The sequence below is a fragment of the Chenopodium album genome, chromosome 6, assembly GCF_948465745.1.
Source record: "Chenopodium album chromosome 6, dcCheAlbu1.1, whole genome shotgun sequence".
Taxonomy (NCBI): domain Eukaryota; kingdom Viridiplantae; phylum Streptophyta; class Magnoliopsida; order Caryophyllales; family Amaranthaceae; genus Chenopodium; species Chenopodium album.
Genome location: NC_137839.1, coordinates 6642845 through 6787023, shown reverse-complemented (window position 1 = coordinate 6787023; position 144179 = coordinate 6642845). Strand labels below are relative to the sequence as shown.

Here is a 144179-nt window from a genome sequence, read left to right as displayed (position 1 = left end):
TACAACCTAGCAAATAGATTAGGGCTCATGAGATAGGCCCGATAACTATACACTATACACAATAATAGGCCCTAACAGTTAAACTCTCTCCTAGTCCTTATTTGTACGCTTTTGGTAGTCCCGAGTCTATTGGGAGCTAGTCTCCTTTTTCCCCGCTGTCAAAAAAAAAAAAAAAAAAGTCAATGCCTACTAGTTTTTGTACTAGTAGTACAAGTGGATTGCAAACTTGCAATTAAGAATTTGTTAGCCAGAAAACAAATGGAAAAAAAATTACCAATTGTGGAATTTCTATGGACGTACGTAGTGGTTTTCTGTATAGTTTCATTTGATTAATCAACTTCTTTGGAAGAAGAATTAGACGCCTATTACTAATAGTAATAAGACTAATGACATTTTTTCTAGCTGCTTGCTGCTTGCCGCTTTCCTTGTTTCTTCGTTTCATTAGCGCAATTAGCTATAGTAATTTTGTTTTCTGCTCTTTAGTTCTACTTCCACCCTATTTCCTAAATGGCCAAATGGGGTTATTTTATGAAAATTATGTCAAATTAATCACAAGATAAGGCAAGAGCAATTGTCCAATATGGGTTGTAAAAATATATTGGGGCCATTCTACATAACTGAATGAGAGATTCTTTTAATTCTTTTTTTTAACAAATAATCTAATTTTACATATTGTAGTACTAAAAGTATTATCTTATTATCGCCAACAACTTTATTGATACATATGTCTCATCTACCACAAAAAAATAGCATTAAGATCGACTCTCTCAGTAAATGAAATAATTGAGCGTTGGTTTCAAATTGTGGTGCAACCATATTTAAAATATAGAACAAAAAATGATAATTATATTACTCTCCGATATTTAAATGAATAAATTATTAAATGAACAATATATGGATAGAAATATGGATTAAGGTATCTTTCAAATTGGATAAAAATGAACGTGTTAAAAAATTATGAACATTTAGTACAATTAAAAATGAACATGATATAGATTCAAATTCATTTTATACTTAATTATTAATGAAAAATAAAGATAAATAAATCGTTAATATGGAGTATTTTTTATGTATTAAATGTTCATTTTTAGTGTACTTAATGTTCAATTTTAAAGTATTGCAAGTTCATTTTTAATTTTTTCTAGAAATTATGCACAAGTTTGATTGTAATTATTTTTAACTCTAAAAAATTTGAATATCTACCATAATTTAATCTTGGTTCATCATAGAGACAATAATTATCGATCTCTAACATGATAAATTAGGAATCACAAACGCGATTGATAAAAAATCAACAATTTTATAAAATTATCATATTTATAAGAGAAAAAAAAAATAATAAAAAAAAAACCAAATTCAAATAACCTCGAGATTCACAATTGCGTCAAAGATGATGACGATGAAAAAATCTACAATGGTGACGTTAGAAAATACCCGAAGTAAAAGGACGACAAATAAGTTTAGACATTGAAATAAAAAGAGGTAAGAAAGAAACTTAACTTATAAGAGAAAGGGAAAAAAATGAAAGAGAAAATTTCAAATTGAGAAAAAAATAGAGGAGATAGGAAATTAATAGAGTTAAGAAAGAGGGAGAGAGAGAGAGAGAGAGTTAAGATATACAAGTAAGAAAGGGAGGAAAAGCATATGTATGTTCATTTTCGATGTACTATATATTCATATATATATGGTTGGTGCAGCTAGTTTAATTGCACAAGTGTATATCTAAGAATTTGCGAATAAAAAAACAAATACTCCTTCAGTTTTTTTTTTTTAAAATGCATCAGTTGATCGGCACATTTAGCAAGACGTAACTTTGACTATTAATATCTTTAATTGTCCATTAATAAAAATTGTAACAAATTATACTATGAAACTAGACATGAAGAATAATCTAATGATATACTAATATCGTAGTATAATAATATTTATTTATCTTATAGTGTAAAAGTCAAAGTGATACATTTAAAAAAAAACGAATGGAATATATTAGGCCTTGTAGGCCCACAATAGCTTGGTTAAGAGCATCCACAATGGTTGTGCATAAGAACCTCCTAGCAGTTTCTAAATAATAGCTAGCTACATGCTAGTTATTGTGGTGCTACAACCTCTTGTAGTTAAGCCAAACTACAATCGCTTATAAAGTTATGTAGTTTCACTCCACCCAATGCTATTTTATTTATTTGTTTGATATGTTTTTATGTATTTAGGGCATGTTCTGATTGACTGAACTGAACTTATTGGAGCTAAACTGACTGAACTGATGAAAATAAGCTAAAGAGAACAATCCCTTATTTGTGTATTTATTTATTGTTTTATTTTAATATGGTTTATTTATTACAAAATAATGTTGCTTATCATTGTAGAGATACGTGTAAATGATGTAGCTAGTCGAATGCCCGAATGCTAACTTAAATCATATATCTTGGAGATTTATGATGTTGCAACCCAAAATTACAGGTAAATGATGTAGCTAGCCGGATGCTATTAACTTGATTTTCTCTAACTTTTAGCACCACTTGCTCTGCAAAACCTCACTTGCTCTGTCAGTATGTTTAGTATAGTTGTTAAAATGTTTTAAATGGAGCACTATTTAGTATTTATACCGTACAATATCCTTGTCTTCTGTTTATCGTCACGATTGAAGTATTCAATAAAAAATAAACATCCATTCAGCAAGACTTATGAATGTTGTTGCCTATTGTATATTCCTTATATGTAGTTATTTTTTTTACTACGTATATCATTGTGATTTAGTGATTTAGTACAACCTCTCTCGATGAAAGAGTATTAATATGTTGTAATCATGATTTTTTTTTTTTTTCGTCTAAGTCAACTATAGTTGTATTTGAATGATTAATCTTCTTTTTATTTTACATACGTAGTAGATTTTTACCTGTGAAACAACTTGTATTATATAAAACGTAGAACACTAAATTATACAAAATTTATCATAAGGGCACTTCCTACCCTTAAAGAATTTGATTTTATACAAGAAGAAACAAAAGAGAAAAGGTCAAAAATAACCAAATTTCCGACAAAATTTGGTTATTGGTGGCCTTATAAAATAGGATGGAAACAGTATTTATTGTCCAAAGAAATAATTTTCAAATGTCACAAAACAACGCTATAAATTCAAAACAAACTAAAACAAATCAAACCAGAATTAATTCTAGTATTCTACCTGAACCTTGATCATTGTTGACGAGAAGTGATACTTCAGCTTGATCCACGTACACTCACTTTTATAACCTTGTTTTGATTTAGGGTTCTACAAGTGGTCTTTCGATATGTTGTACGGAGTAATTGATGTGAATTTTAATGGGATATAACCTTTAATCTCGGTTGAAAGCAACGTTTGAATACACAAACTTAATTACTTACAAGTTCTCCAAAAAAAAAAAAAATACTTACAACTTTTATAATTAAATTCTAAGCAATAAAAACTCTAAATTTTAATAATGAAAAATAAACATATTTATAAGGCATACATCCTCTGCCAAATAGGATTATAGATAACAAATATTAATTCCATTAACCATGCTTAACTTTTGGATTGACGCCACCCAATCTCACGGTCAATAAACGACTACATACTTGAGCAAACCTAATAAATCGCTAGATCACAATAAGTGAGTAGCTATATAACTCATGAAGAAAAACCTAAAGGAACACCAATAATAATAGTACTTAAAATGTCAAATATGATTCCTCCAAATCCACCTTCATCATCACCATCACTAGTACTTTTGCCTGGCAAACACCCAACATGAATATGAACATCACAAATTTCACAAAAAATTCCTCCAATGTTTACATGATTTTTTACAAACATCACACTTACTAGAAGCCATTAGTTGAAGCTTCAAAGTATGAGGAGGGTGTATGTCATGCTTAGCCAAATATTCAGGAAATTGACTACAAATTGGATGCACAAAAAACTTGCATTCCTTACACCTATAAACCTTACCTTTGATACGATTTAGACAAAGGTTACATTTATGGAAAGGTAACTTTGGTTTGTCCATAAATTGTAGTGTGTGATTTGGGTGTGTAAACGAAGGGAGCGAACTCGGGCAAGTCTCACATAGCAAATGGATATCGACATTGCATTCATGGCATCGATATCTCATGCCTTGACCCTCAGTTTTGCAGCATTTGCACTCAAATTTAGAGTTTCTAAAGACTTCACTCATTGGGTGTTTTGTGTGTTTACTCTGGTAGATAGAATTTGCGACTTGATCTGAATTATCCATAGTTGCTTATGTGGTTTGGTATACCAAAGCATCATTGGTCATCTAAGACATATATGTATATATAATATGTCACTGCTTCTTTTTCCACTTGCAGTGTAATTCTTTTGGGATCTTAAAAAAACGTTTTAAGTGGTCGACTTTGTAAGAAAAGTTAGTCAAAATTTGTTAAAAATGACCTTTAACTGATTTTGAGTTATGAGTCGGACTTAGTCAAAATTCAATTCTAAGGGGTCAACACCGGAGTCTGAAAGTGTCCATCATGCATGTGACCTTAAAAAACAGCCTTACCTGCACATAAAATTTATAAGCATTCCTTTATATTCAAGGTGAGAAGGTTGTCCGGTTGATTTTGGGGTTATTTAATTAAGCTCATAAGAATCCAATTTAAGGTCAAAGTTGTCAAAAAAATTACAAATAGTGTTTCGTTTTTCATGCTACAAAAGTCTCGATTCTGTGCCTTTATATTTAACCGATAAATTTCTTAGTTAAACTTTTAGGGATATATTGGCGTTTAAGGATCCAATATTAGGTCAAAAATTGCAAAAAATTACTATAAAAATTCACATTTTTAATCATAATGCCTCTAATCTACATCAAAGTTGACCACTTAAAAGGTGTTTTCTATACAATTTTTCATATCTTTAAGTTAGGAATTGAAGTTGTACAGTAATTTCTAAATTCTTTTAACCAATGATTTCCTCTTTCTCCCCTATCTATATATTCCCTTTAAATTTTTAACTCTTTCTTGAATCTTTCACCTCTTATAAATTATCCATTCCTCACATTACCCCAAAATAAAGAAAAAAAAACTTGTACAATACTACGTAGCACTCGTATATTACGAGTATATGAATATACAAGTATGTTGAATCATTCAACTAACTTTCTTCTTTTGAATTACACTATTGCATCATTCGTACGTTGTCAACTTGCATTGCATTGCATTGCATTGCGTTGCCAATAACATTCATGACTATCGGTTTTTATATTTCCATCCAAAACTTAAGCCTAAACCTCGTCTATGACAACCAATCCCATCTCCGGCCTTTTATACAACGACTCAGTCTAAAAACACAAAAATTTTAAAATTTTGTCAATTGAAGAAAATAATTGGGGTTTTTAATTAACACATATGTAATGCTTATAAGCTGATGTTCAATTCACTTTTTTTGGCTTCTTAATTGTGTGATTCGTCATTTTGTGCTTAAGTTTGGAGGGAAAAATATAAGTGAGTCTTACCTGCTTGATTTTGTTGTCGAAAAATGGATTGTGTCAATCAAACTTTTTAATTTAGGGGCAGTATTTTTATAAAAATTTTAAGTATATAATTGTTGACAAAATGATCTATTAGGTGGATAATTCAAAATAATTTTATCCTAATTGTATTGTACATTCCTCGCATTACAATTATACGGAATACTCCGATAAAAATAAAAAAAACACGTACTCTATAGTATAAAATATGTTGACTTGTCGTCAACTAGGGCCAGTTCTCATTGACTGAGCTAAACTGAACCGAACTGAACTTATTAGAGTTGAACTGAACTGAACTTAACTTATTAAAGCTGAACTGAATATTATATAAGAGAAGAAATTAGAAGCTGAATTGAACTGAACTTGTCAATTTAGAGAGAATAGAGTATTGTATCTTGTATTAGGGGTATGCACAAATATATATATACAAGAGATTAGGGCACAAGAACTAGGCCCGTTAGCTATATAATCTACATACTAAATGTAGGCCCTAACACCCCCCCTCAAGTTGGAGCATGCAAATCACAAATGCCCAACTTGCCAAGTAAATACATGAATTGACTTTTACTCAAAGCTTTGGTGAATATATCCGCTAATTGGTCTGTTGTCTTCACATAAGACGGACTAATGATACCGTCCTGAATCGCATCATGAAGATAATAGCAATCCACCTCAATGTGCTTGGTACGTTCATGGAAAACCGGATTCTGCGCAATATACAAAGCAGATTGATTATCACAAAACAAACTCATTGCGCGGGGATGTGAAACACACAAACTCAGAAGAAGAGCCTTTAACCATTTCAACTCATCAGTAGTTTTAGACATAGAGCGGAATTCGGCCTCTGAAGAAGATTTGGCCACAGTGTCTTGCTTTTTAGTCTTCCAAGAGATAGGAGAAGCACCAAGAAACACCAACCAGCCAGTGATAGATCGTCTCGACAAGGGACAACCTGCCCAATCCGAATCACACCAACCTGTAAGATGTAAATCACACTCTGAACTCAAAAGGATTCCCTGACCCGGACACCCTTTCAAGTATCGCACTGTATGAAGAGCAGCCTCCCAATGGTCCTGTCGCGGGGTTTGCATAAATTGAGATAAAATATGCACAGCATAAGCTAGATCAGGTCTAGTAAAAGACAAATAAATCAAACGACCCACAAGCCGCCGATACATTTCTGGATCAGAGAGAAGAGAGGACTCAGATTTTGCCAGATTATGATTTTGCTCAATAGGAGTACCTGCCGGGCGTGCCCCTAGCAAACTAGACTCTGCAATTATATCAAGTGTATATTTCCGTTGACATAAAAATATGCCTTCTGGACTCCGTGCAACCTCAATGCCAAGAAAATACTTCAACAGACCCAAATCTTTCATATGAAAACAGTCACTCAAATATGATTTGAATTTTGAAATTGCAGAAGAATCATTACCAGATATTATCAAGTCATCAACATACACCAGAACACTCAGTTGAATAGACCCAGATTGCAGAGTAAAGAGAGAGTAATCAGAGTACGATTGCAGAAATCCGTACCTTTTCAGAGAGGAAGCCAATTTAGAGAACCAACAACGAGGTGCTTGGGGAAGACCATACAACGATTTCAGAAGACGACACACCATACCAGGGTGAGAGCCATGAAACCCAGGGGGAAGCTTCATATAAACTTCCTCAGCAAGATCACCATGAAGAAATGCATTGTGGACATCCATCTGATGCAATTCCCAATTCTTTGCAGCAGCAACAACAAGAAAAGCACGAACATTTACCATTTTAGCAACAGGAGAAAAAGTCTCGGTATAATCAATACCCTCAACCTGATGGTTACCAAATATAACCAGACGAGCCTTCAATCTCTCAAGTGTGCCATCAGAATTAAGCTTGACCTTGTAAACCCATCTGCACCCAAGAGCTTTCTTGCCTGGAGGTAATTTTTCCATTACCCATGTTCCATTTTTTTCCAATGCATCAATTTCTTTTTGCATCGCCTCTTTCCACCCCTCATCTTGCATTGCCTCCTTGAAATTACGAGGCTCAACCACCGTATCAATAGCTGCAATAGATACACGGTGTCGCACAGAAAATTTATCACAATTCACAAAATGTGCTAAAGGATAAGGAGTACCTGAGGAGCGTGGAGTGGACGGTGAACTTGGATAGATAGATGGATCGGGAAGAGAGACAGTATGTGCGACATAATCACGATGCCAACCAGGAGCTTGCCGCGGCCTTTGACCACGACCTAATTCAATAATAGAGGGGCTCGGATCAGGCGTGTGGCTGCTGTCCGAGGGTTGTGCAGTAGTAGAAGAGGTGCCAGAAGACTCCACAACAGGGCTGCTGGGGGGGCTAGATGTCGCAGGTGGCCTGCGGTGTTCGCTGCCTGCCTGGGCAACGTGGGGCGCCGTGACAGGTGCTATAGGAACAGCAGCAGCAGGGCTGCCATTATGGGCAGCAATAGGAGCAGCAGTGGCAGGGTCGAGACTGCTATTTTCAGGCACAAGAGATTGCTCACCAACCTCTAAAATGTACTCCAAATCATCAAGAAAATCAAAATCAACCCCAACATTGGCGTTAGATGTGCCTTTGATATCCACATTAGGAGAAATCGAAGCACCATCACCAACAAATGGAAACTCAGTCTCAAAGAATTTCACATCACGGGAGACAAATATATCACCAGTTTCTAAATCATACAATTTCCAACCCTTCTTGCCATGAGGATAACCCACAAACACACACTTCCTACTCCTAGGTGCAAATTTGTCACCCTTAGCTTTTTGGTTATGAGCAAAACAAAGACAACCAAATACCCTCAAAGCATCAAAATCGGGTTCTTTGTCAAAGAGAATTTCATATGGGGTTTTATTGGCTAGCAAAGTAGAAGGAGTACGATTAATCAAATAAACCGCCCCAAGGACACACTCACCCCAAAAAGTAATCGACAAATTGCCTTGAAACATCAAAGCACGACTCACATTCAATATATGTTGGTGTTTACGCTCTACCCGACCATTTTGTTGAGGTGTGCCAACACAAGAGGTTTGGAAAAGAATGCCATTGTCAGTAAAATATGGGATCATGGGTTTAAATTCTGTGCCATTGTCACTCCGCACACACTTAACATTGACATCAAATTGACACTTAACCATAGCAAAGAAAGAGCAAAAAGAAGAATAAACTTCGGTTTTGTCATTCAATAAATAAACCCAAACACCACGTGAAAAATCATCAACAATCGTCAAGAAATAATGAGCACCACAAGTAGAAGCCGTGTTATATGGTCCCCACAAATCACAATGTATCATTTAAAGAATACGACTAGCACGACTATCACTATCAGGAAAACTGGCTCAAGTCTGTTTAGCAAGAGGACAAATTTCACAAGCTTTATGTAAACATTTAGTACCAGTAGTACCTCGAATAGCAGGAAGTAATTTGACAATTTTCTCCGATGGATGCCCCAAACGACGATGCCACAACTCAAAAGTAGAAATTTCCGGACTTGGGAGTGCACATACTTTTGGGAGACGCCGGAAATAATATAGTCCATCTATCTGTTCACCGCCTCCAATTAAGCTCCCCGAGGATTGATCCTGCATAGCACAAAGAGAATTAGTGAATCGGACAAAGCAATTAGAATCATCAATCAACTTAGACACCGAAATCAAATTGCAAGTCAATTGCGGAACAAATAGAACATGTTCAAGAGTAATGCCATCCGCCAAGACAACACGACCCTTCTTAGTAGCCATCACCTTAGCACCATCGGGAAGTCCAACGGGACAAGAGATAATAGAGTGAGCATCTTGTAAAAAATTGTCATTGCCGGTAACATGATGGGATGCACCAGTGTCAATAATCCATGAGAATGATAGAGAATCACTAGCCATAGAAGTCGCAGGGGAATCGAACACACCCAAAATAGAAGAGGTAGTAGTAGTTGTAGGTTGCCGAGGAAGAGCAGCAGCAACGCAGGAGGCAGCAGACGCGGGGTGGGGTCGCGGGATGTCCTCGCGGCCTGGCAGAACCTCCGGGGCCGTAACAGTACCCGCGGGACAGGGGCGCAGGCCATCCCCGCGGTTTGACAGAATGTGCGACAAGGCAGTAGACAGAGTAGTAGAGGAAGCGGTAGCCGGTGTCGACGATCGACCATATTTGTTCAACCACCATTCGGGGAGGCCATGAACAAGGAAGCAACCACCATAGTCGTGACCCGGACGATTGCAATGAGTACAATAGAGAGTGGATTTGTGGTTTGGAGTAGTAGAAGAAGACATAGGATTGTTGTCATTCACCATGATTGATCAAGAAGAAGCAGTAGAGAAGTACGCACAACACAACGATTTATCCAAAGAAATAAACCCAAAATTTGACGCAGAACAACAATTAGAAATCGAATTAGGGAAAATCCCAAAATTTGCAAGAAAACCTGATTGATCGATCAAAGTGATTGTAAAAAAAATAAAGAAAAGAGAGAAAGAAAAAAAAAATTCAGAAATTGATTGTAGAGATTAGAATAGAAATTAATTTAGGGATTAGAGTTTAGAAAATAGAAAGTGATTTTAGGGATTAGAATGATTTTGGCTCCGATACCATGTCAATTTAGAGAGAATAGAGTGAATATAGTGTTGTATCTTGTATTAGGGGTATGCACAAATATATATATACAAGAGATTAGGGCACAAGAACTAGGCCCGTTAGCTATATAATCTACATACAAAATGTAGGCCCTAACAGAACTGAAAATAATCGTATGAAAACAGCCCTAAATTTCTTTGAATTAGTCACTTACTCTGTAGCTTGTAGGCTTGTAGAGTTGTAGCTTGTATGTTGTCAACTTTTTTTTTTTGACAAGACAAAAGTATGTCGTCAACTTGCATACTCATTTCATTTAATTGGCGTTTACTTACAAGTTGTAGTAGTACAAATTGGTTGCATTCAAGAATTTGTGAGCAAAAAAAATAATAATAAAAAAATAAAATAAAAAAATTGTTGGATAGATAACCTATTGATTTCACGAAAAAAATAATTAATGAAAGAGAATAATATTTGAGTGTAAATCTCAATGGAGTAATATACAGTAGTAGTGGAATGAGGCAATTGCATTTAAAGCGAAATATGACACCATCAGTACAAAGTTTTTCTTTATAACATACGGAAGTCCCCCTAATATATATTAACACAGCTTAGAGATGTACATAATTTGGTTCAGGCATGAATCTAGACCTAAATCAGGTCGAAATGGACTAGATTAGGGGATTCCAGTCTAGTCTCCAATATTAGAGCTCGTTTGGTTGCAATGGGAACTAACTTCTCATGGAAATTTGCAAACCATGGGAAATTATTTCCCTTTTCAAAATCCTAGGAAATTGCTTTATTTTGTTTGGTTGGCATTAAGGAAATTACAATTCCTAAGAAATTTGAGTCACCAAGAAGGAGGTGAGTAAATGAATTCCCACATTATATAGAAAATTGAAATTCCTAGGAATTTATATTTCCTCCACTTTGCACTTTTTTTGGTTAACCAAACAACACACCAATAGTACATTTCCTAGAAATTTTGAGTTTCCGCATAAATTTGGTGCAACCAAACAAGGCCTTAATCCTGAAAAAAAAATTGAATTTCGAATTTAAGTTTTGGTCTGATCTAAACCCAAATTTATCAGGTTTATAAAGGATAAAGATGATTATATCATCATTATCATTATTAGTGATTGTTTAGAATATGTAAATCCCTCCCTTAATTTTGTTAGTCAAAGTATATCCCTTATAATTAGTTAACGACTTAACGTACCTAGTCACATATTGTATCCAGTCATAGTTTGGTATGTTCAATGTTTTAATCTTGTAATATATATACTTGTGTATATTCATCAATATAATCAAACTTTTCAACATTTTCTTTCTCATAACTCTATCATGGTATCATGAGCTTTTGATCCATATTTTCTTGCTTCCGCTACTAACATGGTTACTGTCACGGGAAAATTTAAGGACTAACTTTTTTTTTTTAAGTTAGGGACCGAGGAGGCTCCCGTGATGGCGTCTAGACCAAGTCTAGACCATCCTACTACGATAAACAAAGCAAGGCAAGCAAACAAAGACAAACACTAGATTACTTCTTATTGAGAACGAGAGTACAATACAAGGCAAAGAGCCCGAGTAACTCTGCCCAAACGCAATGGACAAATCCTCTATTTATACTACTCAAGGGTTGGCCACATCCCGGCTAAATAGGAATAACTTCCCACTACTTTGATAACTACCCACTACATGGTAACCGCCACCTGCATAGGTGTCATGCATGCAAGCATTCCACCTATTGCATGGTAACTTCCCACTATCAAGTAACCGCCACTTGTACAGGTGTCATGCATGCAAGCTTTCCACTTTTGTAGGGGTAGTGGGCTTCGTGGGTCGTTACCTTAACTGCCCACATCCCCCACTATTTATCCCTCCTAAATTCAAGGGATGGATGCCACGTCACCGCCATGCATTTCAACCGCTTTGCGGTTACCACTTCGTGGTAACCGTTTCCCATGATCCCTACTATAGGGGTAACCGTCGCCCACTTTCTCTACTAAGCAACCCAAGGTAACCGTCAAGGAACTTCCCAATTCGTGATCCCTATAAATAGGGTTCACCCCTTATGTCAACCACATACTAAGTCATGCTTGGACTCCCGGAGTTTCGCAATTCTTAGCCATCAAGTTCTAGCCATCGTGCATCACATCAGACCGAGCCGTGGCTCTAGCCAATCCCTTAGCCAAATCTCATTATGCCATAGCCCCCATAGGCAAACCTATGTCCAAGGCTATGCTCCTGGCCCATGGCCTACGAAGTCACCCAAGGTTGGTCCCCCAACTCATGAGTGAGCACCTGCCCCCTAAAGAGCTTTATATTGATTTGGTTCAGTGATTCCAGTGAACACTCAAATGACAGAAACACAATAATGGTCCCATGGGCCACTCACGCGCCCATGGTCCCATTGATGGTGTGGTTGAGAGGTTCCTCGGACCTTCTTAGAGTGCCCGGCCCTTGCGGGGCCTGGACCGACGGGTTGTTAGGCAAGCCTAACACGATTGGAGGGAGGTCTTGCTTGGGACGAGGCGCGGCCTTCCCACGCGGTCGTTGTGAGGTTGTGGCCACATCGGTAGTGGGGGCACTAGCCCCCGTCATTGGCTGTGACAGTTACACTATCAAAACCCTTTGTTGACGCCGACAAATGATGGTGACCATATCAAACTTTCTTCTCGGAAAGCTTCAAACCAAAAACACACTTTTCGCTCAACTCTTTTGGCACCCCGTATTTCATATACCAAGAGATGCCATTGATATATATAATTTTTTTTCCAAACCCCTTACACGGAGAAACAAACCTTTTTCGATATTCCGTAGTTTACCTACCATGTGTTACCATATACGAAATTCTCTCCAAAACCATTATGGAGAAACATAACATTATATTCTAAACCACCATCACCACCATTATAATTTTTCTATCCCGCCTTCAATGGTGGTCAAGGAACCTCTATAATTTTTTTCCTTTCCATTTGTTGTAAGCATACACTAGCAAATTTGAAATTTCAAAAAAAAAAAAAAAAAACCCTTCTAATGCTCCACTCCCTCTAGACCTTATATATTGGAGAATCGCAATGCAATGCAACCTTTCTCACCACCACTTCAATTCTTACATTGAACAAGATTTGAGATCTTATATCCAAGATCGGTCTCTCGTTCCGAACGTCCGTCTTGCGGGGGCATATAAAGGATAAAGATGATTATATCATCATTATCATTATTAGTTATTGTTTAGAATATGTAAATCCCTCCCTTAATTTTGTTAGTCAAAATATATCCCTTATAATTAGTTAACGTACCTAGTCACATATTGTATCTAGTCATAATTTGGTATTTTCAATGTTTTAATCTTGTAATATATATACTTGTGTATATTCATCAATATAATCAAGCTTTTCAACATTTTCTTTCTCATAACTCTATCAAGGTCTGGACCGGTGACACAATTCCTTTGTGTAAATCTGCATTTTCTAACTAAGTTGGGAAAGTCCAAGCTATTTTATGATTCAATATGAATAGTTTCAAATACACAAGGATCAATTCGGCCTAGACAATATCAATTCGGCCTAAAACCAAACCGTACCTAAAAAAAGTCAAATTCGGTCTAGACAGGATTAATCGCGTTCCGTGGTTTCAATCTTGCTCTCCAAAATATGTCATTGGCATGTCATGTGTAACCGTATAAGCCACAATAATGCCAGCCAAAACATGGAGTATGTGTATATGTACATGCTCAACAAAAAATGTTGATTGTTCCTAATATATGGGATACATAATACTCCTACACATTTATTTTTAATTTACAACTAATAATTATTAACATACTAGCTTAAGGCTCGTGCCAAGCACGGTAAGAAATATATTTATCATAAAAATAATATTCCGTATAAAAGATATGAAATGATATTATTATAAAGTCAAATATTAACAAAACAAAATGGTTAAAAAGGGAAGGGGAGTTTTAGAGGGAAAAAACAGCACCAAGCCATGAAGTGACACGCGTAAGTCCTGGTATATGTTTTAGTGTTATACTAGTTTTTAACCCCGTGCAATGCACGAATTTACAAAGATTTATTAATAATAATACTCCCTCCGTCCCCGATTGATAGTCACTTTTGTCAATTTTGGTGACTCAAAATGTTAGTCACATTTGCTTTTTTCAAGTACCATTAATATTATTTTTTTACCAAAATTCTCTAACATTTGCAAAAATGTTTGTGCAAATTTAACTTTCTCATGTAAATTTTACTTTCCCATGTACTTTAATTACTTTCTTTCTCTACTTTTTTGCATATCCAATGTAAATTTACTTTTTCAATGTACTTTCTTTAATTCTCCTTAATTCCCGTGATTTTTCTTCAAAAGTGACTATCAATCGGGGACGGAGGGAGTAGTTAATTGAAATTAAATGAGTAACAATTTTTTTTTTCAAATTTAAATTTATTTATGTATATCTTTTAAATTCTTATTTATGTGTTGTATTATATATATATATATATATATATATATATATATATATATATATATATATATATATATATATATATATATATATATATATATATATATATATATATATATATATATATATATATATATATATATAAATAAAATTTATTAAAAGAATTTATTAATAGAATATTATTAAGAAATTAAATAAATAGCATTTTGGAGGGATAATTGATGATAAATAGAATATAATATTTTGATGATTGATTATTGATTATATGTCATCATTTCTATACTTACGAAGTATCTATATCTACATCCATATCTATATCTATCTATATCTATATTTATATCTATATCTATATCTATCTATATCTATATTTAAAAACATAAACCAAAGTTGCCAAATGTCTCTCTCCCCTTTACCTTTCTCTAAAATCATTCTATTTTCTTAGGTTTACATAAAACTTTTCCATATCCCTCACTTTATTTCTCAATAGCTCTTTATATTCTATAACCTCCACTAGTTCAACAATTGATTTTATTAACCTTCTCCTCTTCTCCCTCGATCTTTCAATTCCATTTAATCACATTAGTCATTTAATTATTCATTAACCCTTTGTGTTCCCCAATCTCTAATATAAATACAAAATTTCCACAAGATTTTTTCCCATCACTACCTAAGTTCCAAAATAAAATAAATTAAAATTTTTAACAAATTAAGAAGAACACATCTCTCTAAATTCTACGTAAAGTTTTACTATAGCGAGGATGACAATTGAAAAGGAAAAAAATTGAAGCTACAAAAATAAGAGACTTGAAATATGTCAAGAGAAATAAAGAGTTTTCTGTAAGAATGATAATTAGTTATTTTTATACGAATTAAGTGATAACTTATACACAACCCGTACATAGAACGGGTCCAAAAGCTAGTCTGTATACATAACTTCATCCAGAAATAATACCAACAATAATCTCAGTCAAAACATCACCAAAACCACCTTCATCATCATTATTAATAGTACTCTTACTTGATAAACACCCAACATGAATATGAACATCACAAATCCCACAAAAATACCTCCAATATTTACATGATTTATCTCAAACGTCACACTTACTAGATGCCATTAATTGAAGCTTCAACGTATGAGGAGGGTGCATAGCATGTTTAATCAAATACTCCGGCAATTGACTACAAACAGGATGCACAAAAAAGTTGCATGATTTACACCTATAAGCCATCCCTTTTACATGCTTTTGACAGAGGTCACACTTATGGTAATAGATTTGTTGTGTCTCCATTAGTTGTAGAGCGTGTCGTGGGTGTGTGAATGAAGAGAGCATAACCGGGCTAGCTCCACAAGTCGAATGGATGTCGTAGTTGCATTGATCACATCGAAATCTTATGCCTCGGCCCTCAGATTTGCAAGACTTGCACTCGAATTTTGAGTTTTTGTATACTTCCTTTAATGGGTGTTTTGTGTGTTTTATGTATTGAATCCATTTTGGTTGTTCTAGGTTATACATGGTTGATTATGGTATAAACCATAATTGGTCATATAGTATATAGAACATGTATTTATATATATAATTCAAGCATATAGAAGATTCAAAGCTAGATTATCTTAAGGTGCAATAATCCGTTTGAAAATAACATAAATCAATTAAATTTATTACATAGTTTGAAATTTTCTAGCAATGTATTGTCACTGATCATAATGGATTTGTTAATATAATTTGCGTTTGTTTTCAAAGTTTAAACAGTCAAATTCATTTTACAATTTTATTATCTACTAGTCTTTGACAATTTAATTCAAATGCCATATAACCAAGATTAAAATATATAGATAACAGCTCATGAAAATTCCTTGGAAACTTGTAATTGTTGACTTGTTTATTTATATATAGTGGGATTTTTAGTACTTGTACAATAATAGTCCCTTTACTTGCTTTACTTTTTTTGCGATCGTATTTTATTACTTGCTCCATTTTTTTTTTTTAAATCTTAACAATATATTTACTAATTTCTTCTCTCATAGTGGACCCCTCAACTATCATATTTTAATATTTCCAAATTCTTTCTCCTGTCAACTACCCAGTATCATACTTTATTCTTTCACTAACCCCACTTCCTTTATACGTAGTATTTTACAGTATTAGGTTATATTATTTCTGCTAAAACTCCGCGCAATCGCATATGGAGAAATTGAGCAAGTAATAAAATACAGAGAGAGAAATATTTATAATAATAATAAAAAAAAAACAATAATTGGATTCACACGGAGAATATGCATTGCGATAATGTTGATACAATTTAAGCTTCAAAATGAAAGATGCGATGATGTTGATACTCCGTACAATTTAAGCTTCAAAATGAAAGATACTCCTTTCGTTTCGTAAAAAATAGTTTTATTGTATTATACTCATAGGATTTAAAATGTTTCTTTAAAAGAGATATGATGAACGAAAACTTATTAATTTCTTATTTCAAAGTACATGAGAGTTTTGTGTGCATCAATTGTCAAGCATTCAAGCAAACCTAAAAAACAATAATTGGATTCACATGGCCAGAATATGCATTGCGATAATGTTGATATAATTTAAGCTTCAAAATGAAAGATGCGATAATTTTGATACAATTTAAGCTTCAAAATGATCGAAAGATACTCCCTTCGTTTTGTAAAAAATAGTTTTATTGTATTATACTCTTAGGATTTAAAATGTTTCTTTAAAAGAGATATGATGAACGAAAACTTATTAATTTCTTATTTCGAAGTACATGAGAGTTTTATGTGCATCAATTGTCAAGCAAGCAAACCTAAAAAAATTCTTAACACGTAAAACGAGACATTTTTATTTATCTTCCCCCTAAATTTTTCCTCTAATCGAACTCTGAAAGACCCAAATGACTTCCAAAATTATAATAGAGCCCATGAGAAAATGGTTATGGACTTAGGGCTTATAGCCGTTATGCACTTATGAATTACTATACTCTAATAGTGATCTTGGTACATTTAGGCCCACTCCATCAGTGGATAATTTTAATCAAGCAAGTACTGATGAAACAACATTATGTTCTCCTACCAAAATAGTGTTATCTTTCTCTGAATAATTTTGACAGGATCTTGAATAAATCTTGTGTATAATGATGGGTGCATATTCATTTAATTGTCAAAGGGTCAGTTTGAGCGTAATTTTAATTATTTTTATGTTAAATTTAACCACTTGAAGGGTAACTTTTATTTTATCATTACTTTGAATTTTTTTTATTAATGTGTAATTTTAATAGATACTTGATTACTAATATAAAAACTAATAGGATTAATCTAATACATTATAAGTTATTTGTAAGATAAAATTTATTAATAGAAAAATAATAACTTTTGCAATATAAAAAGTAACTTTACTACTTTTAATGTAACTTTAATCCGCTTTATAATAAATTAATGTACACCCGCCGTTTTAGAGAATTTGTGCGGGATCTTTCTCTAAATATGATCCCTAGTAATACTATTCTGTATTTTAATTTGATCATTCTAAAAATAAATATGTAATAAGCCAAATTAATTTTGTCAGCGTGTAATGATAAAACAATAAGTTGTCATATCATTTGGACTACTTCTAATTACTACCTTACTAAATATTTATTCACAAGTTCGAGTCGAACTCCTTCACCACTGTTTTAGGAAGGGAATTGGGAAGCAGGCAAGCAATCACGGTTAACATTATTCCTCTTATGAGTGTGCATTTTTCTCTTATGAGTGTGCATTTTTCTCTTATGGTATCATACGAGGTATAAATTTATAAATGATTGATTAAATTTGGTTTTAAAGGAGGAAAAATTAAAATTAGCTTAATAATCTCATATTTAATAGTTGGTTCGTGGAGGCGGATGCACGATCCACATGATGCATTCGCTCCAAAATACAAAAAGGCGGAATGAACATTCAGATATATTCTAATGAACATGGTCATATAAAAGAACATAGTAGTCATTTTTAATGTACATGGACATATACATAAAAGAACAGTGTTCATTTGTAATGTACATAAGTTTTTTATGCAACAATTTTGTATATATATTTTTTTTAAAAGAAATTTTGTATAATGAAATAGATAAATAGTACTATAATTAATTTTTTTTACCATACATTAATTACAAATCATTTCAATTTTTTTTTACCAAAAGTTCACTTTCTCTCTCCAAACAAAACTTCAAACCCATTTAAATTCCTCAAACCTCAAACAAAATTTCAAGAAATTCGAAATTTTGAGCCCAAGATTGTTCAAGATGACAAATAAAAACGAAAGGTAAGACCAAATTCGACATTTATACTTGTTTATTTGACATTCATACTTGTTTATTTTGACTTTGAGTGTTTGTTTTTTATAAATTTGATTGAAAATTGTAATATTTGATTTTATTGAAAATTAATTGCGATTTTGATATAATTTTGTTGTTGCAATGAAAAATAAAATGAAATTCTTGAAGAAGATCAACCGATTAATATATTTTGGAAGAAGAAAGCAAGCAAATAGACAAATTTAGAAAAAGTTGTAGATCCAAATAATACAATGTACATTAAAATGCAGTAAAATGTTCTTTTTTCATATACTTATATGATACAAATAATACAATGTACATAAAACATGTATCCAACATTATAACATATATGTTCATTAGAATATAAGATCAGACTACAACAGGCAGCAAAAAATTTAACAAGACAAAGCAAATGACAAACAACCTGATGTTCATTCATAGTGCTAAATGATACACAATTACAAACCATAGACATAATAGCTAGAACATAAATATTGGCACAACTTGAAAAGACAAGGCACTAGACATAAACATTGAAAATAAGTAGTAGAATAACTAGCAAGTGGATTTTTGTGTCAAAAAAAAAAAACTAGCAAGTGGATTTTAAACCCAATCTTTTCCGGACACTTTCTTAGAGATAAAGCCTTGATCAAGGAAGAGGGAATTCTGACAAAGAGGAAGAGAGCTGCAAGGATGAAATAACACTCTCTTGCCATGAACTTCAAACCACTCCAATGCCTTCAACCATTGAGACTTCTCACGGAAACGGGGATTCACCTTAAGCATACGAATGACCTTGAGAAACGCAGGATCAGAAGGATGGGCAAGGTCATCCAAAGCAGAAGAAGAAGTATGAAGAGGGTTAATGCACTGAGAAGGCCTCAGGCCAAGCCAGTAGATGTCCACAACTTCATCATAATAATATACCCATGGATCATCGAGGCCTGAGTAAACATCCCACCCGTAGCAAGGCTCTATGTCGTCAAAAGGGGTGTCAAGGAATGTAAAGAGGTCGAGGTGGTGGGGATCTAAGTCAGTGACGGCAACCAAGAGGAGATCACGGTAACAATTTCTCATCAGCCTCACGAAAAAATAGGACAACATGTCCCAACTCACACGAACAATAAGGTATTCAGACTTAATATGTTTAGGCAAGGACACCAACATGTCGAAGATGCGGTCATTGGGAGCCAAAAGTACAACAGTTGCAGTGGTGTAGGCACGGGCAGCATCATGAAGTTGGGAGTGAGGGAGATCAAGTCTCCCATACTTGCTGGTCAACTTGAGAAGGCCATGAATGCGAAGATCTTGGGCTCGTTTAGGGAGTTGTTTAGGTCTCAGGGTATCCACACTGTCAGGGCTATAATCCAGTTCAATTCGTACTCGTGCACACTCATGAAGACAGCTAACATACCCCTTAAACTCCTCCATAAGTTTCGATTTTCTCCAGAGGCGCATGTTGAGAAATGGGTATTGGGAGGAACGATCACATAAAGATTCTAGAGTAGTGGTGTCATCCAGGAGGACTGGGGAGTACATTAAAGTCAAATCTCCAGACATAACATCTCCCTCAGGACAAATTTGTAACCCGAGTTCACTTGCTTTCTTGCAGGCCGCAGACTTGACATCCAATGTCGTATTCCAAGGTTTCAACCCTTCCAGAACAAGAGGATCACTGTCTACCTCTAGATTTACCTGCAAATTTAATCCCAAAACTCACTTACTCAAGATACAAAACTTACAATAGCATGCATAAGTTTGCTATAAATGCAAATTTAGCCAGATGACAAAAGAATGATGATGATGATAAACGAAATTGGGTATTAAACTAAAGAAAAATTGTCAGAAACTAAACGCTTAATAGGTCATTCAGTGAACAGCTACCCACTTAAAAATTTTATCAATAAACCTACCCATAAATTTTAAAAGTTTGAGTAGCACTACCTTTTGGGTTTTTCGACAAAAAATTCTGGCGAGTAGGCCTCACCTTTGTGTTTCCCTCCAAAAAATAGCCATTTACAATGTATTCATAACCCTAACTTGGTCATTTACACCGAACAACAACAATTTTCCCCCAATTTAATTTTAACAAAGAACCCTAATTGAATAAAGAAAAGAAAGCTCACCGTAATTTTTTCGATGACCGTCGCCATAGTTTCACTTCGAATTAAAAAAAAAAAAAAAAAAAGTTCAATGTTAGTATTTACAACTTACGAATTTAAACACAAAAATTGAAATTAGGGCTACAAATGGTAGATGGTAGATTGATTCTTTGACAGCTTTTAGTTTACCTTCAATCCAATTGCTACAAATGCAAATTTCCAGATGAGTAGAAGACGAAAAAACGACAATGATGATAACGACGACAATGAAAAACCAAATTGGGTAGTTTTAGTTGTGCGTAATAAACATTAGGGAACGACCAACCGGAGCTTGTAGGAAAGAAAAAAGGTGACCTAAATTAGGTTAGGTTGATTCCTTCATAAATAAATTGGGTTCTGAATATTTCAAATTTCAAAATTCTAATTCTATACATGCTAATAATATTAGCTATCACATAGCACTCTTGAGTATTAGGTCTCTAGCAAAAAGAATACTATCATCGGCAAAGCAAAGAATAAATGTGACACCTGGGAGCACCTCTACAATTTCTAGCACCATGAATAATAATAGTTGGTTAGTGGAGGCGGATGCACGATCCACATGGTGCATCCGCTCCAAAATACAAAAAGGCGGAATGAATATTCAGATATATACTAATGACCATGGTCATATAAAATAACAAAGTAGTCATTTATAATGTACATGGACATATACATAAAAGAACATAATGTTCATTTATAATGTACATCATTTTTTTATGCAACAAGAGATCTGTCAAAAAGGTCTTAATTTGTAATGGTAATTAGACCAGAAAAATTAAATCCAGCCATGAACATTCATAATTAAGCAAATTAATTAGACCAAAGCATCAAAATTCAGCCATGCATGAAAATTAATTACACCAGAGCATCAAAATTAAGCCATCAAAATTCACCCATGAAAATTCAAAAAAATCACCAAAATAAAACATCACAAGTATACTTAAGCAGCAGAGCATTAAAAAAAAAAAAATTGCCATGAAAAACATAATTTTACCAGAAAAATAAAATAAAATTAAATAAAAATTAAAAATAATGGTGTTTATACCTTTAGAGCTGGAGGATGGCGGTGAGAGTGAGTGAAGGTGAGTCAGAGGTGGAAAACGACAATCGCTGGTGGTCGAGGGTAGTGGAGGGCCTTCCCGCGGCGGCTCTAGAGTGTTGATGCTGCTCTAAGGTCACAGCAGTCGCTCGTGCTTGCTGTGGGAGAAGAGAAGTGACAGCAGCGGTCGGTGGTGGAAGAGGCAGCAGCTATTGTCGGTGGTGGTGGCCTGGAGGTGGCCGGCATTGCAAGTGCTTCAATTCTTCTCTCTTCTTTGTATTGCAGTGCTTCAGTGAGGGTTTTTGTTTTTTGGTCGAAAATGAGAAAGGAAAGGGGAAAGAGAAGGAAGAAAAGGGGCGCGATTTTTATTAATTGCCACCGGTTCAAAACCTGTGGCTTTTACCAATTATTCCAGCGGTTCAGTTTGAACAGGTGGCAATTTAAATCAGCCTTCTCCCTCTAATTTTTTTGCCGCCGGTTTTTAAAACCCGATGGCCATAGCTTTTTGTATTTTTCTACTAGTGTTATAAACTGGTCAATATGAAAAATAAAGATACTGTGTTAAAATTAGGGTTATAATGTTGTTTTCAAGTTCACAATAATATTAAATGTTATACAAGTTTTAATAAAGGTTACTCTGTTAAAAATAAGGTTACTATGTTAAAAATAATGGTCATATGTTCAATATAATATCAGTTGCGCGTGTATAAATATCGGGTCCACAATAATATTATTGTGGAACAGATCCACGCAAGTTAGTGGTGTTTTGGATAATACATAAAGTTCAGGGTTAATGTAAAAAGACACGCGTTACCAATATCTTTACCCGTACCATTATTGTATTTACCAATAATGATAATGATATTGATATTGGTAATGACAATAATAGTACGAGTAATGGCAGTAACTTTATTTCCTAATAAACCCAATCCAATCGAACCCATAGAGAAAGAAAGGCTTTTTATTCATAGAGTATAAATTCATTTATATTGTATGAATAATAATAGTTGGTTAGTGGAGGCGGATGCACGATCCACATGGTGCATCCGTTCCAAAATACAAAAAGGCGGAATGAACATTCAGATATATACTAATGAACATGGTCATATAAAAGAACATAGTAGTCATTTTTAATGTACATGGACATATACATAAAAGAACATAATGTTCATTTGTAATGTACATCAGTTTTTTATGCAACAATTTTGTATATATATTTTTTTTAAAAGAAAATTTGTATAATGAAATAGATAAATAGTACTATAATTATTTTTTTACCATACATTAATTACAAATCATTTCAAATTTTTTTTTTTTACCAAAAGTTCACTTTCTCTATCCAAACAAAACTTAAAACCCATTTAAATTCCTCAAACCTCAAATAAAATTTCAAGAAATTCGAAATTTTGAGCCCAAAATTGTTCAAGATGACAAATAAAAACGAAAGGTAAGACCAAATTCGACATTTATACTTGTTTATTTGACATTCATACTTGTTTATTTTGAGTTTGAGTGTTTGTTTTTTATAAATTTGATTGAAAATTGTAATATTTGATTTTATTGAAAATTGATTGCGATTTTGATATAATTTTGTTGTTGCAATGAGAAATAAAATGAAATTCTTGAAGAAGATCAACCGATTAATATATTTTGGAAGAAGAAAGCAAGCAAATAGACAAATTAAAAAAAAGTTGTAGATCCAAATAATATAATGTACATTAAAATACAATAAAATGTTCTTTTTTCATATACTTATATGATGCAAATAATACAATGTACATAAAACATGTATCCAACATTATAACATATATGTTCATTAGAATATACTACAATGTACATTATAATACAGTAAAATGTACATTTTCATATACATACATGATCATTTATACCAAATGTACATTTACTATATGAATAATTTTCTTTAATATTATCATGTTCTTTACTAATATTACAAATGTTCTTTAGATTTACAAAAAGACATATAAAACTGGATGTTCTTTATAAAATAGCTATATGTTCTTTACAAAACAACTATATGTTCTTTACTGAATAGTTAAATGTTCATTTCGCCTTTTTTTAAAGAACACTGGATGCACCAAGCATGGTGCATCCGCCTCCACAGAAAAAATGTCACCATGAATAAGACCATCCCTCGCCGCTTTATTAATCAGATACGAAAACGCATCAGCACATAGCAAAAATAACTATAGGGAAATCAGATCACCTTGTCGCAGGCCCTTAGATGGAGTGACCGCACCAGCAACCTGCCCATTTATTTTAAAGCAAACTGAACACTCTGCAAGTAACTCATAATTCTACCAATCTAATCCAACGAAAAACCCATTTTACACATAACCTTCTCCAGAAAGACCCACTCCACCCTGTCATAAGCTTTACTCATGTCAAGCTTCAAAGCAATGCTTCCATCTTTCCCCTCACCACCTCGTTTCATAGCATGAAATATTTCGAAAGCAACAAGAGCATTGTCAGAAATAAGACGGCCCGGAATAAAAGCACTCTGATTAAGGGAAATCACCTTATCCAAAATACCCTTTAACTTATTAGCTACCGTTTTCGACACAATTTTATAAATCACATTGCAGCAGCTAATGGGCCTGAACTCTGAAATTAGAGCTGGGTCATCACACTTCGGGATCAAAACAATGTAAGTATTATTAACTTCCGATAAATTCACATCCCCCCTCCACCATCCCTTTTACAAAAGCTATGATATCAGGGCCAATCACTACTAGAAAACAGCCAAATTACGACGCAAAATTTTCCGTCGGAAACACCTCGTTTTCCGTCGGAAAACCAGTTTCCGACGGAAATCTGTCGTAACTGGTTGTCGCGATATACTTTGTCGGAAAAACGCACTTTTCCGACGAAAATTCCGTCGGAACCGCTTTTCCGACGGAAACCAGTCCGTCTGAAGAGGTTTTCGGGCCTAGGAAAGTCCGTCGGAAATTTCCGACGGATATTATTCCGCCGGAAAATCCCGACGGAAATTCCGTCGGAAAATTTAATTAAAAAAACAAAAAAAAAACTGCACCCACCCAAAACCACCAGCCCCCACCCCAGAACCACCAGAACCACCAGACCCCACCCCAGAACCTCCAGACCGTTCTTATCCCACCACCACCGACACTACCACACCATTATTGAACCCCAAAAAACGAAAATTAAACACCAAAAAACGAAAATTAAACCCAACGAAACAAAATCAACCCCAACGAAATGAAAATCCACCCCCAGATATTCGAAAATTAACACCACAACGAAAATTAGCCCAAAAATCTTAAATTAACAACGAAATCGAAAAAATCCACACAATTATCTAATAAAATTCATAAATTAACATAACAATTACAAAAATATACAATTAGCCAATAAAATTCATAAATTAACATAACAATTACAAAGAAATTAACTAGATCTACAATCTAACCTAAATTAAAACTAGATCTACAAAACAAAAACCTTGAAAGTTGTCGGCTTTGTTATAATATTGTTGCGTCGTTGTTGTTGTTGTTGCGTTGCTGATGTTGTTGCGGTCGATGTTGGTGGTGGTTTGGTGGTGGTTGATGGAGAAGATGGAGGATTGGTGGTTGAGGGAGAAGATGGAGGATTGGTGGTTGAGGGAGGATTGTTGTAGCTGTTGCGTTGATGCGGCCGTGTTGGTGGTGGTTGATGGAGAAGATGGAGGATTGGAGAAGAGTAGAGGGAGTAGAGACGGAGAGGAGGGGCAGAGGGAAAAGAGGAGAGAGAAGAGGAGAGAGAAAGAGAATGTGAAGGGGAAAGTGTAAAGAGGCGGAAGAAGGGAATTAGGGAAAGTGAAGGGGGGGTTAGTTGTTTAGGGTAGGTTACGAATTTATTTTTTTTTTAAAATTAGTTTACGACGGAATTTTCCGTCGGAAAATTTCGACGGATATAAATTCCGTCGGAAAATTAAATTTCCGACGGAAAAGAACATATTTTTCGACGGATTAATTTTCCGTCGGAAATTTCCGACGGAATTTTCGAATTCGTCGGAAATATTCGATGGAAATAAAATCCGTCGGAAATATTGATTTTTCCGACGGATTTTTAGGTCCGTCAGAACCATTCCGTCGGTATTCGACCTGATTCTTGTAGTGAATATAAGTCAAAAATTTTGGAAAAAAGAGCATGCATACCATTAGGGTCGGAGGCTTTGTTGAGGTGCATTTGGAAGAGAGCAGCTCTAATCTCCTTTGCAATCGGCTCACGGTCAAGCATAGTGTTCATCTCATCCGAAATGACCCTATCAATTCCTTCTAATGCATCCTGAAACCCAGTCGGAGAACTAGTAGCAAATAGATTTGAGAAGTATGCAGAAATCAACCTCTCCAAGTCGACTCGTTGCTCAAACCATTCCCCATTCTCATCAAAAAGACCCTTAATTGTATTTTGAGCTTCCTCTAACTCACCTTGTGATGGAATTATTTTGTATATTGTCTCCATCTCGAAGCTCATTTGCCCTTGCTCTAACATACCAATACGACTCCTCTAATCTATATAAAGTCTCGAGCTCCGTAGACAAAGAATTGCACGCCTCCAATTTTGCACCATCCATCACACCCAATTTCAGCTCACGCATTTTCTCCTCACCCTCCTTAATTCGCTTCTTCATAAACCCAAAAGTAACAGCAGCCCACGAAGAAAGTTCAGTTTCTCCCCACACACTGCCACCCTTCTCACCATTTCTAGTCCGACACTATCACCCCAACCTTTTGCCACTACCGCCCCACATTCCTCTCGTGAAAGCCATAGGGACTCAAATTTGAAAGCCGAGCCCCCACTATGTTTATCTCTTCTCTTCTCAGTAGACAACATTATTTGAGCATGGTCAAAATTTGATTTAAAAATCAGCATATTACGAGCTTCGAACTCTGGAAAAAGGTTGCACACTCCTCATCTACCGCAAATCTATCAAGCCTTTCACGAACGAAAGTAGCAATGGTATTCCCCCTTTCCCACATAAACACACTGCCCTTGAACCCCAAATCTCTTAGAGCACAATTATCCATAGCTTCCCTAAAGACATCCATAAGTCTATCACTCCTCGGCGCCCCACCTTCAATATTTTTCATTCATACTCATTATCTCGTTGAAGTCATCGAACATGATACATGGAAAGTTACACTCGGCTTTTGTAACACCCCCGATTTACTAATTAATAATAAATAAGAAATAAAGGAAAAATAGACAACCTTTAAATAAAATTGCAGAAGCATACACTTAAATCGGAGGTATTACCGCCACACTCAACAACCTATCGAGTGTTAAGGCTTACAAAATCCCAATAATTACAACCCAATAAACTAGGTGAGCTATTTATACAACTTTATAAACTCATGACATCACACTAATCGAAACACTTGAGCTCCTTTAGCTACGACCACTTGATCAACCTGCTTAGAAAATCTTGACTGCTCACCATTAAGGACAAATTCCAAAATAGATCGTCGCAGGGCCACCATAAGAAAAAGACATGGCCGCAAACACAAGTAGCAAAACAAAATAACACACACGTCAGCAAAAAAAGCTGAGTAATCACCACATATCAGAATACAAAGAATAATATAATAATTAACATTACTAGATCAATTAAACAATGTAGTTCGAAACTACATTACACATTGTGCTCTGAAAATAACCTTTAACAACTCAACCTCGAATAATAGTACGAACCTTTACTCAACTCATAACCAATAGTGTGCCATGCTCTTTGTTCTATACCTAGCCTTGGACATGGGTAATTCGAATAAAACCAACAAGTATAAAAACTTGAATACTCCCAATAACTAGAAAACACCTTGAACCAGACCACATACGGGTCAATTCCCACTGTAGGGGACCATAGAAAAATAGATAAAGATTGTACCTCATTCCTAACTCATGATCATTATCTCATTACCAACATACCAAGGACTAGGTCTATAACGCCGAGCCTCAAACCAATAACAAAATAATAATTCTCAACCTTTTGATCTCATACTTGATCAAATAATCATAAGCTTGATAATAAATAGTATCTCAATATTGGCACATGTTCCCAAATAATATAACAAGATCAACTCAATTCAATTAAAAAACATCTCAACTCTTAGGGAAATAAAACTAGTTCCCAAAAATAATCAATTCTCAACCCAAAATAATACTCTGCATTAACAACCCTAAAACCTCGATAAAACAATACTCCCTATAACAACAACAATAAAAACCCTAACATATTTATACGATTCATCATATACGTACAACAATAATAACAAGACATTAAATCTGATCAAATCATGAAATTGTATACATTAATCATACATATAAATTAAAGCATATGAACAATTAATCATTCAATAATAATATAAACAACTCTAAAATAGATACGTGTGATTACCGATCTAATACTACGTAGATACAAGGACGCAATAATGTAATTTCACATGATATGATTACTCCAAACTTCCACTGCTCAGCTCGATCACCAATTCACCACTATGCGCATGAGTGCATGACTCAATTTTGGAATAAAGGGTAGTTAGTTTGACCAATTAGTGATCATGGAGATAAACTTATTCTAAAGCCAAGATTGATAGAAGGCTACAGCTATAAACCCACGAAGGAAAAGCTATGAATTATAAATAAAAACGGCTGCACAATATTATTGTATCCCAAAAACTTAATAGGGTTAGAATAGTTTATACACGCTTAAAAATAAAGAGACATATTTAAATTAAAATAGGGTTTTAAACCTTTTTTAACTCTAAATAAAATTATTAGATTAGAAAAGTTATATAATAAATAAAAATAACTATTTTTTTTTATAAAATATAATATATAAAATCATAAAATATTCGGGTATTACAGCTTTAAGAGAGGACATAAGGATCCAAGTCAAGTGTTTATTCGTTTGTTCCGGCCAGCCATAGACACCAATTGCTCACCAAGAAGCATAATTATTGTTATTCAACACATCAATAGCAAAATGATGAACAGAGAAAGACACGACATTCACTTTCACATCTTTCCTCCACATACCCATACCACCCGACTTTCCAATACTACTAATAGAAACACCATAAATATAGCCACTGTAGACACCCATTTGTGTCTCCCCAAAACCAAACCCAGTGATGAGTACCTTTCACGTCGAATCATAATCGAATGAAACGAAAGTGTGGAAAGGTCTAGTGTTGCGGAAAGATTTTATTTCTTTTCTCTTCTCTCTGTTTTTGAAAACTTTATTTTAAGAAAACAGCCAATCCAGTTTGGTTGGTCCATGATATGGGTCCAATAGTGGTGTAGTTGGATGGGGCTTTCAAAGACCTTTCCAATGATATATTATAAGCCCAATTCCGATGAATATTGAGGAAGTTATGGCCAATTTACTAAATTGGGCCCGGTTTGACCTTTATATGCGGCCCAATGATCTAAGGGAGGGCCTAATATGATTTATCATTCCTAATGCAATTAGGAATGGTTTTAGTCTTCTAGATTCTTCTAGAAGGTTCTTTTCATTCCTAATTCAATTAGCATTGATAAGTTGACTTTGTTGACTTTTCAGAGTTTTAATCAAAATCAAATAGCATTTTCGAAGAAATTATATTATTTTATCCTCCAGTACGGTAAACTTATCGGATTTTCGAAAACGCGTTGAAATCAAGCTTGGCGTCTAACCCCAGGCCTTGGCGCCTGGAATTAGGCCTGGCGCCTGGCGCTAGTGCTGGTGCCTGGCGCCAGCTAGCCAGGGTTAGTGCCAGCTCTGTTTCCTGAGCATCAGACTCTGTTTTGTTAATTTATCTTTTTTGGCTGATTTTCTCTATAAATATCGTATTAAAAACTCCGTTTTCATTCACCAATTCTCACGATCATTCATCTACAATCAGTTTTCTAATTCTTTCTTCTTACTTTGCTTTTTCAAATACAAAATTCCGCATTCGCAAGATCTAGAAACACCTAGCCATATTCGAAGTTGCCTTCGCCCTAGACGTGAAAGGTTTAATTTCTGAGGGTTTGGTCCCAAATCTCTCTTTCAATTATTTAATTTAATTGTTTGATTATTATTTTCCTTGAAGTTACTAACGTGTGTATTTTGTTATTAGAAAGAGGTACGAAGCATCAAAGTAAGTGTTTTAATTGATTAATTGATATTATGATGTAGAAATCATGTTTATATTGTTATTATGATATTCCTAGTATCATGTCTAGGGTAACTTTAATATCAAATATGCTTAATATGATTCCTATGATGCTTTTTATGTTCTTTCTAATATTTATGATTGTTAGTATCATGTTAGGGTTAAAGATTTGATTTTTATTGCTTAGTGACATGCTAGGGTTTGTTATTAATCTTGTTAGTATCATGCCTAGGATCTTGCTATTATTATTATGCTTTGATATTAACATGAACATGATTATGATTATAATTGTTATAATTCATGATGATTATTATTCATTATTTATCATGATGTTGATTATTTTTATTATGTTGCTTGATGATATTTATTGCTTGATCACATTTTTATTGCATGTTTAAAGGGAATTTGGTACTTGTAATCACGCTTAATAAGATATTAATAATCTTGTTAGGGTTAATGTGATTATAATTCAAGTGATCGCCAATAATAGATTTATTTGTGCATTAAATTCGACCAACATAGATAAACAGGTTTAGGGTTAACCTATTGATTGCATGTTAATTAAAAAGCGCACATGAATACGATCAGAATAAAGTAGAGGCCTATTATTAGGGCAGGTTCAATATCTTTTAGGTTGGATTTGTACCTTCATCCCCGAACCCTTATTTGGTTCATGACCTTATGGAGTTGACGATCTCTTGGATCGTTAAGGGGTGTAACCTTCACCCTGTGAACGGTTTACAAGTTCCTAAAACTTGTTGGCGACTCTTTTGCTCTATCTTCTTCCCTTTTGGACGCCGCCGTACTTTAGTGTATGATCACAGTGGGGTTCAAGCTAGTGGGATTAAATCTTGAAATTATTCCCTACAGTTTTTGGCGACTCCACTAGGGAGGATTTCTATTTTAATTCCTGAATTTGTTTCGGCAATGATTTAGAATGAGTGGATGAGACTCGAAACGTTCTAAGTATTTCATGTGCGTAATTTTGATTAACATTATTGTCATATGCATAAAAAAGATCTCATTGGAAAGACCATCCGTAATGAGTTAAAAACATAGGATTTTACACGTAGGAAATTTGAGAAATATCTTTCACAACTAGGATTGAAATAACACCTCGCGAAACTGGAAAATTTTATCGAGCACAGAAAGCTGCTGAGGCATGTGGGAAGTAGCGTCAGAGGCCAGAGCTTGGCGCCAGACTTTTAGCCGTAGCGCCAGACGCCAGCATTGGCGCCAGGCGCTACAGTTAAAATCTGGCGCCAGTCTCTGATTGCTGGCGCCAATTTCCCCCAATACCGAGCCAGAAATATGCGTTCTAATTTCGACCGGTTTTTCGTATTGTTTGCTCGATCCTACTTCCTGATTGAATTTTTTCTCACTTTTCTGAAACCCATATGTGTTCTACATATGGATGTAACCCTCTGGGAATTCATGCTCCATCTACCCGATTGAACGCTCCGTGCAACAAAGGGTACATCCGAGATGTTGAATTCACCAAAACATGGAAGCGAGTTTTTTCTAAAGCTCGCGGTGTCCCATCCACTCGCGCCAACCCTTCACGGTTAGGCTTCCGCGCGGTGCATCCGGACAATTAACCATGGACCCTCTTTGACTAAACCATATCCCGAACTTTAGAGAACTAGAGCCATGGTTAGGTTGCAAACTCATTGAATCATATTGTGCCTACTTGACTAATTGTGCATTATTTGTTGTGCATATATATTCTATGTTTCTCTTAACCGTTTGTTGACTTGTGTTGAGACTAAATAAATTAATGACTTAAAGAACTTTGCCTAATTAATTAATTAATTAATTAATTAATTTGAGTCAATAAAGTCTAATATTTTAATCGGAATTGACCAAGTACGACTTTAGGCATACCCCAGTTGACTAATAACACCGAAAACAGTCCCAGACCGAAGCTCCAATATTGGCGCCAAGGTCTGAGCTGTAGCGCCACACTATGGAGTGTAGCGCCTGACGACAGTTCTGTCGCCTGGCGCCAAGCTCCACAGTGTGACGCCAGTCCTGTCGCTTGGCCGACAGTTCGGATTATTTGTCGAGTCATCACCTAGTGTCTAATTAACCAGTTTGCTGTTTAATTCGGTTAATTTTCGCTGTCAGTAACTCCTTGTCGAGTCATTAATCGAGTCTTAGTCACATAGTCTAGCCACCTGGTCATGACATGAGTCTTAACGCACCATCTACACTAACTAGTCTTAGCACACACTTTGAGTACATCACCATGACCATGTCTTAGGTCCATGCATGAGTCGGTCTTTCCGTCATTTGAGTTGGGGGGTGCATTCTATTCCTAATTCTTCATATCCCTCCACCTAAATCTTCTTCACATTCTTCCAATCTTTCTTCACTCCCTCCATCCATTGCATGTTGAATGAAGTTTGAGTCAAATAATTAACAATAAATATCCCCAAATTCCTTTTCCACAGTACTTGGTCGAGGAGAGAAGGGCGATTAATCAAGGACAACACCTTTGTTCAAATCTTACTTTTTGATAAACCGATTCGTCAAAAGAGGAAGGCTAAGAAGATAATGGCAACTCAAGAGGAAGTTAATGAACTTAGGAGTCAATTGACTAACGTGACTGAGACACTGAGGCTTCTCGCACTCAAGATCGATGATCCCGTGAAGCAACAACAGATGGACCTCATGCAAGAGAGTTTAAGCAAGTTGTCTAGCGACTACAAGTTTCAAGAACTTACATTACAAGGGGTCTCGCTGGACAAGGAACTTATTCCACATAAGTTCAACGCCACTGACATCCCTAAATTCAAGGCAACAGATAATCCTTATTTTCATCTAAGAGCTTTCGAAACTATAATGAACATTAAGGGTATCGATAAGAAGGTTTTCCCCTCTCTGTTCTCACTATTTCTTGAAACCGTTTGCCAACAATGGTACTTCTCCCTTGACAAGGAGAAAACCTCTACCTGGGAATTGATAGTAAACGCTTTCGTTGATAGGTACAAGTGCAATATTCAAGTTGAAACCGACCATAGACAACTTGAGATGCTAAGACAAAAAGAGAATGAAGGCTTTACTTCTTTCTTTAATAAATGGAGGGAAACTTCCGCTAAGATGATTGAGGTCCCCACCGAAAAGGAGTCTGTGAGGATATTTATCAAGAATCTCCAACAGAAGTATTCGAAGCATTTAAAATATCAACACAATTTGAATACTTTCAAGGCCGTTTATGACATCGGAATTGAAATCGAAGATGACCTCGCAAAGCAAAAAGCTACTAACAATACTAACCACGGTGGCTGGAAAGGAAAGAAGAACGACAATCCTTCTCCTTCCGAAAATGCCCACTCTAGTAACAATGTTAGTACCTTTGATCTAAGTGAAGTTTTAGCCATAGATAACCAAGGATCTAAGAAGCAACTAAGGAATGACTTCACCCCCATTGGGATGAGCTACGATACTGCCTTCGATCGACTCCATGCCAAAGGACTCATTACTCCCATTGGACCTATTCAAGATCCCGCACCTGAAAAGAGATTGCCTAGTTGGAATCCAGACGAACACTGCAAGTACCATCAAGGTAGGGGTCATACTACTAAGAGCTGTTGGAAGCTAAAGGAGGCTATCCAACATTTGATTGATAATAACAAGCTTCCCATGCCTCCGGTTAACAAGAGGAGCGAGTGATGATAAAGGAAACAACACAAGACAAGAGGCGAGTTTCAACGACAAGATTTTGTGACCTCTTTTTTCTATTTTCTTTTTTATTTACTCTTTCCCCAATAAGTCTAGCATAGGCACCTTTTCTTTTCCCTTAGATGAATTTTGTAGATTCTTTTCCATTTTTTAATAAAATGAGCATTTATTTCCTTACATATGATCATTTCATTGCATTGCAAAGAAAAAAAAAATCCATGTCGAATTAAGCACAAGGTATACCAATGATTTGAGGCACCCCTTGTAACCACATCATATCTCATTTCACCCTTCAATTATACATCTTTTCTTCATGAACCACTTTGAGCCTCGTCTAACGATAGACCCTTCTTTTTTCAACCTACATCTACCTAACCTTGGGATGGGATGGTGTGCAACTTATGCAATTTTCAAAGAACAAAGCTTGAGTGATTTTAGAAGATCAAAATAAAAAATAATAAGCAAAAAAAATAATAATAAAAGTGTGCAAAAGGGCAAGTGTTCCAATGTCTTTGATATGAAAATATCTTCGATAAGAACACGTCTCAGATTGCGTCTCTTATCGAGTGCTCGGTACCGTGCCTGAGAAACATGAATTCCAAGTGAGTGATAGACCGCATGATTGGGATTGCCCACACTCATAAAAATAAAGATAAATGCTAATGCAAAAAGAGAGCTAAAAAAAAAAAGAGTAGAAACTCAAGCATGAAAATACAAATATTCAAAAGCAAGGTTGCACACCTTGGGGGCTTATCTAGGGTTTTGAGCCTTTATCCCCTTCTTCTATAACCTTTAGCCTAACCACGTTATAAACCTTAAAAGACCTTTTGAGGTATACACACACTTGTGCGAGGTTCGGCTAGAGCTACGTTCGGCCTGATTCCTAACGGATACGTAGGCAACCTCACATCGAGGTGCGGCCGTAATAAACATGCATTCATATTCACATTCACACACTTTTACCATGATCATATCAAGGGATTCCCTATGCTCATCCCTATTCATTTAGAGCTAGACTTGGGGGCTTGATCCCTACATTATTAGCTTACCTAGCCTAAGAGTCACCACCATTTGACTCTTTTCAATATATTTTTCCACACACTTAGCTCTTGCCGCCTAGCTTTAGTGTCACTTTCACACACTGCACAGATACATGACCAAATATACTTCCCTTTAGGAACCCTTTGTCATGAAATCTTAACATAACGCTGAAGCATGCCTTATCAACATCACTCATCAATCATAATCATCATTGCATCACAAAGTATGAAGTGCTTAGCCTTCGTGCCTAAGTTACCCAAATACTTTCATCATTGAGTCAACCATTGAGATAGCCTAGGATAGATTAATCCTTGCACCTTGAGAGATAGTATCGAACAACATTTGACTAAACTCATTCAACATGCATCTTCAAACTTCGAATCTTTTTTTTCGCGTCTTTCTTTTTCGGGAGAAAGTCGGTACCCTCCACAAAAATGACGGAAAATTTTTGCTTTTTGCATTTCCGAGTCGCACAATCACAATACAATGCACACACAAGTCATGTACACATTGAGTCATGTCGTGTCATATCACTTTGATTTGAGTCTAACACATGTGTCAAACAGTTTGATTCGAGTCAACCTCGAGTCAGTCAATCACAGCGAGTCAAGTTTATACCTTGAGTCGTGTCAAGTCGATGAGTCAAGCAATGCTAAACCTTAGGTCAACCCTAAGATAATTAAAGAGATTGGCAAAGTTCTATAGTAAAAAATAAATACAGGTGCAGCAGAATAGGGAAGACCCTATCACAATGTTCGGCGACAGAGTCAATTCTTGGCGCCAGAGATATCTCAGCAACGACAGAGCTCGAAGCCTCTCAGAAAGGTTATTTCGATCTCGTACAACAATTTCGGGTTCCTTGGTACGCCAGTTAGCCCCTATAAGCAATTTGACATGATTAGTAGTCGGCTCGATTACAATCGTAGTGAGTGATCAACCTGACGAAAGATCGTCTCACTTAGCTTAAGCGCCTAAGTATTGGCTCATTATAAGTACCAAAGCATCGGTTCAAAAGCAAGCACTTAAACGACAATATTTCCAAATATGGATTGTCGCGCATTCTTATTAAACGACAAAGTTTTCCCAAAATTGGATTGTCATCCCCAACTGACAATATTTCCAAAAATGGATTGTCGTGCATTTTCTTCAACGACAATTTTTCCAAGATTGGATTGTCATCTCTGGCAAAGTTTCCAAGCGTGGATTGTCGTGTTCCTTCTTTGTTTGGCAAGTTTTTTCAAGTTCGGATTGTCATACATACATTCGTCGGCTCGTTGGCAAGTTTTCCGAGATTGGATTGTCATACACCTAGTTCCCTATGGCAAAATTTCCCAAAGGATTGTTGTAGGTCTCTACTCATCATAAATTTCGGCAAAAGTTCCTCAACGTGGATTGTCTTCAGCAAGTGGCAAATTTTCCTGAAGTGGATTGTCGGTCGACTCTTTTTTTGCAAATGTTCCAAGACGCGGATTGCAATAGTGGCAATATTTTCCCAAAAGGATTGTCGCATAGCATTGGCAATTTTCCAAGGTGGATTGCTTTCAAGAGTTATATTCCAAGATGTGGATTGTCGATCGTAGCAAAGTTCTTATAAAAGATTGTTACGAAGCATTGACAACTTTCCCTAAATCGGATTGTCATACATCATACAAGAGTTGTGTTGGCATCTATTCCCAAAGAAAAGAAGATTGTCATCACAGCAAAAGCACCGACATACTGGTTCACAAGCAGCAAAGCGCCGACGTACTGGCATAACAAATATTAAAAAGCAGTGATCTTTTCGAAGACTATCACAGCGGGAAAAAGAAGCTCTTTGTTCAGAACGTCAAAGCAGCAAGGTGGCATTCCCTAGCTTGCGGAGAGTTGTCACAAACAACTGAAGATTGTTTCAAGAGGAATAATATTCGATAGTGTTCCCTAGGATGTGGAATATTATCAATGCGGATAGAGATTGTTTCAAGAGAAATAATCTTCGATGGTATTCCCTAGGATGTGGAATATTATTAAAGCGGAGGAGGATCGTTTCAGGCGAAGCAATCTTCTAATTTGGAAGCAGTTACGGGCGTAGCGGTTTTCAAGCGGGATGGCATTCTCTAGCTTGCAGGAGGTCATCAAACAATTTGGTTACTTTCAGAGGCGTGTGCTCGACGGTGCAAGATACGCGTTTCTTAACTCTTTTATCTGTTTAACTAATGCTAGTTTGCAGGTATCGGCGTTACAAGATTGATTTAGGATCACAGAACGTTCTGAATCATTCTCCGTCCCTATCAATACTTTGACTTTTGTTTTCGAAACTTGCGTTTCTCCAAACTCAGTCAAAGTGGGGGCTTCTGTAGACACCCATTTGTGTCTCCCCAAAACCAAACCGAGTGATGATTACCTTTCACGTCGAATCATAATCGAATGAAACGAAAGTGTGGAAAGGTCTAGTGTTGCGGAAAGTTTTTATTTCTTTTTTCTTCTCTCTGTTTTTGAAAACTTTATTTTAAGAAAACAGCCAATCCAGTTTGGTTGGTCCATGATATGGGTCCAATAGTGGTATAGTTGGATGGGGCTTGCAAAGACCTTTCCAATGATATATTATAAGTCCAATTCCGATGAATATTGAGGAAGTTATGACCAATTTACTAAATTGGGCCCGGTTTGAGCTTTATATGCGGCCCAATGATCTAGGGGAGGGCCTTGGCGCCTGGAACCAGGCCTGGTGCCTGGCGCTAGCCATTGGCGCCTGGCGCTAGTGCTGGTGCCTGGCGCTAGTGCTGGTGCCTGGCGCCAGTTAGCCAGGGTTGGTGCCAGCTCTGTTTCCTGAGCGTCAGACTCTGTTTTGTTAATTTATCTTTTTTGGCTGATTTTCTCTATAAATATCGTATTAAAAACTCCGTTTTCATTCACCAATTCTCACGATCATTCATCTACAATCAGTTTTCTAATTCTTTCTTCTTACTTTGCTTTTTCAAATACAAAATTCCCTTTTTCAAACCCTGTGAACGGTTTACAAGTTCCTAAAACTTGTTGGCGACTCTTTTGCTCTATCTTCTTCCCTTTTGGACGCCGCCGTACTTTAGTGTATGATCACAGTGGGGTTCAAGCTAGTGGGATTAAAGCTTGAAATTATTCCCTACAGCCACATTTATTTTTTATTTTATTTAAACGTTTGTCATCAAGCATAGTTTCCATTACAAACACAATATTTGGCCTATCCTTCCAGCAACGATCCTAGAGGGCCCTAACTGTCCACGGGTTGCCAATCCCGTGACAGTTCCAACTTAATATTTTCATTGTTTTTCGAGGGCTTAGGCATTTCCAAGACCCTCTACTTTAGAAATACGAACAAAAGAAGAGTCGCCACTCACACTTATTTTCAGCTTTTTCTTTGAATAATTGGCTAGAGCATGTAGGTCAACAACAATAACGACCCCTACATTTCTTTTCCTGGATACACTGAGATAATAATAATTGATATTTTTTTTATTATTAAAAATTAATATTATTATTAGTATTATTAATATTACTACTGCTAGTACTATTATTATTATTATTATTATTATTATTATTATTATTATTATTATTATTATTATTATTATTATCACTATTATTATCGCATTATTATTATAATCATTAAATATTATTATAAAATATCAATTATTATTATAATTATTATTAAATATTATTTAGTATTTTTTTTATTATTTTTATTAAAAATTAATAATTATTATTATCTTTAAATATTAGTTATTATCTTTAAATATTAATTTTTATTATAAAAAATCAATTAATATTAATAATAATTATTATTATTACTATTATTATATTTATTATTATTATTTTTATTATTGTTATTATTATTAAATATTATTATTATTAAATATTAATTATTTATTATTATTATTATTGTTAAATATTAATTATTATTAAATATTATTATTATTAAATATTAAATATTTATTATTATTATTATTGTTAAATATTAATTATTATTAATATTACTATAATTATTAAATATTAATTATTTATTATTATTATTAAATATTATTAATTATTATTATTATTTAATATTAATTATTATTATTTTTTAATATTAATTATTTTTATTTTTATTTAATACTTCCTCCGTTCTATTAATATTGCAACAAAGAGAAAATTACGCATCCCAATGCACCTTTTATATGCTAAATATCTATAATTGTGTAAGAGTAAAAATTATAAAAAGTTGATATTGTGAAAGTATTTTATGAGACGAATCCAACAAGATCTCACACGATTATATTTTTCTTAACGTATAAATCATAATATATGGTCAAACAAGAGTGTTGAATAGTGCAAAAAGTCCATTGTTGCAATATTAACAGAACGGAGGAAGTATTATTTATTAAATATTAATTTTTATTATAATAATTCAATATTATGTATTATTATTAAGCAGAGCAGAGAAAAACAGGACATAGCAAATTGAACTAGAGCAGAGCAGAGTAGAGCACCTATAAAGAACAGGGCCTTAGTCACTCATATTGTATGTTTACTAGAGATTAATCAAACCTTTGCAATATTTGAAGTCTTTCACAATATGCTTGAAGGCTAAGGCCCCGTTCTTTAGAGCTGCTCTGCTTTGCTCTACTCTGCTATGCTTTGTTGAGTCATGCTCTGCTCTGCTCTGCTTTAATCTGCTCTACTTTGCTCCGCTTAATAATAATAATTTATATTAAATTATTATTATAATAATTAATATTTAATAATAATAATAAATAATTGATATTTAATAATAATAATAATAATAATAATAATAATAATAATAATAATATGATAATAGTAAATAATAATAATAATAATAATAATAATAATAATTAATATTCAATAATAATTAATAATTAATAATTAATAATAATAATGATAAATATTTAATATTTAATAATAATTATTATATAATAATAACTAATTTAATAATAATATTTAATGATTATAATAATGATGCAATAATATTAATAGTGATCATAGTAGTAGTAGTAGTAGTAGTAGTACTAATAATAATAATAATAATAATAATAATAATAATAATAATAATAATAATAATAATAATAATGAGGTAATAATAATAATAATGCGAAAATAATAATAATAATAAATAAAATAATAATAATCCAGCCTACCTTAGCCTACTGATAGGCCGTCGTCGAGCCTACTAAAGATAAAATCCTATCTTGGTCTCACTAGCTAATAGCAAGGGTAAGAAATGGTCGAACCCAAGAGAGGCGTTGAATCAACCACCGAGATACTACCGTTTAAATAAGCTAAATGAAGTCGAAATTAGTTTGGTTTTAAGTGACGAGTAATAGTTAAAATCAACCAACGCTAAGGGGAGGTTAACAATTTTTAGAGGATTCTAGGGCTCGGGATATACCACTCAACTTCATCACAAATCACAAATAGCATGCACAACTAAGGTAAAATAAGGGGATAATATCGGGGAAGTCATCTAAAGCACCCAACTACTCTCTCAAGCTAGAGGGATTACTTGAATCATGAATACAACCTACTCTCGTGGTTACAAAGCATAAAACAAGTATTAAAGCATAATCACGATGAAAAAACATTCCCTTGATTGGAGCTAACTCAAGTTCATCTCTCGATCCTTCGTTGTTAAAGCTTGGATAATAGTTCTAGCAATGACCATATACAAGAACTAAGCAATTAAACCACTTAAGCTCAACTAATTAACACCCAACCATTACCAAATTAACACATGCAACAATTAATTAGTGACTACATACATTGAGGGTTTTATCCAAACCCTAGAAAATTAGACTACTCACAATCCATGGAGATTAAAGCAATTAAGAATTTCAAGCAATTCATGAACGAGATTCAAACTAAGGATTAAGATAAATAACAATTTAAGCATACAAGAATTAAGAAAATATTAAGCAATTCAAGTATAGAAAATAGAAGAGAAGAGTGAGAAATAATTACTAGAAGCTTCAACTTTGAATAACAATGGTGGAATTTGTCTTCTACAATGATTGAGCTTGAAATTTCCAAGCTAATAATTAAGATTTAACTAATGATTTTGAGAATTTTGGTGTTTCTAAAATTACAAACTAAGAGAAAAGCTCTAAAAACTTAGATGCCATACAAATGAGCTCAAGGGGTTATTTATAAGACCCCCAAATAAAAACAACGGAGAAAACAAGAGTCGGGCACCCCTGTAGGTCTGCACGGACGTGTCAGGCTTGGCACGGACGTGCAGAGCCAGAGGATTGGAATCAGTTTGCTACTGATTTGGCCTGGGAATCCTGCACGGACATGCCAAATATGGCACGAACGTGCAGGCCTTGAACTGCAAAATCAGTTTTGAAACTGATTCGGGCTGGGCAAGCTGCACGGACGTGTTGGGTGACTTGCACGGACGTGCTGAAGTCTTGCACGGCCGTGCAAGCTCTGGCAGAATCGTATGCTTGCTGGAACACTCCTGCACGGTCGTGCAGGACATGGCACGACTGTACAGGGTCTTCAATGACCCTGTACTTGCACAACAATCAAGGATTAATCTCCAATGCTCATTGCTAGATCAAGTGCGAGGCTAGAGGTCGAATCTCACCTCCTACTATATTTCACGTGATTACCAAAAAATGCGAAATATTATTAAGTACTCCATATTAACCATACTTTATATTAAGTTATTGCATTACAGATTCAAATTTATATACAATATTAGCTAGACATGATTACAAATGACTAATTCTAATAGAATTTACACTTTGTTGTATTTTATATATAACCCCTTTTTCATCGGGAGCTAAGCATAACATACCATTAATTAATCCTAAAACGAACTTTAGGACGCATTTTTCTACTCAACAAGTATAACATGCCATGCCTCATCCTTTCTTTAATTAGTATCTTAACTACTGAACTATTAGCAGTAATCATCGACAGGTAGACAAAAATAAAGTCTAATTAACAACACACTTAGTGGCCAACCATTTCTACATACCTTTACACACAATACCAGGTATGAACTCTTTGTAATTACCTACTAAATCCAATGTTGTACACTACTTTAAGGCCTTGTCTTTATTCATCAATACAATTATAATTATAATTATGTTAATGTTATTAGTAATTTAATCAAATATTATGCCTGCACTTAGAAGTATGCCACCACATTTTTTTTTTGAAATAAAATTGATTCATAAATAAGTCATACGACATCTACAAAGAGATTTAGATCTAACAAATACATAATAATTGAATCAAATAAAAACATTCTGTAAGCAAAGCTACGATCGTTGTTGCAAATCGTACATTCTTCATACCCTCTTTTATATTGCTGTGATTTACAGCCTTCTTCGGCGAGGGGGTCTATCGATCTGTTGTAGCCGTGCAGAAAATTTTCGTCTGATTCGTTCGATTGTTTTCGAAATATTAATATCTTTTTCAATCCCGCACAAAATTTTACCCATGAAACAACTCTATAGCAATCCATGAAATAAAAAAGCAAATCCTCCCTCAAAAGAGAGAAGAAAAACCCGGTCTTTCGAAGGAGCCAAATCCTCCTAAAGAGGAAGAAAAACCCTGTCTTTCGAGGGAGAAATATTCCTCCTAAAAGAGGAAAAATTATTATAAACCTAAAGCAAGAGAAAAGTCACAAAAGAAACAACGATTGGGGCTTTCCACCGGTAAATCCGATGGAAGCCCCTTCAAAATTCAACAATGGAGGCTAAAGTTTTAGAGAGAGAAGAGAGGAAAGAGAAGCTAGGGTTTTTTTATCTTAGTTCTTCAGCAAGTATGCCACCACATTGCACTACACAACTTGCAACATTATAAACAAATTACGGAGTAGAAAATTGATGTAAAAAAAAACAATATAAAGTTAAATTTGAATGTAGGTTATAAAAAAAAAGGTAATTTAAATAAAAATTTTAAAAAAGAGAGAAGCAAAGGGGGAAATCAAATTAAAAAGGCTGTACAGAGATTCGAACCTCTGACCAAAGGCCCAAAGCGCATCTAATGATGCGGACCAAAACCACTGAGCTCCACTAATTTTCAACTGTCATATACGCACATCAACTGTATATATACGTTTTTCATGCTTAATGAACCAAAAAAAGGGAAAAAAAAACTTATAGTTTTTTTTCAAAAAATTTGTGGGTTCAATGAACCCCCCTTAGATCCGCCCATGGTTTCAAATACACAAGGATCAATTCGTCCAAGACAATATCAATTCGGCCTAAAACCAAACCGTACTTAAAAAAAGTCAAATTCGGTCTAGACAGGATCAATCGCGTTCCGTGATTTCAATCTTGCTCTCTAAAATATGTCATGGGCATGTCATGTGTAACAGTATAAGCCACAATAATGCCAGCCAAAACATGGAATTTGTGTATATGTACATGCTCAACAAAAAATGTTGATTGTTCCTAATATATGGGATACATAATACTCCTACACATTTATTTTTAATTTACAACTAATAATTATTAACATACTAGCTTAAGGCTCGTGCCATGCACGGTAAGGAATATATTTGTCATAAAAATAATATTCCGTATAAAAGATATGAAATGATATTATTATAAAGTCAAATATTAACAAAACAAAATGGTTAAAAAGGGAAGGGGAGTTTTAGAGGGAAAAAACAGCAGCAAGCCATGAAGTGACACGCGTAAGTCCTGGTATATGTTTTAGTGTTATACTAGTTTTTAACCTCGTGCAATGCACGGATTTACAATGATTTATTAATAATAATAGTGGTTAATTGAAAATTAAATGAGTAATAATTTTTTTTTTCAAATTTAAATTTATTTATGTATATCTTTTAAATTCTTATGTATGTGTTGCATATTATATATATAAATAAAATTTATTAAAAGAATTTATTAATAGAATATTATCAAGAAATTAAATAAACAGCATTTTGGAGGGATAATTGATGATAAATAGAATATAATATTTTGATGATTGATTATTGATTATATATCATCATTTCTATACTTACGAAGTATCTATATCTATATCTACATCCATATCTATATCTATCTATATCTATCTATCTATCTATCTATATCTATATCTATATCTATATCTATATCTATATTTAAAAACATAAACCAAAGTTGCCAAAACCAAAGTTGCCAAATTTCTTTCTCCCCTTTACCTTTCACTAAAATCATTCTATTTTCTTAGGTTTACATAAAACTTTTCCATCTCCCTCACTTTATTTCTCAATAACTCTTTATATTCTATAATCTTCACTAGTTCAACAATTGATTTTATTAACCTTCTCCTCTTCTCCCTCGATCTTTCAATTCCATTTAATCACATTAGTCATTTAATTCATTAACCCGTTATGTTCCCCAATCTCTAATATAAATACTGTAGGGAATTATAGATACTACGCAGCGGAAAAAAAAAACATGAATCATATTAATACAGTACCTAATCCCAAGATCTAATGCATAACACATAAAGAACATATAATCGTACCTTTGAAGCGTGATTCCACGTGTGATCGAGCAAGAACATTGGGAGATAAAGAACCTCAAGCGTGATTCCTCTACTTGGTCCACGGGCACAGATTAAGACCTCCACTAATGCTAGTTAGTTGCAATTGAACCCTTCAATTGACCTTCTATGGAGAAGTGCAACAACGAACCACCATAAACCACCACACGCGCCACCAAGGGTGGCCGGCCGTGAGTCCAAAGGGAAGGAGAGGGAGCCGTGAATTAGAGAGGGAATAAGGGTTTTGGGATTGGTTGCCTTGATGTCAAAATTCACTGTGTGTGAATTATGACTACTTAGCTTGCTTGCAACCCTAGGCATGGATCTTATTTATAGATCTCATCTCTAAATAAGAGCCCATGTCAAAAGCCCAAAACTTATTTCCAATCTAACTATGCTAGCCCAATCCATTTCATGATTAGTTAATTGCTCATGAGGCCCATTAATGGGCCTCTAACTTGCTTAACCCAATACCCTTGTGTGTGACCTCATAGGATCCATTCTAGCGGGCTTTGGACCATTCGGCTAGCCCAAAGATCATCTCTCATAGTCTAGCAACAGATGATGACGCCCCAAGAGAACGAACTTATTATCTCCATAATAGTGATCCTTGATATATCTAGTAATTGCACTTATCGAAGACACAACTCCTTCAATCTCCCACTTGTCTGAGACAAGTGCGCAATATTCAAATTCCTTAAGTCATTTTGTGTCGATTTGATAATATGATTGCATCTTATGTAATCATTATTAATCTACAAATCATTTCCTGAAATCTGAGTTAGAATTACAAAACAAATGGTTACTATGTAACACATTTGAGCACGGCCATGCATTTTCTGAATTCTCCCTCTTCAAGAGGCTAAAATAAGACACACTCCTAATTAAATAGGAAGACTCTATCTAATCCTGTGGCAACCAAAGCTCCCACTCAACTTCTGAAATAACCAGAAAACACCCTTTATAATCTCCAGTTACGGGCAGACGTTTGAATGTACCACAGTTATATCATCCATTGAATGAGATCAATGTTCCACTCATGTCAAAGGAATCCACTAATATATCCGGAAGCTCTATACTTGAACTTCAAAGTAGGTCTATAGTTCGATCATGCATCATTCATGCATATCCATGTGATTGACCGAGCATCACTACGCTCCTATAGCCCATGAAACTGCGCTATCCAATCAATCTTAACATGCTAGTCCAAATCGAAATCATTTATGTCCAGTTTAATGACTTCGAACTAGGAACTTAAATAATGTATGAATTTTGTTCACCTGTGGGGTTTCATTCAAAAGGTCATCAACCTAGTGAGCCCATCAATTCATAATTATTTTGGACATTTAATTTAATCTTGAAACCACGATTAAATAAGATTGAAACTTTGTTTCAATTGATAAACATAATTCTGCAAATGAATGTATTACACATGTAACTTATTTTTCCCCAAAAACAAATACAACTTCTAATTACATTATTTGCCTCAATCCAGTTTCATTAGCATGTTTCCCATGCTTTGGAAATGGAAGGGGTTTACTAAGTAGAGTTCATGAGACATTCTCATAAACATGAATTTTGCAATTTCTAAATCTTATAGTCATTTTCATCTCCAAACACTAAGAATTTTCCTTCGCCCTTTCGCAAGGAACTCTGGAATTTCTAATTTGTATTCCAACGTTATATTGGATTTTGATTGAAATCTATCATCACTTGTTCTAAAACGTGTGAATCAAATAGATGAGTATAGTCCACGACATGCATGATGCATCCTTTGCATATTGCATGAGGATCATCACTCAACACCTTAATTTCATCAATCTTTCTCAAAGTATTGAATCATTAAGCAATGTGCCATGTTACATGGGATTGAAACTCCTTTCACTATAATGTTGAACCTTATAAGAATCTTATCAATATAAGCTTCTTAACCAAACTCAAACATAAATCAAAACCTATCTCTATAGATTTTGAATCCCAAATGTACTCATCTTCTTCTTCAAGATTTTCATACAAAATGCATTAGCCATCACTTGACCCTTCAAGAAATGAATAATTTCTCTTTGTACTAGACCAAGAAGACTTCATAGCTCCCACTAAACATCTTGTACACACAAGACCTTTTCTTCATTTTACGAGAACATCAAACGATTTGATTTACTCACAAAATTAAGAACACTAACTCCATGATGCTATGCATCCCTAGGATTATTGGATCTTCAAACTTTTGATTGTATCATATACAAATCTTCTTTCACGAACAATTTCAAGAAAGTGTTTTGAAATCCATCTACCAAATCTTATAAGGTAGAAATCACTGAAACATCTTTAATAGATCTTTGCAACGTGACTAATGTAAAGGTTTCATCGTAATCATAGTCATACTATGAATTAGTTGAATCCTTTAACAAGTCTTTGCTTACTTAGAAAACATTTTTCTTTCTTGTCTGTTTTTCTTATAATGGGTCTCACCCAATTAGGCAAATTATTCAAGTGTCATACACTTGCTTACAAACTTAGAATCTATTTCAGATTTCCTGGTTTTTAAACCACTTGGAGTTATAACTTGTCAAATCATCTTTGTTACTTGCATAATTATCATGTTCCAAAATGAATATTTTAGAACTCTTAATCAATATGAAATCATATTTCTTTGACTAAGTTTTACATATGCTAGTCATCATTGTGGGTTTTGATGCAACAATTGAAACTTATACAACAACTTTGTTTAGTTTCAATGAGAAACGACAATTGAGGATGTGCACTTGGAATGTACTACCTTCGACACATGGTTATTATTCCCATTACACTTAATGAGACCACGCGTTGTCATTTGTAACATGAGGTGAATCATGCTCATATTGTTGCTTTTATTCGATTACTTCTTGAATTTCTTCAAGATTTTCGAAATCATTTTTCTTGAACTCTTTCAAGGCTCTCGAACTTTTCGAGATTCTTGTACTCCCACTTGCCTTTTTCAGGAGACACTTTTTAGCATAGGATGAACCAATCATGGTTTGAACCATGTTTGTTTGTTGCTTTTCTCAAACTATTTTGAGATTTATACTACTCCCACTTGACCTTTTGGAACAATTTCCATAAGGGCATCTACTTGAGCAACAAAAATTTTGTGCTAAGTATGATTTGTGTAGTAGTACCCCGTGCTCTGTGTAGGAATTGATCGTGCATTAAACGCTTTAATACAATATTTATTCCTTGCTTTGTAGAAAGACTTTATGAGAACTCTTCTTATCCATATCATATGTGGAGTCTTTGCTACACTTGATTTGACATATATAGTTTGTTTAGTTTTGTAGCTTATCTTAAAAGTATGTCCCTTGAACAATGGTTGGAAGATAGGTAATTTTCATCCATTATCAAAATATATCTCATATAGATTGATAGCTCCCTTCATAAACACTTCACAAGGTTTTCTTTCGGAGTTTGTCGTAAAACGATTTCACAACTCTTGGATGTTCATCAATGTCTTGGCTTAAATTCTTATTATTACGATCATATCGCAATACTTTGAATGTGTTTATCGCAATACTTTGAATGTGTTGCCAAGTATATGTCTTGACTTAAATTTTCACAATTACAATCATATTGTAATGTAATCATTATGTTGTCAAGTATCACTGAACTTCATACTGAACATTTTGAACTTTTCAAAATTTTCACTCTTATGCTTCAACTAAGCACATGTGATCATATCACAAATGAAGTTTTATTGTGCGTCTCTAGTCTTTGAACCTTTGGTTTTCTTACATCAATATGTATTCGACCTTGAGTTCACATCATCATTTCTCTAAATGGTGATTTTGTCAAAATTTCAAATTAGAATGATAATTACATATATCAATGGATTCATAATCTAATGATATTGAAAGTCCATCCCTTTGGATCTTTCGCATGCAATGTTCATTTTGTTCGAATAATTTGACATTTTAGAGACAAATAATTTATAGAAATGGTTCAATTATTTCTATCATATAGAACTTTGAACCTATTTAGCAACTCAAAACACATTATGACTCAATGAAGCATAGAATAACATTTATTCCACGTTTTTGAATCTTCGATGCGTAGTCATTACTAACATTGAATGGTGTTTTGATAATGGCAAGAATGAATAACATTTATTTAATTCTAGCCAATAACAAGGTAAGGTGAAATATAGGTTCTATTTGTAAAGTTGCAACTTTTGCTTCCAGACTCGTAGATTCTACTTGTGAAGTAGCAACATTTGCTTCTAAACTTGTAGATTTATTTCTCCTTTAGCCATACTTCTTCATTTAGTTCAACCTCATTCTCAATGAGAGAGAACTAAACAAGACATCATATGTCCAAGAAGTAGTAGCAATGTGCTAAATCAATTTCTATAATATACTTCTTAAATTGGAACATTTCCATTCTTTTACCTTCCAACTATATGAGGTAGTTTCTAATCAATTGGAATTGGTCCATTTAATTTGAAACATTTGTTGTTCATAACAACTTTTAGCATGTAAGTAGTTCTAGGTTTGAGAAGTAGCAACTTGTTTGCATTTCTTGGCCTATAACTTCTTAATGCAATCCTCATATATTCCTAAACCTTTCCCATTTGAGCCACTTAGAACACTTCTCTTAGGTTCAAAATGATGCTTTGCTTAACTACTTTAAGCACATTTCATGATTTTGCTAAGTCTATTCAATCATCATTCATATTAGAGTTTAATCAACTATTTAACTCTTATATAAAGTGGATGAAGAATAGCGTCATTTGATCAACTTTTGATCATAGAGATTTCCAATCACTTTCTTATATTCAATCATATTGAAGATAAGAGATTTTATTGGACTTTTATACTTGTCTTTTAGAGGGTTTGTACCTCCCATCTCATTATATCCCTTGAAACGCTTTTCAAAATGAAGATGTGTTGGCATTTTACTCAAACATTTTGAATAAAACCAACTCTAGACATGTGACATGGATTTCTAAAACTTGCCTTTTAGAAACATCTTAGCAAAATTTGAATATAGGTTTATGGATTATCTTTTAAACTTTTGAGAACGTTTCTCAACTTTATTTTCAATCGAGGAGATTATATATAATAATAAAATTAGAACGACATGTTACTTGTAAGTAAATGCAAAATTCAATTACGTTTAATAAAATTTAAAGTACCATAATCAATTTAAAATTTATTGGTAGCTTTGAAGCATTTTATTCAATTTTAAATGATCCCCATTGAATAAAATGATTCCAAGATCCTTTATTTGTGCAATAATTAACCAAAGTGAGGCACTGCCATCAACTATTACATTTTCAAGGTGAGTAAATTCTTTACTGATTACAACTCTTGTAATTCTTGGTTGAATAATTAACCATCACATGTTTAATTATTACCCTTAGCTTCAAGGTTCTAAACGCTTTAGGTAACCTTGTTTAATATAACCAATTAAAAGTGTAGAATGAGGTCCTACCCCCACTTCCCCAAGATATATTATGACACTCTGCTGAGGGCCGACCTATCATAAACGATCGAAGGTTTCGTCGGGTTTTCAATTGGAAAAGCTGCATCAATATTACTGGGATCTAGATTTATTATGTTGTGATTATTTAGTGAACTCTAGCGCATCATCAAGCAACATAAATAAACCTAAACATGCATAATCTACTAATGCATAAATAAAACATGACATAGTATGACCCCTTAATCCTAAGAAAACTAATAAAGCAAAAATGCTCCCACTTGAACCTTCATGGATCTCATCCATCTTGCTCCTTTGCGCCTTCACTTCATTGGCTTTTGGATCAACTGCAACCTGTAATACTATTCTATTCTATCTACTACTTAAATAAAATAAAATAAATTACAAAAATACTTAACGGCACGCAGACCGTATTTAGATTACAAAAATACATCACGATGCGCAGATCGTATTTAGAATCTATGGGCCATACTAGTCTATATATAGCAATAAACAATATCATATATTATAAAGTGCCATATAATAAATCACTCATCATGCTTTCCTAAACTACAACATCGAATGTTCACAATAAAGGAAACATGGCTTCTAAATATCTCATATTATAATTAATTACTGTAATTAGATAATATCATATATTATTCATGACCATCAATAAAATATCATATATTCTAAATTATTCATGAGATAGAATCAAATCTTATCTTAAAAGATAAATCATATTTATCCTCAAAGATTATCCTAACAAAGTTAGGAAATTCCATCCTAATTACTAGTCAATCACAAAATTTTAAATCAATTATATCCAATATTAATTATGGGATAATCACATTATTTAAATCAATTATTATCCTTTTGGAATATGCTCAGAATATCCTAACAAATCTTATCCAAAACTAACCACTTTAATTATGGATAATTACCAATTTAACAACTTTAAATATGGATAATATCAAATATAACAACTTTTGAACATTTGATTTTATCCTAAAATAAAAGATTTTATCCAAATAAAACCAATTTTATCTTTTAAAAATAAATGATCATATTTTCAAAATATTTTATCTTATCCAAAATAAAACTGATTTTATCCCAAAATAATTCATAATTATCTTGAAATAATTTTTCAAAACAGTTTTTTTTTTTTTTTTTTTTGAAAAGCCGCGTCAGCCACCGTGGTGTGGCCAGCCGAAGCCGGCCACGGTGTCCGTACACCTTGCGGTGTACGTTGTCCCTGCAGCGACGCAAGGACAGCAGCAGCAGCACACACAACGGGGTGGTGCACTGCTGCGCTGCCCCTTGACCGACCTGAGCCCAGCCCACCCTCTCTCCTGGACCACCACCGGTGCGGCAGTCGCCGTGGCTGCGCCACCCAGCCGCGGCTGCCGCACCTCAATCCCCCCTTTTTTTTATTGATTTTTAATTTAAAACAAAATATTTTTATTAAAATTAAAATTAATGTGGTCCATCTAATTAAATCATATTTAATTTCAAAATTAGGGTTCTTCATGAATTTAATCCCAATTTAATTCTAACTTTTAAAATTAAATTGATCATCATACATAAAACATTTTTATGCATAAATCAATCCGATTAAAATTATGAATCATAAAATAAACCGAATTAAATCAAAATCAAGCACAAAAAATCATATTTTAGGGCTAGGATTTTCGAAAAATTCGAAATTTAGGGTTAGGGGGTTCAAAATTTTCGAACATATTAGGGATAAAAACGGTCATCTTCATGGCTATTTGAGCATAATTAAATCACATTTAATCGATTCCAAAAGTTTAATCACATTAAAATAATAGTTGAACCATAATTAAATTAATCTCCCTCTTAATTGAATTAAAATTGTGGACTATCAAAGAATTATAGTGTAACACCCCAATAATTCTCCCTTTTTCAAACCACTTACTTTAAATAAAATAGTGGAGAACCATTGGCATGTTACCGCCACGTGTTAAAACGTTAAGGCTTTATCAAAGTATCGCAGCGGAAAATCAAACTTAAGTCTTTAAAATAACATAGTTTAGAAAATCAATAAATTAAAGCTTACAAATTGGAACCATATAAGGCCCTTATTTAAAACCAAACCAATATTCAAAATCCCAAAACATAATTAAAATAGCCAAGCATAAATAAGTTCGACACAAAGAACGAATACACTCAATCACACCATCCCTTGACAATGCGATTGTCAAATCTCGAACTTCACATCATCAAGCTAACCTGTGCAATACTGCTCCCCAATAATACAAGTGTAATAATTGGATCATCACAGGGTCATTGAAAGGCGAAGGCCATGACCAAAGAAAACACACACAAAAGCACGCAATCAGCAAAGCTGAGTACATACAAGCTACAACGCACAAAACCTAACATGCTCAACTAATTAAAGTAAATAACATACAATGTGAATTCAATAATCAAGACTCCACACTTAAACAATTCAATTGACTCAACATACTTATGAACTAATTCCAAACACTTGACTCTTTATATATAATTTAATTAATTTAATTTATTTAGTTTGGAGTAAGCAATAGACGAGGTTGTCCAATCCACCAAATCATTTTGGTCCCAAATGACCATTTGAAATAAAAGTTTAGCGCGATGCAAGAATGGGCGCGACTCCATTCTCACAAAGTTAGTCTAGAATCTCATCTAACTTTCATTATAAAATAAAAATGTAAATACCAAAAGAGAAGAGGACATGTTGATCAAACAAGCCTCGGAAAGCCACGGGCTACGACCGTGTACCCCAACCCATAATTGTCAATACTCTAGAAGTGCACACTTTCCAGAGTTTTATTGCTCATCCTTGTTTCACTTTACGTGATTACAATTTTAATTAATAGCCGACTCAATCAAGAAGACCATACATAACAATCATACATCAATTATTTTTAATCTTATTTAGGACAATGGTGATCACATCACAAATTGACCTTTAATTCCATTAAACTTCCAAATTATCCAAAATTGTTGAACATAGTCAACCCACCTAGCCATTTCGGCTTAATCCACCTTTACTCAACATACTAATAAGTCATGATTGAGTAATAAATAAATAAATAATAACCTTGTGGAATAATTAATAAATTCATTCCACTTAAACCATTCAATTCCAATCCTTTAATAATTCAAATGTGGTTAACAAACCAATCCAATAAAATATGTTTGTATCAACAATCCATACAAACAATTAATCCAATATAATTCAACATACTTGCATCCATAATTCCATACAAGCATAATTAATTCACGAAAACATGCCTCATAAACATAAATACATGAATTAATTAAATATATAACCAAACAATTTTCATCCAAGTGTTCTCTAATCATGAAACTAAGTTCTTTTCTTTGGTACCTAAACATGATACTACTTACAACGAAGTAGACATGTACGTACCTCGTATAAACAATCCTTTGTGCCACTTTTAATCACTTAAAAGTCTCCTAAGAAATAATCACTTCCTAGAAAACAAGCAACAACAATAAATTAATACTTAACCAAATTTCCAGCAATATAATTTAGATTAAAAGTCCTTAAAACTCCATTTAAAACACGTTTTTATGCTTAATTAATCAATAGAAATCCAATAGGAACAAAAGCCCCAATTTAATTTGTCATAAGAACCCTAAAATCCCAATTTGATTAAATTAAAACCCTAGGTTTATAAATTATAAAATCTGAAAATTAAATCAACATTATAATCTGAAAATTATAAGTTTAAGCTATCAAAAACATGAATTTGATACTAAAAATATGAACTTTATACCATAAAATCAAAACATAAACAAAATTAATACTTTCAAGCAAAATAGGAAAACAAAAGAGGGGAGAGAAAGGGGGCAGCCACGAGGGCTGTTGCTTGGTGGGTCGCCGACAGTGGGTCGCCGGCGGCGGGCGGCCGGCGGTGGTGGCAGCAGGCGGCAGCAATGGGCAGCAGGTGGAGCAGTGAGAAAGTTCTCACGTAGGAAGGAGGAATAAGGGTAAAAAAAAAGAAAGGAAAAAAAAGAAAAAGGAAAGAAAAAGAAATAAAAAATAAAAGAAAGGAAAAAGAAAAGAAAAATAAAATAAAGGAGTAAGTAAATAATACTAACCTTTTGTGTGGGAAAAATTTTGGGGATGTATGGGGTATTTATAGGAGAGAGAGAGTGGTGTAGGGTAAATAGTAAGATTGAGCCTCATAAAATTAATGGGCCAATTAGGAAAATAAAGTGGGTTAGGCTTTGATTGTTTGGACATGAATTATAGAATGAATGTATGTATAAGAAATTTATACCAAAATAATTTTCGACCCAAAATTAAAAATTGAAACTTTTGAAATTAAATTCCGGAAAAATACTAATAAATATTATAAATAATATATAATTTCATTTATAATATATTTTAAAAATATGGGGGATTACATATAGTCAATATGCGTAAATGCAATAGGCTCTGATACCACTGTAGGGAATTATAGATACTACGCAGCGGAAAAAAAAAACATGAATCATATTCATGCAGTACCAAATCCCAAGATCTAATGCATAACACATAAAGAACATATAATCGTACCTTTGAAGCGTGATTCCACGTGCGATCGAGCAAGAACATTGGGAGATAAAGAACCTCAAGCGTGATTCCTCTATTTGGTCCACGGGCACAGATTAAGACCTCCACTAATGCTAGTTAGTTGCAATTGAACTCTTCAATTGACCTTCTATGGAGAAGTGCGAGTAACGAACCACCATAAACCACCACGAACCACCACACGCGCCACCAAGGGTGGCCAGCCGTGAGTCCAAAGGGAAGGAGAGGGAGCCGTGAATTAGAGAGGGAATAAGGGTTTTGGGATTGGTTGCCTTGATGTCAAAATTCACTGTGTGTGAATTATGACTACTTGCTTGCAACCCTAGGCATGGATCTTATTTATAGATCTCATCTCTAAATAAGAGCCCATGTCAAAAGCCCAAAACTTATTTCCAATCTAACTATGCTAGCCCAATCCATTTCATGATTAGTTAATTGCTCATGAGGCCCATTAATGGGCCTCTAACTTGCTTAACCCAATACCCTTGTGTGTGACCTCATATGATCCATTCTAGCGGGCTTTGGACCATTCGACTAGCCCAAAGATCATCTCTCATAGTCTAGCAACAGATGATGACGCCCCAAGAGAACGAACTTATTATCTCCATAATAGTGATCCTTGATATATCTAGTAATTGCACTTATCGAAGACACAACTCCTTCAAATACAAAATTTCCACAAGATTTTTTCCCATCACTACCTAAGTTCCAAAATAAAATAAATTAAAAATTTTAACAAATTAAGAAGTACACATCTCTCTAAATTCTACGTAAAGTTTTACTATAGCGAAGATGACAATTGAAAAGGAAAAAAATTGAAGCTACAAAAATAAGAGACTTGAAATATGTCAAGAGAAATAAAGAGTTTTCTGTAAGAATGATAATTAGTTATTTTTATATGAATTAAGTGATAACTTATACACAACCCGTACGTAGAACGGGTCCAAAAGCTAGTCTGTATACATAACTTCATCCAGAAATAATACCAACAATAATCTCAGTCAAAACATCACCAAAACCACCTTCATCATCATTATTAATAGTACTCTTACTTGATAAACACCCAACATGAATATGAACATCACAAATCCCACAAAAATACCTCCAATATTTACATGATTTATCACAAACGTCACACTTAATAGATGCCATTAATTGAAGCTTCAACGTATGAGGAGGGTGCATAGCATGTTTAATCAAATACTCCGGCAATTGACTACAAACAGGATGCACAAAAAAGTTGCATGATTTACACCTATAAGCCATCCCTTTGACATGCTTTTGACAAAGGTTACACTTATGGTAATAGATTTGTTGTGTCTCCATTAGTTGTAGAGCGTGTCGTGGGTGTGTGAATGAAGAGAGCATAACCGGGCTAGCTCCACAAGTCGAATGGATGTCGTAGTTGCATTGATCACATCGCAATCTCATGCCTCGGCCCTCAGATTTGCAAGACTTGCACTCGAATTTTGAGTTTTTGTACACTTCCTTTAATGGGTGTTTTGTGTGTTTTATGTATTGGATCCATTTTGGTTGTTCTAGGTGATACATTGTTGATTATGTTATAAACCATAATTGGTCATATAGTATATAGAACATGTATTTATATATATAATTCAAGCATATAGAAGATTCAAAGCTAGATTATCGCACCTTCAAGCATATAGAAGATTCAAAGCTAGATTATCTTAAGGTGCGATAATCCGTTTGAAAATAACATAAATCAATTAAATTTATTACATAGTTTGAAATTTTCTAGCAATGTATTGTCACTGATCATGATGGATTTGTTAATATAATTTGTGTTTTTCTTCAAAGTTTAAACAGTCAAATTCATTTACAATATGATTATCTACTAGTCTTTGACAATTTAATTCAAATGCCATATAACCAAGACTAAAATATATAGATAACAGCTCATGAAATTCCTTGGAAACTTGTAATTGTTGACTTGTTTATTTATATATAGGGGGATTTTTTCCTCCTTAATTATTTGATTACTTGCATACTTTCTTTTTTTTTTTTTTTTTTTTTTTGTGGCTTTATTTTATTACTGCTCCATTTTATTTATTTGAAAATCTTTACAATATTTTTACTAATTTCTTCTCTTATAGTGGACCCCTCAACTATCATACTTTAATATTTCCAAATTCCCTCTCCTCTCAACTACGGAGTATCACACTTTATTCTTTCACTAACCACTTCCTTTATATTTAACGAGTATTATTTTCTATTATTTCTCCTAAACTTCGCGCAATCGCGTATGGAGAAATTGAGCAAGTAATAAACTACAGAGGTAGAAATATTTATAATAATAATAAAAACAATAATTGGATTCACATGAAGAATATGCATTGCAATAATGTTGATACAATTTAAGCTTCAAAATGAAAGATGCGATAATTTTAATACAATTTAAGCTTCAAAATAAAAGATACTCCCTTCATTTTGTAAAAAATAGTTTTATTGTATTATACTCTTAGGATTTAAAATGTTTCTTTAAAAGAGATATGATGAACGAAAACTTATTAATTTCTTAATTCGAAGTACATAAGAGTTTTGTGTGCACCAATTGTCAAGCATTCAAGCAAACCTAAAAAATTTCTTAACACGTAAAATGAGACATTTTTATTTATCTTCCCCCTAAATTTTTCCTCTAATCGAACTCTGAAAGACCCAAATGACTTCCAAAATTATAATAGAGCCCATGAGAAAATGGTTATGGACTTAGGGCCTATAGCCGTTATGCACTTATGAATTACTATACTCTAATAGTGATCTTGGTACATTTAGGCCCACTCCATCAGTGGATAATGTTAATCAAGCAAGTACCGATGAAACAACATTATGTTCTCCTACCAAAATAGTGTTATCTTTCTCTGAATAATTTTGACGGGATCTTGAATAAATCTTGTGTATAATGATGGGTGCATATTCATTTAATTGTCAAAGGGTTAGTTTGAGCGTAATTTTAATTATTTTTATGGTAAATTTAACCACTTCAAGGGTAACTTTTATTTTGACGTTACTTTGAATTTTTTTTATTAAAGTGTAATTTTAATAGATACTTAATTACTAATATAAAAACTAATCTTTCAAAAAAAAAAAAAAAAAAACTAATATAAAATCTAATAGGATTGATCTAATACATCATAAGTTATTTGTAAGATAAAATTTATTAATAGAAAAATAATAACTTTTGCAATATAAAAAGTAACTTTACTACTTTTAATGTAACTTTAATCCGTTTTATAATAATTTAACGTACACCCGCCTCTAAATATGATCCCTAATAATACTATTCTGTATTTTAATTTGGTCATTCTAAAAAAAAAAATTTGTAATAAGCCAAATTAATTTTGTCAGTGTGTAATGATAAAACAATAAGTTGTCATATCATTTGGACTACTTCTAATTACTACCTTACTAAATATTTATTCACAAGTTCGAGTCGAACTCCTTCACCACTGTTTTAGGAAGGGAATTGGGAAGCAGGCAAGCAATCACGGTTAACATTATTCCTCTTATGAGTGTGCATTATTCTCTTATGGTATCATACGAGGTATAAATTTATAAATGATTGATTAAATTTGGTTTTAAACAAGGAAAAATTGAAACTATAGCTTAGTAATCTCACATTTGTCTCATCCTCTCAAAATAATCTTACCTTTTTGAATTACGAAAACAATCCTATCTTAGCACCCCATTTTTTCAAAATAATCGATAACAATTGTTTTATCAACAAAAATAAACGAACAGATTAATTTATGATCCAAAATAAACTCAAAATCTAATAATATATGTAGTACAAACACAATTTGTCTGAAATACTCATTAGTTAATAGTTGATACTCTACCACACATAGTAGACTTGTTTCTACTTACTAGTTGAAAGAGTCCTGGACTCCTGGTATTGGTCTATTGGACTGGACTCAAATCCATACAAAAATTTAATAATTTAGAATTTTAGAGAGAATCATTCAACCCAAAATATGAATGATATCCATTAAACTACTGAAAAAAAAATATCTTGGCCTTAAAAAAAATAGAATAAAAAAAAAAGATTTGGAACCGAAATTGATATTGTCTTTCTTTCATATTAATTGCAAATTTTGTTTTATTAAAATTAAATGTTACTTCCTCTGTCCCTTAATTACATTATTTTTCACTGTTTCTTTGCTCATCACATACATCACTTATCTTTCAAGTTACACTCACTAATAAATTTTGCATAAGAATCCATACGGTCCTCCAAAATTATAAATAATACTCCGTATTAAACAGATGTAGTACATATAACTGACTCGGTTACAACTTACAAAATTCCACCAAAAAAAAAAAAAAAAAAAAATCTAGTGTATGTTTGTCGGTAAAGCATGTGTGTTGTTATAATAAACCATCATATCATAATCTTAATATCTATATCCATTTTTATAAATTGCTAAATAACAAACTTTAACAGCTAGATAAATATATATTGGGCCTTTTTGGGCCCACCAGAGCCTATTAGTGGGCCCATCACCATTAACAATACCGTATGTCACGCTCTAAAAACCAGCCTGTCTTATTCCTCAATTTTATTTAATTTTTATAGCACCACTTGCTCTGTCTAGTATAGTTGGATCTCGCAATCATTTTAATGAAGCAATAGTAGTTCAAAAGTTTATAAATGGAGCACTATTTATATTGTATTTGTTGGCTAATTCTATACATTAATGTGGGAAACATACTTAAGATTGAAACTATCATAATCAATTATACGTACATTTTACTTAATATGCTATAAAGCTAGACTTTTTCCGCTTTATTAGCTACAAATTAAAGTAACTCACATTCTGTATGGTACTAGATAGGATATTATGAGCACATCTGCTCGGATTAGTTGTCACGTTGTTATAATGTTTAATGACGTAACTATCTCACTCTTATTTCGACTTTTGGCTTTATTGTTTTAGATGTAGATATTTCCTTCAAACAGAGCTACGGAAGATAATATACCTAATTTTTAATTTTCCTCCATTTTTTCGAGTTTAAAGCAAACAAGATTCTAGAAACAATGAAATAATTCAATGCTAGGTTGGAATGTTATTCTTAAAAAATTTCTAAATCACGAAAAAGGTGGAAATAATTAAATGTATATTCTTCTTGTAGTATACTGTATAACGTAGAGCGTAGGAATACGAAATCTATCTTTATAGGAATTCTAATAACTTCATCCTTAAGAATAGACTGAACTGTTTTACTATTCCATAATTCATGTATAATTAGTATAGGTTTCCAAGTTGAACACTCCAATAGTCAATTTATAGTGATTTGAACTGTCATAGGGTATGTGACAAGAAACATGTGTAATTCATTACTCATCATTCATGCAGCTGTAATAGTCTACAAAGACCCTGTACTTGCACAACAATCTAGCAACGGGTGTGAGGTTAGAGGTCGAATCTTAACTCCATATATATATTTAACACATTTACCTCATTTAGGTACATACTACAAGTACAAAATGTGATTCATAGATGAAATCTTGCTAAAAAAATACATGAAAACATTTTATATAATGTAGCATTACTAATTCATTTTTTTTTTGTTAGTTAGATATGATTACAATTGACTAATTCTATAGAATTTACGCTTTGTGGTATTCTATAATCCCTTTTTTCATTGGGAGCTAAACACTCGTACCATAACATTAATTAATCCTGAAACGAACTTTAAAGACACATTTTTCTACTCAACAAGTATAAAATGCCATGCCTCATTCTTTCTTTAATTAGTATCTTAACTAGTGAACTATTACCAGTAATCACCGACAAGTAGACAAAAATAAAGTCTAATTAACAGCACACTTAGTGGCCAACCATTCCTACATACCTTTACACACAATACCAGGTATGAACTCTTTTTAACACCTACTAAATCCAATGTTATACACTACTTAAATTTAAGGCCTTGTCTTTATTCATTAATAAAATTATAATTATATTAATGTAATTAGTAATTTAATCAAATCTTATGCCTGCACTTAGAAGTATGCCACCACATTGCACTACAATTACTTGCAACATTATAATTTAATTAAGGAGTAGAAAAATGATGCAACATGCCACGTTCTTTCTTTCCTAAGAAATTTCCTTCAATTATTTTTGTACTACTATCAATAATGATCAACCGGCCAAGCTATTTACTGATTATATAATTGAGCGCGTAAATAAATATCACTAAGTAATTAATAACACTGATCGACACATGAAGCAAAATTAAATTATCCAAAGTAAGCGAATATGGGAAAATTAGTTGGCACCTAAAATAAAAGATTTTTCCTTTACAGATATGATTCTTGAAAAAATAAAATTTCATCTACCCATGACTTTTTTTTTTTATCCTTTTCTTTTTTTGGAATTCTAATTTTCCATTTTTGAAAAAAAAAGAACCCCCATATATTTCTCCACCCTTAAAAAAATTAAAAATTACCCAACAAAATTCTGTAATTGACCAAAAAAATTTACTTCCAAAAAAAAAAATTAAATCAATTTACAGGCTTGCCGTTATTGTAGCCGTAATAAGAAAGATACCACCTAACAAACTTTTTCAACCCGGTTTGTAAATCGGTAGTGGGCTTATACCCGAAATCTTTTTGGGCCAAACTAATATTCGCATGAGTAAACGGAACGTCACCGTTTCCTGGCATTTCGACTACATTCTTCTTAGCCTTCACTTTCAAATGCTTCTCTAATATACCGACAAGTGTCGGTACCGTTACCGGTTGTGTGTTCCCCAAATTGTATATTCTATACGGTGCTACCCCTCTTTTTTTACCGCCACTTCCGGTACTTTTTCCTGACGTGTCCAATGCTCCTAAACACCCTTTTACGACGTCGTCTATGTATGTGAAATCTCTTGCTAGATCGACTTTGTTTTTACCTCTGTAAACGGTGATTGGTTTTCCTTGTAGGATGTTTCGGGTGAAGGAGAAGTACGCCATGTCGGGCCGGCCCCACGGGCCGTATACGGTGAAGAACCGGAGCCCGGTTATGGAGAGCCCGTAGATGTGGTTGTAAGTGTGGGTTATCTCCTCGCCGGCTTTTTTGGTTGCGGCGTAGAGGGATGCGGGTTGGTCGGTTCGGTCGAGTTCGGAAAACGGGCTCTTCTCGTTGAGCCCGTAGACGGAACTAGATGAAGCCCATACGATGCTCGGTTGCGGGTTAGCCGACTTGCAGACTTCCAACAAGTTGACTAGACCCGCAATGTTGCTGTGGACATACGACATCGGGTTCTCGATCGCGTATCGAACACCGGCTTGAGCCGCGAGGTGCATCACGTGGGTGAACGCGACCGTGTCGAAGAGCTTCGACACGATCTTGAAGTCGTTGATGTCACCCTCAACTATAAATACGCCATGAGATTGAAGCAAATTCTTACGAGCCCGTTTTAACGACGGGTCGTAATAATTGTTGAAGTTGTCGAGGCCCACGACTCCATCGCCTCGTTTCTTCAAGGCGAGGGAGACGTGGGACCCGACAAAACCGGCAGCGCCGGTAACAAGTACGGACATACCACCAGATCGATGGATCTGGGCGGATGTCCGTACTTGTTTCTCCCATTGAATACCGCCCCAAGATGCGGTAAAATACTTGCTACCCGTATCAACGAAACTCTGAAAACTCAAATACGACGCCGTAAGAGCAATCAAGAACAACGCCCAAAGAAACATGGTACTAGTGGAAGCGAAACATCGATGAAGCTGACGATTCATGAAATAATGAGCACCCCTTTGATCAACCTTAAATTTCCCAGGTGTTGAAGGGAAGAGTTCATCCTCTAATTGAGGCATTACTATTCTCTTTTGATTTTCTCTCTCCAGAAATTTAATCATTCAATTTGATTTTAATGGAGATTATTAGCAGATGCAGAGGAAAGAGAAAGGGAGGAAAATGGGAAATGGGAAATGGTAAAATCTGCATCTGCAAAGAGAAAAAAAAGGGGAGAGATAGAGGTGGGGGATATATAGTGGTCACCCACAAGGAAAGAGAGAGGAATGAAGATAGGGACAATTTAACCAAACTAGACGCGTGAACGCGTTATAAAGATGGGCAGGTTGGATGTATTTCAGTATTTCTACTGCTTACTGTGCTCAGTATTTATGACTTTTTAACTTTGACAGAGAACCCCGTGTGTGTTGTGTGTGGGCGTTTCGGGTACAGTAATTATGGTCTGCTTTGTACGAGTAATTTTTAGCCCCGTTCTTTGACTAGGGCTATGGGTATGAGTTCGGGTGTTTGGGTTGAGTTTGGTGAAATCGAGTCTATTAATATTTGAGTCGTTTTAAATTATTGTGTCTATATGAATTAAATCGTTGGGTAAGGTTTCAAGACCTTTGATTAGGGTTTGGGTGGTTTTTGGGTCGTGTTATGAACTTCTTCCCGTTTGTATTTTATACGGTATATGAATGTAATTAAACAAGGGAAAAAAAGCAAATGGTGAATTAAGTTGGGAAGGTTATTATTTTTAACTTTGACTATTTTAAGATTATTAAAGAAGAAAAATTTTATGGAATCAATGGTGTTGATTAAATATTCTAATTGTTTGAAGAATTACACTTCATATTTCTATTATTTAAATTTGTATTCTTTTTGTGTAAATGTGTAAACAATATGTATCTATCATGAAACTGATTAATAATTAGTTATTCATCTGGACAATATATTAGTTGTTTATCTGGAAAATATTTTAGGTGATTGTGTGTATCATGTGATTTAGTTACTTCTTTGGCAAAGATTAAGATTTTATTAATTTATAAAAGAAGAAAAAAAAATCTATTCATCTATTAATTACACTACACTATAACTTGTATATTCTATTATTTCCCCCCTTAAATTCACTTACCCTACCAATTCTCTTCAATTGTCTAATTTTAAGTGGGAACAAAAAATTATCTGACAGTAGAAGGTGAGGGACTGATTGGGAATGAATTGAACTGAATAGAGCTGAAATAAATTGTTTATAATAAAAGGAAATTAAAAACTAAAGTGAAATGATTGAAGCTGAAGTGAAATTAACCTGAACATAATAGACCCTAAGTAAGGTGATTTTGTGATTTTGTCGGTTCAAAATGGAAAAGTAAGCTGATTTTGCAAATGGCCCAAAAAACTAAAGCCCATCTTATGTTTCATGTTTGTAATGAGTTCATGACCCGTACATTTGGGTACAAATGTTATAATGGACTGTTTTTATACTTCGTAAATCGTAATTGTTTTGGGTCGTGGACCTCGTGGTACAACATTAGGACTCTTAGTATTTATTTCATTTTCACTATAAAATAAAATAGTTAAATTAGTTTTACTCTTACCCATATTTCTTACTTCCAAAGTTCCAATCATTGTGTAGGTTAATTTATGAACAAATGTGCTGGTAGAAAAATATTTTCAAAATCTTAATCAGCAAACACTACAAGAAAACAGTTCAAGGAGGGCGATTTTATTTTGGCAAAGAGGGCAATTTGAAGTTTGCCTTCTTATAAAGCATCAAGCAGGGCATACGTAACTCGCCCTATTTTATTGTTATCAAAGAGGGCGAAAAACAAGTCGTTGTCTTATACTTGATCAATAAGGGCGATAGAACTAAATTCGCCCTCTTTGATCAGACAACAAGGACGAATTAAACAATCGCCCTTTTTTAAATAGGGCGACCTTAAAAATCGCCATCCTTGATAAACAAAGAGGACGGATTGTAAACATTTGTCTTCTTTGGCTCCTTTCTCGCACAAATAACAAAGACGAGTACGGAGTACTTAGTAAAACACTGTGGAGTAAGGCAAACCCAGAAATATAAAATTGTAAAATCTTTCTCTCTCCTCACAATATGAGCATTCATACTTCGTATTCTCCATTTAAGCGGATTTTGAGCTTTCTTCTCCATTGAAGCGATTTTCGAGCTTTCTTCACCATTGAAGCAGCTTCTGAGCTTTCTCCTCCAATTGAAATAGCTCCTCCATCAAACCAATTTATCAGGTAGTATTTGTTAATTTATCGAAAATATCAATTTCAAAATCTAGGGTTTAACACTAGTTAATTTGTTCGAATTTTTAGAAATTGTTGCTAGGATTCAAAATTTGTTGCAGATCATGCGAAATTTATGGAGTTAAGCTTCTGATTGTCGTTATTGCAGCGAGTTCTGAGCTTTCTCCTCCATTGAAGCAGCCTCTGAGCTTTTTCCTCTGCTGAAGCAATTTCCTCTATTAAAGCACCTTCTTAGGTAATGTGTTAAATTATCAAATTGCAATTTCACAATCTAGAATTACTGCTAATTAATTGTCTCATTATATTTAATTTAGGGTTTGAAGCACAATTAGTTTGGTTCGCTGCTCAAATTCCTTAGTCAAGTCACTAAATTCTGGTATTATTTGAATAATTTGTTGTTTTTTTTAATTAATTGTTTAATTTTTTCATTATACATGTCTATTATCTGATATTTGTTCAGCTGCATTATTTTTTATTTTTTTTTTTATAATTGTGATCTGCTTTTATACAACAAATTGGTTATGAATGACCAATTTTCTATCAGTTTGGTTGAGTTTAACAATTCAAATTTTAAGCAGCATATTTCTTGTTAATATTGGTCTTGAGATTTGAAAATTGATGTGTATAAATTGCAAATTCTGAACTGGCTAAAGTGTTATATCTTCAACTGCTCTAGAGTCATTTAGTAGCATACTGATGAGATAGCTGCCCTTGAGACTTGGGACAATGGCAAGCCTTATGAGTAAGCTGCTAAAGCCGAATTACCAATGTGTGTTCGTCTAATGAGATATTATGCAGGTGAGTATTGAAACAGGCTAAGGTGTTAGCATTGCCTCTTTTTTTTCTTTTCCTGAATGTCTAATTCTCCAATGTGTGTCTATCTAATGAGATGAAGTGTCTTTAGTTTGTGTGGAATTTCTCATTGAATTTCCCTATATTCATGTTTGTGTGGAAGGTTGCGACTACCTTAGCATGCAGGTATACAATTGTTTTGAAGAGTGCAGAACAAATACCATCAACTGCAATCTATGCCCCAAAGCTACTCCAAGAGGTACTTACACAGTGAAAAGTCCCAATATGCACCTCTATTCATCTATTCCAACTTGTTTTGCTTCAAAGATTACACAGTGAACAAGCTAAGTAACTACTGATTGAGGAATAATTCCACAGATTAGCATTAAAATTAATGATTATAATGCAGAAACATTTCATATCTTTAATAGGGTTAATTAGGTTCCTGATAGAATGATCTGATCATCATACTAATACATCTTTCCTTGGCAAGCTTGATTATGTGTTGCACACTTTTCCGGGAGTCAATAATTTTTTCATTGTTGAAAACCTCCTATGAGCTGAGCTTGAGTTTTGTTGGACAGATTACTTTGTGGGATAACTTTGAATAGATAACTTTGTAGACATCTATTCTGCAATACTTGTTGGGCAAGGTCAGTTCTGAATTTCTGATGCTTTTGTATGTATTAATAACCTATAACATCTTTATTTTTTTTTCTCTCACTATTTACCCTCTTCTGTTAAACTTTCAATTCTTTGATTCCTTCAGAAAATGGAGTAACAACATTACAGGAATAATTGAATTGAAGAGTAAAACTGAATTCTGATGATTAATTGCAACTCTATTGTGGAAGACAAGTGAAGACAAGTCCAAGGACACTCGAACCATAAATTTCAGCTTCACTAGCAATGGAGTGAAAATTATATTGCAGTTGTGCATTATGTTAGCTTAATTATGTTTGTTGTACAAGTAGCATGTTTATGAAAATAGTTTTTTTTTTTTTTTTTTTTTTTTTTTTTTTGGTTTTTGTTTTTTATTGTAAAGACATTCTCTTGTAATATACTTTTTGCTAATAAATAATGTTGATTACATAATTATATAAATTATTGTATTACTTTATATATGCCCTGTATTAGAGAACTAATTTTTTTTTTAAAAAAATTAAAAAAAAAAACAACAAACAGGGCGATTTTTTGATTTGCCCTTCTTGATAATGGACAAAGAGGACGACTAAGGTGCCCTGTTTGAGTTGATTTCATAGGGCGAAAAAACTAGTTGCCCTGCTTGAATCAGTCAAAGAGGGCAAAAAATTTCGCCCTCTCTGATCTCATTCAAAGAGGGCGAAATTTTTTGCCCTCTTTGATCTCATACAAAGAGGGCGAAACATCTAAATTGTCCTCCGAAGCTAATACAACGATGCTAAGAGGGCAACTTTAGGGCGATTTAAAAGTCGCGCGCCCTCTTTGCCTAAGAAGGCGAAATTTGGCTCTAAGAGGGCGATTAAAGTTGCCCTCTTTGATCTTATTTCTTGTAGTGAAATACGGCTATACATCTGTTAAGGGTAAGCCGAAACTCTGAGATGAGATCTGATTGTATAATCATAAGATTGTTTAAACTTGTCTTTTATTGGTATACAATAATAGCTGACTTTCGATCAATAAATTTATATAAAAAAACAAATAAAACTATAATAGTAAATAGAAACAATATATTCATACATAATTTCATTGTTGACTTGTGCACTAGACAAAAACTAGTAACATTAGAATACATAAACAAGTAGTAAATCACACTTACATAAGTCAGAAAAATAAAAACAACACTTAATAGTTACAGTACAACAAATACAAAAGTGACATACGTACAAATCATGAACAATAATCACAAATTTAAATGTAATCAACATAAAATTATGAAACATATTTTCTTATATTACAAGCTTGTGAAATTGTTTAGTTAATAGTTACCATCATCATCATCACCTCCTCCTGCTCCTGAACCAGCATACGATCCAGCCTCAGAGCCAGCTCCCGACCCACCGCGGGAACCAGAACTGCTAGAGGAGGATGAACTCGAGCTCGAGCTTGAGCTACCTGAACCCGAACCTGAGCCAGCACAGGCGCCTGAGCCACTTCCACCTAGCCCAACTCCTATTCCTACACCAACACCTATGCCACCACCTAGGTCCAACCCTAGATCCTTTCTTTCGACACGACCCTCAGACACGTTTGCTAATGTTGATAAAAATAACAAGGTTGATAATAAAAGAGCTAGACTAGTTTTGATCGTGGCCATATTGTGGATGAAATTAAATGATGTAAAATGATGCTTGATTTAATGAAGTGTATTGATTTTGATGATAGAGTGAGTTGCTGAATAAGCTAAGGCCTATATATTTATATGGATGCAAAAGGTGGGATGGTTGGAGGAGAATTGAAAGATCAATATATCATGGTGCATACGCGCAAACTAGCTACATACGTAGTAATACACTAATACCTATTTATTTTTTTGGTAGTGTAAAGATAGCCACGAAGAGCAAATGATGTAAACGAACGGGCCAGGATTTACATAGACATATTGATGATTGGCTATTTGACCAATTTGCTTGCTTATATTTATCTTACACCAATAATTAGTGCATGTACACAAATTCTCATTCTCTTTTTGGTGAGCTTGATGCTAGGGTTTTACACTTTTACTAATGCATGCTTGCTTACTTAGGTACATTAGTGCAATCATGTGTTGTCAATCTTAAAAAACTTAAGCCTTGATAAAATGGGGTGGGAGTACGTGATCGGTAAGTGCTTCATTATGCTATAATATATGCATCACTTACTAATTACTTTCACTACTAACTACTAAATTTTCTTCTATCTACCAAGTGGGAGTATAGTAGTAAACTTTTGATTAGTGTCACTCAAAAATTTAACTAAACAATTTGCATTTGTACAATTTATAACAAGATTAATTTTGGAAATTGGTGTATTCTTATAGTATTACGTATTATAGTATTAAAGCTATATGATTATATTTGGTTTGATGGAGATATCTTCGGTCAATTAAAAATTTTCATGAAATAAATTTTTTCAATAGAAAATACAACAATTATATTCCTTTTTTGGTTCAATATATTTCCTTCCAAAAGAAAGTTGAAGAGAACGTTGCAATAAAATTGATTAAAGGGAGGAGAATGATGTACGTAGCTATCGTTCTATACAGAAGGTTATATTTTCCATCAATATTGAAATTGTTTTCCCTCTTAATTGATTGATAAACCACCAAGGGAAAATGAACACATTACTCGCAACAAAGGAATATTTTATGTCTCACAAATAATACACCAAGAGAATATATGGTATTATTATTTTCCTGAAAAATATATTACACCAAGAGAATGATGCCTACGACGATCACTGCACGAGCTAGAACTTGAACTATAACTTCCAAGCTCAGGCACCTCCACGGTAGGGATAGGCCTAATCTAAGCCAGCCCCAAGATGACTAGCTTAGATCGGCACCGTGCGCATCGCCCGTCCTTAGCTTCCTCGCAATAGCTCGACTCACAGTCAACAAGAAAGCATATATGGTATGACCGTATGAACGTAAGATATAATATTGCACCGTCCCATGCAAGAATTTGGTCCCGCCCACTATTTTTGGTAACAAAATACTCATGTTGAGGATGAAATTAGCGGCTACCACTAAGTTTTGTTGAGGATTCTATAATAAAGCATCGCTTGCACAGTTGCACGCATACCGGATTTGTGGATCAAATTTTGCCTTAGTGCATGCTCTCTCTAGGATCAGTCGCACAAGATATGTATTGCACTAGTTACGTGCATATATTAATTAATTGATTGGTTCATTGCACATACACATGGTGTATAAAGAATCTTATACACTATACAAGTTTTGCTAATCATTCATCGACTATTAGGTTTTTTTTTTTGGTAGGTATTGACAGGTGTATGGGTCAGAGTCAATATTTAATGTATAAAAAAATAAGTAGGTGGTATCCCTAATTGAATAGAACAAGGTGAATGATTGTTATCAATTTGAATTCAATATAATTGTATTTATAATGTATTCAACTTTTTTTTTTTTTTTAAAAAAAAAAAAGAAGAAACTCGCATGCAACCAATGATTGATTTATAAGGGGCACAAATTACACTAGGAAAACAATTATAATTCCTACCTATCTAATTGATGTGATCAAAATTTAAAAACTGCATCCTATAAGTTTTTGACCATATATTTTTGTTTACGTAAAAGAAATTTTATTTTATTTTATTTTGTTATGATTTGGAGAATTTTCAGCTTCAGTTCATAAGAATAAATTAATATATATTCAAAATATTTACTTTTCATACTTCGTATTTTTTAATGGTTAAATTGATATACAACCCTAATATATATATAGTTGTAACTTGTAAGCATTAGATATGATTTTTAAAATTATTTCGTACGGAGTAGTTCTTTAGGGATTTATAAAAAAATTCACACATCTTAATGTTGTTAATACATGAGAAACCCACATTTAAGTTTTGAATTTGAATAATGTATGTATTAATGTATGTTAAGGGTTAAATGTTATGGAGTATATATGTGCTAATATGTGCGTTGGTAGGTAATCATGAAAAACCAAGTACGTACTTAGTATATAGGCCAGGTATATATTTGTACAAAAAAATAGCATTATTGAATCTTGATCTTTTATAATGATGATGAATTTTTTATTTTTTTTTTTTTGAAAGATAATGATGATGAATTTAAATTGAGCTGAACTGTAACTAAACTATATTGTCTATATAGACGTACAGTTGGAAGTTTTTACATAGTGAAAATTGTGTAAATTGAACCGAAAAGTAAACTTGATAAAATTATGGAGATAAAATTGAGTGAATTCAATATTGAATTATTCTAATGAAATTATAGAGAGAAAATTGCTTAAATTGAATTGAACACAACCGAAATTTTGAAAATAGGTCCAAAAGAACAGGGCCGGGTTGACTTTTAGTTTTAACTACAACGGAGTAATGTGCAAAATGGCTTCCTACTAACTAGAAAGACGAAATGACTAGTGATATATCGTTAACATTATTAGTATTTACTTGACTTGAGGTAAATTGTACTAAATTGTAAATGTTTCAAGACAATGCTCTTGAATTGTAAATAATTCCTGCGAGAATTATTTCTCTTTTGAGTACATACATACTTGTATGCTTGATTATACACAAGATTAACCTTTTATCTCATTCACTACATTTTGAGGAAAAAAGAAAAAACTTTTATACATACACTACTTAAAGTAGTACGAGTAATAAATTCAACCTTCTTATCTTTGTTCTACTTGTCATTAGAAAAGAGTTATTAGACTTATTACCGAATTACAGAGTATACACTAATATATAAGATGTGAGTTGAGCTTCACTATAATAGATATTTTCCATTACATTGAACACACCGAGTACATGATTTAGGAACCTCCAAACATATGAATACAAATCCAAGCCATGCAAACGAATGGACTTAATTTCCTTAATATATAAAGTACTCTTTTATTCTGTTTGTACGATACATATGTTGCCATACATTATTATCACATCAAACAATGAACAATTTTAAATTAGAACTTATGCTTAATCTCCACCACCTCCGTAACCTCTGCCATATCCACCACCTTCACCGTGTCCATATCCACTTCCACCACCGGAACCTCCACCACCGCCACCTCCACCACCACCGCCGCCGCCACCACCTCCTCCTCGTCCGCCTCCTCGTGATCCATGACCTCCTGATCTAGACCCAGCGCTTGAGCCAGCATAGGAGCCTGCTTCAGAACCTGCATTTCCACCTCCACCTGAGCTCGAGCTTGAGCTAGATGAAGCAGAACTTGAGCTAGAACTTGAACCACCGGACCCTGATCCAGCTCCGGCACCAGCTCCAGAGCCCGATCCACCACCAAGACCTAAGCCTAGCCCTAACCCTAATCCAACCCCTACACCACCAAGGTCTATACCCAATTCCTTCCTAGCTACCCTATTCTCAGGTCTCTCAATCTCAGCAAAAGAAATTGTAACAAGTAGGGCAATGAATAGTGCAATACATTTTAGACGTGCCATGTTTGTTTTTTGTTTCAAAACTATCAAATCAGTTGATTGTGAAGTAATTTGAAAGGGTAGAGGGGCTATTTATAGATCCATGGCATATGATAGTGCCAAAGCAAGGTGTTCTTACTTGGTGTTGGATGATTATTAAACATATAGTGCTCGAAAATTCTAGAATTCTTTTGTAATAAATTATTATTAAACCTAAACTCATGGTTACAATTTAAATTTGCCGCGTTAGGGCACTAACATGTGCATAAAAAATGGTCCGCGCTTTATTTTTGGCTTGTTGACTTGTGTAGCCTTAGTGTGTTAGTAATACAAAACAATTTCATGCGTGCTATGCCATTTTAGATATGAATATGAATTTAGCGGCTACCACTAGGTTTTGTCCACCATTAACAATTTACTTGCAAAAGGAAATTGTGGTTGACATTTTGCCATCTCAAGGTTTATCTTAGGATGAGTAACATGCATGTATTAATCAAACTTAATAGAATAGAATTATATACTAAGCAATTAAGCATGCATGTCATTAGTCATGTTGTGTTCTTATTAGTTAGTGATGGGGGTCAAGCAACAGAGTGTTTTAAATTATCTATATTATTAATACTAAGACAAATATATAATTCTAACAGTAAACAATTATCTTTTGAAGAAAAACCCTAACGAATATATAGTATAATTATTTACACACATTACTACTCAATTAGGGTTTATCATGAACACCATAAATCTTTTTCACCTATTTATATTATTGTCAATAATCGATATAAACTCATCTATTAAACGATTTAATTGTCATAAATAATTCCAATGTATGAAATTGGATTCTATTATTGTGTTTCAGAATGGAATGCACCTTGTACCTACACCTTTTGGAAGCTTATTTCGGCCATGGAAGAGAAGAGCTGATGCAAATCTCGAAGGCCAACATGGTAAAATTAGAGGTGGAAGATGCACTAAATCAGTGTAAAGCATGTATTATTCATCAAATTTTCATTTATTTGAACTTATCTTATCATATATGAATTTAAGCTTATATATGAACTTATTAAAACTTGTTTTAATTACTTGTAATTTGAATTTTAATTTTCATCAACCTTTATCAGAATTTATTTTTACTGTACTTGTCTTATTTGAATTTATTTATGAGACCCGAGGTGAACATAACATGACTATATCAAGATGTAATTAGGATCAATTGCGATGTCTTCCTTGATTTTTGTTTTTAAGGAGAACAATTCTTCACATCATTGCACGCAACATGATGAAGATCGACCAAGGGAAATTCCAAATTGAAGGCATTGGCACAACATGATATATAACTTAAAGGCCTGTTCACTTTTACTGAATTGAGCTGAACTGAACTGAACTAATTGGAGCTGAACTTAACTCATTGGAGTTCAATTAAACTAAACTGAACTGAATAGAGTTGAAATGAATATTTTATGAGAGAAGGAAATTAAGAGCTGAACTGAATTGAACTTAACTAGTTGGAATTGAACTAAATTGAACTGAACTTAACTGAACTGAGCTGATTGAAGCTCAACTGAACTGAAATTAACCTGGAGTAAACAGGCCCTAATAAATTATTCAATCGATTTTAAACAGATGTGTTCTTTCTGACATTTTGACATATTGGTTATTGGTAAAACAACTCTAACATCATCTAGCTAGACCTAAACAGTTTACAGTTCGAACTTAAATATTGCTAGATTGTTATTACTTAAATTATTCTTAGACTAAACATGTGCACCAGTGTCTGAACAACTAACAACACAACTTGCATCTAGACCTCGATTATATTGAATAACAACGCAAAAATGGTATAAAGTTAATTATTCTTTCATTGTTCCTTAATACTTGAGAAATACTTCGTACTAAAATCGATAATAATTCATTAGAGGAAATCCATCAAATTAGTTGTACATGATTGTAAGATTGTGTAAATCTCCTTGATTAGGATATTCTCATTATTCATTAATCAATATATATAGGGATTACTAAAATTGACATATATACTTCCCGTTCAAAAAAAAAAAAAAAAAAAAAAAAACCGACATATATACTTGTATATGGTTTATTAGTATCAAAGACTCAAAGTCATAAACAAACACTTGTCATTGAAAAGATCGAGTTGTGCGCGCTGCCGATTTATATTAGATGCAAAGCTGAACTTCACAATATATAAAAACAACTTATAATTGACAATATAATACGTGGTACATGATATTATTATTTGAATACTAGAATTAACGAACATATTGAAAATACAAACAAGCAAGCTAAAAGCTGATTAAACAAATAGACTTTTTATATGGGACACCTTTCTTTTTATTCTGTTACACTACTCACAAACAGATGCTATATATCTTAGAGGATATTAACACTAGCATGTTGACGACCATTTCATGTAGACTTCAAATTAATTTAGTCTTCACCGCCACCATATCCTCCACCATACCCGCCACCTTCACCGTGTCCATACCCACTTCCTTCACCTGAACCACCACCGCCGCCACCACCTCCACCTCCACCACCACCTCCTCCACCACCACGGCCTCCACCTCGTGATCTTGACCCAGATCCGGCTCTTGACCCAGCATAGGATCCTGCTTCTGAACCCGCATTTCCACCTCCACCTGAGCTCGAGCTAGATGAAGCAGAGCTGGAGCTAGAACTTGAACCACCGGATCCAGATCCAGCACCGGCACCAGCTCCAGAGCTCGATCCACCGCCGAGTCCCAATCCTAGACCCAAACCTACCCCTACACCCCCGAGATCTATACCCAAGTCCTTCCTTGCAACCCTACTCTCACCGAATATAGCAGAAGTTGCAACAAATAAGGCAAGGAAAAGTGCAATAAATTTTAGACGTGCCATTTTTTATTTGTTTCTATTATGATCAACTCAATTGATAGTAAGGAAATAAGTATGTAAGAAGGGCTATTTATAGATGCCAAAGTAAGGTGATCATACTTGGTGTTTTGATGATTCAACATATATAGTAACAATTTTTTATTATTTTACTAGTTACTTAACCTAATTTGTGGTTGCCAATATTTTGCCGCATTATGGAACCGTCCCATGCAAAAAAGGTCCCACGCACTATTTTTAGCTTGTTGACTTAATTGTTTGCCCTAAATCCCTAACTTTTAACTTCTTATTTCGTAATTGTCTTTGAGTTTTTAAGCTTGTAAGATGAAGTTAGTGACTAACAAATCACTAGGCTCTGTCCACCATTAATAACTTGCTAAGGATTATTCAATATATTTTGTTTAATTTTACTTCCATTCATTTTCATTATACATAATGAATAAAGAAATATAATGATATCCATCTCAACTTTCAATTAAGTTCTCTTCAGGGTGATGATTAAATATCATACAGTAATTAATACTTGTATAAATTAAATAATTAAGTTCCCAGTGAGAAGAGCGGTCATGGCAACCTAAATTCTTAATAAGTATAATTGGGTTTCTTCAAATTAAATTACATGTGTTAAGTAAAATATTATTTTGTTCTCCATATAATGTTTTTTCTAATACAATTAATGTGCAATATAATATTTGAAATGCAACATGTATGTAGGCAAAATTATAATAAAAAGGAAATTTTGTGAAAACCTACCTATTATAGTCCAGAATTTGCGAGAAACTACCTATTAAAAAAAATGTTGTAATTGACTACCTAATTTTGAAAAATGTTGTAATTTACTACCTTACTTTGAAAAATGTTGTAATTTATTACCTTACGCCGGATTATGAAGTTTGACCTAAATTTTCCGGCGTTGACTTGGTCACGTGACATTTAGTGACCATCATGTAGGAAAATTGTGAGAAAATTTGGGAAAGAAAAGGGTCATTAAGTGTCACGTGACGCCGTAGAATTCTGGTTAAACTCCTTCATAATCCGGCGTAAGGTAGTAAATTACAACATTTTTCAAAAATTAGTTAATCAATTGCAACATTTTTTTAATAGGTAGTTTCTCGCAAATTCTAGATTATAATAGGTATTTTTTCACAAAATTTCCTAATAAAAACAGTAAAAATGTGTGAATGTGTATGTGATATGTACAATTTTTTTTTTTTTTTTGACAACATTAGAAAGTTGATTATTGTACTTGACCTATCATTACTCAGATGGTGTTTATCATCATATCATTAACATTTAGATCTTTGTATGGTTAAGGTGTCGTGAATATAAGTAATTTGAAATCCATTATTCATTCTAACTACTCGCTCGTTGCCATATGCCTGAGCATTTAGATCTTTTATGGTTAATGTATCATGAACATAAGTAATTTGAAATTGTTCATATTAATTACTAGTAGTCACATGCTCGTAAAAATAATCGAATTATTGAGACTGTATCTAAGTTACACGAAAACGAAGACAGGAAACGAGAAATCAGGGAAATGGAAATTTTGAAATTTTGGAAAACAGGGACACGAAAAAATACATAAATAAAAGACATTTAATTGGAATGAAATACCAATAAATAAACTGTCTTCAAAAAAAAAAAAATACCAAATAAACTTGCAAGAAATAAAAACAAACAAATACTTCGTTTTGTATATTGCAAGAATTCCCCTTACTTACAAATTAAATCCAAAAATAAACATCAATTGGTGAAATCTGTCGGTGGTAGCTAGTTAGATCAACGTTGTTCTAACAAGGCGGTGACGGCAGTAAACAAGGATCTCCAAAGCTTGGAACATGGCAATTACAGAAACAACTCAAACAACCATGCTGCTTGACTGCTTGTAATTGTAAATTTATGGGTTTCATTGTTGTTTTTTTAGGGGAAACGTTAATTGATATCCTTAATTAAGTTCCCACAAGTTTCTGAACTTCTAAATTATGTGAGACGTGTCGCAAAATAAGGAAACTCCATGAGCCGTTTTGAAACACGTTTTGAAACGCAAGACGTTTCCGAAACGTTTTGAAAACGATACGTGGGAAAACTCATTATATTCTCACTTGTGAGTGTTCCATGACTCCCATCTCATCAATAATTGGTTTTTTTTTATTGAACCTCCTTTGAGCATATAAGTGGACCGAACTCTCCTACTTTATATTTGAGTTGCCTAATACGAGTACTTGTGACATAAGTACCCCCGTAGCTAACTATATGCTCACCCATCATGTACTTGCTAATTAGATTAGTACTCTTATACTCCATAACAGTTTTAATTAAGGAAATTTTGTGAAAAACTACCTATTATAATCCAGAATTTGCGAGAAACTACCTATTAAAAAAAATGTTGTAATTGACTACCTAATTTTTTTAAAATGTTGTAATTTACTACCTTTATGCCGGATTATGAATGAGTTTGACCAAAATTCTCCGGCGTTGACTTGGTCACATGACACTTGGTGAAAGAAAAGGGTCATTAAGTGTCACGTGATGATCACGTGACCAAGTCAACATCGGAGAACTTTGGTCAAACTCCTTCATAATCCGGCGTAAGGTAGTAAATTACAACATTTTTCGAAAATTAGGTAGTCAATTACAACATTTTTTTTAATAGGTAGTTTCTCGCAAATTCTGAACTATAATAGGTAGTTTTTCACAAAATTTCCTTTAATTAATAAAGATACAAACTAAAACCTATTTAAAGGGACCATATACTCTCTTTGCTAGCTAGTCATCTAACGAACTTCTCATTTAAAATCTAAAGCTCTCTCGAAAAATTTATAACCTATTTAAAGGGACCATATACTCTTATGGAATTTTGCTTATTTCTTTTCAATACATAGTCATTAGTATCATTATGCAAAAATTGTACTTATTCTCATTGTTGCTACAATTTATACATATAGGAGTTTGAATAAAAGATTTATATAGAACGCAAACTGAACTTTTCATTATAACTTTTTTGACGTTATTACTATTCAATGAATAACACACTGCGTAAATAAAAACACAAACTATAGCTAGCAAAGCAAATCGACTTTCTACAATGGGAAACCTTAAATTTACTTTATTCTATTTGTATACTCTTTAAAGTACATAGATGTTGCCATGCATGGTAACTTGCATTGCTAGTCATTAAACAATAATAAACAAGCTCTCTTAAAAGCTCATTTTCAATTAACACAAGAATGTCAACTTAAATTTAGCTTAGACTTCATATTTAGTCCCCACCACCACCATACCCTCCACCATGTCCACCACCTTCACCATGTCCATACCCACTTCCTTGACCCGAACCACCACCGCCTCCTCCTCCTCCTCCACCACCTCCACCACCGCCTCCTCCACCACGACCACCACCTCGTGATCTTGAGCCTGACCCAGCACTAGACCCGGCATAGGAGCCTGCTTCAGAGCCTGCACCTCCTCCACCTGAACCTGAGCTTGAGCTAGATGAAGCAGAGCTCGAGCTAGAACTTGAACCACCGGATCCAGCACCAGCCCCGGCTCCAGAGCCAGACCCTCCACCAACACCCAACCCTAGGCCTAACCCTAGCCCTACACCACCAAGGTCTAAACCCAAGTCCTTCCTTGCAATCCTACTTTCACTCAATACAATAGAAGTTGCAACAAGTAGTACAATTAGTAAAGCATTAGATTTTAGACGAGCCATGTTTTGATTTGTTTCAAATATAGAGAAGAATGAAAGGGATATTTATAGTAAGAAAAGAAGTGAACCTTGTGGTAAGATGCTAACCATTAGTCCATTAGACCTTTTTTTTTTTTTTTTTTTTTTTTTGAGAAAGCCTAGTCCAAGACCATTACATAAAAGTGGAGTGACGGTCGAATTTTTTTGGTACAAGAAAATTAATAAAAATTTTAGTATATGGTTTTATGACATGTACATTTGTGAAGGTTGTTATATGCCATGTGATTTCCACTAAGGAATTATTGTGATAGTGGAATGCATGAAATTGTCCATTATATTAAAGTTTGATGACTATCATTGTAAGTTTCGGCATGCTCAAACATTTTTTTCCTACGCAAAAATAAATCTCTATTATTTCACTTCAATTCATATGTGCATCCTTACACGATTTCAGTAGTAAGCTTTTTAGCAGGATGATGAAATCTTATCTAATAAGGCCTTCTTGTTGGTGATTTCCCACTAGGTCGGTATACCAAGAAAGTGGTAGGGGAAAGCATCCGCCGAACAATCTAGATCTTCCGAGACACGTACTCCATCTGCCTTAGATTTTTTTTTTTTTTTTACTATTTATAAGGTCGAACTTTATAATCTTTGAATGTAATTTGTTAGTAAACTATGGATTGGAGTTTCATACAAGTACTATAGTATATATCTTGATGAAACTGTTACTATATATATAACTTCGTTTGAGATTATTTCAACTTTTAATAATTTTTATTAGGGTGTACAATACCCTGGCCTATTCATAATTTTTTACTTATTTGAATTTATTATTAAAACTTATACTTCGTATTAGTTGTATTTTGTACTTGGATTGGATAACCGGCCATTATCAAATTAAAACTTTATTTTTCTAAACTGAACTTATTTTTACAGCTGAAATAAATGAAAATAAGGTGAACAAATTACGGCTATGCACTATAAGATTTTTTTTTTATGATCAATAGTGTGCCTTGGAGATGCACTACTAAATTAAAGTCAAAATGTGACATTTATTTGTAAGACGTAGGGAAGAATTTTATCTTAGTAATTATTTATGATTGAAAAAATATTAAAAATATATTTTATAGACAAAATAGGCCTTAATTTTTTTGGTTTTATTTGGTGTTTAGATAGCCACAAGGATGGGTGATAAAAATCGATCCCAAGACCTCTTAAATTTGGAAGAGGAGCTCTAACCTCTCAAGCTATACCTCACTCTAAGAAAACCTTTATTTTATTTTATGAGAAAAGCCAAGCCAAACTAATATATATAATGAAGTAATTAGTTCCACTAAATTTATTTATTTTAACATTGTTAACTTTGTGTCGGGAGAGTTATTTTTTCTCTTTTTCCTGGACCTTTAAAATAGGATCAACTTAATCATTTCATTCTCTAAAATGGAGGACAATGATAGAAATACAGGTAATGTTACAGGGTTCTTGTGAATATAATCAAATCAAATATCACGAATTCACGATCCATGACTTGAGATCGATATACATCAAAACTCAAAAGGTCAACATCATCTCGCTCCAGATTTTGAATATTGTTAATTCTAAGACTTAAACAGACTAAACTAGTTGACATCCATACATTGTTATTAGGGGGTGGATTGGGTAATTGTTAAGCCCGTATATAATTTATTGTATTTAGTGGGTTAACAGGCTAAGTTTAGGCCATTGGCTTAGGTTGTATATATACCGATTTAACAATCAATACAAACTAAGAATACACATTCTTGACATGGTATCAGGCCTAACTAAAAACAAACCCTAAAACACAGAATTTTGCTTTCCTCTCCACGATCATTCATCGAACAGAACATCCATGGAAGACGGGAAACTCGATCCTTCATCTCCTTTCTATCTCGGTGCTGGAGATCAACCGGGAAATTTGATCACTCACGTGGTCTTGAAAGGTGACAATTACCTGGCTTGGTCGAGAGCAATTACGTTGTCTCTTCGATCTCGTCGAAAATTTGGATTCGTTGATGGAACAATCACGAAGCCAACTGAAAAGAAGAAATTATTGGATTGGGAAACAGTCAATTCAATGCTCGTTTCATGGATATTGCGCTCTATGGAACCTAAACTAGCGGCATCACTGCCCTTCTTTGATGAGGCTCAACGCCTTTGGGCTTATTTAGAACAGAGGTATTGTGTCTCCAATGGACCAAGGTTGCAACAACTTAGGTCAAAGATTACTGATTGTCGGAAAACTGAAAATATGTCGATTGAAGATTATTATACAACGCTCATGTGCTTGTTTGATGATCTGACCAGAATTAAACCTCTCCGTGGCTGTGAATGCGAGAAGTGCTCGTGTGATGTTGCGGGTAAACTTGCGGCAGACAGGGAGGAGGAGATACTCCACCAATTTTTATGTGGAATTGATGATTCGAAGTATGCTGTGGTGCGCACGAACTTGTTATCACAACAGCCTTCGGTTGATTTAAACTGTGCCTATCAAGCTCTTCTCCAAGAGGAGGAATCGCGCGGCTTAGCTAAGGGTCGAGTTGACAGAGAAGCAATGAAGGATGCTCACGCGTTTGCTGTTTCTGCAATTCGATCAAAGGGAATCCCAGAACGCCGTGATAAAACAAAATTATTCTGCTCTCATTGCAAGAAAATAGGGCATGATAATGAGGGCTGCTTTGTTCTCCATGGCTATCCCGAATGGTGGCACGAATTGAAACGCAAGAAGGAGACAACACGCTCTTCTCAAAAATCCGCAGGGTCAGTGTCTGATGGGAAGTCTGTTGTTCGCGCCAATGCGGTGAGTGGGCTTGTTTCTTCGACAGGGACGTACAACTTCTGGAAGTGGGGATAATATATCCTTAAATGATCTCAAACCTGAGGATATTCGGGTTTTGCTAAATATGGCCTCTCTTCAGCAAGATCGTATGCAAGGTGAGCTCTTATCCTCTTGGATTATTGATACGGGGGCATCACATCATATCACCGGGAATGAATCTTGCTTGGTGGATGTTCGTATGATCTCACCGTGTCCCGTGGGACTTCCGAATAGGGAACAAGCAATTGCTTTGAAGGAAGGTCGAGTATTGTTGGCAGACAACATAATTTTGGAACATGTTTTATTTGTTCCGAATTTACAATGCAATTTAATATCGGTGTCTAAAATGATTGATCACTCAAATTGTTTTGTACGATTCACTAACTCTTTATGTGCTATACAGGACCAATGCTCGGGGAGCCTGATTGGAGCCGGTGAATGAAAGGATGGACTCTACTATTTCCGACGACTTCCTACAGTATGTGCGGTGCAAGTTCCTGCAGAATCAGAATTTGAGTTGTGGCATAGAAGGCTTGGGCATCCGTCGGATAGAGTGGTTAAGTTGATTCCGCCTCTTCGTAGTAGTTCTGCACTTAAATATCTGAATAAAGCTTGTGATGTGTGTCCTCAAGCTAAACAACGTAGGGATAGCTTTCCTAATAGTGATAGTAAAGCTAGTTGTATTTTTGAATTAATTCATTGTGATTTATGGGGGTCGTATAAAACTCCCTTTACTTGTGGTGCACATTATTTTTTGGCATTAGTTGATGATTATTCTAGAGGTGTTTGGGTTTATTTATTGAATTCAAAAACCGAAGTTTATTCCGCATTTTGTTCTTTTTTTGCTATGGTTGAACGTCAATTTGGTGTGTCTGTCAAATTGGCGAGGAGTGATAATGGAACTGAGTTCAATTGCATGATTCCATACTTTAAAGAACAGGGCATACTTTTTCAGAATTCTTGTGTTGGGACTCCCCAACAAAATGGTCGTGTTGAGCGGAAACATCAACATATCTTGAATGTGGGGCGGGCTTTGATGTTTCAAGGGAATTTACCTATTGGTTTTTGGGGTGAGTGTGTTCTTGGGGCGGTTTATTTGATTAATCGCACTCCTTCTAGCTTACTACAAAACAAAACCCCATATGAAATTTTATTTGATAAAGAGCCTAGTTTTGATGAATTACGTGTTTTTGGTTCTCTTTGTTTTGCCCATAACCAAAAATCTAAGGGAGATAAACTTGCCCCTAGAAGTCGAAAATGTGCTTTTTTAGGCTACCCTCACGGTAAAAAGGGATGGAAATTGTACGATCTTGAGACGGGTGAGATTTTTGTTTCCCGTGATGTAAAATTCTATGAGAATGAATTCCCATTTGCTTGTGACAAAACCTTGAATGTTGGCTCCAAAAATAATGTGGATAATGTGGGTGTAGACCTTGATTTTTTGGATGATTTGGAAGCGGTTTTAGAGGTGAGCGAAGCAAGCCGAGAACATCAGCCCGAGCACACTGCCGAGGGGGGGACTGCTGCTGCCGGCACTACAAACCGCAGCTCCCCAGCGGCAGGTGGCAGTGGCAGCAGCCTGCTTGTGGCAGGGACTGCTCTGGACAACAGTGCTGCTGCTACATTGGACGGAAGTGCAGAACCTGCCTTGGACAGCAGGGCAGCAGCTAGCAGCACCCTTGGGCAGCAGGAGGCAGCTGCTAGCGAAGGGAATTCTTCAACTCCTCTTGACATTGATCGTGGGGCTCGTGTGCGACGTCCACCGGGTTGGCATAAAGATTTTGTGGCACATAATGTACAAGTGACGAGTCCTCCTAGTTCACCTAATCCATGCTCCTCAGGTACTCCTTATCCTATAGCACATTATGTGAATTGTGACAATTTTTCCCAGCGACACCGTATATTTCTTGCAGCTGTAATTGCAGGCACTGAGCCCCGTAATTTCAAAGAGGCTATGACAGATGCAGGGTGGCGAGATGCAATGCAAAAAAAAAAATTACAACATTGGAGGATAATCAGACTTGGGTGATGGAAAGTGTTACCTCCAGGGAAGAAGGCTCTTGGGTGCAGATGGGTTTATAAAATCAAGTATAATTCTGATGGCACTGTTGAACGATTGAAGGCTCGTCTTGTCATATTTGGTAACCATCAGGTTGAAGGCATTGACTATAATGAGACGTTTGCTCCTGTGGCTAAAATGGTCATAGTTCGGACTTTCTTAGCTGTAGCTGCTGCGAAGAACTGGGAATTGCATCAAATGGATGTCCACAATGCTTTTCTCCATGGTGATCTTGATGAGGAGGTATACATGAAGCCACCTTCCGGGTTTCATTGTCGCAAACCTGGAATGGTATTTCGCCTTCAAAAGTCACTTTATGGTCTACGTCAGGCACCTCGTTGTTGGTTTGCCAAACTAGCCGGCTCACTCAAAAGGTATGGCTTCAAACAGTCGTACTCTGATTATTCTCTATTTACTCTGAATCAAGGGAATGTCCATCTTAGTGTTCTGGTGTATGTTGATGATTTATTGATTTCTGGCAATTCTACTTCTGCGATTTCTTCTTTTAAGGCGTATTTGAGTGATTGCTTTCATATGAAAGATTTGGGTGTGTTGAAATATTATTTTCTGGGTATTGAGGTTGCTCGTAGTCAGGAAGGCATATTTTTGTGCCAACGGAAATATACTCTTGATATTATTGCAGAGTCTGGATTATTAGGGGCACGCCCGGCAGGTACTCCAATTGAGCAAAACCATACTCTGGCAAAATCAGAGGCACCTTTTATTGATGACCCTGAGATGTATCGGCGTCTTGTTGGTCGTTTGATTTTTTTGTCTTTCACTAGACCTGATTTGACATACACAGTTCATATTCTGTCCCAATTTATGCATCAGCCCCGTCATGATCATTGGGAGGCCGCTCTTCGAACGGTGCGCTACTTGAAGGGTAGTCCAGATCAGGGTATTCTAATGCGCTCAGATTGTGACTTACAGTTGACAGGTTGGTGTGACGCGGATTGGGCTAGTTGTCCTCTTACGAGATGATCGATTACAGATTATTTGGTGTTTCTTGGAAATTCTCCTATTTCTTGGAAGACTAAAAAACAGGATACCGTTGCTAAATCCTCTGCAGAATCTGAGTATCGTACGATGTCTAAGGCCACTGTTGAGTTGAAATGGTTGAAGGCTCTCCTTGACAGTTTAGGAGTTTCGCATCCGCAAGCGATGAGTTTATTTTGTGATAGTCAGTCTGCATTGTATATTGCGCAAAATCCGGTCTTTCATGAGCGTACTAAGCATATTGAGGTTGATTGTCATTATGTTCGGGATGCAATTCAGGACGGGATTATTAGACCATCATATGTGAAGACCACGGATCAACTAACGGACATCTTCACAAAGGCGTTAAGCAAGCAACAATTTTAATTTGTATTTACTTGGCAAGTTGGGCATTTGTGATTTGCATGCTCTAACTTGAGGGGGGGTGTTAAGCCCGTATATAGTTTATTGTATTTAGTGGGTTAACGGGCTAAGTTTAGGCCCTTGGCTTAGGTTGTATATATACCGAATTAACAATCAATACAAACTAAGAATACACATTCTTGACAGTAATTTAAGTTAAGAGTACGGAAGGCTACCATAACCTTTATTTCAAGCCTCCCTTAAAAATTGTAAATGACATAACAATTTTATTAAGCTATATAATTTGCTACATATGCCTAGATTTTAACTTGTAGCTCATCTAGAAAAGTAAGAGAGATCTACAAATTTGTTCTTCTCATTTAAACTTGATTGATATACATGTTTTTCTTTTGGAAAATTTGCAAATTACAGCCGTTTAAAGTTCGTATTTTGCAAATTGCAGTCATTTTAAAAAAGTTGCAAATTGCAGCCCAAAATTCGTATTTTGCAAATTGCAGTCATTTAAAAAAAATTGCAAATTGCAGTCCAAAAGTTCGTATAAATTGTAAATTGCAGCCCGATTCAACCTTTTCATCGGTTTACATATCGAAAAATCTTCGATAAAGGTTTTAGGGGTCATTTTAGCTCTTAAGGGTCCGAATTGAGCTCAGAATTAGCAAAAAAATAACCTAAGTGTCTCATTTTTACAGTTTTTCATAAATCAATACATTTTTGTTACGCAAAACGAGGAACTAACTTTATTTTTTTGCTAATTCCGAGTTCAATTTGGACCCCTAAGAGCTAAAATGGCCCCTAAAACCTTAACTGGAGATTTTTCGACATGTAAACCGATGAAAAAGTTGAATCGGGCTACAATTTATAATTTATACAAACTTTTGGGCTGCAATTTGCAAAATTCGAACTTTAAATGGCTGCAATTTGCAAATTTTTCTTTTCAAAGGTTAAATTTTTTAATTTTATTTTATTACCACCCAAATCTCTAAAATATTTATTTCACTTAGCTTCCAACTGACTTAGGCCGTTACTATTTCCATTAGTTGGGTTTAGCCACCGTTCAACTACCTTGCAGCCACCCCTCCACCTCAATGCCATCCTTCCCTCAACTACCACCCCTCCCCTCAACTACCACCCCCTACTGGCGCGAACCCACCCCCTCCCTTTCAATTCCCTCACCCTACACAGCCAACGAACCCCCTCCCCTTAACTACCACCCCCTACTGGCGCGAACCCACCCCCTCCCTTTCAATTCCCTCACCCTACACAGCCAACGAACCCCCTCCCCTTTCTTGCTGCCTAGACCCTACCCCGAACTAAAACCACCCCCTTTCCCCTTCCCCGGCCCCCACCAAAATTTGCCCCTCAGCCCCCACCAAAATCGACCCCCTCCCCTACCCTTTTTCGGCCTTCCCTAACCCTAAACCACCACCCAAAACCACCCAAAATGAATTTAGGGTTTCGCTTATGGTGGTTTTGGGGTGGTGGTTTAGGCCTTTAAGGTTAGGGATGGCCGAAGGGTAGGGGAAGGGGAGGGGAGTCGATTTCGGTAGGGGGAACGGGGAGAGGATTCCAATGGGGGAAGGGGAAAAAGGGGTGGTTTTGGTTTGGGGTAGGGGCCGGGGCAGAGAGAACGGGGAAAGGGAAGGGCACTACAAGAAAAGGGCCGTTTTGCGACGGAAATAATTCGTCGCGCAAACTGGCAAAATTCCGTCGCAAAGTGACTTTGCGACGGATTTCCGTCACAGGCATGGCGTCGCTCGAACTTTCGTAGCAAACAGTCCTTTTGTGACGGAATATCCGTCGCAATTCGTTTTGCGACGGATTTTGCGACGGAAAGGTAGTTGTAGCTGAAAACAACATTTGCGACGAAAATTCCGTAGCAAGAGGAATCATTTTGCGACGGAATATTCCGTCACAAATTTTGCGACGGAATGTATTTCCGTCGCAAAATGGATTCTTTTGCGACGGAATAGTCCGTCACAAATTTTGCGATGGAAAATAATCCGTCGCAAAATACTCCATTTTGCGACGGAAATTCCGTCGCAAAGTTATTGTAATTTTAATTTTTTTTTTTTGTATTTTGTTTTTTTTTCCTGGAACCTGTATTCCTGCAATCCTGTTTAATTTTTTTGTATTTTGTTTTGTTTTCCTGGAACCTGTATTCATGCAATCCTGTTTAATAAAATACGTGCATTTAAAATAATTTCAGTCAAAAAGTCCACGCCCTAACATAATTCAAATATATACAACACGTAGCCGTAACTACCAAGTACGGTACATGATATAATTTTTAAAACTACAATGTCATCCATATACAAAAATCGAAAAATGACACCTAACTAAACACAAGCTGGCTGTCCTTGGCCTGCACCACCACCACCACCACCACCCGGGTCGTTCCTGGGGTCTCGAATCTGAGGCTGAATCGTAGAACAAGTGAAAGGAGTGGTCAATCCTGTAAATCTACTGGCTAACTCCTCTAAGAACTCCTTGTTCTTCCTCTCGATTTCAGCCATCCGTTCTGCCACTCGAGCCTCCACTCGAGCATCGAGCTGTTCCGCCACACGGCTATCGATCTGGCTCTCAATTGCTTCCACCCTCTCATTCAACTCCTTGTGGAAGTTTTCCTGCATTTGAGTTATGACCGACGGTACGTATTGGCTGGAAGAACCCGATCCTCGTCCCCTAGATGTGCCGTAGTACAAGTCAGCACCAACACCAAGACCTCTAACACGACCCTTCTTATTACGACCACCAGCCGCCTCAAAGAAAATTTCATTTTCAGACAGTTGGGAACCCTGGGTTCTTGATTCCTCCTGTCTGTGTTGGTACGCCTCCTGTAACAAACAAAGGATATACAATGCAGAAATAAAAATAAAGAATGAGAACCAATAGTTTGAGGCTTGATATAGTTCATAAGTGGCAATATAGGTTCACTAGGTCCTAAAACTAGGAAAATTGGGTGAAAATGGGGCGTTTTTGGTTCTAACTTGTCTATTTCTCACATTTGTTATCTAATGAACCTATTTTTGACCTTAATACACCTAACTAACATAGTTACTTGAGTTTGAGGCTTGAAATTGTTTATAAGTGGCAATATAGGTTCACTAGGTCCTAAAACTAGAAAAAATGGGCGAAAATGGGGCGTTTTTGGTTCTAACTTGCCTATTTCTCACATTTGTTATCAAATGAGCTTATTTTTGACCATAATACACCTAAATAACATAGTTACTTGAGTTCGAGGCTTGAAATAGTTCATAAGTGGCAATATAGGTTCACTAGGTCCTAAAACTAGGAAAATTGGGTGAAAATGGGGCGTTTTTGGTTCTAACTTGCCTATTTCTCACATTTGTTATCTAATGAACCTATTTTTGACCTTAATACACCTAACTAACATAGTTACTTGAGTTTGAGGCTTGAAATTGTTTATAAGTGGCAATATAGGTTCACTAGGTCCTAAAACTAGAAAAAATGGGCGAAAATGGGGCGTTTTTGGTTCTAACTTGCCTATTTCTCACATTTGTTATCAAATGAGCTTATTTTTGACCATAATACACCTACCTAACATAGTTACTTGAGTTCGAGGCTTGAAATAGTTCATAAGTGGCAATGTAGGTAATTAAACACACCAACATATGTACCCAGAGAACATTGTAGAGAAATGAGACGCCAAGATATTCCATAGAATCAAAAATATTGCATACATTCACCACCTAAAGTGAGATTAAACGTCAAAGGACAGTCCCAACCGGGGACTATTCAAGACATACTCCTAATGTGTATGTCTTGAACGGGTATCTAGGAATAAGAAGATGCAAATGCTTTCAAATCTTAGTGAACATATATAATTAACATACATACCATAATTGTTTAATTTAAACAAGTTTAAAGCAAGTGATGAAACACATATAATTAACACACAATTACCCACATTCAAATAAACATACATACACTAACATGTATTTTTAAATTAACATATATTTTAAACTAATCTAACATATATTTTAAACTAATCTAACATATATTTTAAACTAAACTAACATACATTATAAACTAACTAACATATATTTTAAACTAAAATAACATACATTATAAACTAATCTAACATATATTTTAAACTAAACTAACATACATTAAACTAATTCTAACATTGCAATATATCTTAAAAATTAAACTAATTCTAACATTGCAATATAAATTAAACTACACTACACTAAACACAAGTAATTAAATAATAAAATTTAGTTACAAATTAAATTAAAAAACATAATTAGAAAAAGTTAGGGTTTACATTAAAATTAAATTGAAAACAAAAACAAAGGGGGATAGTGGAATACTCACCGGGATTTGAGGGTGTTGTGGCGGAAATCCGGCTGCCGGAAGGAGGGTGGTGTGGTGGCTGCACACCGCCGGCGAACGGAGGGGCGTGAGTGGGCTTGAACGGAGGGGGTGGCGTGGGTGGGCGTGAGTGCGCGTGAGTGGGAGTGAACGGAGGGGGTGGGCGTTAGTAGGTGTGAGTGGCCGGATTCCGGTCGTTCCGGTGGCGACAGCGGCGGTGAAGTGGCCGGATTTTCTTTCTCTCTCTACGCTTTCCTCTATCTCTCTCTACGCTTTCCTCTTTCTGTTCTTCGTTTTCTTTTTCTCTCTCCTTCAGCGAAACTTCAGTTTTTTTAAAAAAAATTTAAAAACTTTTTGCGACGGAATTTCCGTCGCAGAATCCGTCGCAAAATGTTTTTTTTATTTTTTTTTTAATATTGTTTTGCGACGATTATTTCCGTCGCAAACAAACTTTTGCGAGGGAATAAATTCCGTCGCAAACTTTGCGACGGAATTTCCGTCGCAAAAGTTTGTTTCCGTCGCAAAGTTGCGACGGAATTTATTCCCTCGCAAATTAACCCTTTTTGCGACGGAATTGTAGTCCGTTGCAAGGTTTCCGTCGCAAAATGACCTATTTCTTGTAGTGGGGGGGTTCGTTGGTGTAGGGTGGGGGAAAGGGAGGGGGTGGGTTCGCGTCGGCGCCAGGCCGGCGGGGGGGAAGGGTGGCAGAGTGGATGGATTTTTTTTTTATATATATTTATTTTTTATATATTTATTTTTTATTTTTTTTTTGTATAAACTTAATGGAAAATAAATATAAGTGGTAGTGAAATATTAATTATTTGATTTTAGGTGGTAGTAAATATCAATTTTTTTTTTTTTTTTTAATATATATACTACGTATATTTTTATTCTCTTACTTTCTAGGGGTTCTAATCGAGCGAGTCGATATCACGAATTCATGAGTTGCTAGTTTAAAGGTTTGGCCTCTTGAATTTCAAACTTTTATTGATTATATTTTCTTCTCTTTATATAAAATTTTCCTAGTTAAGTGTATTAGTTTGAATTTATTAAGTTACAACATAAAATTTTATTTTTGAAGATTAAAAAAAAAAAAAAAGAATAATATTACTGTGATTTTTTTTTGGACATTTAACGAGTTTCATTGATTCAAACGAGCACGATCCAATTAGAGTCGAATTTGAGCTATTCACAAGTTACACCGCTCAATATTGTCTATTATTTGCGGTTTATATTCGGTTCACCATTTGAACTAATCCGGATTCGAGGATGGTAGTTATGTTTCAATCCCCTCCCAAGTTTCAATTATTATTACGAGGGATTGAACATGCGTTTCTTCTTACCATATGTAGCCCTAATCGTCACTACATCAACCGCCAAGGCGCCAATTGTTTGCTCAATACAGCCAACAAACCTCACCCCGTAAAATAAAAATTAAAAAAAAAAAAAGACGTCACGCATTGGTCTTGTGCCAAAGAGGCCGATTAAAGCTTTCGAGGCTCCGAGCAGGGTTTCCCAGCTTCCGTCGACGGAAACATCTAACCCTATTACTCGTAAGTGTTCTTCTCTTTCCTAATTTTTGTAATCTGAATTTATAGATTGTTTTAAGGGCTACTGAAATTTGTCAATAATTTACATTTTTTAATATAAAGTTTGAATCTTTGAACGCTCTTTAGAATTTCATAGTTTGGGTGAATTACCGGAGATAATTGGGTGCATGTTAAATTAGAATGATAATTTATGTGATTCAATTCTTATGTTTGTTTGTTGATGGGTTTGAATTTGATTTTGTTTAAGATGATGGGATGGTTAATTAATTAATGCAGTAATTAACTTAATTTGATGGCTTTTTGCTCATATTTATGATAATTTGTAAATGTGGATTGATTGATTGCTGTGGCATTTTCTTGATTTGTTATTGTGATAAAAAAGTGTGAAATGGTGGTTTTATGAAGTATTTATTGTTTTGATTTTTCACATAATATGATGTTAATTAAATTGATAATTTTTGGAAAATATCTGTAACTGTTGCTACTGATTACCACAAATTGATGACTGATGCACCGGGGGTGTAAATGTCAATGGAGAATCGACCCGAGCTTAGAAATTTAATGTTTTAGTTGTGTTGTAATGAAAACATAATACAAGTATGTGCTTTAGTAAATGATATCCGGGGATAATATTACCCCCCGTTTCTTAATGCTCTTGATGCTTACGACGGAGTATTTGCACAAGCTTTAAGAAACGAAGAAAGAGAGTGAAAAATTGGGGTTGCAAGTGGCAAAACTAGGCTCTTTAGTTGTGGGTTGTGAAGGTAAAAGATTATTAAGTCACAAGTGTAAGAACAAAAAGGAATGGACTTATGGTGAAAGCTTAAAGAACAAAATGGAGCGGAAGTAGTACTTCCTTTGTACAATATTGTTGCACATTGTACATGCCAAACCTTTCTCAAAAGAAAAAGGCAATGAAAGCCTTTTGGAAGGCAGACAAATCCCTTGGACTCACATACAACCCTCAATTTTGATTGAAAATTAACAAACAAACAAACAGAAAACATAATTTTGATTGATAATTAGTAGATTTTCTAAGATTGGAGAAGTTGTGGAGGGTAATATTAATAACTGACTATTTAGATTTTGGAAAGCTTTATCTCTTAGAGAGTGTGTGAGGTAAGGATGATTTTCAAGGGTTATGCGAGGGATTAGTGGCCTTTGTTGCTGTGACACATATATACTTTAAATAGAGTCCTCTCCCTCCCCCTCAATGTGTTTGAGAGATATGAGTGTCAGGTGCTAGGTTTAGGGGTGTCGGCTTTCTTCTTCTCCAGTAATTGCCAATTTTTTTTTTCAAGTAGCACAAAGATTGAACAGAATTCTTCTGTTTGTTTACTACAGAATTTATTTATAATCCAGGTTATATTTTTTTAGTTCAAAAATTCATTGATGGAATTTGATACTCATTATACTTCTTTGATAATAGCTGATTGGATATCATTAGTTGGAGAGATGAGAGTAATGGAAGGGCCTTTCATTCATAAGTCTGAAAGGCATTTCTGATAATGGTTTGAGGTTTTGTCATATTGGTTGCCTCTTCAGTATATTTTCTTATGTAGATAAAAGAACTACGAATCAATAATAATTGGTTTCTTGGCTTTCTTCTTTTCGTATGATCCCAAGTTTGTCGAAGTTGTATGATTTAAATTCTTGTTTGAGCCGGAGGTTCTCCTTATCAATTGTTCTGTACATGGCCTATATTGTACATGCAGTTGCTTTATCAGTTTACTTAGAAGACTGCAAGAATATTTAAGGTAGGAGGTTTATATTATGAATCTTCCTTGAACTTGAGAAACAATGTGATATAAAATGGGACTTAAACCTGTTATACATAAATGTGCTTTAGCCTTGTTCTCAGCTGCATGTTCTGAATATCTTTTGCTAATTTAAAAAACAAAAAAAGGGTCACTATACCTGGGATTTTGGCCACTTACAAACTCTATTTTTGAACACAGAACTGTGCATTGTTCAAATGTCATTTCTGAGTTTTGCTTCGACAGAAAACGCTCTACAGGATTGATAATATTATTTCTGTGTTGATGAATATGTGCCTTTTGTGCTAGCGCTCCAGGCAGAAGCACTCGTTTTAGCCTGAGTAGATTACTTGGAGATGTCAGGAAGAGGTCATCTCACGATGCCTGGGATGATGCGGCATGGACAACCACCTGGAAATAGCACACAGATTGGTGAGATAGATCATCTTGTAATGGAAAATAAGAGATTGGCAACATCAATAGCAGCTATGAGACAAGATCGTGCCATGGTTGAAGAAGAAATACGTAGAATTGGGGCTCACATTAGAAGTATTGAGACGGAAAGTGATATTCAAATTCGGGTTTTGCTTGAGAAGATTGCAAGAATGGAGTTAGGCCTTAAAGCTGGAGAGAGTGTGAAGAAGGACCTGCAACAGGCCCACAAGGATGCACAGAGCTTAGTGGCGGCTAGACAAGAGCTGACATTGAAAATTAAGCAAGCAAGTCAAGATCTTGACAAGTGGCATACTGACATTAAGAGGATTCCGGAATTGCTCTCTAAATTGGACAGTATGAAGCTGGAACACCAGCGTCTACGGTGAGTGTTGTCTGTGCTTGTGTTTTAACATTGAAATCAATTTGTAATTTTCTAGACCACGTAGTATTGGCAATGCAGTAAACAAATAAAGCCAGCAAGTTCTATAAAACATGTGCATGCGTTTGTACAATTATGAGTTTGCAAGTGCAAGCTATGTCATTTATAATCTGGCTTCCCTGTTGGATATTAATTCATTTATTTGTTTGTTTGTTTATTTTTTGGAGTGTTGCTTGACTTGCTTCTGCAGTGTGTGGACTTTGGAATATGGCAATGGTTCTGCTTTGCTGAAGTATATTTTCCATATAATTCTTTCTTTGCATCTTCTTTGTACTTTTTTTTAACTAGCAAAGTTTTAGGTTAGATCTAACATTCTGGATTGGACTCCATGCAGTAAAAGGTAAATAGCCATTACTTTGACATAGTCTAGTGAAAGTGAATTGAATTATTTAACTCCCGAGGTTCTTTTAGATCTCTTTGAGCAGAGTAACCGAGATACTTTTATGATAGCATACTACGGTGATCGATTAGGAAAGTACTAGTTGATTTTTTCTTTCTTTTTTTTTTTAAAAAAAAAGGTGTTAATTTTAGCTTTGGACCATTTAGTTCAATCATACTATTTTTGGGTTGTTGGCTTTTTAGCTTGATGTTTGCTGTTATAGAGGCTGAATTTGTTTGTTGTTATAGAGGCTGAATTTGTTTGTTGTTGTACTCCGTGCATCAATTATCTCATTTTCATCTTCTCTTTGAATTTATCTCCTCAATTTCATTGAAACTCTTATGTCATCTCTTGTTGTTGTATTCACATTTGACTTTGGACTTGATTATAAACCTAGTGACTTTGTTTCTTTTGAAGTTCGGCCTTTGAACATGAAAAACACATGAATCTTGACCTTGTGGAACATATGCAAACGAAGGAGAAAAATCTGGTCAGCATGGATAGGGAGGTAGAAACCCTGCGAGCCAAAATACTGGATGTGGAGAAGAGAGTGCAAGGTTATTCTTTTCGGTTTTATATTGTATACTTTACATTTTTGGTGGAAATTTTGTTTTGGCTATTTGTATATATATATATATATATGTACAAGTATCTCTTAAATTAAGGAAACAAACAATGAATATCCTATCTCAATGAATCTTACTAGATATACAGAATACCCTTAGGTTTCCATTGGGGTTTAAAAGATTATGTCGTTTTAGTTCTTTGGTGGGAATTTTTTGCATTGCTGACAGTTCTCTCATCTTTGTGTGTAATTCCAGAACCCTATGACAGCACACACCCAAATCAAGATGCACAATACCCTTCTCTATACCAGAGCAATGATCTGTATTATGATCCATACAGAAGAGCAGCAATTGAAGGAACGGTTTCTCATAGCAATTCTGGTGAACCATCACCTGCAGTTGGCGCCATCTCCCATCCGCATAGGCATTGGGTGGCTTATGATCCAAAGTTCCAATCTTTGCCCGGCAATAGAGATTGAAGCTATGAAACTGTAGTTTTCACATGAATGTATTGTTTGGGCCAGGTTTAGTGTTCGCTGCATTTACAACCCCAGTATGTAGATCCAGAGACGTGGGGTTCCTAGCTAACAATTGTAGAAACAAATTGTCAGGTTTACTCCTTAGCAACTACCATTCTTGAAACGGTAGATTGAATTAATGAGCAGTTGAGCTTATGCTGTTAGAGAAATCTTGCTTATGCTGTTTGAGTGTTTGAATGTGTATGTGTATATATCTATATCTTTCACTATTTCTCACTCCCCTAAATTGCAGCATTTGCATGTCTTGTCATAATGTACACTATACAGCAAATACGAATCTCCCATTTTCACCTGTGAAGGTACTACTAACAAGTAGCGACAGGGACATATACCGAGACAATGACAGAGTTCAGGGTCCTCTGATCTAGAGAACTCTTATCCTCCTCACCCCTCCCAGCCCCAACCCCGCATCCTCACCCACACCTGCACCCACACCCACACTCCAATACCCATCACTCCTCCCGGTCATCACAGTCCCATGTCCCTTACCCAACCAGCTAACTTTTGGCACTAATTCAAGTCAGAATTGATGAGATGTAATTGCAGGCAAAGTATGTTATACGTTTCAATTGGATCTAATGGAAGCAAACATCTGGAAACTGGAATCTGACTAATAGATACATCTGCATTCAGAGGTAACTTTCCAGCATCAATTGATTGGGGTGGAGGCAGCTCTGAAGAGCAGCTCCCTTAGGCCCTTGCGCGGTTACACTCCTATTGCTCCCGCAACTTACAAATCTTTTACTCCATAGCAATTACTAAAGTTACAGGCTCGATACCAAAGCACAGCCCATCATTCTTACCGTAGTCTAGGAGGATCTGAACTAGTATGTATATGTAGGAGCATCTTGCTCATTGAGTATGATACTATGATTAATCCTCTGGAGAAAATTTTGATCACTTTCACCCAAATAAAGGCTTTTAAAAAAGCAGTGTCACGATACTAGCATCCGCGATGGTTGCTAGTGAGAGTGGCCACACCACACATTAGAAACGAGCAAACCACAACGCCACATACACAATAATTGTAAAACCCTTAAGAAAATGATGATTAAGTGGAAAGATAACAAATAAATCAAACAACATTCTAAGCTAAACAAATAAACTCACATAACAAAACATAATTGAAACTACTTCAATTCATAACAGAATGTTTATTTACTTGTGGTAAACCTTCATCTATCTCGATAGCTTGACATCCTCCATACACTGGAACAAGACTTCCGATGGTCAATGCTAGAACCTTATGACGAAGAGGAGCCCCAGTGAATGTCAAAAACCTCTCCATTGTTTTATCTTCAATGTCATACCAAACACTACTTTTAATGTTTAGTGTATGATTATCAAATTCATAACAAGGCATGAATAATATATTTGTAGACTGCAAATTTTTCCTAAGCAAAATTTCTCCTCTTGTACCACAATCATTAGGAAAAACAACAAAACATCTACGTAAAGGGATACTTACAAACTTCATCCATGATTCGTGAACTCCATATTCCTTCATCATCCAAATTTCGTGTTTACCCTTAAAATTAATGGTAAAACACAAACACCCATCATAAACCCCTAGATAAAAATTTGCACAATCAAGATCGTTGTCAACAAGGTAAGGAAGTGGTAAACTAACATTAGGCAATGGTAAATCATTGTCAACCCATTTTTTGGTCTCAAGATTGAATACTCCAATACGCGTCTCTTTGTTTGTTGGATAGCGGTACAACAGATGGACTAAATGGTTGTTTATTAGAACACCATTGTTACAAAGGCCGTAATAATGATCTGGATGTCTCATCAATGTATCCGACGATTCATCAACACATCTCCAAGAATCCGCCTTTAAGCTATACACCAAAGTTTTTCTATGGACGACAAGATTGTCCCAGTAGTTAAAGGACGAGTAATGAAAATCAAGATCAAACCATTGGTTTTCGTCGTTGTAGTAATCCACAACAACAATCTTATAATCATCATTTACACTGTCATAACCAAATCCAATACTCGTGCAAATCATATTTGTACGGTAACACAAGTCTGAGAATGTCAATGAGATGTTAGACTTAAACATACCAGTACATGGATTAAAAATCATCAATTTTAACGCGATCTTACTATTATTGTTTTTTTTATCCAACCAGTTATAATCAAAGCGACGATAGGATCTAAGGCAGATTAAACCATTGCAACAACCCACAACATGAATGTCAGATTTGCCACTGCTGATGGGTTTAGGAAGTTCGAGACAATGATGAGCCTGGAGCTCGGGTGAATGCACTGAACTCAAATCTAATGAGTATAAGTGATCTGTTGTCGCCTTCAGCAGCTAAAAAGATGACAAAGCGGTTGGTGCCGGAGGTGATGGAGTGACGGAGATGAAGGTTGATGAAATCTTTGGAAGAAATATATGTTTGGAAAAATTTGTTGATGCATTTAAACCTCATTAGGGTTTTTGTAGGTAATCTATGGAGTATTTCGTACAAAAGTATATGTTGCATATCCATTGTAGCCTTAAAATTATCTCGATTATATAAGTGTAGCTGTTTAGGTGCCCTCTACTTATATATATAAATAAAAGGCACCCTTACTTTGGTTAGGATGTCCTCAAAAAAAAAAAAAAAACTAAAAAAAAAACAAAACAAAAAAAAAAACTTTGGTTAGGATTGGTCGAGGTCAAGCCCAATTTTGTTTTTTTAAGTTTTCCTGCTAAACTTTGCTTTATTATTATTTTTTTTTTTGGATTTTTGCAAAATCATTAATTATATGATTAACAATTGGGCTATGTTTTTCAAGAAACCACTACTCCTTATATTTAAATTTCAATCGTCACTTTTGTTTCAAAAAAAAAAAAAAAAAAAAAAAAAAAAAAAAAAAAAAATCGATTTACCATTTAATTAAAAAATCGAGCATGACTAAGGAGTAAGGATTTATCTAATTTACTTTATAAAAGAAACAATATTTTTCTTTTGCAAACATTTTTCGCTCAAGTCTCAGCTAAAGAAATTTAGTTCATGTTGCAAAGTGTAACAAAGTTAAACAAGATTTTTTTTAGCCTTAAAATAACAATCTTCAAGTGTTGCGTTGTTTTTATTTATTTATTTTTTTTATTTAACGCGGAATACTTTTAATGTTGTCTATTAATCAATTGAATTTATTAAGCCTTAGGTAACTCAACTTGGAGTATGTATATGTAAATAGTATAAAAGTCAAATAGATTAAGTAAAAAAACGAAGAAAGCATGACAACATGTACTCCGAGTATTTTTTTTTTATTATTATTATATTTTTTATAGGAAAAGTCTAAGCTTGCATAAACTATTTCTAAAGATACTAGATGTTCAAATTATTTTCTTTCATAGAGCACGAAGTACAAACTTTATTTAATGAAACCACTTCAATAAAATCTATTGATAATTAGAATCTCTTACAGTACTTTGTGTTTGGATGAATTCCAACCCAATTCCTAAAATAAAGAGGGAAAAGGTATTTATACTAAGTGTTGAATTTCAATTTTTTTTTTGTTGAAGCTATCTTTTTGTACACTCTTTCTGAAACAATTTTAATTGCAGTGAATTCTATAATTACAATTACGAAACCCTAGTTTCTCTCCTCTCTTCTTCCGCAATTACTGCCATGGCGGTGGCAGCTCCCGGCCAACTCAACCTCCATGAATCACCCGCTTGGGGTTCTAGAAGCGTCGATTGTTTCCAGAAATTGGAACAAATTGGTGAAGGAACTTATGGGTATTTTACTAATTTTATATTTTTTGGAAATTTTTTCAAATTGATGTTTTTTTTTTTTTTTTTTTTTGTTAATTGATGGGTTTTCTTAGTTGTTTAATTTTGAATTTTGGGTCTATAATTAAGAAGTTTCCTCATTGGGCATTGTGTTCTACGAATTTGAATTGTGTGGGATTGTTAATTTTGATGTAATTATGGAACAAGATTGGTGTGTTTTTGTTTGAGAATTTACTCTTTTGATGCAATGTTTATGATTTCATCTAGTTTTGATTGTCTTATTTCACTGGGGCGGGGTGAGATGGAGACAGGAGATTAGATGAGTTGGTGTGAATTATATTGGGAGTGATTTTAGTTTGTATGAAAAGAAAAAAGATTATTTACTGCCCGACTGGTGTTGGAATACGGTTCGCCAATTTAAAGATGAAATTGTTGATGGGTAATTCAGCTTTGGGTGTTTTGACAATGGGCACGCACTTCTTGATTGAGTGAAATTCGAATGTTCACTTTGAGATTTTTGGTATATTGAGTTGTTTCTGGATTGGTTTTGTTAGTTTGTGCTGTATTTCTGTTGCTTGTTCATTGATTAATTAGTTTTTTGTCTGGCCATGAACTTTGCTTGATCTTTCCATGCTTGCATGATAGAAATGTATTGAATGTGTTTTACCCCGATAAAACTTACATTTATATGGTCCTTACCACGAGTAATATCTCTATTTACATAATAGGATACATATTTTATGGCTTTCTTTAAATGATGCGTACAATGTCATAGTGATCTGATGATATTTTCTCTCTGTGTTACTAACCTCAGGCAAGTTTTCATGGCTAAAGAAATTGAGACTGGAGAAATTGTTGCTTTGAAGAAAATAAGAATGGACAATGAAAAAGAAGGGGTATGTGCTCAGGGCAGCAAGCTCTATGTGTTGCTTTCCAAATTTAATATACTTGGTAGCTAAACAATGTATAAAACTTGATTTACTAGATGTAAAATTAATTTTGATTACTGCTTCAGTTTCCAATAACTGCCATTCGTGAAATAAAGATTTTGAAAAAGCTGCATCATGAAAATGTGATACAACTAAAGGAGATTGTAACATCCCCTGGTGAGTTACTCTGACCTTTGGCCTGCTAACAACTCTACTATGTTCTTCCAAAATTTTGTTTTTACGGTATGCATGCTCTATTTCAGGTCCGGAAAAGGATGAGCAAGGGAGGCCAGGTAATAGACTATGATATCCTTCGCATATTATATTGTTTCTATGCATATATATATATATATATATATATATATATATATATATATATATATATATATATATAACCTTTACTACATGTTATTTGTTTTTCAAGTTAGCTTAGACTATGTGGCCTTTGAATTCTTGCTGCAGATGGTAATAAATATAAAGGTGGAATCTACATGGTCTTTGAGTATATGGATCATGATTTAACTGGTCTTGCTGATCGTCCTGGGATGAGATTTTCCGTTCCACAGATCAAGGTACTATAAGTCTGTAACAAGTGTACTGAACTACTGAATTCTTATCTCCTTTTGACCAGATTCCACTTTTTTTTTTAAAAAAAAAAAACCTGAACGAGCAATATTTGTGGTTGCAGTGTTACATGAGACAACTTTTGACGGGACTTCACTATTGTCACGTTAACCAAGTACTGCATCGTGATATTAAAGGTCTTATAATCTCTGATTTTGGTGTTTGGTTTGTTTGCTGAGTTTAGGAGTATTAGGACCCTGTCTGATATATGTATATGTCAGGTTCAAATCTTCTCATTGACAATGAGGGGATGCTAAAGCTTGCAGATTTTGGCCTTGCCCGCTCTTTTTCTAGTGATCATAATGGGAATCTCACCAACCGTGTTATTACATTGTGGTACAGGTGTGTGGTTGATTTGAGGAATTAAAATATGGGTTTATTGATATCCTCCATTATGTTATTCAAAGCCCTTTATAGATCTTTATCAACTTTTCATTCTTGGTCAGTATTTAATCCTTTTTTAATTGAGGCAGACCTCCAGAACTGCTGCTTGGTAGCACAAAGTATGGTCCTGCTGTTGACATGTGGTCAGTTGGATGTATCTTCGCAGAGCTGCTCCATGGAAAACCAGTATTTCCTGGCAAAGATGAGGTATAAATGAGGAATAGGAGGCTGGTTTAAGCCATGTTTCCCTCTCTCTGTAGAGTTTTTATTTTCCTGTATGTATGCGTCAGCGGCGCTAGGGAAGGAAATTTATTTAAAATGACGATAATCCTTCGACAAATGAGACAAACGAAGCAATAGTAAGAATTTGACAATTGACATGCTGATTTCTCTCTAAATAGAAGCTCTACCTATCCCGATTGTAGGTGCTATGGCTAGATTTTAGAGTAGATGCTCAAACAATCACTTAGCCAATTGTAAGTGGCCAAACCACTACTTACCCCAATTATTAGTGTTTACCAAGGTAGAATTTTGGGTAATAGATTACCTTTCATAGACAGCTAATAAATCTAGATTTTGGGTGGTTAAACTGTAATTAAATTTTAGATCTGGAAGAGCAGTGGCTTCTTTAGCACATTTGTGGATATTGGACTTTAGCAGAACTGTCAGCATGTTTGCCAGTATCTTGGAGTGGCTGTTGTCTACTTTCTTGGGTTGGTCAGGCTAAACTTCTAAAGCCATGAATTGACGTCATCAATTGAGTCTTGGGTTTGATCAGCCTAGTGTCATTTGTCGTATCTTATGCAGTGATTCTTGTTGTGTTAGGTGTTACTATGTGATGCCCTTGGCTCTGAACTGCAATCCTGTCTTTAGTAGTATGAAGAGCTGTGTTTTCCCTACTACTTACTCTGGCCTGTGTGATGCATGATTTGATCTTATTGTGTATTGCGCTATTGTAGCCAGAGCAAATAAATAAGATTTTTGAGCTTTGTGGAGCTCCAGATGAGGCCAACTGGCCAGGGGTTACAAAACTCCCTTGGTATACCAACTTTAAGCCAAATAGGCCAATGAAGAGACGTCTGCGGGAGTATTTTAGACAGTATGTTGATTTTCCTTTTTCCTGCCTTGAAAAGACAATAACCATTTCCAGTTTTGTAGATAGTCACCCTAATTTTATTTTGAAAATTTCCTGTGGCAGCTTTGATCGACATGCTTTGGAGTTGTTGGAGAGGATGCTGACACTTGATCCAGCACAGGTAAAAATTGGCAAATTACCTATGCTTAAAATCTTTCTTGTTTGATTCTTGCAAAATGTTGGAGAAATTAACTGAAGTAGGGAACAAATATTTGATTATTTGGCTAATCAAATTTAGTATTTTTCATTGTCCAAGTCCCATGTTAAACTCTCATTTGAAAATGGTTAAAGATTAATAGAAGTTGTTAAATGGAGTGTAACGAAAAATGAAAAGTGGATAAGTTATTCAGTGAAGTAGTTGTATGAGAAAGTGACGGGATGCAAAGAGAAAAAGGTTCTTAGCATGCTTATTTTGGGGACATTCTAAAATAGGAAGTGTGAAATTTTCTATGGGATAGAGGGATCTTGTTGCTTGTCATTTGCTTTGCTTCCATAGTTTCTAGTCTTTGTTTTGTTTAGATGAGCTGATTTGTCTTTCTTTTGCATATTATGACTCATAATTATTTCATATTGGTTCAGAGAATTTCTGCAAAGGATGCACTAGATGCTGAATACTTCTGGGCTGATCCATTGCCTTGTGATCCAAAGAGGTTCTTTTACTTCTCTGTCTTGGATATAATAGACCAATTTTTTTCAAGCTAACCAGCAAAAACTTAATTCTTTGTAAATCAGTTTGCCAAAATATGAAGCATCACATGAATTCCAAACAAAGAAGAAACGCCAGCAGCAAAGACAACATGAAGAAGCAGCAAAACGTCAGAAACTTCAGCATCCCCCACCACATACTCGTCTTCCACCTATTCAGCAATCTGGTCAATCACATGGTCAGATGCGGCCTGGACCTAACCAGCCCATGCATGGTTCTCAATCGTCAGTTCCTGCAGGGCCTGGCCATCACTATGGAAAACCTAGAGGGCCCTCTGCTGGAGGCCCCAACAGATATTCCCAGAGTGGAAATCCTAATGGTGGATATAATCACCCTAATCGTGCAAGTCAAGGTGGTGGCGGAGGGGGCTATGGAAATGCCCCCTACCCACAGCAAGGGCGTGGCCCACCTTATGGTTCAAGTGGCCCACGTGGTAGTGGAGCAAGCGGCTATGGAGCAGGTGCACCAAATTTTCAGCAAGGTGGTCCTTATGGCGGTTCAGGTACTGGCCGAGGCTCAAATATGAATCGTAATCAGCAGCAATATGGTTGGCAGCAATGACATTACGAATCCTAGATGAGGTAGAAAGGATCATGCTGTAGGTTGAGCATTGAAAAACTACACACCATATAATTTTTATTTTGTCCAAAGGGATCTGGTCATGGCCTTGAACCTGGAAATGTCAAATAAAATGAGTTAAGGTTCAATTTAATCAAAGATTCTCCTGGCCATGGAAAACGTTGAGGATCCAAGTTGCAACAAGTGTGTTGGTGATTCTCGTTGATGAATTTATCAGTGTATTACATTTAGGACGTTTTGTGGTTGTATCTATATTTGCTGCATTTCAGATATGATGATTGAGCTTAGTATAAGAAGTTGGTGGAGGTGTGCTCTTTATGTGCTAATGCATCAGATAGCCTGCTGAGCTAAGTTGCTACCTTCCCCTTCCTTTTGCCCAGTTTGTTGGGCTGATGTATGGTTCAAATGTTCATGTTGTATGAATACAATAATTTATTTTTTGATATATAAAATTACCTTGTTGGTTGATTGATATCTTTGATTAGCATGTGCTTGATTTTTAATGCATACTGAACTTGAATTATTTTTGTTGAGTTTAAATAACATTGAAATCAAATTATTCTAATGACAATCTAAATATTTCTTACTAAACTCAAATCATGTTTATATTTGGTACTTGAAGTAGAACACGGCCTTAATTGATTACATAAACCACATGCCCTTTCAAATGTACTTTTAAAAAATTGATATGTTCCTTAAATATGAGAAATGTAAACATGTCAATTTGTTTGAAGTATATTCATAGTTTTTGCGTCATAAACTTATAATATGTCCATTTTTTCAGGTTTGTATAAGGCATGTCATGAAAATTTAATCATAACTTATTTTTATTTAAGAAAATATTATATTATTTAGCAAACTTTTATACTACAAATTTTAACTTTGGCCGGTTCTTTGAGTTGAACCGAAGTGAAATAGAGTAATAAATCAAGCTCATTTGACTTCAACTAAAACTCTTCATTGTACTAAGCTTGAATTCAGCCGAACCAATTCAACCATTCCTTTTTGACAAATCTAGTCTACGTGCATGTTCACATTTATTGAACTGAACTGAACTGAAGATTGAACTGATTGGAGCTGAACTGAACTGAACTGACTGGAGCTAACTGAATTGAACTGAGCTGAAATGAATATTTTATGAGAGAGAGAAATTAGAAGCTGAACTGAACTGATTGGAGATGAACTGAACTGAATTGATTGGAGCTTAAATGAACTGAACTGATAGGAGCTAAACTGAACTTAAATTAAGTAAATGTGTACAAGCGTGCAGTTGTGGTTCGTAACCGTTGTATTCTTCCTCTTTGAACTCCATAATCCATCGAGTCAGTTAGTCTCTCAAGCCCATTTACCTTATTGCTACCAGGTTGGGCCAAGTCAAATAAAACCAACAAATGCTTTGTTTTCTAAAAGTACCATTAACTTCATTTTTCTGCAATTAAGAACAATAATCTGCATATTTTCTCTTTCCTCCTTTCATCGTTTTGCTTCTCACTTTCGTTTGATCTGATCGGAAAATGGACGAGGTAATTCTCCCTGTTCTTCATCGCTATGAATTTCTCTTTTATATTCTCCTGAATCTCACGCATTTTATTTATAATTTGCAATTTTAATTGAATTTTGCGATTAATTTTGCCAATTTGAATTCTGTTATTGGGTGAATGCATTATATGATTATGTTCGAAATTATCGATAATTTCTACGTTTATTTGTGGAATTAATGCAAGCGCGGTGATTAAGTGAAATTTCTACGTTATTTTGCTTTATTTTTGAATTGAATTACAATTGAAATTTCAATTTTTGCGATGTTTATGATTTTGGGCAAAATTTGTTATCTTTGAGTATTTTGCACGACAGAAACTATACCAGAGCTTTAATCCATATTACAATATCTCATTAATAGCAAGAACTTGTTTCCTTCGAGACAAATGATAGTGATATTACGCCCTTGTAATTTTGTGAAGCTTTATAGTGTGTTTTGATCGATTTTGAGGGTTTTCCTGAAGAGATGTGATGAAAAGGTGTCCAAAAATACTCCTAAACATGTATTTGTAGTGAACGTTTCGCGTTTCATTTTAGAGGTACAATGGGATTACAAAAGCCTAATGCTGGCTGTAATGCACATAACCTGTAGATATATTTTGAAAAGAATGAATAACTAAGCAAAAATGCAGCTTCATATAATATAAATGCATAATAGTGATTGGTCTTACCTTTCTTCCCCCAACCAAGAAAGAAACAAGGAAGAAATATAATATGTATTAAATGGTATGGACGATGTAAAACGTCTTCCATTCCCTATGATTCCTCCTCTATTCTCAAATTTTTCTGTTTATGTTTTGATTGGACTAGTTGTATTTGTTCAAACTTCAAAGACTATCTTTATGGGCGGCGGGTAAGTGGCATTGTCGAGCTTTGATCAATTGATAAACTAGGAACTATGAAGATTTGCAAATATTTCAATCAATCAATCAATCAAAGCCTTAATCCCAAAAGTGGGGTCGGCTAACATGAACCAAATATGATTATTCCGTGTAGTCATCAACATAAATCTTTCTCCTCCATCCCTTACGATCCAAAACTTCATCCTCACGTAAATCCATGCACTTCATATCCTTCCTCACTCCTTCCAACCAAGTCATTTTTGGTCTCCCTCTTCCTCGTTTAATCCCTCCATGATCCCACTCTTCCACTCTTCGCACCGGTGCACCCACGGGTCTCCGTCTTACATGTCCAAACCAACGCAGACGATTTTCCCTTAATTTATCTGCAATGTCTGCCACACCTACTTTCTTGCGAATAACCTCATTTCTGATTCTATCTCTTAAAGTGTTTCCACACATCCACCTTAACATGCGCATTTCCGTAACCTCCATCTTTTTAATATGCTCTTTCTTAGAAGCCCAACATTCTGTACCATAGAGCAACACTGGTCTTATGGCAGTCCTGTAGAATTTTCCCTTCAACTGTAGGGGAATGCTGCGGTCGCATAACACTCCCGTGGCCGCTCTCCATTTAAGCCACCCTGACTTAATTCTGTGGGTTACGTCTTGATCAATGTCACCATTCTTCTGGATGATCGACCCAAGATACTTAAAACATTCACTCATGGTCAAATCCTTTCCATCCAAACTCACCACTTCATTGCTTGTCCCCCTCTGAGTGCCAAAACGACATACCAAATATTCAGTCTTACTCCGACTTAGCTTAAACCCTCTAGATTCCAACCTTTGCCTCCATTGCTCCAACTTAACATTAACCCCGTCCTTAGTCTCATCCACCAAAACGATATCATCCGCGAACAACATACACCATGGAACCTCATCTTGAAATGGTCTAGTTAATTCATCTAGAACCGTTGCAAAAAGAAAAGGGCTTAATGCAGACCCTTGATGCAATCCGATTGTAATAGGGAAATCTTTTGTCAACCCTCCGCATGTTCTCACATTTGTTGACACATCCCGATACAAGATTTGCAAATATTTAAAGAGTTAAATTCTTTAAGTACTCTTTTTGAAGGGAGGCTTAATCATCATGTATGTAAAAGAGTTGCCAAGTGCTAATTATAGTTCATTGACTTATATACAATATTATTGAATTCTTGATCATTGTTTGGTTTTACAATGACTTGTCAGATTAGCCTTGAGGAGCTCTGCTATTACACTGACTTATTTATGTGATATGAGACTTCTAATAAAGAGCATCATTGGACATTAAGGGGATACAATAATACGAGTATTGAATTATTGATCATTGTTGGTTTAGGGATTTTGGTTGATTGAATGTTGTGATTAAATTGATTGATAGAATTGTGCATATGTTTGGCTTGATAGGAGTAGCTAACCTAGATTTCCAAACTGGATTGCATTGTAGTTCCTAGTGACATGACCACTTGATGTAGGGATTAAATTTATTGATTATCCATTGTGTTTGAGGTATATCTTATTTTTGAATTGTGGATAGGTAGATGTTTATAACTCTCCACTTATGACAGAAAATTTGGAAGATGTGATGAATCTGTGAGGGACACTTTTTATGAAAATGACCTAAATTACATTGATTTTGAATAGACCCCAAGCACATAATGGAATTGGAATACTTTTCTAATGTTGAAAAAACCATGGGTGATGAAATTAGAGTGTGAGAGATAGTTCATTCTGGTTTTTGAAACACTCGTTTAGACCATGCTGCCAAAAATATGCTCAGATATTTGGTCTCGTCATGAACTTGTCACCTACCACATTTCAGACAGCACCCAAAAAAGGGAGGGGGGGGGGGGGGGAGCTGATGTCCCACATTACTCCATCATTCTAATATATTTTGATCAAAGCAGACACAAAATACTGAGTAATAGGAATCATATTTGAAATCAAAAGCCTGCTGGTGGAGAATAGGTTTATGAAAAAGTAGGAGTTAATAGTCTGGGATTTATATAATGATTGGTGAAGAGAGACGCTTTATAATCAGAAATTTGTTTTAAAAGACAATTTGAAGGCAATTATATATTCATTCTATTGCTACAATTGTTATGCATTAAACTTTAAAATCCTATGTCTTGGTTACCATAATTAATGAGAGTCTGGGATTGGGGGTTATTGCAGGATAGTAATTTAGTAATTTTTCTAGCTATTTTTAGTGAAGAATTGGGAGGGAAAATACATATTAAGAGCAGGAGATAAAATTAGGGATTATAGGTGAGGTAATCATTCTATTTGCACTTTATATAAGCAGTAAGATAGGAATTACCAATTTACCAGTACTCTTTGAAAGAAAATTTCAAGAGTCGGTATTATCAAAGAAAAAGTTCATGTAAAAGGTGGTTCCCATTACAAAGAAAGTCTTAAAAGGTGGTTTCTTCAGAAATAGAAATACGGAGTGTATACAAGTAAAAGTTATTGTTTCATAAAAGTATGTAGACTATGTATCATATCATATACACATTCAATGTTTTTGTAATCAACAGGACAGGTTCATCTTATTTACATGTAGTTCTGCTACCTGTTTTTTAATGATATTATTTATGTTTATTGGCTTGCAGATCGAACTGAAGACTGCTCCAGCTGATTTTCGATTTCCAACTACAAATCAAACTCGACACTGTTTCACCAGATATATTGAATTCCACAGGTATGAATTCTGCTTTTTCTGGCATATCCTGCTTATGCGGATGTATGAATTCCTAATTTTGTTAAGGATACAAATACCAGATGAATCTATTCCAACCTGGATATTGTTTAATGGGTATTTATCTCAGGTGCACAGCAGCTAAGGGTGAAGACTCCGATGCTTGTGAAAAGTTTGCCAGATTCTATCGTGCACTTTGTCCTGGTGAATGGGTAAGTCCTATTAATAATCCAATATTACAGGCTATACATGGTTTTTATTTATGAATTGCTGTACTGAGGTCAATATTATCTTCAAGTTGATCTTTAAAGATCTTGTCATTAAGATCCTAGTCAACTTATTTACGTTCTTTCCTATTTCCTTCCCATGAGGACACAAATATATCCTTTTTGTTATAACCTAATAGCAAATCAACTGAAGTCATTTATCACAGCTGATTCTTTGTTGGTTCCATTCGCTCTTGTTGCTGCAAACCCATATTTTAAAAATGATCTTGAAAGTCCTTTTGGCATTTTCTTGGCAAAACTTCCACCAATTGATCAATGAGCTTATCATTTCCTCCACATACCCTGTTGAAGATGGAGAAAAACATGGCGTCCATATATCTTTGTGATAACTGAAGATGGGAAACTTTCTGTCATCCATTAATTGCTTGTGCCTCATGGTATTATGGTTGTTGCAAGGAATTTTCTCTCCATGGTATTCTTATGGTTGAGAGTCGATTCCTAAGGAAAATGAAAGCTTTGCTTGTCTTATCTGTCCATTCATCATGTGACTGTAGAATCAAAAGGGCTGATTTGAATTGCAGTTAAAATTACCAGTTTTCAGTGTCTTGCTTTAACCTACTCACAACAACAGTATTTACTTCTATTTCAATCTTATATTCGCTGACTGAGGGAGATTAAAACCGATCTCTGTGCATCCATCTCAATCCAAACAAATTGAACTGACACCTATTTTAAAATACCTCCTTTATTTTACTACGCACGTAGAGAATTAAAATCATAGCTAGCACAGGACTGGAGGAGGGTTGTTCAGGATTCCAAGTATTCAAAGACAGGGTCGATACCTTTTCTTCTAAGCGCACCCTCCTCTTTCTAATGGACCTGCTCCACTGGAAATGACTAGGGTGAGGGACGAAAGATCAAAGTATCATAAATTCATAAATGGGATATATATCGTGTTCAAAAGGCTTAACAGCACCATGCTATGGAAAATTAACCAAAACCTTTTGTTTAGAACTTTTCACCATTCTCATGCTGAAACCTAGTTTATTAAAAAAAAATGTCATATTTCTCTCTTTACCTCACTACTTAGCCAGTTAGCCCCCTCTCCTGTTCTTCGGAGATTCATATAAACACCTGTGTGCATGGTGCAACTAAGGGTATTTTCGTTTGTTTTGATGATTATTGCTCATTCAATCATCATTCATCAAATAAGCAAAAATTACCCTTGGGTGCACCTTGCACCCAGGCATATATAAGCATTTTCACCTATAATTCTCTAGCCATCATTCTTATTAGCCTTTGTTGGAACATAAAATTGGTGAATATATTAAGTGTCTTGATTTTTGTTGCCTATAATAAAAGGTTTGAAACCCCCATCCTATATTTTATTTTGGTATACTCTATCCTCTTGATGAAGAATGGTGATACTGCAGTCAAAGTGGATCCATTTCTAGAAGTTGTAACAGTGGTGGTATTTGGGGACTTGGGGTAGTTGGAATAGGATGGAGTGGCGGTCTGGTGGATATATGCTGAAGTTAGTGGTGGTTGGATAGAAACCACTAAAAGGGGGCACAGTTGGTTTTTGGCCATATATGATTGTTTTGTAATTACTGTAATGTTTTTCATTTTAGAGTAGTAGTACGAATAATTCCCTAATGGGTGGTTTCTTGTCCTTAATCCTTAAATTGGAACCTTAAAAACAATCTTAGTAATGATGACCAACAAAATGAGCTTAGTAATAGCAACCAACAAATTGGCTGCTATAAAAATTTTATGCTCTGTACTAATGTTTTCTCATGCAATGTTTCCTAGTGTTGTGAAGGCAATTATTTGAGACGAATATCACATATTGATGGATTCCTTGTAACTGTTGGCAGGTTGATCGCTGGAACGAGCAGAGGGAGAATGGGACTTTTCCCGGGCCTCTGTAGTCACTAAATGCTTGATAAAGATCAATCTTTTGGCACTTGGAAACTTTAAATTGCTCTCGATTTCCCTCAACTAATCACTTTTTTTTTCCTGAACTTGGCTGGATTGATATAAATTTCCATTGAAATTCTGGAATTTTATCCTCATTGCTGTCCATGTGTGACTTTCATTGTTAGTTTCAGATAATGGTTATCTTTGATTGCGTTGCTTGTGTATTGATTTTATGTTTTCGACCATGCTATTGTCAACCTGAGCTCATAAGTTGATCCAAATTTGGCTCAGAACTTCTAAGAAAGTTTATCCTTTGTGAAGTTTTGAACTTGATCCAAATTAAACTTGATTTCATTTTAAATGTATAAATGAACCGAGTATATTTCCACGCTTTGGAGTATTTTCACATCTTTGTTAACTTCCTAGAACTAGTCTTTTGGTCAAAGATTGGTGAAAGAAGTGTAAATTCATATAAACGTGTTTATAACTGCCTCGTGTAGCCGTTGCATTTTGCCTTCATTTCATTTGCTAACGTAGTTTCTTCCACAATTTTACTCGTTTTTCTTTAGCAAGTAGAATATCAAACATTGTTTTTAATGCTATGGACTCTTATATAATTAGTTGCCGCGGTTAAGGTCAATACTAACCCATATTAATTCATCGAAATACTTTATAAACTACTGTATTATTTTGCTTACAATATGCATACATAAATTTTGAGAAAAAATGTAGCCATAGATTTGATCAAATAAGAAAAAGATGTCTATTCCCTCAAAAAAAAAAAAAAAAAAAAAAAAAAAAAAAAAAGGGGATGTCTAAATCTTCAATTCTTCACTTGTTGAAAAAAAAAAAAAAAAAAAAGAAAGACTGGTAGTGCATTATGGCGAATAAGCCAGCTCTAAAAGATGAGGCAAACATTATATTAAGTAGCACCATATAATTTAAATTTGATGGGTCTTTAATTGCATTTGCTTGGACGACACCTTGTCAATTGTCTAACAGATAAATACAAACAACTACACCATTATTCCATTCATATCACCTTTTATTTTTTCAATTCCAACGATGCATACTTGAATTTTTTGTCACTTGTAGTAGAACTATGCCCATGGGTAGCTTTAGTTTCTATTTGGTTAACATATAAATTAGGGCATGTTCTCATCGACTAAATTCAGCTGAACTGAACTGAATTAAAATGAATATTTTATAAGAGAAGGAAATTAGGAGCTGAACTGAACTAAGCTGAACTGAAAATAAACGTACGAGAACAGACCCTTAGTATACCATGGGATTATTTCCTTTAATCAAATTAAGTATGCTTTGATAGTCTCATTATACAAGTATATTTCTTATGGGTGAATCAGTGCATCATATCGAAGAGCAATAACCATTCTCATGAATTAACATGAGTTTTTTCAGTACATTTTTGTCCAAAAAGATGGATCTTGTTGAGATGAATAGTACATAATATCATTTAAAGCAGTTATTTATCTTGGCTTATCTTATCTTATTGAATTTTATTATTAAGATTTATTAGATCTCATCACAACTTATCAATAAGATGGATTATGGCTTATTTGAACTTATCAAAATTTATTTCATGTTATTTTAACTTAATAGTTCTATCTTATCTTATATACTATAGCTTAATAACTCATTAACTCTATTGTGGAGCTTGTCAAAAAAAAAAAAAATCTAATGTGGAGGATCAACTATCAAAAATAAATAAAATAAATGTGGTTGGAAAGGTTTTTTAAAGCACCAAACCACTTAAACAAAGTCAATAAATTTGGTACTAGAGTCTAGAACCACTAATGCTAATTTCTTCCCTTTCTTTATATACTACGGAGTAAAAATCTAATTTCTACAATTATATTTTCTACTGTATTAAACATTTCTTTTGAGGAACATTTTGTATTAAACATTATGAACAAAAACTGAAAAGATTTTATTTCTGAAAGAATTGGCATTACGTACTATTGTGGCATGCACAAAAAATCTATCATTACAGTGCAGCACACTTTTTTCTTTTTTCTTTTTCTTTTTTTTTTTTTTTTTTTTTTTTTGAAATACTAAATAACAGTACACTTGTTTAACGTTATTTGTTTAGTCCATATTACATAAATATTTTATTAATTTACTCTATTTAATTTATTTTTTTTTTAATAGCAAAAATATTTCATTAATTAAAAGTCATACGACATCTACAATAGAGATTCGACTGACGTTAACAAATACATAAGATATTGAATCAAATAAAATTTTCCTTCGTAAAAACTACGATCGTCGAGTAGATCTTGCACTGCGGAGCATCTCCCGCTTATATCGCTGAAAATTATAGTCTTGTTGGGAGAGACAATCTAACGATCCTTTTTAGCCGTGAGGATATTTTCCTTCTGATTCATCTGTTCGTATAGTATTCGAAAACTTGATAACTTTTTCACCAACGAAATAATTTCACGACAATCCATTAGATCTGCTACCATTGATTCAAAACTAAGAAATTTCTCCCTCGAAAAGAGGAGATCGGAAACCCTTTCGTTCGAGAGAGAAAAATTCCTCCCAAAAGGAGGAAGCATTGTTATAAACCTAAAAAAACAATAAAGAAACAAGGATTGGGGCTTTCCACCGATTAAAATCGATGGAAGCCCCTTCAAAATTCGACAATGGAGGCTAGGGTTTTGGAGAGAGAAAGGAGGAAAAAGGAGATTTACTCTATTTAATTAATAAATCATTACATAGAACAAAACAATTAATCAACTGAAATATAGTATATTATAAACATTTTAATTTACTCCCTATTTTATTCATAGTTTTATTAATATTGATATCATTCAACATGATTTTAATGAATATTGACTAGTTCTACAACATGTAAAAAAAAAAAAAAAAAAAAAAAGACCGCGGGCAATAAAATATACTCTGTAATTTTTAAGTACAAGTATCTAGATAGCTAGCCGTCACATGCACTTAAAATAAAAAAATTTTGGCCAATAATTCTATGTAATAATCTCTCTTATTTACTAATTGAAAGTTGCAACTTGTATATGTAAATTATTTTCACTGCCAATAATATACAACAGTACAAGTATATATATTTATCATCAGCTAGAATATTCTGCCACAAAATTTTTATTATAATTTTACACATATATATTATAGACTTATAGTGAATATAATATAAATAATGTATGGGTGGTCGTATATGGTCTCATTACGACATTACCAACTGCATGCGTTCCATGCATGCCATGTGCGCATATACTAAAAACCACACTGTGCTACTAGAATATAAGAAATCCAATAATCCAGGTCTTCTTTTCAGTTTTCATGCTATGTTCAAATTATGACCTTCAAATTCAAACCTACAATAATATAACAATGTCATGTTTAATTTCTAATCAATCGTTAGGTACACTAGCTTTATTCTGGTATATATGCATGGTGTAAATGTGTAATAATATATATTTTTTTTAATAAAATGTCCATCTGGTTCATCGGATTGTAGCTCCGACTACATCTAAATTCGACTCGGGTAGCACGTACACCTGGCTTATGATGGGTGAGTCTCCCAACAAGAGTTTCTACATACGGCAAGCTCGAATCCGAGACCTCCCTTAAGCGACATCAATTGTTTACCACTTGAGCCAACTCATGTTGGTTAAATGTGTAATAATATTACTCCGTTGAATTTTGTGAGAAAAAGAGGGAAGGAGTAGCAACATATTAGCTTATACATATTGCGCAAATTCTATGCTACTTTCGGAGTACCGTGGTGCATGGTACTCCAGGTTTATAAAATTTATGTTATTTTAATATGAACTTCTTGTTATTTCAATTTATATATATGTTATTCTAAAATAAGTATACGTTATTTTATATTTGCATGTTTTTTTTTTCAACATTGATCCTTTCGCTGTACTTTAGATTTATAAAGTTCATGTTTTTTTTTATGTGAACCTCTTATTATTTCAATTTTTATATATATGTTATTATTTAAATAAGTACATGTTATTTTAATAAATGCATGTTTTTTTTTAATACATGATGTTAAAGTAAATAATAAGTGAATAACATATTATTTTAGCAAAATAACACAAGGTTTTAAGCAAAATAACATAAGACTTAGACAAAATAATTCAAGTATATTGGGTATGGAGTAGTGGAGTACCGTGATCCAGGAGTATATAATACTAATTGATACATATCATGTAACTAGGAGCATGAGCAAATCTATACAGAAGAAGGATTGTCTATTGTGCTCAACAATATAAGTATTAACTAAATAATTTGTTGAAAAAATGCATGACAAAAACTAAGTTATAGCTTAGCTTGATGAGTCATGACATATTCTTTTGCATTATACGCATGAATAATTTTTCAATAAATAGATCGGATACACAAAATCATAAATCATGAATTGTGTTGGTCAAACTTGGATTTTATCTTCATGACTAGTCATCAAACTGCCGTGGAATTTCCTAATTTATTCATCATAATTTGTTTAAATAAAGTGTGTAGACTTGAGAATGAATGTAGGTAACAACATAACACATGAACCCAAAAAAAAAAATAAAAAATAAATAAATAATAAAGAAATAAATAAATTGAAGTTGCATTAACAAACATGTCTAAATTATTGTTTTAAGTTTTGACAAGCCGCCTTAGCTAGCTAACATATACCACGTATATGAACTTGGCAATAGAATAGACTTGGTAGATGCATGAATTACTTAATACCTAACTGAAATTTTCAGAAATCAATTAACATAGTTTACCTGATCCTTATTGACCCAAACTAAACAACCCAATCACCACATCTTACATTTGATACTATACGAGCATAAAATTAATTTAATTATAACGAATGTATTCTTATTGGGATAATATCTTTTACAATATCTCCTTGATAGGTTGGTTTGTGTCGCTTGGTTATAACCTGTATCATGGAAGACCAAAAGGCAATCTACAGTGGCTAATTAAAAGTTCTTCAGAAGCAGAATATAGCTCAATGTCAACTGTGACTTGTGAGTTGAAGTGGCTAAAACAGCTTTTGAGAGACTTAGGTGTGCGACATGAGAATGGCATCCACCTATGTTGTGATAGTCAATCGACATTGTACATTGTGCAGAATCCAGTTTTTCATGAATGAACAAAGCATATAGAAGCTAATTGTTACTTTGTGAGAGATGTAATTACCAATGGCAGCATCAAACCTCTATGTTTCTACTATAGTTGTTGAAGCTTAAAGGTTTTGATGATGATGAACTTAAACTAAAGCAAACTCAACTAATAAAGGTTTTCAAGTGTTTGTTTAGTTTAGGTGAAGTTGATCGTGGTAATGGAAGAAGTAACTGGAACTAAGAAGACATGAAGAGATCTTTATACAAAAAGTGAAACAAAAAAGAAGAAGAGTTCTCTAACAAGAACTGAGTTCCTTAACAGGAACTTGAAGACAGCAAGCTGAGGTGTCAGTTTGAGGACAGTAAGTTCCTAAAGGAACTTAATCTGCGTGAAGCCCAAGTAACCTATCTGTACAGAAGCGCGGCGCAGCAATATAATTTAGCTAAGGTTTTTATCTTCTAGATTTATTGTTAATATGTTAAGTAGGTTAATGCATGAGATTCATTAGAAGCGTGGCAAGTTAGCTTGGTAAATAAATTAATAAGGAAAAGATAAAAGATAGATTTTAGAAAAAGATTTTCTAAAATGTTTTATTTCTTAAAATCGATTTGTTAAAAAGATATGATTCTTTTAAACAATTTTTTTCTATCTTATTTTCCGGAAAAGATTTTCTTCAAATAAGATTTACTTAAAACCGTGTTTTAAATATAAGTTAAGTTTATTTATTTATCTTTTAGAAAACCTACTTGCTTTACAAGTCATACTTGTATAAATAGTAGAGATCGAAATGGTTTAAAGTTTTCGTGAGTTTATGCGTGAAGAAATCACAGAGCATTAATTGAGTAATTAAGTTTACCAATTAAGTTTACCAAACTTCTAACCTTGTCATATTAGTTTTGAATTTCATGCATAGCTTGCCTATCATATACTATGTGTCATTCATTTGTATTGGTTTGGGTTATTTGAGTGAGTTTGTTATTTTTTACATCGCATACAGATTGTGTAAGCTTCTAGTGTGAAGCTGAGAGTTTTGTACTTTGGTAGTACGAGTGAATCTAAGTGTGGGACTTAGAGTGGGTAGGATAGGGTCTTATCGAGTAGAAGTTCTGTCTGGAACTTGTGAGTAAAGGTCTGTGTATAATAGGCCAAGGACGGACTTAGGAAAGGTTAAATTTGATTATTTTTACTTTGCAAGTTGGACATTTGTGACCCATATGCTCCAACTTGAGAGGGGATATTAGGATAATATCAAATATTGTGAGATATAGTAAAAGACGTACATTATTGTGAAAGATTGTGGTGTATCTTAGGAAGTTTATCTTCAGAAAATATTAGGGCTTCCCCCCCAAGTATTCTACGTCTATATATTGATGTATTGTGGCGGTGATATGGTGAATGAGAATTACAGTGAACTTTGTGATTAATAACAATTTAACAATTCTTGAATCTTGATGCCTGGACATGATGTTTACCTATTCAATCCATAGGTTGGAAGTTTGCTCCAAGCCCCCAACAAAAAAAAATGTTAAAGGTCCACAACATATATAATTACAATACTTCGTACAATTATTATTATGGTACATTTGATTATTTGTATTTTAATTTGAACAAAATTTGAGACATTATTGATATTTTCTTCTCAAAATTGACCCAACAAAAATATTGATACTTTTGCACCTTGACTATATAATTGTTGTTGCTTGGTATTTTCTTTGGATTCCCTACATTTCTTTAATCCTTATGATTAATTGCAGATTATTAAAAATTATGAAAAAAACTAATACGTATTATAAATTAAATTAAGCCCTCTTGTTTCTTGACTTTGAAAATGGGACAACAAATCTGACGAAGACTTGTGCTAATTTTGGTATGACTCACAGAAACAATACCTCACGTGCAAAATGATTAATTTTTTCAGCCAATAAAAATGGGTCGGATAATCTGATTATTATTTCTTTCAACCAATTAAATAATTATGGAATAATTGTTTGGAGAAGTAGTTTATCTCTTTATTGCAATTATTATTATTTTTGTTTGGTTCTAATTTTTTTGGCTTTGTAATTCCAAATTATCACGGCATTTGGTTTATGTCACTCTCACCAGTCACACCATTGATACATACACCTTGTAATTATATAGTACAATAGAAAATTCTCACTACAAAAATACAATGAATAATAAGAAGATTTGACATGCCTAAACTTTACTCTTGTAGGCTAAAAATTGAGTTGGATGATTATGTAGTGATGTAGCAATGTCCTATAATCTAAGACACTAAAACAAATTTATATGAATAAGGTTTATGAAATTACTGGAGTTTGTAGTTTTATAGGTAAATTAATTAGTGATGAAATGTACCTAAGCAATGCAAAGCAATAATATGTTAAGCTTGGTATTAAAATTGATGAACAAATAGAGATGGAGGATTATGACCGTATATATTTGGTTAGTTGTATCCCAATTTTTTATACATGAACTTGATATATGTTTGGATCAAATTAAATCGACCAACTCGATTTTAACTCAACAAAACACATTATTGTTGTATATAAAGTGATGAATTGATAATGTCAAAACCTTTGTGCAAATTAAAAAAATACTTCCTCCGTTCTATTAATATTGCAACAATGGACTTTTTGCACTATTTATCACTCTTGTTTGACCATATAATATGAGTTATACGTTAAGCAAAATATAGTCAAGTGGGATCTTGTTGGATTCGTCTCATAAAATACTTTCACAATATCAACTTTTTATAATTTTTACTCCTACACAATTTTAGATATTTAGCATATAAAAGGTGTTTCGGGATGCGTAATTTCCTCCTTGTTGCAATATTAACAGAACGGAGGAAGTAATTTTTTGCTATTTGTATTATTGTTAGGTTTAACTTTCAGTTGGACCATTTACATCATTTGTAGGTCAAAATTGAACATAAATAATGACTATATTATGACAATTACATTACAACATATGTATACTAGGTAGATCTTGTCGTGTCTTGGTTATATATATATATATATTTTTTTTTAAAAAAAAAGAAAAAGAAAAGAAAAAGAAAATCCCTTAAAAGGGGCCGGGAGTAAATCACCCGGGTCAACCCAAGTCTAACACTATGGGTTAAAAAAACAAATACTCGAAGCAGGTACCTTACTTTTTAATGTGTCATATATAATTACATACTATGACATGTTTTTTTAATCATTCTAATCATGTCAATCCTTACTTCGAACCAATTAACACAAAATCAATTTCAAAATTAACCTTTTGATGGACGTGTTTAACTAACACACCTCAAAATTTGGCAGGCCTAGATTAGAGTGAGCCATGCATAGAAAAATTGTGTCATGTTATGTTGAGTCAAAATACACAAACATGAAATCCATGGCACGATAGCTGCAGCATGCATGTCCATCAAACCATATTACTACCTCCGTTTCGTATTAGTTGCAACTTTGGAATATTTTATATCTCACAAATAATACCCCAAAGTTGCAACTAATAAGAAACGGAGGTAGTAGTTTTATTCGATTTCATGCCTGATTGTGTGCATTGTGCATGTCACACACTCACACAATTGACACAAGTCACACAATCCACCTCTCATATATTGTGTTATACATACTCATCTTAAGTAATTTCGTGTCATGTTATATCTGCTTAATTCTACCTCATTACGCTCGTTCACCTCATAAGTCCTCATTCTTTACAAGCACCAACTCAACTCGAAATTTCCACAATTCTCCCCTCAATATTATGTCAATATCATGTACAAGTTGTCAACTCTCATTTTTATAAGATAAAACAATATTACCAAATACCAATTCATTTTCCTCACATTAGTCATCATCCTCTTCAAAATAACTCAACCTACCTTCACCAACCAATCATATCCCCACATCAAACCCAAAAAAAATTCCAAATCCAAATCAAAACCGATTTACCATTAGAGATATGAATTCAAATAACCACGTCGAGTTCAAATGAGCCGGATCAGATCAAACCTAATTTAAATTTGAGCCATATCAAATCATTACCCTTTCACAAGTCAAGATTAAATCGAATTACCAAATTAAGTCGAATCGAATCGAATCGAGTCATTTTTCGACGTCTTCTATTTACCATATCAGTCAAGTCAACCTTCCGCGTGTTAGCGCGTCACCCCAAAATCCGTTACAACCTCCTCCTCGTCTTCTCTTCCATTCCACTTCACCTTCTTCGAAACCGTCATTTTCTCTCTCCTCCTCCTCTACAAATACCCTCTCCTTCCTCCCCCATTAACAAACCCCATTTTCTCTCTCCTAAACACCGCCATTAACAACCCCAATTTTCTCTCTCCTCAAAACCTCCATTAACACACAAGATACAACCACCATGAAGTGCTCAAACAGCCTCGTCGGACTCCTGAACTTCGTGACCTTCCTCCTCTCCATCCCCATCCTCGGCGGCGGCATCTGGCTCGCTCACAAAGCTACAACCGACTGCGAAAAATACCTCGAAAAACCCGTTATCGCACTCGGCGTCTTCCTCCTCGTCGTCTCTCTCGCTGGATTCATCGGCGCTTGTTGTCGCGTTAATTGGCTTCTCTGGGTTTACCTTGTTGTCATGTTTATTCTCATCGTTATTCTGTTTTGTTTCACCATTTTTGCGTTTGTTGTTACCAACAAAGGTGCTGGTGAAGTTGTTAGTAATCGTGGGTATAAGGAGTATAAGCTTGGTGATTACTCTAATTGGTTGCAGAAAAGGGTTGATAATTCTAAGAACTGGAATCGAATTAAGAGTTGTTTGATTGATGGTAAAGTTTGTCAGAAACTTGCTCAAGAACGTAATACTGGTGCTACTGAATTCTTTGCCAAACATTTGTCTCCTATTGAGGTATAATTTTTGTTTCTTTTTTTGAATTTTTTGATCTTCGTTTGTGAATTTTGCTGTATTTTGATCTGTTTAGTTTCTGGGTTTTTCTTGGTTTTTGCTTTTACTTCATGGATTTTCTGGGTTTGTGTAATTGTTGTGTTTGTTTTGAATGTTTGATATGTTCATGTTCTAGTAACTTTCTTGGTTCTTGATTTAGAATTATAGGTTGTAGTTATATAGTTATGATTCTTGTTCAAGAAGTGGATTTATGATAATTTACTTATATTGTTTTGGTTCTGAAATTTGATTGAATTTGTTTTATGATTTTTTTGGTGAATTTAGGATTAATTTTAGGTAGTTATGAGAACATGATGATTCAATTTTTGAACTGAATTGAGAAGTTTTGTCTTGTGGAATATGTGCTGTAGTATGCTTTTGCATGAGTTTCTGTATTACTCTTTTTGCAGATCTTCTGAAAAAGTTGAGAACCTTTTTACAGAATTTTCTACCACTTTCATACTCTATACCTTTATTTTTAAGTTTCTCTTTTTTGTTTCTTTTAGTCTAGAATTCAGAAATTGGTAGGAAAATGTTAAAAAATTTCAATTATTAATTGTTTACAATAATTTGATCTTTGGTTTATTTTATGAGTGTTGAGTCAGATTTATTAGATTAATTTGAAGTTGTCTTTGATTTTTCTGTCAATTATTTGATTAATTAAGTGTAGCCTTTTTGTTTGTTATCATGAAATGGTCTTTTGCTTTGTAGGACTTTTTCTCTTTGTTGGATATAAAATTGAAAATTCTTTTTGTATTTCTTGGTCATTCCTATTTGAATCATTAGTTTTACAACTCTTGATAAGGTTAGATGTTTTTATGTCACATCAATTGCAATTTGCAAGTGTTTAGATATTTACTCTTTAGGTACTGTCTATTTCAAAGTTTTGTCTAATTTGATATTTACCGAGCTGAGCCGAGCCGAGCCGAGCCTAGCCTAGCCCTAAATTGGATTTAGTTTGTATTGCTTGAGTTTTTGCCGCCATACAAAAATCAACTAATAATTGAGTTTAAGATTACTAATTAGTAATTAATTTGCTTGATATTATTATTATTATTTTTTTTCCTTTTTCATTCTAGTATGCCTCTCTGCATTTTGTTAAGTAAATGATTCATTTTTATCAGGGTGTCTGAGATTTACTCTGTATAATAATCAAATTGTTTATAAGATTTGCTTGCTTTGTACTGAACATCTATCTATTGGATTATGCAGTCTGGTTGCTGTAAGCCCCCAGAAGACTGCCAATTTGCATATGAAAGCCCAACCAGCTGGACTAAGAATGGAAATGTCACTTCAAACAATCCCGACTGTGGTGCCTGGAAAAATGACCCATCCACTCTCTGCTATGACTGCACTTCGTGCAAAGCCGGGTTTCTGCAGAACCTCAAGAGGGACTGGAAAAGGGTTGCTGTTATCAATATCGTATTTCTTGTCTTCCTCATCATCGTTTATTCTATCGGTTGCTGTGCTTTCCGCAACAACAGGTGGGACAGTGCTGATCCATGGAAGCCATATCGCTGATTGTGATGATCTTTAGATGATCAGTTCTTAGTCAGTACTATTACTTAGAATGTTATCTGTACAGATGTTAGATCTGTTTTGATACTATCTGGTTCAATTTTTTTTTTAATCTCTGCATAGCTTGTGTTTGTCTATTATTTTCATACACTAGTAGTAGTGTATATGGACATACGGTTTATATGTTAGTCATGTTGCTGTGTATATTGATCACTTTGTTCTATACTATGACAGAGCTTCTCATTTGGCGTGTTCATAGCTCATTGTTTATACTCTGTTTGATTTATCTCGTTCTTGATAACTGCTGATACTGTTTCGAAAGTTTTACCTGTATAACTGTATTGTGTCCAAAGAAGTGGCGAGTAACCACTTAACTTTGCTACATTGATAGAGTTATGAGCTACTGTTTCGAAAGTTTAACCTGTAACTGTATTGTGACCTAAGAAGTGGCGAGTAACCACTTAACTTTGCTACATTGATAGAGTTATGAGCCGGACCTGTAGCATCAGCATGAAAGCGCAAGTGTGTTTTAAGCACAGCATGCCTAAATGCTATATGTTCAAAAATTATACTGTAACAAAGATATCCGAATATAGCAAAATTAATTGACTAATAATACACTATCAAAATGCATCCATTACACATACATTCTATGGAGATATGTACTAATGAACACCACCTAGCTATTACAATTTTGATCACAAAATTGAATGTGATTTTACAACTCTACAATCAACTAACATAAACCTTATCAGTAGTATTATTATCAGCTGTCAAAAGTGGTTGCTCCAAATCAATTTTACCACCTATCTTTTCTTGGGCTATTATAGTTGGACATTTTTCTGATGTAAGAACCAGATTTTCCCTTAGCTCTTCAGATTTGCCCCACAACACGACGTATAAGCCAATGATCACAGCAATAGCACCTAGTAAACTGAGAGGAAATCAAGTTAAAACTGTGTTAATTGCATTACAGCCTTACAGATTTACAGCTACCAAAAACAGAACAAATTATCAACAATATTGACATCAATTGTAAAAACTGATCTTTTGTTCATGTAGTTACCTGCCAAGGTAGATTTCTTCGTGGAGAAAAATACAGGCTAGAACTGTAGTTATGACAGTGGCTAGAGGAGTAAACATAGCAGAGTAAAATGGACCTCTACGCGAGATACACCAGGATTGAATGAAGAATTGTACCCCTGATCCCATAACACCCTACAGATTAAACCATCCATGCCACATTTGTCAGTAGATAATCATGTACACAGACACAGTGTATTGCTAAAGATTTAAGGCTGATACTATAAAATTGGTCTAGATAATAGTCTTATATACATACCGAGAAAATGCAACAAGTGAGTTCAAGTCCCGAACTTAAATTCCAAGAAACAGGATCAGGCTCTAAGAACAAGGCAACGGCACCAGTTTGCAGCATTGATAGGAAACACATCCATGCTGAAAGAGATATGTGATCAGGGTAACGCGCATTAACAGGCACCTGATTTTACAAATAGACGATTATAAGTAGTTGCAATAATGGAAAATAAATCATTATAACCACATAAAAGTTGAAATGTACCTGCAAAATGAGCCAAAAGGACCAGCAACAACTGCTAGCAAGGAGACATAGAACGCCCAACAACCAGGCATTGTCAACCGCATACAAATGCAGCAATGCAGAATTGAGTGGTGGAAGTTGAGTATTAAGTAGCTTAGGACCTCTCAACAACGCCATAGAAATCGCTCCTGCCACGCAGAAGGTCGTTCCTAGTATCTTTGCTGCACTGCTTAATGTCCTTAAGTTCACTTGCTCCAACCTATTATTTCAAGCAAAGTTCATCAATTTTAAAAGTTGTGGAAAGATTTTATTTCTCATTTGAACTTCAACACTTTTATACAACAGAATTAGTCTCACAATTTCATAAATATTTAGACTGAAGATCACTACACCTTTATGTGAGATGAGATGTTTGAAATTCGGGATGACTGAACATGTTGTATACACTTACTTTTAGATTGTGCATGCTATGAGTAGATCACAAGTTGGACTATTAGCCAAAATCATGAAACACCTCAATATTTCAACTTTGTTAAAGAAAGGATTATCATACAATTAGTCTAATTTACCACAAAAAATAATCATTGTAACTCCTCTCATGGATTTTCCTAATCGCACCATTAGTAAGTTTAGATAAGTAAAATTCAGTTGAATAGAATACACCCTTGAATATCTCTCTTACAGTCTTACCCGACAGCCGCCGCAGTCATAAAGGTGACAGCAGGGATCAAGTTGTATGTTGCACTTGCAATTGATGAGGAAGCCAAATATAATCCTTCAAAGTACATGTTCTGATTCAGAGTAACTCTGTTTTTACATTAATATCAAATTAGTATTTGGAAACAAAATCAAAAAGATTTAATAACACTTAATATTTGATTTGGTCAATCATTAAGATGTTAATTAAATATCATATGTACTCCGTATTAAGACAACATACCCAATAAAAGCTGTGATGAACACCAAAAGAAAGCTCTTAAAACCCATACTTGGCATAGTACTAGATCTTCCCCTGCCAATAAAACACTAACATTAATCTCAAAAATTGATTTAATTACTCAAGCTAACGCGAATCATTACAAATCGTATCTAATGTATTATACAACACTAACCATTCACAAAATCACAACTATTTATTTAGGCATTTTGAACAATTAATTTTGCACAAAGACACAATCGGAGGTGTATGTAGTACATCCACCATATTGTACACCACATGTGTTAACGTACCTCACCATTGGTATGTGTAAAATAAAAAATAAAAAAAAAAAAATAAAAAAAAATATAAAAAATAAAAAAAAATAAAAAAAAAACCTCCATAGTAAAAACACTTTGCATTAAATAATTATTGATCGGAATCTATCAGATCATTAATTATACATCGGAATAAAAAAAAGTATAATACTGTACTAATTTACGAACATGAATACATATATATGTTGATCGTGTCAATTATAGGTACTAACCTTCTTGTGAAGTAAGCAACGGGAGAAATGACCAAAGTCGCGATAGTTTGCCTATAGAAAATAAAAACCCTAGGACTCATACCCTTAACAAGGGCAGCCCTATTAAGAAGAGCCATAGCAGCATACAAAACTTGCATGGAAATCACTCCAATGGCAGGCAATTGATGTTCCCATGCCCCCATTTTTTTTTCTTCTTTGGCTCTTCTTAATTATTTCACAAAATAGAATTTCTCTCTCAATTTCTTTGGCCTCTTACCAACATAATATATTTATACAACTATTTTATTTTTTATTTTTTTTTTTAAAAAGTAAAGTTGTATAATATTATAGTAATTTAATTTGCAATAAATATCAATGATAACATATAATATGAATATAGAAGTAAAAATAATTGTATTCAGAAAGATGAGATTGAAGCTATTAAAGAGTACAGTTGTTAAAGATATTATTTTTATAGGTGTTGTGTACGTTGCATGTGGATGTGGTAGTGGAGTGTAGCATTATTATGATTCACGGCGGCGAGTCTCCTCATTGGTTTATAGATTTGTTTCTATCAGATGATGACTAGGATTTCTGTCATTAGTTGCTTTATTTTTTCTCTTATATTTTTCATCTACTATATATAGTCATGAGCTCATGACCTAATGACCTAACTACGAAGGTATGTTATAAGTTTTCATCCTAAATTGATAAATCAAGATTATCATACTCCTTAATTACTCATTATTCCGTAACCCGTAGGTATGCCGTATGAGGTAAAAGTTTCTAAATTGTCGCATGAAAGAAGCTCGTTCAAGTTTGATTTTGTCCTTTTATTTTTCGCTTAGTTAGATTTCATATCTTCAAATAAGATAGTTTTAAGAAAAATAGAAAAGTTTAATTTAATAAGACTTATTCTAGTTCAAATTACATCTAAATTAAGCTTTTATAAATTATGATAAGTTTTGGTAAGTTCAGATAAGTTTTATAAGATCAAATATAATATTTTACTGTAATCGAGATATTACTATGAGTATTGAACAAATATTGATGAATGTATTATGGATAATTATTTTCTTTCAATTCTCTTAGTTTAAAATTTCAATTATGTAAGCCTTAAAACTCAAACAATATACTTGTATACTAGTACCTTATATTTAGCTTTAATTTTGTTAAAGCTTAATGCATTTAGACTAGGACAATAAGTTATTATTACAAATTATTATCATGTGCAATTTTGTAATTTTAAATAATTTACCCTCATTAGTACTACGTAAAAACAAAATATAAAAAAACAAAAAGAAACGGGTCAAGATTGCATCATTTCACAATTGACACAAGTGAAATTTTCCCCCTACTATACCTTCCTTAATTGACTAAGCTACCTTGTCCTTGCTACCACTTGCCAGCTTGCCTTCCACCAAAATAAGACTAAGCTGATTTCCTTCCACCTAAAAATGACTTAAGATTGTTAGGAATTACTTTCCATTTTGGTTAATATAGCCATTGTTTCTATTTACAGAAATTATAATGTAAGACAATCCAGCCAAATAAGCTCACATGCAAACTTGATTGCAAAGATCAATTTGATATGTGTTCAATTGCATGTACAAATCATACCTTTAAAGAACAACTCATAATGGCTGTTGGTGGGGACTATAGATAATAGTGGTGGGACCTAAAAGTATTTCCAGATCCTTCTAATTTACCGATTTATTTCCTCCGTCTCCTTTTGTTTGCCCATTAATTTGATTCTTAAGTAACTGTAATAAGATATAATTACTACACTCTTTTACTTATTTTTGGTGAAGTTTCCAGTAACAAGTTGTATAATTTAACATTGGAAAGACCAAACAATCTAAAAGGGCAAGTGAAGATGTTAGTAATGGATACGACTATACGAATATTTAACTACGGGTACAAACTATGATGCTCATCAAATCAGGGTCGTCCTAACCTTTTTGGAGGTCCTGTGCAAAAATGGAGTATAAAATTTGGCTTATAAATTTTCTCTAGTCACGGCTTATTTTTTAATACAACAAACAAAAATAATTAAAATACATTTTGTAAAAAAAAAAAAGACTTTAGTGAGAATTGAACCACAGACCCCTTGCCAGTATAGATGTCGGAGCTCATGAAATCACTAAGCCACAACTAATATGCATTAATAATTCTACATCATATATTACTTATACATTTTTAATGATCTGAGGTCCTGAGCGGCCACTCACACTGTACACCCTAATGGCCGGCCTTGGCTTCTAGCATTGTGTTTAGGCCGGCCGTGCGTAGCTAGGATAACCAACTCAATACCTCATGTCCACATGTACGTGGCATGGCTCAGCCCGAAACAATCTCAATAGGTTAACTCTTGAGTCTGTACGACCGACTCTGATAGAGGACAAGTCTGTTAGGAGTGCCAAATATTTCTTAGGTTTTCCTAAATTCTTTTGCAAATAAGCTAGACTAGAGTGACCTATGAACTTATGAAGAACATCACGTTAACTTGATAGTTGATACTCATATATGGCCACATGGGTGTTATATTAAGCTGAGACTCATTTGAATTGGGCTTAGAGGCTACTGAGATCCATAGGCAAGTGTTTTGCAAGGCCCATATAAGGTGGGCTGCTTGATATGGGCTGGGTTAATACTAAGAGGCTGCGCAAACATGTTTTGTTACATTATGAGGTTATGCCACATCTGCCCTCAAGATTCAAGGTCTCAAAGATGCATGGTGTGTCACGTGTGTGCATGAACGGTTTAACAACATCATATCCGTGCATGAATACACAAACTTTTTGCACCATCGTCCGATCGTCCATGCATAAGGATACTCGGTCTAGGGTTGGCAATCCCTGACCCGACCCGATAACCCGAACGAACCCGACCTGAAGTTATTGAGAGAAACCCGAACCCGATCCGAACTCGAATAACCCGAATTCAACCCGATTAGACCAAAATTTCATATTTCGTAATATTATTAAGTTTTACACTATTTTTTATTGTTTCTAAGCATAACCCAAAATCAACTTGAAATCTGACCCGAATCTGACCCACTGACACGAATTGCCACCCCTAACTCGGTCAATGTTATAGGCAGAGGCGAATCTATGATACTAAGTCTGAGCACTTAGTGAATACTCCTTTCGTTCCTATTTTTTTTTGCCATATTAGACTTTATATGGACTTTAAGACGCATCTTGCAACGTACATAACTTTATTTCTATATGCGTATAAATTATTAAAACTTGATAGTAATAAGATATATAAATAAGACGAATCCAATAATACCCCACACGACTATATTATCTTTTTTATTAATTAATGAGAATTTATGGTTAAGGTTTTTAAAGTTTTGACCCAATAGGACAAAAAAAATAGGAACAGAGAGAGTAATTATGCAGGCATAATCTTTTATATTATCAATATAATTGAATTTTAAACCAAAAAAAGAAAACTAAAATATGTTTGGTGGGGCTCGTGCCACCTAGTCACCCACCTATGTCCGCCATTATATTGGTCATAGGGTTACTATGGGCTTTGATGAGTGACATTTATGTCACTCTTAGGGAGTAGTTTTAGAGTCATTTTCGTGTTTTTTTTTATCTTATTTTCCCTTTCTTTCTCTTGTTTTCTTTTTAATAAAGTTTCTTGTTTATTCGGTAATTTTGGAGCGTTTTAGTTTATTTTCTTTATTTTATTAGCTTTAGTTTATTTTCGTATTTTATTTTACTTTATTTACTTGTATAGTTTTATTTAATCTTTATTAGTTTAGTGTTATTTCTCTTTTTCTATTTTACTTTATTTTACCTTTATTTTATTTTATTTTATTTTATCTCTTAGTAATCCCCTCGTGTTTTTGGTTATAGGTGTTTCGGGTTTTATGTCAAGTGGGTTCGGGTTCCAAGTTGAGTCAAACGCCAAACAAAGCTGTTGCCCAACCTTATCCATCACCGCACCCTTCATTATCCTACACCACACCAAAACACAACACTCTTCCCCTGCTCCCTCACGCAACCACGCACATCACCATCATCCACCTTTCCCCTGCTCACTCACCCTCACCACCAAAATCACCTCTCACGCAACCGCAGCAGCCCCACAGCCGTACTCACCTGCTGCCACACCTCAATTCTGCCACCAACACCACCACACAGCAACAACCAAACACCACACACCACCAACAGCCACGACAACAACCATACCTCCAGCAATCACCCCGCAACACCACCGCGCAACAACCAGAACCACCTGACCACGCGCAACCCCTGCTCATCCTCACCTTCAGCCACCAATTAACTCCACCTCACCACCGTTCCCAACCTCCAACCAATTATCACCCCGCATCACCAATTCGCACAGCAACAGCCCCAAATCAGAGCAAATTCGAATTCAATCGGGTTCGGGCAAACCGTTGGTGGTTCGGTCGAAGTTCGAGACAGAGACTTTGTGGGTTTCGTTAATCGAGGAGGAGTGGTCGAACATACCCATGGTTCGACCGAACCAACCCCGTAGTTCGGCCGCACCGACCCACGATTCGATCGAACCATTTCACGAGCTATACACGTGGTTATTAATGAAGATCAATCGGTCTAAAAACGATGATGATGCAATTGGTGTTGATAGCCATTGATTTAGAGCATTGATTTAATGATAATGGTTGATGATGGTGGTAGGAGAATCGAATCAGAGCAGCCAAGAAGAAAGAAAAAAAACCGTCTGATGTTTTTTTTCTTTTGGGGATTTTGGTTGGTTTTGTTTTGTTTCCTTTTTCTTTTTCTTTTATTTTTATTTTCTTTTCCTTTTCCTTTTCTTATTTTCTTTTCTCTTTTGTTTTCTTTTCTATTTTCCTTTTCTTTTTATTTTCCTTTTCTTTCTTTATTTTATTTCCTTCTTTTATTTTTCTATTTTTCCTAGTTTTATTAGCTTAGTATAAATACCCAATTTTGGGGTAATTAGAAAGGAGGAGGGAATAACTATCTATTCTTCTCTCTAATTAGTTTTAGGTTAGGTTAGGATTAGTCTTCTTTGGTAGAGAGAGAAAGTGAGGTTTTCTTCATTAATGAACTTGGATTTTGAAGAAGGAGCTTGTTCAATCCTTTGTAGACCTTCATCTTCAATTAATGAGCAATTTCTTACTCTCTCTCCTCTATTTTTATTTGTTTATTTTGATTATTATTTTAGTTGTTGGTATTGCTTGTTGATCATGTTGATTCTTGATTATTTGTTGATTAATCTTGTTATTATCATGATTAGTGAGTAATTTCCCCATTAAGGGGATGGTTGTGGTGTAGTTGGACCTTGAGCATGTTCTAGGGTTTAGAATTGATTTATTTGTGATTAAAGTCTTTATATGCTTGATATTCTTTAATCTTCTTGCAAGTGCACATTGTTGGTTGATTAAAGGTGAATCTTTGCTAACAAGAAACGGAAGTTGACTTAGTTAAGGTTCATTACTATCGATTGTTATTTAATAGTACCTTCTAGTATATGGTTCTAATGTGGAAACATAGAGGCTATGTTAGGAGAAGCCAATTGACCCCGGAAGGCGGCTAGATTGGATTCTTAATTTCGATATTCGAGCATGTTTAGTTCATAATTAATTCAATTTCTATGCCTTTGTTTATGTTCAAGTGAATGCTATACCTAAACCATTTCCCTTAATGTTTTATTTCTTGTTTTAGCATTTTTAGACTTTAGTTTATTTATCCCCTATTCCGGACTAGCTTAATTGTCGATAACATTTGGTGGTGTTTACCGTTCTCTGTGGTTCGACCCCTATGCTTGCCTTATACTCGTATTAGGTTTGTTTAGGTTGTATAAATTGTATTTGATCTAGGGATAGACAATTGACGACGCGTTTATTCCGTTGTCAGGCTTGTTCATATTTACTGAATTGAACTGAACTGAGCTGAAATGAATTTTTTATGAGAGAAGAAATTAAAAGTTGAACATTAATGAACTAAACTGAAATTATTATTGGAGATGAACTGAACATACTGAACTAAAATTAAACTGAAGTGAACAGGTCCATCACATTTATAGGGGTTATATAAGTTTAGTAATATAGGGGTTAATTACTAGTGTTGTAAATTAAAGGTGACTTGGTTTGCATAATAGGGTTACTCTTTTTGTACAAGTGTTGACATAAATAATTTGATTTTTTTTTTTAATACAAAAAAAAACTTAATTATGTAAGGTTTGTGACTTTTTTTAATTGAGTTTTTTTTATTGATGTTATTTTTTTAGAGTACTAAGGAGAAATGTATACTTTGAATTAATCATTTTACAAATTGGTCTAAATTTGGCAAAATTGCTAAAGAAGTTATTTTTATTATTATTATTATTATTTTTTTTTTTTTTTTGCTGTTATGCTATTATTATGCAACTTGCGGAGTATTATTTAGGGATATAACGAGTATAAACTTCGTGTTTCATATGAATACAAAATGAAAGATAATGCTCAAACATCTTACAAGTATTAATTAATAACATATCATCTACCAAATTATTTATATTATTAATCTCATCTAGCTGAGAAATAAAAATAATAACCCAATACAATGGCATGTATCAACAACATATTAATCAACAAAATTGACACTACTCGATGGCATCTAATTAGTAATGTGCTCTGCTATATTACATACATGATACATGTAACATCTGTCCAAATAGAGTTTGGTCAAAAAAATGGACTATAAGTACATTTTAAAGAAATAAAGAATAATATAATAAATACTTGGTTTAAGTTACAGCTAAATCTAATTAAACTTGTTCAGTACAATTATCTGTCAATAATAATGGCTGTTCCAGATCATCAACAATCTTAAAGCTTGGTGCTTTTGGTGGATCACTTTCAAAATCTTCACATTCTATATTTTCTCTCTTTTCCTTTGCTTTACCCCATAGCACAATGTACAAGCCAATGATTACCCCAACACCACCTAATAAACTGAAAAAAATAACCAACAAAACAATTCACTTTGTTAGGATTAACGGGAATTTATGACAAAATCACGTATAATTTACATCATTCAGTATGTTAATGTTACCATAGTTTTATACATATAGTCGTCGTTATGTTAGGGTTACATTTACCATTTCTCAATTTATATATACGTGTTTGAAAACTAATTAAAAAGTTTCTTATACTCCGTAATATATAAGAAACGGACGATGATATTAAGTATGTCGTAGTACCTGCCAACGTAGAGTTCTTCGTGGAGAACAATGCATGCCAAGACAGTTGTGATGACGGTGCATAGAGGGTTAAACATGGCTGAGTAGAGAGGACCTCTCTTCGAGATACACCAGGCTTGTGCAAAGAATTGAACTCCGGATCCAAATATTCCCTAATAAAACAGATAAAAGAATATGACCTTCAAGATTAGGTTTATTATTATTATTATTTTATGTATATATGCATTCTCAATTCAAAATTCAAATACAGAATACTCCGTAAAAGATACATAGTACTCCATCTATATATATGTAGGTATAAGTTTTGATTATTCATACTAACGTTTTTTTTTTTAAATATATTGTATGTACAAAGACACTATAATATGTTAATTATACATACCGAAAAGAAGCAACAAGTGAGTTCAAGATTTGAGGTCATATTCCAATCTTCTGGATCGTGGTCTAAGAACAAGGCGATTGCCCCGGATTGTAACATAGAGAAGAAACACATCCAAGCAGACAGAGATAAGGGGTTAGGGTAACACGCAGTCAATGGTACCTGTTTATGAAACATATACAATTAATAAATAAACCTTAATTATGATATATGTATGGTTATTTATCGAACATGTCAAAATAGTATACTTGTGTACGTACATGACTTTTATTTTTGACCTATAAAGTAAAAGTATTATTTAAGGACGAAGAGAGTCGTACCTGCAAAATGAGCCAGAATGACCAGCAACACATGCTAGCAAAGATAAAGAGACAACCAATCAACCAAGTGTCATCACCTCCAAAAGAGTTGAGCAAAAGAGAGTTGGTTGATGGTGGGAGTTTGACGTTGTTTAGTAATTTAGAGCCTCTGAGAAAAGCCATGCAGGCTGCTCCAACTACGCAAAAGATTGTCCCTAACATCTTTGCCATGCTGCTTAACTTCTTCATATGCACTTGTTCTAGCCTACATTATTTCATGCATTATAGTAATAACAGTTAGTTTAATTATTTTCTCAAAAAATAATGAATTTTGTGAAGTAAAATTAATTCCAAATGATGACAAAAATGTATACATATGTGACACGTACTGTGGTTGATGTTAGATTGACATTTTACCAGTATTTATTCTGTTCACCTTATTTTCACTTATTTTATATCCAATAAGTTTAGTGAAGTTCAATTAAGTTATCATCATAAGATTATTTAAGTTCTGATAAGTGATAATCAGGTGAATATATAGAATACGCTCTAATGGTTTCACATTTCATATTCTTCTGTAAAAGTTGTACTAATCCTATAATTTTAGCTTCTTATTAGCATACTAATGTTTTGTAATGTAACTTATGAGATTTAATTATTAATTATATAAGAATTGCCACTTTTTTATTAGTGTACAATTGTGATTATATATGACTTTTTTTCTTTCTGAAACAAGCATGTTTATCTATCTCTATCTGTTCGTTTGAGCGTGTTTCCTCTCATATATTATATGCAAAAGTAAGTTTTAACAAATAGATCAAATAGTTATACGAGTATGTGTGTAAGTTATACGGTATATTATGACAGTATATTGATTATGTTTAATTAAAATGAATGTGTTGATTTGATGAAATCCTACTATTATGTCCCTCAATTCAATTCCAAATAATTTTTATGTTTTATTGATTTTCACAATTGTATGATCTTATATAGTATCCCTTAATAAATAGTCTTCATGTTTTTTTTTTTTTTTTTTTTTTTTTTTTAGGGTATGGTGACATCTGCTTTTAAATTGAAATGTTTCCAACTTTCTTGGAAAGGCTTATTCTAGGATCACAATTATTTTTTAAGAAAATTCTTTTAATTTCTATGTATTTAGTTGCGACAGATTCTTTAATAGTTGAGTAATTTAATTATTGTGACAGGTCTTACAAGTTGGAATTTTGTGATGAAATAATAGATTGGTCATTCATATATATGTAACTTTTTTTTTTTTGAAAACCTATATGTAACTTAATTAGTTACCCCATAATAGCTGCTATCAAGAATGTAACGGCAGGGACCAAATTAGACATGGCGCTTGCTATTGATGATGAAGCCAAAAATAATCCTTCGAAGTACATTGTTTGATTCAACACCACTCTGAAAAAAAAAATATATAATAAGCGCCCAATAATTATTAGACCGAAAATGAAAAAAATTGACAATTATATGTGTACTCTCTCCGCCTGAATTTAACATTATTTGTCATTTAATAATAAGTTACAATATAGACATGACAAATAATGTTTGTAGATGGAGTAGCTTATAATTTTCGAGCTTGTTCATTTATTTATTGAACACAACAAAATAAAAACAAGTAATTGACATACCCAACGAAAGCAGTGACAAAGATTAGAAGAAAGGTCCTAAATCCCATCCAAGAACCACTTGATGATTTTCCCCTGCAAATTAAACAATAAAACAACAAGAGTTTTCTTAAACTTCAATATAAAAACAATACTTTTTAAAGTTAAAAATAGAAATCAAGAGCTATGTACAATTTACGTGGCTGAAATATTTTTTACACGTTTATCAAAATTGATTGAAACATATACTTCGTAAAAAGTATCCCAGCCCCCATCTTTTTCAACTTTTAACTTCACAAACGAATAGAAGCTGAATTAAACCCAAATCCAACGTACGCCTAGTAGCACGACCATTTCTAACATAACAAAAACAATTTGACCATGAAGCATAGAAGAATTGAGAAGGAAATTGATGTTAGTGCTTACCTTGCAAAGAAAGCAACAGGACACATGAAGAAAGTGGCAATAGCTTGCCTATAAAACATAAAGACTCTAGGATTCATGCCCTTAACAAGGGCAGCCCTACTTAAAAGTGCCATAATTGCAAATATACATTGCAATAACACCATTACTATTGCTGGTAATTGATCTTCCATCTTTCCCATCTTTGTTATATCTTCTCTAATTAATTTAATTTCCTCCTTCACTTTGTATGTATATTATTATTTACAATAATATGTGAGGAGCTAGTGAGTTATAAATATTGTTTAAGACCGTTTTTATACTAAGATTATAAAGCTTATTATGATATATAGTACGTACAACTAACTAAAGTAATAATAAAATAGAATCAAGGAAATTATTTGAAAAGACAAAAGATGTTGTGTTATGTTGTTTTAAATTATATTAATATGCATGATTCTAGAGTGATTTAGCCTTTATAATCATTTATAAATCGGTGGATCTTACAATTTGGCAATTATAATGAGTCAAAAAGCCCTAAATTTTTTATTTTAAAAAAGAGTAGAACTCTTATGAAGGTTGTTAAAGGAAGGTAGAAATATTATAATTAGTGAATGTATGTGTTGGCTGCCATAAGGTGCACAGTCATTAGTGACTAAGCTAGCCAACAACTGAATTTGTACAAGAATTTTACAATTTCATGTGCTGTATGGGGGCGCTGAATACTAGGAAACCATCACGATATTTCTGGTAAAGTTATACTCTCTGTCTCAATTTTATAAGTACGTTCAGTATGTGCATTCTATACGTCGGGTTTAGTTATAATAGTCTCATAAAACAGCGGCTTTTATATGTGTTTTGGAAATTTGGAGTAACTATAAGAATTTGTTGTTTTATATTGAGGAATTAATTTGCAACCACATCCAATTATCAGCTTGATTGTTTCGTTGTATCATTTCACAGTTTCACTTAGCTTCTTGAAAACTTATGAAAGGTGGGTGTTTGATAATTGCTACTTTGTACTCCCTTCATCTTTAAATGTTTTGCTATTAAGTTCATTTTAAATGATGAAGTAGAATACTTGCATTTGATTGAGTGAAATAGATGAATAGGTATATATATAGTAAGACCGAATATTATTAATAAAAGAATACATATATAGCTAGCTATTGAAAAATTGAAGCATTCTCTTAGAAATATCCAAATAAAGAAAGTTGGGCATATACTGTTTATGGTAAGAAGCCCTAAGATCAGAAGAGATCGAGTCCATACATGTGATAATTACAGTTATTACACATATACGTAGTCAAGTATATAATTAATTAAAGGAGAACCAAATTAAAAATTTATGTATCAATAATCTTTAATTTACTAAAATTATAATTTCTACTGTTCCTTGCAAATAGATATGTATGAAAAATAAAAGACACTGAGTTTTGAAAGATAAATCTTCTCATCATGCATTATAAATAAATAAATAAATAAATAAATAAAAAATAAAATAATAATAATAATAATAATAATAAAAAAAAAAAAAAAAGTAACAATAACACAAGTATAAAGTATTGTATAGTTAAGTATCGATCACTTTTGTGATTCAATATGCACCTAGACCTTCCATAATATTAGTACTTAGCTTGTATATTATTAGTATTTTGTACTACTACATAGACACATAGTACATAATGTAGGAAAAATTAATGAAAGAACAAAAGAGCTTTAATTTAAATTAAGGGGATAATTAACTTTATTTTTCTTGGATTCCTTATTCCTGGCATTAAGTAGTGGAATCATTGTAATAACAATTATATGAAGCAATTGCCGGCAAATCTAACTTCAACGAACTTATGTTCTTAGTAGTCCGTGGCATCAGGCCAGGATGCATGATTTCCGATCAGGTTCGCCGGCCCGATGATTGATGAATCATTCATTACGGTCTCAGCTCCTACGTACAATATTATATTTTAGGTTAGAACTGGGTAATTATTGTACTAATGTTCGTTGTTTCTTGTATGATTCCAGCTTCGGATGAATGGTTAATTTTGTACTAGTTATATTCAAGTTAATGATACTTACTAAGAAAATTATGATTGTTGTTAAGCTAAGAATCAGCTAAGAAGATACCATACATTTGTTCTTATGACTTACAAGTATAAATTGTACTATTGTATACTGGCAATAACCTGAAGCGTGACGGGCATTAAGAGGTGTGCACCTACCTCCTCCCCTTGGTCCCTCTTATATACTGCCATGTGGTCTAATGGCATACCCGAGTAATCCGACCTATAAAGTATTTGGAAGTTGGCCTAGTAATAAATAGTAGTAATGGTAATGCTAATAATATACGAAGTATTTCATAAGTAAATTACATATCTATGCGGCAAAAAAACACAATTGAAGAAGAAGAAAAACAGTAAGGGTTTCAATGATTGGAAGGAATGGGAATAGTCCTTAATTTGAGATTGGTAAATACCTAATACTATTTTCTAGCATAATAGATGGATGAATTTAGCACAAAAGAAAAAAAAAATAATAAAAAGATGTTATCAATACATTTAGGCGGAATTTTTTTTTGTCAGAGCATGACATGTGTACAATTTAGGAAGGGAATGATGTAAGCGGTTTTTCAATTTAGTATTAGTTATAGATAGATTGAACTACGTACTTACCAAATGTACTGATAGATAGGCTTGCAATTAGGTCATTAGGTATAAATGCCTAATAGATATTTTTATCCATTATATCCATTGATCTTGTAAATATAAATATAAATACGATACTATTCAGAAATAAAAATCATATATATATATATACTTAGATAACTATTTAATAGCTAAAATTACAATGTAAACATAAAAATTTAATTTGAATAAATTGGAGTCACAAGAAATAAATATATAATGAGAAAAGTGCCATTAATCATTTGGAGGATTGAGTTCATACTACTCGTATTATTGTACGAAGAAAGTAGGCCGTACATCATGTGTCCAAATATATACAACGTGAATTACAATGATTAAAAAGGATTTAAAACGAAATTTAGGTCAATCTAATATTCTAATTTTGTTGTGTTAGAATGCAACACATGATTATACATGTGATGTCGATAAAAGCATTGTTGGAGCTGACTAGTTCCTGAGTGGGAGGATTGTTATAATTATCATTGCGCACTTAATCACATAATTAATGTCGTATTATAGTCTAGAATAATAATGGTATATCCTTTAACTTAATAACTTGCATTGGTTTTATATCATTTTGTTTGAAAAACCGCAGCTAGTTTAGGATTGATGATTGTTATTTTGTTTCTTGATAATGCTATTATATAGCGATGAGTACCATTATATGTATACAAAATATAGTAGTTGCCTTAATTTTAAAGGTCAGTCCAAATCACATACTTAGAGTTTTTTTTTTTTTTTTTTTTTGGTAATGTTATATGTAGCCCTAAGGGCTTTATATAAGCATTAAATACACTCTTGAAAATTGTATAAAATTAGAAATTCATGACAAAAACACGCGTAAATCAGTGTAATTAATGTTTATATTTTGATGATTTCTTAACTTTTTACGATTTTTAAGAGTAAATTTAATGCTTATATATAGCCCTAAGGGCTATGTATAACATTTTTTTTTTGTGCATTTGTATTTAATGGATGTTGTTTCTGGTAAAAATAAAAACAATTACATAGGGAAAAATAATTTTCCAAAAACAAGTGAACGGATGGGATGTCCCCTAGGGTCGTAAAAGTTGGTTTAGAAAAAAAATAAAAGCCTTTTGTGGCTCTGTAAATTCTTGAGAATGAGTGTTGGGTTCAATTTTGTGGCGATTTAAACCATCGCGTTGTTTGTTCAGCCTTAAGGGATAAATTAAAATAGATGATTTCAGCCACCCAAGTGGCCTCTCAGGATCTCATGGCACTACGTGAAAAAATGAATTTGGCACCGGTTCAAACCCGGCCTAAGGCACCGGTTTGAACCGGTGCCAATGTAAGGGGTGCCAAAAAGGGGTTTAAAAAGGCACCGGTTCAAACCGGTGCCAAAACTTGAAATAGGCACCGGTTAACCGGTGCCAAAAAGTACCAAAAAAATTTAATTCACAACTTTTGGCACCGGTTAACCGGTGCCAAAAGTGCCCAAAAAATTAATTTTTTTTTTCTTAAAAATTAAATAAACTAAAATGAAATGAGAATACAAAATATAAATCAAATATCACAACATATAAATCAAATCTGTTCAATATATATATAATAAAAAAAATTTACATTATAGATCAATAAAAAAAATAACAACATATAAATCAAAATAAAAAAATTACAACATATGAATAAAAAAAAAATACAATACAAATCAAAATAAAAATTTACAACTTTACAATAAAAAAAAAACCCATACAACATCTAAATCAATATACTTGCATCTTGATTCTTCAATTTAAGATCTAAGTACCTGCACCAATTAAAACAACCAAAATAAATTGATTAAAAAAAATTAATTAAGCTGTGAAAAATCGAAAAATAAAAATATAAAAATAAAACCCAGAAAAAAAAATCGAATAAAATAAAAATCAAAATAGAAAATCATAAATAATAAAAAAAAACACAGAAAATAAATAAAATTAAACTCGATTAAAAAAAAACCCAGAAAATAAATATAAAAAAATAAAATCCAGAAAATAAATTAAAAAAACCCAGTATTCAAAAAAAACCCAGAAAACAAAAAAAAATAAAATCGAAAAAAAAAATTGAAATCTGAAAAAAAAAAATAATAATAAACCCAGAGATCGAAAAACAAAAATGAAATCGAAAATAAAATAAACCAAGAGATCCAAAATCAAAAATGAAAATCGATAAAAAAAACCCAATTAGAAGTGAATTGAAATCACGAAAAAAAAAAAAAAAACACCGCATGCATTAACCCAAAATAATCAATTATTTTAACAGAATATTAACCCAGAAATCGAAATTGAAATCGAAAAAAAAATCAAAATCGGAAAAAACACAATAAAAAAAGAAATCGAAAAAAAAAACCGAGAAATAGAAAAAAAAAAAAAAACAAAATCGAAATGCAAAACCCAGAAATCGAAATTTAAAAAATCAAAATCGGAAAAAAAACTATTAAATTCGAAAAATCAATCAAAATCGAAAAAATTGAAAATCAAAAAAAATTGAAATCGAAAAACCCAGAAATCGATTGAAATGTTAAAAAAAAAACCAAGAAATCGATTGAAAAACCTCAAAATCATTGTTGCATGTTGTTGTCGTCGATTTGTTGGCGGTTTTCGAATTGTTGGAGGAGGTAGATCGGCGAAAGATGAAGAATGAAGGAGGTAGATCGGCGAGAAAGAGGAGGAGGAGGATAGAGAAAGAGGAGAGGAGAGGAGAGAGAGAGAGAAAGAGGAGAGAGAAAGGGCGGCCGAGATAATTAGGGTTAGGGGGTTTTATAAGGGCGTTTTTTTTTTTAATTTAAATGGACCGGTTCGTTAAGGCACCGGTTCAAACCGGTGCTCTTTTTATTTTTGGCACCGGTTTGGGCTGAACCGGTGCCTTTTCTATTTGTGTAAAATTGCGCCCAATTTTGGGACGGTTTAGGGCACCAGTTTGGCCTGAACCGGTGCCTTTATGGGGGTGCCTTATTGTATTTTTCTACTAGTGTGGGATCCTTGGGAAGCATTCTGGCTCTTTTCTCTTCGAGTCTGATAAGGTCGAATATTATGTAAAAATGAAGGCTATAACCTAAGTGTTCAAACCAATTTCAAAAAAATTATTTCCAAAAAAAGTGAACGCACATGATGTCCTCAACGGCGCAGAATTTGTTTGGAACAATAAAAGGCTTATAAGTAGGGATGGCAATGGGTCGGATTCGGATCACATTATGCAAAATCCGACTCCGACCTTACAAGCTGCCTTCGCCTCCGACTCCGACATCCGACTCCGATAATCCGACTCCGATCCGACTTAAATTTACATCCTCCGACTCCGACTCCGACTTTAAAAGTAATTTGACCCAATTATCAATAGCAACCAATATATAATCAACTTTAAAGACCAATAAATTCATAAATTGAATGATAAAAAATCTATAATACATGAAAAATTCGGAGTCGGATCGGATAAGTCGGATTCTAAGTAGACTCCAACTCCGACCCTCCTTTGACTCGGATTCGGATTATTTAAACGGAGTCGGATTCAGATAATTATTTCCCGGATTCGGTTCGGATTTTTTTCTTCGAATCGGATCGGACTAGGGGCGGATTCGGACTAGATTGCCATCCCTACTTATAAGTGGCCCTACAAATTGTCGAGAATGAGTTTGGTTGAGTTTTGTGGTTATTTCGAAAATCCGTTCCAATGGTAGCTGCGAGATACAAGAGATGGATTTAGCTACCTAAATGGCTTCTCAATGTCGCATGGGTTCTACGAAAATCACCCTAATCTATATTCCTTTCATGTTCAGAAAAGCTGAAAATTCTCCAAACAAACTATAATCCACGTTTTTTTTTTATAACTTTAAAAAATATATCCAAAAATGAAGTGAAGTCTTGGAGTGGCTCTTGGAGTCATAAACGTTAGTTTGGTTATGGGTACATATAAAACTGTCAAAAGTTGACCCGACCTGAAATATCGACTCAAACCCGATTATTAACCGACTCATCTGAACCCGAAAAACTGGTGACCCAAACCCAACTTGAAACCAACCCTACACCCGAGTATGTGAGACCCAAACCCGAACATGAACTGACCTGGAGATGACACGACCCGAATGTAACCCGTAAATTATTGACCTGAACCGAACCCGACTTGAACCGAAATTGACCAAACCCATTTTAACCCGTCAAAACCCGAATTTAACCCGACTTGTTACTAACCTGACCTGAATTTAACCCGACCCGAATTTAACCCAACATGTTACAAACCCGACCTGAAATCAACCCGACTTGGTATTGACCTGACCCAAATTCAACCCGACTTGTTATTGACTCGACCAGAATTTTACCAGACCTATTACTAGCCCGACCCAAAAATTCAACCCGATCTGTTACTGTAGGGAATATTATTTCAAGCTTTAATCCCACTAGCTTGAACCCCACTGTGATCATACACTAAAGTACGGTGGCGTCCAAAAGGGAAGAAGATAGAGCAAAAGAGTCGCCAACAAGTTTTTTAAGGAACTTGTTAACCGTTCATAGGATGAAGGTTACACCCCTTAACGATCCAAGACATCGTCAACTCCATAAGGTCTAGAACCAAATAAGGGTTCGGGGATGAAGGTACAAATCCAACCTAAAAGAGATTGAACCTGCTCTAATAATAGGCCTCTACTTTATTCTGATCGTATTCATGTGCGCTTTCTGATTAACATGCAATCAATAGATTAACCCTAAACCTGTTTATCTATGTTGGTTGAATTTAAATGCACAAATAAATCTATTATTGGCGATCACTTGAATTATAATCAAATTAACCCTAACAAGATTATTAATATCTTATTAAGCGTGATTACAAGTACAAATTCCCTTTAAACATGTATTAAGCAACATAATAAATAATCAATATCATGAATAATAATAATAATAATAATAATAATAATAATAATAATAATAATAATAATAATAATAATAATAATAATAATAATAATAATAATAATAATAATAATAATAATCATAATAAAATAATCATCATCAAAATAATAATAATATTCATAATCATCAGAAATTATAACAACTATAATCATAATCATGTTCATGTTAATATTAAAGCATAAAAATAGCAAGATCCTAGGCATGATACTAACAAGATTAATAACAAACCCTAGCATGTCACTAAGCAATAAAAATCAAATCTTTAACTCTAACATGATACTAACGATCATAAATATTAGGAAGAACATAGGAAGCATCGCAACAATCATATTTAATATTAAAGTTACCCTAGACATGATACTAGGAAGATCAAAACGCCCTAACATAACATTAGGAATCATAATAACAACCTAAGCATGATTTCTACATAATAACATCAATAAAAACCATTAAATTACTTACTTTGATGCCTCGTACCTCTTTCTAATAACAAAATACACACGTTAGTAACTTCAAGGAAAATAATAATCAAAACAATTAAATTAAATAATTGAAAGAGAGATTTGGGACCAAACCCTCAGAAATTAAACCTTTCACGTCTAGGGCGAAGGCAACTTCGAATATGGCTAAGTGTTTCTAGATCTTGTGAATGCGGAATTTTGTATGAAAAAACAAGGTTAAGATTAAGAGAGAATTGATTGAAAAAATTATTGATTGTAGGCAAATGCTAATTAAAACTGATTGTTGATGATAATTCGTGAGAATTGGTGAATGAAAACGGAGTTTTTAATACGTTATTTATAGAGAAAATCATCCAAAAAGATAAAATAAACAAAACAGAGTCTGACGCACAAAAAACAGATCTGGCGCAAACCCTGGCTAACTGGCGCCAGGCGCCAATGGCTAGCGCCAGGCCTGGTTCTAGGCGCCAAAGCCTGGGGTCAGGCGCCAAACCTGATTTTAACGCGTTTTCAAAAATCTGATAAGTTTGCCGTACTGGAGGATAAAATCATATAATTTCCTCGAAAATGCTATTTGATTTTGATTAAAACTCTGAAAAGTCAAAAAGTCAATTTATCAATGCTAATTGAATTAGGAATGAAAAGAACCTTATAGAAGAATCTAGAAGACTAAAACCATTCCTAATTGCATTAGGAATAATAAATCATATTAGGCCCTCCCCTAGATCATTGGGCCGCATATATATAAGGTTTAAACCGGGCCCAGTTTGGTAAATTGGCCATAACTTCCTCAATATTCATCGGAATTGGGCTTATAATATATCGTTGGAAAGCTCTTGTCAAGCCTCATCCAACTACACTACTATTGGACCCATATCATGGACCAACCAAACTGGATTGGCTGTTTTCTTAAAAATAAGTTTTCAAAAACAGAGAGAAGAGAAAAGAAATTAAAACTTTCCGCAACACTAGACTTTCCACACTTTCGCTTCATTCGATTATGATTCGACGTGAAAGGTACTCATCACCGGGTTTGGTTTTGGGGAGACACAAATGGGTGTCTACAGTTACTAACTAGACTCAGCTCGAAATCAACACGACTTGTTATTGACCCGACCTAAATTCAACCCAAATTGTTCCTGACCCGATTTCAATTCACATTAAATGCAATTTAGACCACCTTATTATTGTTGATCAAAGCAGGAAGACCAAGTCGGTCCAATCCAACAAAAGAAAGGAGCATCATCCTCAAATTTAAGAGTTAAATGTAGTATATATATTTGTTATATAGTCAAAGGAGATAATTATCTTCCTAAATTATAGACTATATTTTTCCCTAGTATATTGCCATATATATTATAGTCAAAGGAAATAATTAACTTGATAAAAATGATAATTATCTATTTATAGTTAGTTGAACACGAATATGACCTCACTTGGAAATTACCCGACCTGATTGTAACCTGCAAATTATTGACTTGAACATAACTCGACTTGAATTTGAGAATGACCCGACTTGAAAATGACCCAACCGGATTATAACCCGCAAATTATTGACTTGAACCGAACATGACTTGAACCCGAGAATGACCCGACTTGAAAATGACCCAACCTGATTATAACCCGCAAATTATTGACTTAAACCGAACTTGACTAAACCCGAGAATGACCCGACCTGATTATAACCCGCAAATTATTGATTTGAACCGAACACGACTCGAGCCCGAGAATTACCCTAATCCATTTTAACCCGTGAAAACCCGAAATAAACGTCCGACCTATTGTTCACCTGACCCAAATGTAACCCGACCCAAACCCGATAAGAAGTATGACCCAATTAAAGCATGACCCAACCCAAAACTGACTCGCATAGGTTATGGAATTAATCCGAATTGACCCGACCCGAGTTGAGCCGACCCACTCTTACTGAAACAAACCCGACCCGTTTACCCGAATCGACACCTCTACCCGAAACCTCAAAATTTCTAAAAAAACGTGGATATTAGTCTTCAATTTTGGAATTTTTTTACTTTTTTTTACCCGGAAATAAAAATTGCCAA

At 34.2% G+C, this 144179-nt stretch overlaps 12 protein-coding genes, 1 long non-coding RNA gene and 3 pseudogenes across 14 annotated transcripts; 6 read left to right on the top strand and 10 right to left on the bottom strand.

Annotated features, from left to right (window-relative positions):
- Positions 1–3136: 3136 nt before the first annotated feature.
- Positions 3137–4268, bottom strand: LOC145634434 (protein VACUOLELESS GAMETOPHYTES-like; annotated as a pseudogene).
- Positions 4269–15368: 11100 nt separating this feature from the next.
- LOC145636590 (protein VACUOLELESS GAMETOPHYTES-like) lies at positions 15369–16073 on the bottom strand (annotated as a pseudogene).
- A 39268-nt stretch (positions 16074–55341) lies between these two features.
- LOC145634433 (protein VACUOLELESS GAMETOPHYTES-like) lies at positions 55342–56177 on the bottom strand. Its single transcript, XM_081685857.1, has one exon. The coding sequence runs from the start codon at positions 56044–56046 to the stop codon at positions 55465–55467; it is 582 nt and encodes a 193-aa protein (XP_081541983.1). The 5' UTR covers positions 56047–56177; the 3' UTR covers positions 55342–55464.
- A 4809-nt stretch (positions 56178–60986) lies between these two features.
- Positions 60987–62476, bottom strand: LOC145635766 (UDP-glucuronate 4-epimerase 1 pseudogene; annotated as a pseudogene).
- A 1573-nt stretch (positions 62477–64049) lies between these two features.
- On the top strand, positions 64050–66310 carry LOC145635765 (uncharacterized). 2 transcript variants are annotated; one of them, XR_014113908.1, is made up of 7 exons: positions 64050–64505; positions 64663–64749; positions 64829–64890; positions 65191–65312; positions 65470–65565; positions 65891–65959; positions 66076–66310. It is a non-coding gene; the product is annotated as an uncharacterized LOC145635765 (long non-coding RNA). The 2 variants fall into 2 exon arrangements; XR_014113909.1 differs by lacking the exon at positions 65191–65312.
- Positions 66311–70555: 4245 nt separating this feature from the next.
- Positions 70556–71519, bottom strand: LOC145634431 (uncharacterized). The gene has a single exon (XM_081685855.1). The coding sequence runs from the start codon at positions 71430–71432 to the stop codon at positions 70950–70952; it is 483 nt and encodes a 160-aa protein (XP_081541981.1). The 5' UTR covers positions 71433–71519; the 3' UTR covers positions 70556–70949.
- A 2087-nt stretch (positions 71520–73606) lies between these two features.
- On the bottom strand, positions 73607–74392 carry LOC145634430 (uncharacterized). The gene has a single exon (XM_081685854.1). The coding sequence runs from the start codon at positions 74301–74303 to the stop codon at positions 73851–73853; it is 453 nt and encodes a 150-aa protein (XP_081541980.1). The 5' UTR covers positions 74304–74392; the 3' UTR covers positions 73607–73850.
- A 2877-nt stretch (positions 74393–77269) lies between these two features.
- Positions 77270–78088, bottom strand: LOC145634432 (uncharacterized). The gene has a single exon (XM_081685856.1). It carries the CDS (start codon positions 78010–78012, stop codon positions 77560–77562), a length of 453 nt encoding a protein of 150 aa, XP_081541982.1. The 5' UTR covers positions 78013–78088; the 3' UTR covers positions 77270–77559.
- A 1770-nt stretch (positions 78089–79858) lies between these two features.
- LOC145636589 (uncharacterized) lies at positions 79859–80860 on the top strand. Its single transcript, XM_081688166.1, has one exon. The coding sequence runs from the start codon at positions 79859–79861 to the stop codon at positions 80858–80860; it is 1002 nt and encodes a 333-aa protein (XP_081544292.1).
- Positions 80861–86451: 5591 nt separating this feature from the next.
- On the bottom strand, positions 86452–92098 carry LOC145636588 (uncharacterized). Its single transcript, XM_081688165.1, has 3 exons — positions 92048–92098; positions 88584–88847; positions 86452–87079 (listed from the first exon to the last, which is right to left on the bottom strand). Exons 1-3 carry the CDS (start codon positions 92096–92098, stop codon positions 86582–86584), a joined length of 813 nt encoding a protein of 270 aa, XP_081544291.1. The 3' UTR covers positions 86452–86581.
- A 42-nt stretch (positions 92099–92140) lies between these two features.
- Positions 92141–94401, top strand: LOC145635764 (protein FLX-like 4). The gene is made up of 3 exons (XM_081687117.1): positions 92141–92704; positions 93558–93697; positions 93962–94401. Exons 1-3 carry the CDS (start codon positions 92244–92246, stop codon positions 94183–94185), a joined length of 825 nt encoding a protein of 274 aa, XP_081543243.1. The 5' UTR covers positions 92141–92243; the 3' UTR covers positions 94186–94401.
- Positions 94402–97592: 3191 nt separating this feature from the next.
- Positions 97593–102807, top strand: LOC145635763 (cyclin-dependent kinase C-1-like). Its single transcript, XM_081687116.1, has 13 exons — positions 97593–97724; positions 97811–97984; positions 98793–98874; positions 98994–99084; positions 99171–99200; positions 99370–99479; positions 99596–99668; positions 99753–99873; positions 100005–100122; positions 100875–101014; positions 101114–101171; positions 101630–101700; positions 101783–102807. Exons 2-13 carry the CDS (start codon positions 97875–97877, stop codon positions 102315–102317), a joined length of 1539 nt encoding a protein of 512 aa, XP_081543242.1. The 5' UTR covers positions 97593–97724; positions 97811–97874; the 3' UTR covers positions 102318–102807.
- Positions 102808–103704: 897 nt separating this feature from the next.
- LOC145634429 (cytochrome c oxidase subunit 6b-3) lies at positions 103705–109814 on the top strand. Its single transcript, XM_081685853.1, has 4 exons — positions 103705–103858; positions 107371–107459; positions 107587–107668; positions 109561–109814. Exons 1-4 carry the CDS (start codon positions 103850–103852, stop codon positions 109612–109614), a joined length of 234 nt encoding a protein of 77 aa, XP_081541979.1. The 5' UTR covers positions 103705–103849; the 3' UTR covers positions 109615–109814.
- Positions 109815–118920: 9106 nt separating this feature from the next.
- LOC145635762 (tetraspanin-8-like) lies at positions 118921–121412 on the top strand. The gene is made up of 2 exons (XM_081687115.1): positions 118921–119602; positions 120851–121412. The coding sequence occupies exons 1-2, from the start codon at positions 119102–119104 to the stop codon at positions 121157–121159; spliced, it is 810 nt and encodes a 269-aa protein (XP_081543241.1). The 5' UTR covers positions 118921–119101; the 3' UTR covers positions 121160–121412.
- A 332-nt stretch (positions 121413–121744) lies between these two features.
- On the bottom strand, positions 121745–124432 carry LOC145635761 (WAT1-related protein At4g30420-like). The gene is made up of 7 exons (XM_081687114.1): positions 124184–124432; positions 123658–123729; positions 123408–123524; positions 122739–122976; positions 122499–122657; positions 122223–122374; positions 121745–122090 (listed from the first exon to the last, which is right to left on the bottom strand). The coding sequence occupies exons 1-7, from the start codon at positions 124363–124365 to the stop codon at positions 121889–121891; spliced, it is 1122 nt and encodes a 373-aa protein (XP_081543240.1). The 5' UTR covers positions 124366–124432; the 3' UTR covers positions 121745–121888.
- Positions 124433–130846: 6414 nt separating this feature from the next.
- LOC145634428 (WAT1-related protein At4g30420-like) lies at positions 130847–134279 on the bottom strand. The gene is made up of 7 exons (XM_081685852.1): positions 134101–134279; positions 133699–133770; positions 133352–133468; positions 132068–132311; positions 131751–131909; positions 131369–131520; positions 130847–131120 (listed from the first exon to the last, which is right to left on the bottom strand). Exons 1-7 carry the CDS (start codon positions 134277–134279, stop codon positions 130934–130936), a joined length of 1110 nt encoding a protein of 369 aa, XP_081541978.1. The 3' UTR covers positions 130847–130933.
- Positions 134280–144179: the final 9900 nt, after the last annotated feature.

Excerpts from the sequence above, each read along its gene's own strand:
- LOC145634433 (XM_081685857.1), bottom strand. The coding sequence starts at position 56,046 with ATGTATCACCTAGAACAACCAAAATGGATCCAATACATAAAACACACA.
- LOC145634431 (XM_081685855.1), bottom strand. The coding sequence starts at position 71,432 with ATGGCACGTCTAAAATGTATTGCACTATTCATTGCCCTACTTGTTACA.
- LOC145634430 (XM_081685854.1), bottom strand. The coding sequence starts at position 74,303 with ATGGCACGTCTAAAATTTATTGCACTTTTCCTTGCCTTATTTGTTGCA.
- LOC145634432 (XM_081685856.1), bottom strand. The coding sequence starts at position 78,012 with ATGGCTCGTCTAAAATCTAATGCTTTACTAATTGTACTACTTGTTGCA.
- LOC145636589 (XM_081688166.1), top strand. The coding sequence starts at position 79,859 with ATGGAAGACGGGAAACTCGATCCTTCATCTCCTTTCTATCTCGGTGCT.
- LOC145636588 (XM_081688165.1), bottom strand. The coding sequence starts at position 92,098 with ATGCACAGTTCTGTGTTCAAAAATAGAGTTTGTAAGTGGCCAAAATCC. Across the intron at positions 88,848-92,047 it reads GTAAGTGGCCAAAATCCCAG|AGAGAGATAGAGGAAAGCGT; the intron begins GTATAGTGACCC and ends AGGAAAGCGTAG. Across the intron at positions 87,080-88,583 it reads CACAACACCCTCAAATCCCG|GAGGCGTACCAACACAGACA; the intron begins GTGAGTATTCCA and ends TGTTTGTTACAG.
- LOC145635764 (XM_081687117.1), top strand. The coding sequence starts at position 92,244 with ATGTCAGGAAGAGGTCATCTCACGATGCCTGGGATGATGCGGCATGGA. Across the intron at positions 92,705-93,557 it reads CTGGAACACCAGCGTCTACG|TTCGGCCTTTGAACATGAAA; the intron begins GTGAGTGTTGTC and ends TTTCTTTTGAAG. Across the intron at positions 93,698-93,961 it reads TGTGGAGAAGAGAGTGCAAG|AACCCTATGACAGCACACAC; the intron begins GTTATTCTTTTC and ends GTGTAATTCCAG.
- LOC145635763 (XM_081687116.1), top strand. The coding sequence starts at position 97,875 with ATGGCGGTGGCAGCTCCCGGCCAACTCAACCTCCATGAATCACCCGCT. Across the intron at positions 97,985-98,792 it reads ATTGGTGAAGGAACTTATGG|GCAAGTTTTCATGGCTAAAG; the intron begins GTATTTTACTAA and ends TACTAACCTCAG. Across the intron at positions 101,701-101,782 it reads TTGCCTTGTGATCCAAAGAG|TTTGCCAAAATATGAAGCAT; the intron begins GTTCTTTTACTT and ends TTTGTAAATCAG.
- LOC145634429 (XM_081685853.1), top strand. Across the intron at positions 107,460-107,586 it reads AGATATATTGAATTCCACAG|GTGCACAGCAGCTAAGGGTG; the intron begins GTATGAATTCTG and ends TATTTATCTCAG. Across the intron at positions 107,669-109,560 it reads CACTTTGTCCTGGTGAATGG|GTTGATCGCTGGAACGAGCA; the intron begins GTAAGTCCTATT and ends AACTGTTGGCAG.
- LOC145635762 (XM_081687115.1), top strand. The coding sequence starts at position 119,102 with ATGAAGTGCTCAAACAGCCTCGTCGGACTCCTGAACTTCGTGACCTTC. Across the intron at positions 119,603-120,850 it reads AACATTTGTCTCCTATTGAG|TCTGGTTGCTGTAAGCCCCC; the intron begins GTATAATTTTTG and ends TGGATTATGCAG.
- LOC145635761 (XM_081687114.1), bottom strand. The coding sequence starts at position 124,365 with ATGGGGGCATGGGAACATCAATTGCCTGCCATTGGAGTGATTTCCATG. Across the intron at positions 123,730-124,183 it reads GTTGCTTACTTCACAAGAAG|GGGAAGATCTAGTACTATGC; the intron begins GTTAGTACCTAT and ends TTTTATTGGCAG. Across the intron at positions 122,658-122,738 it reads CCTTTTGGCTCATTTTGCAG|GTGCCTGTTAATGCGCGTTA; the intron begins GTACATTTCAAC and ends TTGTAAAATCAG.
- LOC145634428 (XM_081685852.1), bottom strand. The coding sequence starts at position 134,279 with ATGGGAAAGATGGAAGATCAATTACCAGCAATAGTAATGGTGTTATTG. Across the intron at positions 133,469-133,698 it reads TTTGTCACTGCTTTCGTTGG|AGTGGTGTTGAATCAAACAA; the intron begins GTATGTCAATTA and ends TTTTTTTTTCAG. Across the intron at positions 131,521-131,750 it reads TCACTTGTTGCTTCTTTTCG|GGAATATTTGGATCCGGAGT; the intron begins GTATGTATAATT and ends CTGTTTTATTAG.